We start from the raw sequence: 120,903 nt of genomic DNA, 5'->3' as shown, positions 1-120,903 counted from the left end.
CGTTGCGTCACTTCGAGTAGCTACTACCGCGGTCGGAGGTCTTCAGTACGTAATAATAACGTGCTCACAAAACGACAGCCTTTAAGCATACACACGCCCGCGACACACACACGCAATCTCGAGAATCATACGCGCGACCGAAGCAGCGCAAAAGAAATGAAGGGCATGGCATATATAATGCGAAGGTCTTTTTTCTTTCATTTCTTCCTTTCTAGACAACCTTTTCTCCGTCCCCCTCTCTCTTTTTCTCTCTTTCTCTCTCTCTCTCGTTCTCTCTCACCCTCCTTCCCCGAGCTTCTCCGTTGACGCGCCAATCGCTGACCCCTATACACACGAACCACAGCCGGAGATACAATTCACATTCGCCGCGAGCAAAACCGAATGACAACACACACACACACACACACACACACACACACACACACACACACACACACACACACACACACACACACTCACACACACACACACACACACACACACACACACACACACACACACACACACACACACCGGCGAAAAGGCGCGCTCGTAAACCCGCTCGCGACTCCAACCAGAGCGCGAACGCGCCGTCGACCTCTTTTTGCGATCTTGTTCCTTCGTTCTTTTCGTTTTCTTTTTTTTTTCCCTCCTCCGCGTGCCTTCACGGTTGAGTCGCGCCCGGCAGCAGCGTTTCGCGCAGCAACAAAGCTCCACAGGTGGCCTGGCCACACACGGCAGCCGCTCTCGCTCGTTGGGCGGGCCGAAAGCGAGGCAGCAAACCCACCGAGCTGCTGCTGCTGCTCTTGTGCAGCCGACGATTCCTCACGCTAGTTCTACGCCCACGCGGCGCATGCGTCGACACGCACACACACACAAATAAGGAAGAAGACACGGGGCGGCGGAGGGGGGAGGGAGGCAGAGAGAATCGCAGACCGCGAAATACGATGCTCGGCCACGACTGCCTGTACAGCTCCCTAAGGCTCGACAGATGGATGGATGCTGTGAGCGTCCCCTTTGAAAGGGGCTGGTGGGTTGCGCCACCAAGCTCTTGTCCTTATTTAATGTCGTACCTGTGTTAAAGAAAAAGAACAAATACACGACGAATTCCCATCACCAAACCTTCTGAACTCCTATCGGGAACCTTAGTTTTCTTCCATATTAATCATTTGTTCTTCATAATCAATCTTACTGAGAGAAGTTCCGTCACTTCAAAACTTGACCAACCCGTATCACCCAGCACAGCTTCATTTGCAGTCTTCCCGTGAGCACCCAATGTGAGGCGTTCCGCTGACCTTTGGTAGCCATCGAGTCCTGATTGTGGCCCTGATTTCAAGCAAACAACCGCATTCCCTAATGCAAGCCCTGGAACTGTCCTGGAACCATTACACCTTTCCACATACCCCGGAGCACCTCGTGCATAGTATTGTATCCCCACAGCGCTCTGTGTTTCGTTATGGCCGCATTTCTCTTCCCCTTGTTGTTTTTTCCCGTGTTTCCATATATCTATTGACTTCGCTTATCCATACACCAAGGTATTTATATTCTTTTACGCGCGGTATTTCCTGGCCCAATGATGACACTGTCTGCTCGCTGTTTTCATTGAATACCATAACACCTAATTTTTAACGCTAAATTTCAGACCTGAATTCTCGCCTTCCTGTCCAGAGACATTATCCAGACGTTAATAAATGGGAAAATCGGACATCCACCTGTTCGTAGCAATTACCTCTCTCCCCCTTGCGGGTTTCCGCAGAACTATTACGTCAAACAAGCCAGACGTTGCAAATCACTTTGCTTGTCAGCTAGCAACACAGTGTCGTCCGCATAAAACAAACCTGGAAGCTGCTGCCTTAATACTGTACGCGCTTGTCTGTACGAGAGATTATATCAGATATTGATTCCTTCTAGCGCACTTTCCCACCTTACCATGTAGATCACAAACAGCAGCGGGGATAGAGGGCACACCTGTCTCAGTCGCTTGTTGATATCAACTTTACCCTGGCTTCTCATCCCTTCCCATTCAATGCAAACGGTATGTTCTACGTAAATCTCTCTCAAAAGCTGTATACAGTCGTTGCCTATGCCTTCCCCTTCCAGAATATCGGCCAATATGTTGCGGTTTACGTTGTCATACGCTCCAATAATGTCTAAAACTGCCACCTATAGCGGTCTCCTTTCTTCTCTGGATAGTTCAATAGACTGAGTAAGGACAAATAAGTTATCATCCAGACGCCTACCGATACTGAAGCCATTCTGAAGTGCCCCCAATATGTCATTATTCTCTGCCCACGCTTGCAGCCTTAATATAATCGCCTGCATTGCTAACCTGTACATATTACCGAAGTAACGGTCGACGGTCTATACGATTTAATTCTTTTTATTCGCTCTTACCTGTATCAATTTAATTCTTAATTCATTCTACTTTGTCGCCGACTGTCTGGTACTCGTCTGTCTTCCTTTTTTCGACATCCCTTGTTGGAAATGGTACCCCTAGCAGCGTCACGGCCTCCGTGATCACAGGCGATCCACGCGACTGCGAACCCGGAAGAAAAATCTCTGAGGCCACACCGTTGAGGCAGTTAGGGCGCGAGATGGTGTTGGTGGATTCACGCGAAGGACCGGATCGCCGACGATTCGCTTAGAAAGGCAACAACTGTTTCACTTCACAGACGCACACGAAAAAAAAGGGGGAGGGGGGGGGAAGAAGTAAGAAAAAGTTATCTGAGCAGGGTCGATATCCTCAGCCCCTGACTACGCACCAGGTTGCGCACTCTCGATCGAAGGGCTTTGCCTAAATGCAGACGATAGCACGGTTCGGAAACGTGGACGTCGGCAAACTCCTCTCGTCGCAGCGAGGTCTTGCGCTCGGCTTATTTTTTTATTTTATTTCTGCTTTACGAAAAGTGAAACCAGGCACCGGAATGTTTCAGCGTTTTATGCCACGAGTCTAGCATTACGTTAGCGCTATACCGAAGTCAGGCAGGGGAACGGCTGCACCGGTGGCAGTACGATGCACAGCTAGGTTAACCCAGAGAGTTTCCCACTAAAATTACTAGAGGGCGTAGATTTTTCCCACAGTGATTACTAGAGGGAGCTGCCATCAATTAAACGTCAATCAGTTACTTTACTGAGGGGACACGCTACAACAGGAGACGCAGTTTTGAGAGCTTTGGCGGGAATTACAGAAGAACGCCTCTGGAGCCTGTTCAGCAGTACGTTTATCAAGGTCAATTACCCACAGGGGACCCTGATCACGAGAAGAAAATTTACAGAAGAATAAAATGGGTTGGAGTGCACATGGTAGACATTGTCAGATCCTGACTACGAACTTAACACTCTCGTTTAAAAGAAGAGTGTAGACAGTCATTACATTCTACCGCTGCTAACATATGGGACAGAAACTTGGAGGTTAACAAAGAAGCTCGAGAACAAGTTAAGGATCGAGCCACGAGCGATGGAACGAAGAACGTTAGGCGTAACGTTAAGGGCACGCTTTAGCTCGGGCCCAACTCCGACGCGGCCTAATCAAATACATGTAAACCGTGAAAACGTTTTTGTGAGATAACCCCTGGACCGATTTTAACGAAGTTTGTGGCATTTGAGAGAGAAAGTTAAATTGTAATGACTGTTGGAAGCGGAATTTCGATTTAGGGTTTCAATTTTGTTAAAAAGATTTTCAGAAATTCGGAAGTTTGAAAAAAATAGAAGCACGAATTTTATAAATTAGTAGCTCTGCATCGAGAACAGATATCGCGGTTCTGTAAACGGCATTCACCAGATCATTGAAAGCGGACAAATTTGATATGCCATTGGATATCTTATGTGAATTTCCTACGTTGTGTACAAGGGTTGCGCAAAAGCTATATTTACATATTAAATTTTTTGAGATTCATGTGTAACATAACAATTTCGTCCGCATTAGATGCACTATTAGGTACTATTTAAATATTTGTTACATCATGTTTCCTTGCTGAGTTACAGCGTTGCAAACTTGATAGTTTCGTTTTCTCAAAAGTATTGATTTTTGCCACTTTCTAATAAAACATTTACGACCTAAATCAAAAATTCGAAACCAACGGTCACCTTTCTTTTGAATGGCAACAAACCCCGCCAAATTTGGTGCAGTGGTTGCCCAGAAAAACTAATTCTCCTTGTACATGTATTTAGATAGGAGCACCCGAGCTAAAGCTTCCTCTTAAGAGGCAGGAAGTGTGGATCAGGGAGCAAACAGGGATAGCCGATATTGTAGGTGACATGGAGAGAAAAAAAAAAGAGTTAGCCATGCCATGTAATGCGTAGGGCAGAAAACCGATGGACCATTAGAGTTACAGAATGGTCGCCAACAGAAGGAAATCGCAGTCGAGGACGGCAGAAAATTAGGTGAGGTGAAGAAATTAGGAAATTAGCACGCAAGTTGGAATCAGCTAGCCCAAGACAGAGGTAACTGGATAACGCTAGGAGGGGCCCTGGCCCTGCAGTGGACATAAATATAGACTGACGATTTATCTATCTATCTATCTATCTATCTATCTATCTATCTATCTATCTATCTATCTATCTATCTATCTATCTATCTATCTATCTATCTATCTATCTATCTATCTATCTATCTATCTATTTATTCATTTATTTACTTATTTATTTATTTATTTAAACATACGATGTGATATTGCAGGGAGGGCAGAAAACGTACGATACAAAAATACAAATCGAAGAGTGAGCATACAGGCGGACTAATTCCTTGTGGAGTAGTGAAAGTATCCCAAAGTTGTTGTTCATGGAAAACATGCAATATTCGTCATCAAGAGCACATAATCAATATGCGCATATACAAGGGGTAGTACAAAATGGATCAGGTTACATTTTTTTGTGCATTATACAATTTTTACAGAGAAGAGAATGATTTAAGGAAATTACGAACAACAATTAACAAGTTTTTTAATGGTATTTACAACACAACGGAATAAGGTCGACAAGTCACGTCTGCGAGGCATGTAGGTGAATCTCGTGAGATTGTAAAAAGGTTTCTAGTGATGAACCGAGGATAAAATATGAAAGTAAGTTGTTTCATTATCTAGATGCGAGTGGAAAGAATGAAAATCTGAAACAGTCGGTGCTAAAACGGTAATTTTGTAGTGATCGGGGATGATTATGACGTGTCTGTCAAGTTTCAGACTTAATCAAGTAGCGGGAGGTATCTATAAACAACGTCTTATGTAATAGTTGGTAGATTACTTTCGCACGAGCAAGTCTGGCACGATTTTGTAAAGCGAGTAATCCGGCCCTGTTAATTAGTTGGGGTGGAGAGGCAGTTAGGTTGTACTCGTCACACATAAATCTGATTGCCTTTCTCTGCACTCTCTCTAGCATCGTTATTAGTAATATTATTAGTATGTGGAAACCAGGAGACATTCTCGTATTCCAGGATAGGCCTAACGAATGTGGTGTAGGCGAGTAGTGTAATTTCTGGCGACGATGAAGACGATGACAGTATATAACGCCATCGGTCGTGTCACGCAGCATGTTCTTGGACGCGCATGCTCAGACAGGCAAACCTGGGAGCTCAGTACTTGTCTCTTGATCTCACAAGGCTCCATCAGATGTTGGCCGACCAATTTAGCCGGCGCTGGTATGTCTCGATAGCGACGGCCACTTCGGACGCTAACGCCAGGAAATTACGTACGCACTACTTTTTTTTTGCTTCGGCTTCTTCACTTTAGGGAGACCCATACGCGAGCACCGCTGCATTGAGTAACCGCAATCTTGCCCGCACGGCGTTTGTGCGTTACAACACCGCCCCACCGTACAGTGAGTTTTCAGTGTCGCTGCCTGATGTAATCATACAAAAAAAAGAGAGAGAAGGTGACCAATGAAAAATTTAAACAATAAAAAAAATCAATTCATATTGAAGCACGTCGTGTGTCCATCACGACGTGTAATGGACACGCAGAGGACCCACCGAAAGTGACAGGCCAACTCGTTCTATCTGCTGTATCTGTGCAATTTACATAAATGTTCGCAGGAAAGTAACGCAGACGTAATCCATTGCTTTTGAGTAATTAATCGATTACTTCCGTGTAGACTAATTGGTCAGTCAATCAATATTTGTGAATGAAGTAATTGTATTGTAATCGGCCACCCTTTTTTTTTCTGTAACGTGTACAAATCTGGTTCTGGTGAAAATGACGCTACACTTCACCGTAGGCGCACCAGCTACGCATGCGTCTTACGAGCTACAGCTGTAATGCCGGGCTGTATCCAACGCCTCGAGGGTACAGTCCGTTCTCGCGAACGAGGCTTAGCGCATCATCTTTCCAGCGCATCGAATTCATGTTAATGGTGCACCAGATGGAAGAGATAGGTCGACTTCAAAACTAGCGTACAAAAAAAAAAATTAAATTATGGGGTTTTACGTGCCAAAACCACTTTCTGATTATGAGGCACGCCGTAGTGGAGGACTCCGGAAATTTAGAGCACCTGGGATTCTTTAACGTGCACCTAAATCTAAGTACACGGGTGTTTTCGCATTTCGCCCCCATCGAAATGCGGCCGCCGTGGCCGGGATTCGATCCCGGAACCTCGTGCTCAGCAGCCTAACACCATAGCCACTGAGCAACCACGGCGGGTCTAGCGTACACAGGAGAGAGGGGAGAAAAACTGACGTCATGCTTTCCGACGATCTGCGCCAACGTTCGTGCAATGTAAAGTAAGGGATCCCCTCATCCGTCATACCAAGCTCGACACGCTACACGAAAACGGATCTCGGCGTCGCATCAGAATGATGTGCAGGCAAACGCGACCCACTTCGTCGCGTTGACAGAAACGCGGTGCCCCGTCAGCGAAAGAAAGCGAAGGAGACGACACAGCGTAGCGAAGTCGTGACAGTATCGGTGACACGGAGAAGGTCGCAGACAGAACCAACCCGAGTGATCGGGAGAGGGGAAAGTGAGAGGGAGAGAGACGAACGTCGATCTCCGCACACGCCAGCCCAAGCGCTCCCACAAAGCAAGCCAAAGAACAAAACCGACGAGGCCATGCGTAAAGCACACTCCGCCTCCTCCACCCACAAACGCTCTGGTTACAGCCGCTTCCGTTTCCCGCGGCGCAAGGCGAGATTGGCAGCCGTCGACAGGCGGGAACAAAAGAAAGCCTCTGGGCGACGACGCCCACGACGGTTAGGGGAGGGGAGGAGGCCGACGTCCAACCGGCGCGTCTGTCGACGCTAGACAGCCTCTGTCGAAAGAGAGGAGCTCGGAAGGATCTTCAAAAACCCCTTCGGAGGTTCCGGGCAGTTCTCGCCTTCCCCGGCCGGCCGTGTAGCGGTCGTTCCCGGCGTTATCGCTGCTAGGAGAGCGCGTGCCAACTCCGTCACGTGTTGCGATCGCGTTGCACGCGCAAGGACAAAAGAACGCGCGCGTGTGAGCAGCCGAGTTTACTTCCGGGCGCGAAACGTCTCCCGACCGTCTGCGGCGTCTTAAGAAGGGGGAGGGGGGGGGGAGGGGGCTGGAAGCGCAAAACTGGAATCCGTTTGCACGCCGCTTACGCTGCAACCACAGGAAGCGCGTTTCTCCGACGCATTTCCGGCGCATCGACGTTTATTTCTCGCCCGGCGCCGCCCACACTGCCAGTGGCAGGTGAAATTAATTCCAAAATGGCGGCGCGCGGCGGGAAATACGCGCGAAGACGCCTGAAATGCGTCGGAGAAACGCGCTCCGTGTAGTTGCGGTATAAGTTTATTGAATACTTAGTTTATTGAATACTTAGTGCAGAATACTTAGTGCAGCAGCGAGTAAAGGAATTCCAATTTTTCCGACCGGGCGTAACCGCGAATCCCTCTGCACAAATAATTGCCCGCGCCAGATTTGCAGCGCGGGTCTCGTGAGCCAAGTTCGGCGGTCACGTGAGCCGACCTGGCGCCGAATGTACGCGCCGGAAGCTCTCGTCGTGTGGTTAGCTGCTTTGGCCGTTGCGACCAGAACCCCCCCCCCCCTTTCCCGACTGGACCGGGAGCTTCCTCCGATTACCTTCGCTCGGAACGCGCACACGGCAACAAGAGATGCGCGAGTCTCGCTGCTCGAGCCAAGGCTCGAAGCGTGCGAACGGAAGGGAAACCGCAGACAAAGCGCGCGCAAGGGGCGGAGGCACGAATTGACGAAATGCGTCCACCGCGCTAGTCTCCGCGTTGCTGCCGAGTTAAAGGAGTACCGACAGAAAAGTACCGATTTGAAGAGTACCGATTTTGAAGTGCAGATAACGCGTGAGATCGATTTACGCGGGCACGCGCACACACGCGCATCGTCTGCAAAACAGCAACGGCGAATATAGCTTAGAACATACTTAAAATCAATATTAAAGTACACGTGCGCGGCAGCCAACTGCAACAAGCAGCACACCTCGCGACATCGACATCGAGGAAGGATTGTGAACAACCGAGAAAGACGCTACGTCACGAATTTTCGTTGGGTTGCTACGCTGCTGGCATGCGCTCTTCTTCTCAGTTATTACTTGTTAGCGGGACGCTCTCCGTGTCGCTGCAATTGCAGAATTAAGCGGCAGTTTTTGTCGTTGTCCGCAGATTACCCGCACTATCAGCTTGGCTGCCAGTGAACGTGGTCGATGTGAGGACATTGACGTTCGTCCCTCGCTGTCGCCGGCCGCTATTTGCGAGTCGCTGCTTTCTCCAGCGGGTCGAATCGAAAGTGATTTACCACCTCTGAATACGGCGTGGCGTCGAGTCGACGCCGTCGACTCCCGCCCGCAGGAAATCGTCTCCACTGGACGACGCCTTCGACGACGCTGGTGGCGAGGACATCGCAAAGCAGGGGTAGCACTAGCAACACGAAGCTCGCGCCCAAGCGCGCGCGTCAGAGCGCATACGTCAGAGGTTTCTGCGATCACGCGCCCCAGCTGTGTTTAGATTCCTTCTCCGGCCCATCCCATTGCTCTCCGAAACCGAAACTTGGACTGGTCGCTCCAAGCAAGGATCCAAATAATCACCTGTCGCGCTCTGAAGGAAATGAGGTTTCGTGCCGTGATTACTGGGTCATTAGCTAGTTATTGAAGCAGTAGAAACAAAAAACAGATCGGCATTCTTTGTGTCAGTACTCCTTTAAGAGAGTTCGGATGTCACGTGGAGAGTCCCGTACAGAGTTTCCTGCAAAATTTAACTGTAGGGAACTGCGTGCCACACGGTTACGACTGGTTTTCTCTAATCTTCGCGCTCGCTGGGTTTCACACGTCCTCGTGAAGTTATTCGTTACGCCTTATCTTTCTAAATTGCCGAGCACTGATATAGTTCTCTAAACTCAGCAAGACGATTGGCGAACTAATAATGCAATATTTTGTCGAAAATAATCAATCTCCAAAGTGACACTGGGAGTTTAAAGCCAAAAGAACGACGTTCAAGCAAATCCATGTACTTCCAATCATCCTCGTGTCGGTTGATACCGCCATATATATACTGCGGTGTCCGAAAAGTAATTGCGCAGTGAGAAAACAAGCAAGAAAAAAAAACGACGATAACTGCGAATGACATCGTTGTTTCACGAGCAGAATGATAGCTCAGGACCTTTACAGTTCGTCCGATAAGGCCTGGGGAGGTGCAAAGGACCAGGGTGTGTACGCGAAAACAATCCTCACATACGGCAGGAGCTACGGGCAGCAATTAAATCGGCACAGTGCACAGATAACTCTACAGCAACCTCATACCGAGCGTTTAACAATATGCAGCGTCATTGGGCAGACACGTCTTGCAAGCCGGTGGCGGACATTTGCAGCATCTCCTGTGAATTGATGTATAAGTAAGACATTGAAATTTTCAAGACCAACAGTTCTCCAGCGCACTTAACTTTTCGGAGACCCACCATATTTTCAACTTTCGCAGACGCTCCATAGCGCCAGAGTTGCCTCTAGTAAATTTTTTTGTAGGAAACTAAGCACCGCAAGTACAATTTGAGTACAAGCAACCTCTCATATATGGCTTTCATAAATTATAAAAAACAAACGCATTCGATTCAGTATATATACCAGCAGTCATGGAGGCATTGCGTAATGACAGAGTACAGGAGGCATAAGCGAATATTTTAAAGAAATGCCTACAAAGATTCCACCTCAACCTTGGTTGTGCACAAGAAACGTAGAAAATTACCTTTTGAGAAGGGGGTAAGGCAAGGAGACACAATCACTCCATAGATATTCACTGCACGCTTAGAAGTATTCAAGCCATTAGACTGGGAAAGACTTGGAGTGAGGCTAAACGGCGAATATCACAACCACCTTCGGTTTGCAGATGACACTGTCCTGTTCAGCAACACTGGGAACGATTTGCAAGAAATGATGGAGGGCCTTAACCGCGAAACTGTTACAGCGGTGCTGAAGACTAATATGCAGATGACAAAGGCAATGTTCAATAAGCCTGGCAAAGGAACAAGAATTCAAGGTCGCCAGTCAGTCTCTACAGTCTGCGCGGGAGTACGGTTACCCGGGGGAATTGTTCATAGATGGTCCTTTACGTGTACTGCAGTTCATTCGCAACCATGGGTACTGCATTCGGCGCTGTCAATCATCCCAAACAAGAATGAGTGCGCATTGGTTATTGCAATGCCCAGACACAACTCGCCCAACTTTCTGCACAACTGCCAACCACAAGCGACAAAGTACCGTTTAACGTACTTCTGCGAAGACCAGGTAACAGGTGCACCTGCATAGAACGGTCCAGTGACTGCAAGCGACGGTGAATAAAATTCAGCTGTGCTGCTTCTGTGACGTCAAATCGTGTGCGAGCTTGCTTAGGTGCTGGGCTTCAAATGCAAGTTTTCTACCGCACCCCCAACGTGCTCAAATAGTGTCCCTTCGTTGTGGCGTGCGTAAGGTATAACATGCAATGCATAATGCAAGGTCCAAAGATTTGGCGTCAAGGTACTTTTATTCAATATACAACCGTAGTAAAATTAGCCCAACGTGCAAGTTCGTATATTATAGTTACATTGATTACAAGCTAAACTCGTGGTTTCACAGCCATTTCTTAAATTAATGATATGATTAGCATTCTTTGGGAACTTCACCCAGTTTGCGGTATGTATGTATGTATGTATGTATGTATGTATGTATGTATGTATGTATGTATGCATGCATGCATGCATGCAAGTATTTCCTTTAACCTCTTTCAAGCCAATTTGGATCACTGTTTAGCCCTACGGTCTGATGGTAGAGAATCGGGCTGCTGTACACAGGGAACCGGATCGGAAACAAATTGTCGGACATGTTTTAATGCAATGAGCATTCTTTGGGAAATTCACCCAATTCGCGGTGTGCACGCTTTGGCTGCATGCAACCTCTTTCACACCAACTTGACTCACTGGGTATGAGACACTCGGTATCTGGCCCTCTTTCAATCAACCTCTTTTAGGTCGATTTCGGTCACGAGCATGTGCCGGTCTTCAATGAGAGAGAGAGAAAAAACAAGCATTTAAGATTTATCCGGTGCTGGGCGAAATCTATCCCGCTTCACATATATATTTAGACACACCGCTCTGCGCCAACTTCGCGGCGGCGCCGCTAGATGGCCTAACGTGTCCAGAGGGAAGCGCCAGAGAGGAGCGCAGCTGCCGCACACGCCTCATGCGTGACGCGGTTCGGCGATGGCAGTACGCCGAGTCGCTACATTGCTTCAATGATAATCGCATTAAAGTCGGCAGACGTCCTCACATCGTTTTTGCCGGTTTCCTTTTCTTTTCTTTTTGCTGTCACGGCGATATTAGGCTAAAGGAAATACCCCGACTCGAGTATTATTTGTCGCGCTGTTAAGTGTTTTTTTTTTTCTCAAGCGTTTAAGAAACATTTAAACAGCCTCCACGCATGTATCCAAAGAAAAGAAAAAAAAAGAAACCAAGACGGTTCAGTAAGCGCGTGGCTGGCTTTGAGGCACCACTTTTGTGGCGCGACTATTTAATTTCTTCGATAAGAATGAATGGGGGGGGGGGGGTACAAACACGTCGAAAGACGAAAGGCTCAACAGTCACGTTTCGAGAAGGCCAACTGAAAAGATGCAAAGTGGCAATCAAGTTGGAACCGCGCGCCGACTTAAACGCAAAATGACACGGTGTAGCGGTAGCTCGTTGGTTAGCTTGTCTCTAACAAAAGAAACACACCCACACAACTGAGCCCGCCGTGAACAGGGCAGGCAGATAAACGTGCCAGCACAGTGACAAGCTTGACATCGCGCTGAAGTCAAAGGAGCTTAGAAGATGTTTGCTTGTGCTATACCTATTCACAGAAAGTACCTCTTAAATGTTGCGCAGCTGTGCGCAGTTCAGCCTCATTCCTACTATTTTCTTACAACAAAAGGAAAGGAATTAAAGGAAAACGCACGCAGAGCATCATTTCATGAGACTTTGAAACGCTACTAGAACACAAGTATATATGCGTATCGTCTGACGAAACAATAAAAAGACGTGAAGCCCAATTCGTCGAGCTCGACGACACTGCTGCCAAAGCAGCCTTCAAAACAGCTCGGAGGAGGCAAGCTGGAGCAGCACAAATGAAGAAACATAAAAAAAAGAAAGAAAAGGGAAACAGTGCTCCGCTCTTCTCGGCTCCCGAAATACACGGCTGGAATCAAATGGAGGGCATGACCCATCACGTTCGCTTCTCGCGCAAAAGAGGAGAGGGAGAAATAAAGAAAAGAAAGCGCCGCGAAGCTACGCCTGCGAAGCCGAGTGCCAGAATTCCCGGCTTCCAATGCCTTCCGCGCGAAAAAATATCAAGAGTTAGGGAACCGAAACCACGAGGAGAGACGTTCCTAAGACGTTTAACAAGCCCAGCCCTCTCGTCGAGCTTTCACGTGCCCCCTCCACCAGCTACCGTTTCAACTTTCAGGTTTCTGTCAACTCGATAAGTCGGCGGCTGGAAAAGCGGGAGCAAAAGACTTTGAAGGCTCAGAGGAGAGTCCAGGCAGGAATAGGAGGAGAAAGGTGGTTGCAGCACTTCCCCCCCCCCCCCTTCGCGGTGTGGCCAAAAATATGGCACGGCCCCACTCGGCACTGAGAAGAGAAGGGATCTCAAAGCGGAGTCCAGACCCAATCTGTCGACCGCGATCCTCTCTTTGCCGCCACCACCACCGCGCTAGCGGCTCCGACTGCTCGTGCTCTCCGAATAAACAACTCTTGGGTGAGCCACACGGCAGGTCGCTGCAGAGAATTGAATATATGTACGTATATGAAGCGAACGGCTCACTGCATGGTCCACGGAGGCGTTTCTTTACTCAACGTTTCGGCAGGAGGACTGGCCTTTGTCAATAGTGTGTATATGAGGTGTTATGACGAAAATTACACTAATACAGTTTTAGCTATGGGCACTGGAGCCAGTATACTGTCCACTCGCAGCTGAAACTTTATAGAAGCAGAAACCTCGTGTAACCTCGTATACAAAACTCTCGACAGAGGTCGGTCCTCCACCCGAAACGTCGAGCAAGGAATTTCTCGATGACCATGCTTTCTTTCTTTAAATATAACTGGAGAGATGACGCGCTTTTCAAAAAAACAACCGTAATTCAATTATAATCGTTAGGCATTCGAATACACGTATTCTACCACCTCCAACTCGTATAGATTTCGCAGAGCTGCCTCCGCTTGGGGGCCTTTAAAAGCAAAAATCGGGCAGGCGTCACTTCGCGCATTTGTTTTGTTTTCCCTCGGGACCTCCAAGCAGTGATTATTAGGAAAGAAGGGGTTCAAGTGCACTTGACGACGTGTTAAAGCGGTGTATCCACTGCAGCAAGACGAGGCTAAAAAAGCCGCTCGTTCATCAACATCAGCCTACTCTACAGTCCGCAGCAGGGCGAAGGCATGTCCCAGTGATCTTCGTTTACCCGTCTTGTGGCAACTCCATCCTACACTCGCCGCGTGCTCGACTGCGCTTCCGTTTCCTTTCCACTCATTCCGTTGCTGTTTCGGAGCGGTGGCAACTATACGGTGCACCGATAACACGGATTGTACGAATTCACTCCTCCTTAAAACTCGGCCAGAACGTCAGCTACACCCGTTTTCTCCCTAATCCACACCGCAGTCTTCCTGTCACTCAAAGCGACACCTACCAATAGGAGAGTGCCCGCGCAGTATCCAATTACACGCATCTTGGCAAAGAGAGAGAGAAAGAGAAACAATATGTGTAGTCCTCGCAGTGTACATTTTGCATAAGCGTTGTGCAAGGAGCATGTAACTCGACGTCCGGTTTACCACAGCACAACGTGCAGAGGGAAGCTTCCGAGTGTCTCGCTTACTCCGCGCGTTCACCTGTTTAGGCTCTACACAACCCACAAATAAAGAAGAGGGGGGGCCCAATCAGGGGCAGACAGCGAAGTAAGGGCATCGCGCAGCCTTCGAGAAGACGGCACGGAGCAAGCAACAGAGCGGCCATTTCTTCGTCTTTGTTACCGCCATCCATCTTAGACGCTCTCGCCGCGACAGGCGTATATGCTACCAAACGAGAGGACGAACGCTGCCAACTTCTCTCGGCAACGGTCGCTCCCCGACAGGTGCTGCCATTTGCCGGTTGTAACAACTGAGTGTCACACACGCGACGCGGTGTATAAGGGGGGCCCAGAAACGAAAGAATCACTAAGAGTCAACCTCCCTCGCCTCCGACAGCCTGACAGCCTCCTCTTTCTCATCAAAGTCGCTGACAAGGGCTCCTTAAAGCGGGGCTTCTGCGAAGATCTCGGCGCAGTGCTCCAAAATGCTACGGCTAGTGTCGGCCAATGGAGAGCGACCGCGGGCTGCGAGATTTAAAGAACAAATAGGGCATTCGTTTGGGAGGAGTCGCTTCGCTAATTTCCTCCGTTATACGCGCTGCGGTTCTACGGAATAGCGGGGGAAAACGGGTGACCTCGCGGTGCGGTTGGTGGCGACGTCTTGCGGTTTGTTCAAAGAAGGTGAGTACGAAAAAAAAAAAAGTGTACGAGCGTGTGCAGAAGGTCAATATGATTGTGTTACTGACGGATGCCTTTTAAGTCAGCGCATATGTTGCACGTCTCCTGTCACTTCGTTGATATTTTAGCCTTCTGCGCACAAGAAAGCGCACGGACAGTGCAAAATAACACGCAGACAAAGTGCTCCGGCCTAGTATTTCATACCAGCATGCCCAAACTTACGTTTGTTTAGGTTATATTTCAATTCTAGTTTCGTGCACACTGACTGAACTCAACGTCGCAAGATGGCGCCATCATCGCTGAAGCTCACATCGACTTCTACGACATTCCGTAAACAATAGTATGTCACCTCGGCGAAGTCAAAGCGCTCTTACACTTCTGAGAAATAGAAGACCCGCCCATTTTACGCCATTAATTCTACCGTGAAGCCTCCCCTCCACTCAGTTGGCGCCGCACGGAGAGCGATCAGAGGCGGACAATAAACCCTATCTATCTATCTATCTATCTATCTATCTATCTATCTATCTATCTATCTATCTATCTATCTCGATTGGCTGACGCGACCCACAGTTTTCGCCGAACTGCACGGAGTTGGCGAGAAGTAGTATGTGCCTTACTTCGTCTACACCGCTGGCGCTGTTATTACAACCTTAAATTCGAACCAACGTGCCCAACTTCGTACACTTGTGCCTTCCATTCAGCCGGCGTCGTGCGCAGGAAGATTAGTGGTGGACAATGGGCGAGGACTCTCTCTTTGTCCTCTTTAACGGTTTGCTGACGCGATGCGCAGCTTTGGCTGCAATACAGGGAATTGTATCGAGACAATGAGACGATATACAGGGTATCCTGACTAAAAAACTGCCGCGCGAGTGGCCGATCGAGGCACTTCTCGTGTATTCGCGGGCTTCTTTCACGCTCGGAAAAACTCCTATGCAGAACGTATTGAGGGACACAAGGCTCTATCGGGAGTTTTAAGAGCGTACAACTCTCAAGGTCAATCTCGGCGCGCGTTTGACCTTCATCCGCCTGCGCGCACGTGATCCGCTGCGGAGAGGCGTCGCAGCTGCGCTCGCTCGAGCCTCGCCGCTGTGTACCACGTGACTAGGCGAGGGTTTAAAGGCCCAAGTACAGTCCGACGTAGCGTAAGCGCGCGCACACGTTACGTCACGTTGGCGAAAACAACAGCCTCTGTATATCGTCCGACCGAAGGTTCGACGCACTGGCTCATACGACGTAACCCGACCCTGCCAACACGTTCCGACGCACCCGGCGTGGAGCGACGCTCGCTCGAGCCTCGCCGCTGTGTACCACGTGACTAGGCGAGGGTTTAAAGGCCCAAGTACACTCCGACGTAGCGTAAGCGCGCGCACACGTTACGTCACGTTGGCGAAAACAACAGCCTCTGTATATCGTCCGACCGAAGGTTCGACGCACTGGCTCATACGACGTAACCCGACCCTGCCAACACGTTCCGACGCACCCAGCGTGGAGCGACGCTCGCTCGAGCCTCGCCGCTGTGTACCACGTGACTAGGCGAGGGTTTAAAGGCCCAAGTACAGTCCGACGTAGCGTAAGCGCGCGCACACGTTACGTCACGTTGGCGAAAACAACAGCCTCTGTATATCGTCCGACCGAAGGTTCGACGCACTGGCTCATACGACGTAACCCGACCCTGCCAACACGTTCCGACGCACCCAGCGTTGTAAAGAACGGCGGGTGGCACAACAAGACTGCCACCTTGCCACCTGATTACGACAAGGGGTGCAAGACGCGCACCTGCACCTCTCCGTGCTGCAGCTGCGAGGCGTTCAAAGAAGCGACCTTTGCGCTGGAACCCGCCGCCTTCCTCCAGCCCCTTCGACATGGTGACGGGACGAATTCGGTGTGTGGACAATGATTCCAGAGTTCCTCAACGCGGGGCTGATTTGACACGCCTGGAGAAGCTACCGCGGGAAGACTTATTTTTGTGCTTCTCAAGGTTTGGAGTGGCTCGGAACAATGAGCGACGTGCGATCGACAACGTCGATTTTCCGGAACGGCACCACCTTCAACACCGTCGCTTGGGCTTCGGAATGTGTGTGCCTTTGTGTCTGTAAACTGGTCTTCAGAGCAGCTGCGAGTTGGTGATGTGTAAACGAACAGCCGCCGCGTCGTGGACGGGCGGATCGAGTGTATAAAAACTGTGGTTGTGCGATTGTTGGACGCACTTCTCTTGAGCAGTCATGTTAGACTGGTTCACTTCTCTCATGCAGTCATGTTGGACTGTTACTCTTTTTCTCAAGCAGTCATGTTAGACAGAGTTAATTTCTGTAAATAAACCCTTTTTCCTCGTTCTCGTTGAGAAGCAGTTCTTCACTTCATCAACGATCTCAGCGTAAATAAGTTGGACGACGGCATGGGCCAGCTACCTTCGAATTCATGCCGTACTCCAATCTTGGCAAAGGACCACGGACGAAGGGATTGAGCCCCCAGTCCTGACAACTGGCTGACAGCGGTGAGATGGACTTTGCGACATGGTGCTGTATCTGCGGTGAGTGCTTGGTTTTTGCTTTGACTCTCTAGGCTTCATTTTGTGGTTGTTCTATTTAGAACAGTAGGGAAGCTAGATTGTTGTGTGTTAGCTAGGTTGTGTTTTTCTAGCTAGATTTAGAGAGCAGAATCAAGGCAGTAAAGCAGCAGTCATGGAGTTAAGGACACTGCTGAGAGACGAGTTGTTGATTGTTGGTGAGGAACTGGGCCTAAATGTACGCAAGGAAATGCTCAAATCGGAATTATTGGAGCTAATTTCCAATCAGGCCAGTGAGCAAGATATTGAAATGGGATTGGAACTTCTCAAAAAGAGAGAGAAACGGGAAAAAGAAAGAGAAGAACGGGACAGAGAAAAACGAGAGAGAGAGGAACGGGATAGAGAGAGAGAGGAACGCGATAAAGATCGCGAGATAACAAAAATGCAACTTGAACTTGAAAACAGACGTTTGGAGTTGTCTCAAGGAAGTGAAGGAGCTCTGGGTCGATCAAGTGAGGCAGAATCGTACCGCATGGACAGGCTATTAAAGCCATTTGAGGTCGGGACCGACATAGGCTTGTTCCTATGCAATTTTGAAAGGACTTGCGAAAAGATGAACTTCGGCCCGAGTACATGGCCACAGCGGTTGCTGTCTATGTTGCCGTGTGAGGCGGCGGAAGTAATCGCCAGACTAAGTGTGCAGGATGCATATGATTATGCGAAAGTTAAGGCTAGTCTCCTGAAGAAATACCGCCTTTCAGCCGAAGCTTTTCGGCAAAGGTTTAGGAGCACAGGCAAGAAAGATAGCGAGGGCTATCCGGAGTTTGCATATAGCTTAAAGGCCAACCTAGTCGAGTGGCTTAAAAGCGCGGAAGCGTACGACAGCAGAGACATGATCATTGAATGCATGTGTCTAGAGCAGTTTTACAAAACCATTCCCCAAGCTGTGAAACTGTGGGTGCAAGATAGAGGTAATGTAAACACTGTGGAAAGGGCGGCTGAATTAGCCGAAGAGTACGCAACCCGTAGAAAGTTGAACGCCGAGGAGGGAAACTGGGACGGTCGAAATGGACCGCGGAAGCCATTTCCGTTCAAAAAGGGTGCGCAAGCTAGACGATCCGAGCCTGTAGACATGGCGGAAAAGCCCGCAGAAAAGAGCGAGGAGAAAGTTAACGGAGAAACCGCACAAAAAGAACAGAAAAGAAAATTCGAATCTGTCAGACCAATTCGCTGTTACAAATGCCACAAACTGGGACATATAGCTGTAAACTGCGAGAAGCCAAGCGTAGTTTTTTCCTACGTGGAGGAAAAGGATGAGAATATGGAACTTTTAAGTCCATATCTCCACGACCTGCAAGTTAATGGAAAACCATGCCGAGTGCTAAGAGACAGTGCCGCCACGCTGGACATTGTCCATCCGTCTTACGTGATGGTAGAGGACTTCACCGGAGAAGTAGCATGGATAAAACAGGTTGTAGAAGAACACAGCGTGTGTCTGCCCATGGCCAAAGTCAAAATCAGTGGACCATTCGGGGAGCTAGAGACTGAGGCTGCAGTTTCCAAATTTTTGTCACTGCAGTATCCCTACATCTTTTCGAATCGTTCGAATCAGTTACTGCGTGACAGAGGGCTCAAACTGGGAGAGGGCATAGTACAGGCATTGACCCGAGGCCAAGCTCGTAAGATCGCGGCGCTTTCGGCTGAAAATGCTCAAGCTCCTCCAGCTGAAGCAGAAAAGGGGATAGCTTCAATACCCGAATCCGAGCTAGGCCCGAGGGACAAAAGAACAGTTGAGGAGAGCCTGCCAGTCGACCAGCTCAATGAGAGCGTAGCACTAGAGTGTCAGAGTTCTAGCCTGCAGGAAGAGCATGCAGACGCGCTCCCAAGCGAGACAGGGTCGTTGTTATCACCGGCCTCAAAGAACTTTGATCAACTCTTACGCGTGGATAGAGAGTCACTGGCAGCTGAGCAAAAGAATGATGAGAGCTTAGCTAAATTACGTGACACAGCTAAAGAAGGCATTGCTAGGCGCAACGTAACGATACATGAGAGAGGAGGATTGTTGTATCGGCATTACAGAGATCGAAAGGGTAAGATTTTAGATCAGTTAGTCATACCTACTAAGTATAGGGAGGACCTTTTGAGTCTTTGTCATGGAAATGGGTGGTCCGGCCACCTAGGCATAAACAAATCAAAGGAAAGATTGCTTATGGAATACTACTGGCCTGGCTGTTTCAAAGATGTAGAAAACTTTGTAAGATCATGCGACGCCTGCCAGCGTTCTGGTAAACCAGGAGAGACTTGGAAAGCTCCACTGAAGGTAGTGCCCTTAATAACAGAGCCTTTCAGACGGCTTGTAATAGACACGGTAGGGCCTCTTCCAAAAACAAAATCAGGCTACAGGTACTTGTTTACCATGCTGTGTCCGGCTACCAAGTTTCCAGAAGCAATCCCTTTGAAAGAGCTCAGCTCCACTGAAGTAGTAGACGCGCTTTTGACAGTGTTTGCACGAGTTGGGTTTCCAGCCGAAATTCAGGCAGATCAAGGGTCAGTATTCACGAGCGCACTGACTTCCACATTCTTGCAAAAGTGCGGGGTAAAGTTAATACACAGTTCTGTCTATCACCCTCAGTCAAACAGTGTAGAGAGGTGGCATTCGGTGCTTAAGCGAGTTTTGCGTGCGCTCTGTTACGAGCACAAGGAGGACTGGGAGAACTGTCTGCCGGCAACTTTGTTTGCTTTGCGAACGGTTCCACATGAGGCGACAGGGTTCTCACCAGCAGAACTAGTGTATGGGAGGACACTCCGTTCTCCACTGAGAATGTTAAGAGAGATGTGGGAAGAAAGAGGGGAGATTCCGACAGTGGTTGAATACGTGCTAAATTTACTGGAGCGGCTGAGCGCAAACCAAGAACTAGTCGGAAAGAACATGGCAATAGCTCAAATGAACGCCAAAGTCTATTACGACAAGAATGCGAGGCTTCGTACGTTTAAAGTTGACTTAACGATGAAAGCGGAAAAGTGTAGGTTTGGTTGTTCGCAGGTTACTTATCTGGGCCATGTTGTCGGTCAGGACATGAGACGGCCGGCTGAGCTGAAAATAGCTACGATTGGAGAATTTTCTCAGCCGCGCCCGAAAACGGACCTTCGTTCATTTTTGGGACTTGTGGGGTATTATCAACGGTACATTCCGAATTACTCGCAATTGGCAAGTCCATTAACAGACGCCCTCCGAAAGGGAGCACCGAGTAACGTACTCTGGGATAAGGACAAAGAGAACGCTTTCCAAAGTTTGAAAACGCTATTGGTTTCTCGCCCTGTGCTTCGCGCGCCAGACTACACAAAGGAATTCATAGTTCAATGCGACGCAAGCGACAGAGGTATGGGCGTGGTACTTAGTCAGGTCGGCGACGATAACGAGGAGCATCCTATCCTCTACGCCAGCCGTAAACTAAATGTAAGAGAGGAAGCCTACAGCGCTTCAGAGAAGGAATGCGCTTGTTTGGTTTGGGCCGCCCAGAAGTTGTCGTGTTACTTGTACGGAGCGAAGTTCATCTTCGAGACCGACCACTGTCCTCTGACGTGGCTCAATCAAATGTCACACAAAAACGGCCGCTTGCTCCGATGGAGCCTCCCTCTCCAAGAGTACAACTTCTCCGTTAGATATAAGAAGGGAAAGTTGCATAGCAATGCGGATGGTTTGAGCAGGCTAATTTGAATTCTGCGTTTGGGGGTCCCGCCTAAATTTTAGGGTTACTAGTGTTAATTTTATTAAGCGAAGAAGATCCCCTCTCGTTTAGCAGGATTCCCTCCATGATTGCTGAATTTGTCAGCAGGAATTTGCTTCAGAAATTGGCATAGTGAAATGCAGCATTTTTTTTGTTTCTGCACTTATGTTGTTGTTGTTTTTTTTGAAGCCTAGCGAGTCTAAAGTGAGAGCCAATGCACGTCATCTCGGCGCAGAGCCGTGTTGTGGGGTTCATTTTGCAGTTGCCTGTCCTTGTTGGATGTTTTGGGGCGGTGACATCAATGCACAGGTGGTCGCTGCGAGCCAAGACATCAATCCCCCCCTGACCAGCAGCCATTCTCTTCCTGCCTAGCGGTTGTCAGCGCTAGACAGTCGAGACTTTTGGGGCCATGGAGGCGCTGTAAAGAACGGCGGGTGGCACAACAAGACTGCCACCTTGCCACCTGATTACGACAAGGGGTGCAAGACGCGCACCTGCACCTCTCCGTGCTGCAGCTGCGAGGCGTTCAAAGAAGCGACCTTTGCGCTGGAACCCGCCGCCTTCCTCCAGCCCCTTCGACATGGTGACGGGACGAATTCGGTGTGTGGACAATGATTCCAGAGTTCCTCAACGCGGGGCTGATTTGACACGCCTGGAGAAGCTACCGCGGGAAGACTTATTTTTGTGCTTCTCAAGGTTTGGAGTGGCTCGGAACAATGAGCGACGCGCGATCGACAACGTCGATTTTCCGGAACGGCACCACCTTCAACACCGTCGCTTGGGCTTCGGAATGTGTGTGCCTTTGTGTCTGTAAACTGGTCTTCAGAGCAGCTGCGAGTTGGTGATGTGTAAACGAACAGCCGCCGCGTCGTGGACGGGCGGATCGAGTGTATAAAAACTGTGGTTGTGCGATTGTTGGACGCACTTCTCTTGAGCAGTCATGTTAGACTGGTTCACTTCTCTCATGCAGTCATGTTGGACTGTTACTCTTTTTCTCAAGCAGTCATGTTAGACAGAGTTAATTTCTGTAAATAAACCCTTTTTCCTCGTTCTCGTTGAGAAGCAGTTCTTCACTTCATCAACGATCTCAGCGTAAATAAGTTGGACGACGGCATGGGCCAGCTACCTTCGAATTCATGCCGTACTCCAATCTTGGCAAAGGACCACGGACGAAGGGATTGAGCCCCCAGTCCTGACAGCGTGGAGCGACGCTCGCTCGAGCCTCGCCGCTGTGTACCACGTGACTAGGCGAGGGTTTAAAGGCCCAAGTACACTCCGACGTAGCGTAAGCGCGCGCACACGTTACGTCACGTTGGCGAAAACAACAGCCTCTGTATATCGTCCGACCGAAGGTTCGACGCACTGGCTCATACGACGTAACCCGACCCTGCCAACACGTTCCGACGCACCCGGCGTGGAGCGACGCTCGCTCGAGCCTCGCCGCTGTGTACCACGTGACAAGGCGAGAGTTTGAAGGCCCTAGTCCGACGTAGCGTGAGCGCGCGCACACGCTACGTCACGTCGGCGAGAACAACAGCGTCTGTAGTTCAACCGACGGTTCGACGCACTGGCGCAGCCGACTTAACCGGACCCTGCCAACGCGTTCCGACGCAACCGGCGTCGAGTGGCGCTCGTACGCGCGCCGATAACATCGCCCCATAAGCGCACGTACTGTACAGCTGCTGCGGCGGCGCTCAGTCTCGCCATGGAACGAGACACGCGCCGGTGCGAGCGCGTCAACTCTTCGCCGCAGTCGCCAGACTGAGTCTGAACACCCGGCCGATATAGATCGCCGGGAAGAAGCGCTCAAGAACCGTGTCTAATCATCCTCAACAGAGCTTTCGCTCGTATAGCCATAGGTTCAAGCCACATTGAACCCCAGCTGCTCTTTTTTTTTTCTCATGTTGCTCTACAATTTTCTGAATGACATTTTTAACTAATTATAATATTTGAGTTCATTAATTAATTAAGAGTAATTATGTAACTAGGCAGAATGCAAAAAATAATCTGAGCATCTCCAAGCAATGGCAAACAACTTCACCTTGGTTTTGTCTAGGTATACGTGACATCTGCATATTTTTAAATATTTGTGCGCAATAGCCGGAACACCCTGCACATACACAAGCGCCAGGAAAGGACTTAAAAAGAACCCGACTGCAGTGTTTTGCACAAATGTGCAAGCTGCTCCCACTAAAACTGCACGACAGGAAATGCCGGAACCTCCTGCGGTGGCTCTCAGTGGCTATAGCACTTCGCTGCTGTGAATGAGGTCACCAGTTTGGTTCCCAGCCGAGGCGGCCCCGTACTGCAGGCGGGGGCAGAATGCTTAAGTGCTCCTGCACAGGGCTTTGGCAGTAACAGCCCTTCCACTATGGTGCGTCTGAAAGCCCTTGCACGTATTTTTACAGTCTCATAAACCGGTCTGAGTTTTGCAAATTCTTTGCCCTAGTTTTTCGTACAAGCGCCCATCCAACAGTTATGCGGGACTACAGTTGCTCTTCCCTCTTTCTATGTGCATGTGTCTTTCGTCACTAACCACTACAATGTAAATCCCAGAGGTGGCTCTGTAAGGGGGTGTAGTCGATCCCCCCAATATATACGGCCACATTTTATGTCTACCACTATCACATCATGCTCTTACTAAATACTCTAAACTACTGCATAAAAAAAGTAAATGCCATATCTAATTATCTCAATTCAACATATGGGGGCAAGTTCCACATGATTACATGAACATATGGGGGTACTATATAAAAAAAAGTTTCCATATATATCATATGGGGGCATACCTCCATATATGGAAAGACGAGTTTTTATTGGGACCCCCACATGTTGATATGGGATTATGGAGCTTTTGTTTTTTCAATTGGTGAGCACTCATTCACACAAATGTCAAGATTTTGATTGGACCGGGGTATTTTCAACGCATTCATATGCTGGTTGTTTCAAGCATGTCCACTCATACATTTCAGTTATTTCAAACTTTCCGAGCTCCCAGAGACAGAAGAAAGTAGCCAAAACTCGCTGACTTGTTACCATTGATAAGAAAGCTAAGGATCAAGTATGCTATACATTTGACGAGCGCATGTACAAAATGGCACAATCATCATCAACACAACCAAATGTGTGCTTTCACTCACAAACTCATCATCATCAGCTTATTTTACATCCGCTGCAGGACGAAGGCCTCCCCCAGCAATCTCTGAGTACCCATGTCTCGTGCCAGCTCGCACCATGCTATACCTGCAAATTTCCTCATTTCATCACCTCACCTAGTTTTCTGCCGTCCTTGACTGCGCGTCCCTTCCATTGGCCCATGTTCTGTAACTAGTGGTCCACCGATTATCTGCCCTACACATTATATGGCCTGCCCAGCTCCATTTATTTCTCTCTATGTCAACTAGAATATCAGCTATCCCCATTCGCCCTCTGCTCCACATGATTGTCTTTCTGCTTCTTAATGTTGCGCCTAACATCTTTCATTCCATCCTCCAAGTTTCAGCCTCATACACTCATAATGAGCCATAATTATGCTTTCTGAGTACAACTTATTCAACATATATAATTCAAATACCTGAAAAGTGAAACATGCTCTACAGTGATATGAAGTAATGTGAGCTGACTTACTTCACATAGAAGTCTGTGCCAGTTACATTTGCTTGTAAAGTGCCAACGTTCTTCACACTCGAATTCTGCTCCATACAGCTGCTGACTCCACTGAGCAGCTGTGCTGCCGATTTCGGTCAATCGTAGACTAGAACATATTATAACTAGAGACTAACACTCACTCCATACAAGTTACTAGGGAAAAAAAGATTATAGAGTTCGGGAAGTGCCACACCCTAATAACAGGCGATAAACGCTTTGGCCACAGAAATGACCCGATACGAGTTACTCCAATAATCCCTTTACCTTGAACGATCATGCTTCAAAATGCACAGCTCGCAAAGATCAATGTTCTCAATAAAAGTCAAACAATCTGTAGCTGCACTGAAGGCAGCAATGCAAAATATGATAACTGGTGGGAGTTTCACAAAGCGAAGCTGCAAAAGGGCACAAACGAAGCTGCAATTAGAAGCTCCAGAGTCTTGCCAGCACTTCAGAAGTTGTGACATTCCTTCCGATCTAGTTGTTTCCTTGTTTCTGCATCTTTTCTGCCACAAGAAGTACGACCTTACTAGCCCAGCAGCACGCAGCAATATGATAATTCTGAATGCCTGGAATTCTATAATGTGCGCCTATAATCTAAGTACACAAAAGGTAATTGTCTATATAAGTTGGTTTGCTTGCTGTGTATGCTACTCTGTTTTTCTTGTACATGTATAAATATCCCTTGGGTCAAATGAAATCTTCGTTGAGAGTTATGCGCCCATCCTGCTGTTGCTCTCTGCTGTGGGCAGCATTTTTTGTGCTGCTTTCTCCACGACAGAAATGTACCAACTTGCCCTCAGCTGCCGATCATAATTTTTTCTTAGTTCCACTGGCACTCAGGTGCAATCATCAAAGCCAGAAATTAAAATTGTGATCTCGTGCACAGTAGTGAAACCCCACAGCCACTGATCTACCACATTAGGTAATTTTAAAATTGTCCTTACTTGTGTACTTAAAAAAAATGTAGTGAAAATTGCTGATTTATGTGGTATAATGTCCCAAAGTCCCACCTTGGCTACAATAGATGCTATAATGAAGGGCTGCAAATAAGTTCGGGCATCTCGGGTCCTTTACGTTCGCTCTAAGCATAGCATGAGCAATTTTGCATTCTGCCTAAGCCAAAGTGCTGCTGCAGTTGTCAGGAATCCAAGCTATGACATCACACAAAATTCCACAGTTAGTGAGTGATCATGGCGCTGACAATTAAAAGCTCCTGCAAAACATTCCAGCAGCGCTTAGCAATGAGTTCTATTAATTCAGAAGAAGCTAGCACTTGTAAGACTTCTTTTTACCTAAATGCAACTTAAGGTCTGCATAGGGTATTCAGCAGGCCTTATTGCATTCACAACAATTATGGTCATCAAATCCAGACGTGCGTATGTCCAGAAGCACTAACGTTTTAAGTTGCTGATGTCATCAAGGCCTGTCCACATTGCAGACAACAAGGCCTTGGAAACGGCCGATTTCAGCAAGTTCACAAATGCAAAGAGATAAATGCGGCAGAAGGACCACACAAGGGCCGAGACTAACATTTGCTTAGATTTCTTTAAAAGAGAGAGCAAAGCTCCCTAACATGCTAGGTAATGTACAGTGTTATGATTTACCATTGTCGACACGGCATTTTAAGACTGAACTGGGCCAAACAGTGACAGAGGCCTTTAACAAATAAACGTTCCTTGCAAGTCAGCATTGTATGAGTCTGTCTGTCTTTATATAGTTGCACTGTTCAATGTGAAAACAGCCAGTTAAGCCCTGCAGCACTATAGTCCATTTCATACACAGCATGCAATGCTACAAAGGTTAGTGAGAGACGGCTATCACTGTTTGCATTTGAGACCAAAAATAATGCGTGTTGAAAGAAAGATACAGGTATTCATCATGCAGTTCAATGTAACGTCGCATCTCATTCACTTTGGTCACAAAGTCTGGCACAATTACCACAGGAAAGGTTACACATTCCTGCGACTAATCGCCATTTGGTCGCCAGTGCACTGCTTACATTGGTGACCAAAACACAGTATGTTGCGTACTAGTGGCACAAGCGTGCACAAATAATATGTCACTTGGCGCAACCTTACTTTCACAGGTTGTAGTTGAGCATATCAAGCAGTTGTTCCATATAAAGTGTCACAGTTAATAAATAAAAGCAACCACACTGCAAAATGCACCTAATGACACCTCTATAACCGCGCTGCTTGACTAGCTTCTCCACCGTTGCCTGCCAAGTATGAAATGGAGTATCTCTCTTTCTTTGATTGCATATATCCTGCCAGTTATATGTAAAAAGTTGTCCACTCTATAGGCAAATGAACCATGAATATTTGAATGCACACTAACGTGGAGCAAAAGTCAGTAAACACATGTTTCATTCATTGATATAGGCAGGCATGAGACAGCAGGTTGGCCGCTCTTTTTCCCAAATGAAGAAGACATGGTGATGTTGGACTAGCTCGAATATTGATAGGGTGTTTCAATCAACTATGGAAGACCCTGCAGATGTACGATTTAACATGGCCTCCATTTCACTTTGCAAATATGTTCCTACTCGTCCTATTTAATGCTTCTGCAGAACTGCAAACTTGGCCTTCTTTCGTTATCAGTGATGTGTTCTTACACAAATTCTACCTGGCGATTCTGCACAATGCTCTGGACTACATTATACTCCACTTGACTGGTTACACAGTTGTACTGCCTGCACCACCAGACATGAAATAATAAAGAATGTTGCAAGTTATGCAGGTGGGTGATGTCAACCATTATTAGCAGGTGCATGTATCTTCATGCTCTGTCTGTATTTGACCCCTAAAAGCAATTGTTCATTTTACCATAGACAGAGTCATGTCCTTGCGCTAAATAAATGCTGCCAAAACTGATTTATTGGTCTAGCGGGTTTAATGACCTGAAGAAACAGGGGGACAATAAGAGGCACCATTGTGGAAGGCTCTCGATTTGACTATCTGGGATTCTTCAATGCGCACCTACAGCTCGGCACAAGCATGTTTTTTTGCGTTCTGCTCTCATCACAATATGGCTGCCGTGGGTGAGAAAGGAACCTGTAGCCTCCATCTCAGCAGCAGGAGGCCATAACCAACGAGCATTTATGGCAGGTATGCAACTACTGCAAGAGTAATCCAACTTAAACATACCACAAGAGTAATAGTTCCATTTACACAGAAGCGCGATTATCAAATGTCATGCTCACGGTGTTTGCAATTGGTTTGTGACATGTATAGCAAAAGGAAATTATGAAAACTTTAAATGAAAAGTGACTGGTGAAGGCAACACCAAGTCAAACGCAATGCATGCATGCACAATGAATCCTACTGACAAATGTAAATTATGAAAATTTTAAATAAAAATTGAATGGTGAAGGCAACACCAAGTCAAACGCAATGCATGCATCACGACTCCTAGTGAAGCATACAAGGTTTTGTGGGGCTCATATAGTCAACGTCCCTAGTTGTTTGGAACACCTTTATGCTTTTTATGCTTCTATACATTCATCTTCTTAGGCTTTTCTTTTTTTGCCTTACACCTTTTTTGTTTTTCGTTATTCCAGTCCTTTATTCACTTTTCACCTTTTAACCAAATTGCCAGCTGCACAACTAGGCTAACCACTCACATTAATGTCTTGTACTCAATAATCGTTTTCAAGCAGCAGCTACTGGTCAGCTAATTATGTTTGTGAGATGTAATTCGGGGCTTCAGCAAAGAACTGATTGGTGGATGTATTTGTAAGAGGCAACAAAAAAAGGAATGCTCCAAGGTATGCTTATGATGCTGATTATCATCTGAACAGCCACCAAGTCCATTATGGGAAGACAAGCACAGAACGATACGCGAAGCACTATGCGATCTTGGACAGACGCGTGCACGCTAGTCGGCAAGTGGCCAAGCCAAGGAAGTGTAAAGCAAGCGTCCCCGAGACACTGCCATGTCCCAGAGAACAGACTATCGGTGGTCTACATAATGAGAAGCACATACAACTTTGCCCATGGGCTGTTCTGACATAGGACAGATGTGTAGCACCATACTGTAAATGAAAAAATAATGATAATAAAAATGTGCGCTCATTTGGAAAAATGAGCAGTCACCAAAGAGGCAAAAGTGACTATGCTTACAGTATTGAAAAGCGTATCGGCAGCATTCGACCCCAGCTCAACCAAACGGTGGTGTAGTGTAGATCTCGACAATGTTGCCTAAAGGACACTCTGTATGCTACCACGTCTAATCAATCCACAGAATCATGTGGGGTCATTTTCGACAAGGATGAGCAAAGCAGACCAGGCGACCATGATCCAACCCTTCCTTCAGGAGCCAATTAATTCTGTCCACTGAAAATTAGTTCCACCGAATTCCTTGCATCTCCAGTATCAAGAAAGTTGTGCTGCTACAGAACTAAGAATTTTCAATTCTTTGGCCAGTTTTGTCAAACTTCTAGAATGTCAACACCTTGCGAGAACTCCCAAGAGGAACGTCAGATATTAAGACCAGCTACTTTGCTGTCCAGCATACGGGGGAAACATCCATCAAGCCACTTGAAAAATATCCTTGATGTAAAGCATTGCGAAAATCGATGAAAGAAGTGAAGCTGCTACACAACGACATGCTAACACCAAAAGCAAACATCCAGCTGTCTACTTTCCTATTTATTCCCCAGAAACACTTTCCTCCTGCTTTCAAAATTGTAGCACAAATCCAATGAGAAGTGTCCTAAGACAAACACAACACATTTTCAATATCATTCTCACCGATTCTTTTCTTTTGGAGCACTATCTTGGCTTGCACAATTGTGCACCCAGCACTTGAAGGGGTTATGCTACCATAACAGGTAAAACCATGGCATCATTCATGGCAACATTGAGAAAAGCACACTATATGGCGCTTCATGCTTAGCGTACAATGCTGTGGAATCTACTCAAGAAGTTCGGTAATCAAACTGTGTAACTTCACTTGTCTTGGAGTCAAGTTTCATGGCCGCACAATATCGCGCGAACTCAGTGCAAGCCTACGCGTGGACACTGCAATGGGCTGCAAATGAAAAATTCGAGAAGGAAAATAACGAAACACAAAATGATCTATAACTATGTATTAACAGCTGTATACCACATGTCATTTTTAAGGTATAAAATTTTTTTTATTAATTACTGAGCCTAAATAAAGACCAATTTCATGTAACCGCTGGTAAAACCCTGAAATGCTTCTCGGTGCGAATGCGGCTACTGCAAAAATTCTTGCTAGCCTCCACATCGTTGCACACTGTGTATGAAACAGAGTGTAGGTAATCCCAATCCCACAGTACAACCTACATCTCTGATCAGAATGAAAATACGTGGAGCACCCATTTTAGTTACACAATAAAACCGTTTTTAAAGGAACAACAGTCCTTTGCCCACTTCTGCACTACCCTCTCAGAACCTCCACACAGACATTTCGCACACAACAGGATATGACAACTAGACCAGCCCCCTCCTGTTACATGGATATCCATGTGTAAATGATATGTAACATTACTTTTAACAGTATTTCAGCAGATGCAGAACTGTATATCTATACAGTTAGTGCCATGTAGAAAGTATGTCAGAGCTGCATTTCCAGGTCCAGATGTAAATGTGAAAGCACTTGCAAGTCATACTTTGAACTACGAGAGACTTTCAACTGTTTACTAATGCTTCAACTGCCTGTTAAAATAGCACGTATGCAACTTGATATTCATAACCCGAGAATGTCCCAAGCAAACTGAACATTATCTGAGATGTAAAAGTGGTTTCTGCACCAGAGAGTGTCGCAGTACAGCCCTCCGTAACAAATGTTTACATTCATTCATTCATTCATTTCCTTCAAGATTTTCCTGAACAACCACCCTAAATGGCTGAGGGATTCCAAAAGGTGAATGGCTTCACTACACCTTGTTTCATTACAAAGAGGCTTATGCTGCCTCGTCTTCCACTGCGAATGCATGGAAATGCAGTACTTCATGTGTATTTCATACAACTTTTGATGGAGGTTCATGCTATTCATAGATGTAGACAGCAGAAGCTTTGCAGGCATCTTAATGGCAAGCAACAAAGTTCTGCAATACAATGGAAGCTGAAAAACAAAAATTTCATGCCCGAGGCAGGAGGAGCACAACTTCATCAAAATTACCGACGATCAATGCTACTATCATTACTCCTCGTTTCGTATTTTACAAACCAATGCTCAAACACTTCCAAGCTGTAAATGAACTTTTCACTAGCTCTGCTCCAAAAGATGGCAAACAAGGTTTTAGCAATGCTTCGAATAAATTGTTTTTCACAATGTCATACAGACACTGCCTTCACGCCCAGCAAGAGAGATAACCGCTTAGCAAAGCGCGGATAACTTTAACAGTTTCTTTGAAAAGAGACAAAGTACAAACACACACACGACAGGGCACCGACAGTTCCGAACAACAAATGAAAACACACTGCGATTCACGGTATTTGCAGGCCCGGCGATACGCTCAATCTATCTGCGTCCGCACTGTATGTAGTTAAGGCAAAAACGCAAAAAAAAAAGGCCAACGCGATGCCTCGCACGTGACCGATGCTGGGACGTGTCACGCGTGCAACTTTCGGAGACGGAAGCCGCGTTCGCGTGTATCACGCACGACCTCGGCCTCGCCCCCCGTCCGTCGATTGACCGTGGCATTCGAACCCGCGTGCAGCTAAAACGAGGATCGCGGAGCGAAGGGCGCGGGCATTCGCCAAGCCCCAATTTGGCCCGTGCAAAGATTTATCTCGCAGAACGCGCGATTGCCAATCACAACTTGACACTATCGCACACTCCGACAACACTCCCACCGCGTTTCGAATCGGAGCCGGACTGTGCAGGATCTGTTGGCGGAAATAAAAAAAAAAGAACAAGAAGAAAGACAGGCGAGAGATCTGCTGCTTCGAATTCGAGGAATGCCGTGACCGCGACTAGTCGGCGTGCGATACGAACCGGCGTGGCTCGTTTCTTTAGCCGAGGGAGAATCGGTGAACGCGTGATCTATGGACGGACTCCTTCGGCTGGCGTTTGCTTGAAGACGACTCCGTGGGAAACACGAATGCGGGTCCTTCCGAAGACCTCGTGCAATCGAAGTAGTACGGGGGGGTGGAAGGCATTAGCCTAAAATATGTGTGCAGTCTCTCCGCGAACAACGCTGTTCACGCTCGAAAGAACGCTCGCAATTTTTTTTTTCTCTTCTGCCTTTTCCTCGACCCGGGTGTTTCGGAGATCGGCGGCCGTTCCGGGGTCGAAACGAAGCGGGCTTTTGTTTCCTCAAGAAACGAGATTAGAAAATAAAAAAAAAAGTGCGTGGCTTTTCGGCGTTCGCGGTCAACGCAAACGCGGGCACAAGACAATCGACGCATGTACTACGAAGCGTGCTTGCCGTTTAACCGGAATGCTTAGCCAACAAGAGCTAGGGGTCAAGCAACTCCGCCGCTGAAGGCACCGGTTGCTACCAGCTAGCGCGTTTCTCTACGAAGAGGGGGTGGCTTCTTTTTCATTTTTTTTTCTTTCGCTAACCGCGGAGAGAACGTATTGCTTCGCTTCGGACCAGGTCCCGTTCGCACCGGGTTGATCGGAAACGACGGCGAAAACCCCTGCGCAGAATGAAACCGAGGTCCGGCCCCGATTGTGAAACGCCGAGGCTCCCGGAGAGCGGCAACTTTTTTTTTTCTCTCAAATGCCATGCCATGCCGGCGGGCGCAGACCTTTAAACGTGCGACCCAATGCGTCGCCGCGGCACACCTCCCACGCGTTCGCCGGGCCGCACGGGTTAGGTATTAAAGAGATAGGTGAAAGGCACATTACCTACGGAGCACAAGGGACGTAGACAGACAACACACATAGACGCACAAACAAAACAACACTAGAAAAAACACCACGGACAACACCAAACAAAATGGCGTGGCGCAGGACTTTGCCGCTGGATGGCAGCACGAGAGAGGCATGAACAAAACTAAAAACGAAATGAAGAGAGTTTCGCTCGCGGCGACCGCAGCGCTCCCAGCGAGCGATGCCGCCTTCAACAAGTGCTTTCGTTCTGCATCTCTTATCTTCGTTTTGTTGTATTTCTTTTTCTTCGCGATGCCCCACCACACAATACGTGAACGAAGACTCGTCTTCCAACGCGAAGCGGTATGCGAGAATACAAACATCACCTTAGGAGCGCACCAAGCGCTGGAAAGCGAAATAACGAGGCTGGAACAAATAAAAGCAAAACATCGGGAATCTTGTGACTTCGTTATCCTAGCCACAATATCGCAGCGATTTCACGGGCATAACCCGAACGCCGATTTAGGCAGTGAAAGCGATCGGAGGAATGCAACCATCATTTAGCCCGCTACGTGGTGTGCGATGAATTGCGCGATGAAAACGCAAAATGCGAGCTACATATACCGCGGCCTTTCTGCTTGCCGACCGCGAAAGCCACATGTGCGTCTGCGGAGTGCACGCATACGCGATGCCACGGCGCTTGCCGCGTTGGCGCCTCGATGGCGCATCGTTGTGAATCGCGAAACGCGCTAGAGAGTAGCGAGGACGTGTACGTACCACATTTAAAAGACGCCGGGACACACGGGGAAAACGATTCCGGCAGAACGGAGACACCAAAACAGCCACGAAAAGCAGACGATCGCACATAAACAGATACACGTGAAGCCGCATGAACGTATCTACACGATACACCCCTCAGCTCTCCATCCGCAGTTTCGTACTCGACAAGGTGCCCGCTTAATTTGCTTTCAACTCTTCTCGGCGAACTTTAAATCTTCTTGAAGAACCAAAGCACGCAATCTGCATCAACTCTAGGGCCACACACTCTGCTTGCGTTTCAGGTTTTAGGCCTGAAAGCGGCGATCGCGTTGCTACAATGGTTAATTCATCATTGATAATGTCAGGTGTATGTTGTGCGACATTCCGAGAGAGGACAGGACACGGGATGATATTTACATTTTTCTTTTTATGAAAACCGACAATTTCTAAAGCATAAAACGAAGCCGTAATACTCTATTTGCCTCAGACTGTCACATATTTACTTATTGAAAGGGGGCAAATCGGCAGTAGAATTAGAAAACAAGAATTACCTAGAATACTTGCACAATGACCAGGGAACTGCAGTAGTGAAACATATTTAGTGCAGTCACCTTCCTTTAGTTGAACACCAGTTAGCTCGCAATTAGCTCGATAAGCATTTTAATTAAATCGTGTTCAAAGTGTGAAACCAGCGCATGTATGTTTTTGTTTGTTTCGGCTTAAACACAGTCAAGCTATTTTGCCATAGCATGTCGCTTCGTGCTAATTCCCTTACTGATTGGGACAATTAAGGCTGCTCTTAAAATTTCTGTAGTATGAACAAACTGTCACGTGTTCTGCAAGATCAAATTAAAGGAAGCTGACTGCCTCAAAGCCATGCCAAACTGGAATAAATGGGCGAAAAGTTTGCAAAGAAAAAAAAAACATCTCTGTATGTGAAATGGCAAGAGCAAATGGGCACAAAAGATGCGCAAGCAGAACAGAGTTATCAAAATTCTTACTAGTTAAAGTGGGCCCAATGCCACAGCTCCCAAACTTAGAAACACCCTTATCGTACTACAAAATATAACACATTGCAGCACTTTACGAAAATATGCACATTATAACGCTTCAACCTCGGTGCTAGAAATGAGGTTAGGCCTACCCTCCTGCCGCGGACGTGAAGGCATGCCCAAGTCTTCCAGGTTATGGAGCATCATTATTTTTTTTTTAAAGTGTGCTGCAGACATAGTTAGATACGGAGACAACCTTCCCTCCATAACGGAATGATCTTATTGTAGTGAAGCAATCATCTGGCTATCTTTTACAGTGCAGCATGGTTACACCTGAAATGCATATGCCTCAAAAATTGCTTTTTTCCTGAAAAATGAGCACACTTCTCTCAAGGACAGTCTACATTTGTAAAGCCTACCATACTGTTAGACAGGGCACCATGTTTATCACATTTAGATAAAAGTCAGTAGGTTGCTAGTAGGCATAACGCACCCCCTGTGGAAGCCTCGGCAGTAAAATCGTCCTACTAGACACTAGTTCCCCTTACAACCGTTATGATGCAGTTTGCATGGGCTTACACTAAGAAGCAACTTTCCAACCAAGCAAAGCACTTACTAAAACCAGCACCAGACCACGTGTCTATACTACTTCAAACTTGGCCCCGTGATGATTCATCCTCCAAGAGTTCTAAACCAGCATGCAAGCATATGCTCGTCCATAACCATCGTTACAGGGTCCACACAGTTTCCCTTCTGCATTCTGCGTCCCACACTGAAATCCGTGCTACGTCTTACAAGCACTATTTCACTTCACTCGGCCAAGAGCTCTGCAGTTGAAGACTTCTGGAACACGACGGGCAGGTTGCCCATATTGCATCCCGAGGAAACAGATGCACTTGAATCAGTGCTACGCATTACAAGCACACGTTAAACTTTACTCAACCAAAGCCTCCGCAGTTGAAGACATCTGGCGTACGACGGGCAGGTAGGCCCCATTTCACGGAGGTATGACTGGTGAAAGTCACAACCTAAGCAGTCCGGTTGAGACACTTAAAAATGAAACGACGTGGCCGTCAAGCTGAAAGCGGTGAAGCATCCGGCACTGCTTGTAAATCAACACCCTCCAATGTCACAGCAATGCGTACGCATCAAGCCGTCTACAATGCCTGTCACCATTATGAAATGCGCCCAGATGAAGCAGATACCTACTAAAAAATATAAATAAAAAAAACTATCTTTAGTGCCTTAAGACAGGAACAATAACAGCCACCATTGTGCAGCAACGCATGCCAAGGAAAAGCATTCACCCATTGTTTCACACTCGTTACATTCTGTGCTCAGTAGCTGATCAACTATGCAAGGGCATAGCACAACATAACCATGCATCAAGACCCACTGAAGCGTGTCACACCAACAAGTGCATAGAGGTTACGCACAAATGCTTCAGAAAATTTGGTCTCGTTAATCAATCACAGCTTTACCGTTGCTTGGAACACCTCTTTGCCTTGTAATCTTCCAGTAAACAAACAAAACAAAAAAAATCTAACAATCATGCCAGGTTCACCAGACATCCTGCATTTTTGTATGCACCGCAACCATCAGACCTAACCAGAACACATGACCATGCAACCACAGCTATGCGATTCGCATAGCTCTAGCAACTGGCTCCCAACTGGCTCGTACGGCGCAAGTAAACAGCCCACGCAGTCCCACGTTCTGGCAGCTGTTGCCATGGCGATGACGCCCAGTATTGACCAATGCTGCCTTGGAAACAGCACCTAATTCTTTTCCAATGCAAGACCTCCGCTTGGTAGTTCGGGTCAAGCCTGATGGCAGCAGTACCAGCATGATCATTGTAAGCACTACGTCAAGGTACGTCAGCAGCATGCGACACGCATTTAAATCCTGCCACCAAAAAAGTAGGTCTGTCGTCAACTTTTCTGCACGATGGCACACCATTCAGCGCAGTGACCCAAAAAAACGCCCGCTGATTGACCAGCCAGGTGATTCAACAACAGCCCCAACAGTTTCAATGTCCTTGTGGCATCAAAAAAAAACCTAATCTCCTAGAACTATTTCCCCAATGCAGCTTTTCTCCGGCATTAAAAGAAAATCGAACCCCACAATCCTTAGCTATTGAAGCCACCACATTAATTAAACTTCGTGCAAAACAATTAGTCATCGCACCTTTCCCTGTTACACCTGCCATGCCAGTGCCTCGCCAGGAAACTAAAGATACCTATTAGTTGCACTGTAAAGCTTTGCCTGCAGACCAACAGAATAAAATTTGAGGCACATATGTACACAACACTACCTCATGGAAAAGTCTCACACACTTGCAACAGTCTTCAACAGGTATAAAAGAAGCACTGCTTTGAGCATTCAATGTAGCAACATGATCCTTCCCGAAATTTCAACAATTCAATGAAAGCAAGAAAACAACAAAGCAATGACTTAGTGTTCAGCATGCAAGGTGGCACGAGTGATGGGTTTAAGAGCACAGCCTGTGACAGAAGGCCACAATGCCTCGGGCAAAACAAATCCAAGCCAGGTGCAAGCTGCAGCCAAGGTCAGTCGTACAAACAGGACACTTGCCCAAGAGGGAGTTAAAGGAAACCACTAACTCTCGTAGCCAGAGCGAGTAAGAGTGAGGCATGTCGTGGCCAACAAGAGAACAGGTCACACATCTGAACAGGCCACTTGGGAACAGGACTGGGCTCACACACTTGTGTCTGCAGCCAACAGCTCCGTTTCAAACAGATGAATACAGAAAGAAAATAATAATTAAAAAATATCAGTACTCTTCTCCAGTACTTTACAGCTCCGTTTTGAACAGATGAATGCAGAAAAAGAAATAATTAAAAATGTGAACAATACTTCCTAAGAAGCATTGTATCAGCACTCTTCTCCAGAACTTTACAATGTCCACAAGGTGACGCTGGACAACGCAGTTCACAGACGTTGGGATGAGCTGTCAACACACAAGGAAAGGGGGGAAATGGCCAAAAGAATGATCAAAGAGCTCCACCACAACTGTAAGGATAGTCCCGCGAGACAATTTGCACACGCTGCTCATCGGTACAGCCTAGAGAAGTCCCGTAGCGATGTGGAAATGCTCCTCATGTGCTCGGCACTGCATAAACAGGGAGAGAGAGAGAGAGAGACACCGGTGAATGCTGCATAATGCAAAATGCAAAAATACTAACGTGCTTACTCAAGTAAGACCCACCAAACCGCTGGTAGCTCTCAACTCAAATTTCCCACAGAGTTACCATTTTGCATGAACTTTAATACATTTGCAGGCACTATTAAACCCTCAAGTTTTATCCATGATAAATCAGAAATAGGCCGTCATCACAAGTGATAACGTTTAAAACAACATTCCGCTGCAATCAAATGGTGGCCCCAACTGTCAGCATCAGGTAAACATCGCCTTTTTGCTGTAGCCATGCCAGACGGCGCCACTGTTCTGTCGCAGCAGAATCAACCATATATGAGTGGCGTTGCCACAGGAAAGTCAGGTGACGACATAACTTCTTTATGCTGGCCATGCCATGCAGCTCTGGAGTAGTAGAGTGCTCATATTACAGCTATGGGCTTTTCGATTCAAACTTAGCTAATTCGAAATTCCCTAATTTATTATTTACCACTATCACTACTTTGAGGCCAGCTGTGGGCAGGGGAAGCTTGGGGGGCAGGGGTAGGGGGGTTAGAGAGTATGCAAAGAAATGCAAAGAACAGGCAGTGATATTTTTAATAAGATCAAATCAAGATCAAATCACTTTACATGGCATTCAATACAGCATCAGCATCTAAGGTATGCAAGGACAAGAATTAAACGTTACTAGGTAGCAACTAGACAAAGTATTCTTTTTTTTTTCTTGTATGTATATATATCGCTGCGGAATAATTTTGTACAAAAACAGAAACGCGAAACAAGAAAATACCCACCTAGTAACTGTGGAGAGGAATTCCTGCAGCTGCGCTGGCGTGGCCGTCACAGCCCCACCACTACCGTGTGTTGGCAGAAGCTTCAAAGCATTCTCCAGCCATGTTGTCAGTGCCTGGCAGACATGAAGGGCAAGGCAGGCAGAATGACACGTATGTTGCAGTGCATCAACAAGTACAGTAATATTGCCCCCAATGTAACAAGCATTCAGATAGAACAAAGCAACTGATAAATCTGGCTAGCAACACATCTTATCAGTGGGTTTTCTATGGCTGCATACAACGAAACAGTAAATGCAATATTCAAAGCGACAATCAATAATACCAAAGTTAATATATTCACTCACAGGGCAAAATAATGATGCTCCACACAAATAGCAGCTGTTACCAAATCCAAAACGTCTTAAGTATTTCAAAAGACAATGTGTTCACAATTACGCCCCTGTTGAGAATTTACACCAGCGTAAAAGTGGAACACGCTTTGTTACTGCTATATTAGTTCTGTGCTGTCTGGTTGAGCTCGGTGCCACCAGATGGCTGCACCATGCAGGCTATTCATGTTTCCACCTCTGCTCGTTCACTGAAACGCCCAATCAGTTTGCGGTTGCGTTTACACAAATACTGAACACGTCAGAACTCTATATTATGGTAGTAATCCTCTGGTGTGAGGTAACAGCCACAAACACACAGACTCTGGCGCCGATCGGACACCAACAGCCTGATGCATCACGCCGCTTGCGTGACGTCGGGGCACGGACTAGCGCCTGTCGTCTGCTGCAGTCCGAGCATTGTCCGGGCGCTTTCTGCAGTGTTTTAGTATGTTCGCTCTCATTCCTTCTAGTTGTGTACTAATGGCGGTCGTCTCAAATATATTTTTACGGCATCTTTGTTCGCAAAAGTTTATTCAAGGAACTTATTTCTTAGACGACAATACAGTTCCCAATGGCAACGCTACTGTGCTAGCCGAAAGAGCGCAGACCAGCCCATTGCGGTATTTCATACGCGGATCGAGAACCACAAAAACACAGCATATAAGAATCCAGTTATGATACCATACCTGCCGCGGTATGTCACAAACGCAGGCAATATATGACTTCTACAACAGTTACCTTGAATTTAATCCGCTAAAACAGGTTTGCTTACGAGTAGTTCATTGTATAATATCGAGTTTTCGAATTTCTTAACAAAAACGCTCAGCAGTAACATGAGGACTTAATACTGCAGTTAAGATTCCACCAGCACCACTTGCTTCTTTAACTGCTTCTCAAAATAGGGCGGTTCTTCACGTGTTTGCTTTAAGTGGTGGTAATTTGAAGTAAAGCTAATTGAGGCATACAGCTGTTTGCAGAATATGAAAAGGAATGTACCAATATATATTCCCTTTTCTGCGCTGTACTTTCATCTCAGTTGAGCAATTTACTGGTGTTTGTTGCTTGAGAATTACACATGATGAATCTGTTTGGCGAACTGACACAGGCTGCTCGACTCAAATTTTTTAGTGACTTATGTCTTTTGGGCCGTATGCCTGCAGCCAGAAAGAAGACAAAGCGTCATTCTTTAGTAGTATGGATTGAAGAAATAATTCCCCGGTGGAGGGTCAAAAATCAAGCGAAATACCCAAGGCTTGTGATGTCTTCCTTATGAAGTTCTGCGAGGCCCTCTTTCATGTACTTACAAAGCGAATAGTTCTCCGTTCATATGACTAAACAACACTGGATCGAGACATGGTGAGGCAGAAGGTGCTTGAATTTTCATTCTCCACACAGCCCACGCTGCTCCGTAGTGCATCATGTATACTTTAGGCGTTCCAACTGGCACTGTAAAAAACTGTTGAAGTTGTAGTGAACTGATTGGTTTCAGGAACAACGCCTGCCTCGCCATAACGACAGTCGGTTGCTATCGTTGCGTGAGGGATGTGCCATATTGTCGACAAAGGCTACTGAGGGCTACCATGAAACATTTCACCGCTTGCAATTGATTGGCTCTCGATCTTATACATAATGCTTTCCTTTCAGGTGAGTGCTAACTTCGGTATTTGTGAATTAACTATGTAAATACTCCACATGACGCGCCGTCATGTCAGCAGCCATGATCAACAGGTTTTATGGGGGCCTATTTCAGAGAGTGCTGAAAGTAGCAGCAAGCTTTTTCATACAGAAGGCACTGGTGCGATGGGCTACACATCTTTAAACACTTTATAATGAATTACAGGCTTTACACAGAGTGCTTAAATTGCATCATTTAATGATCAGAAGGCCCTACTTTAACGACTCGGCACTTAATACAATATCGTCAAAATTGTTTCAGGGTTCCTTTTAAGTGTACGTAATCTGTTCACAGAAATTTTGAATTCCTTGCAAGGGTAACTTACAACGGCAGTGTTCAGCATACCTGAATGATCTCATTATGTAAAACTGCACACTCTGAACGCACGTGAGCATTTGGGCTGAGAGCTTTGCTTGGTTGGCTTGGTTAAAGTCATAGGCAGTGGTGCGCCAATACTGAGGGATCACACCAGCCGTGCCACTATCATTGTCACGGCATTGAACGGCTGGCACGATCGCATGTCACACTGCACAAAAGTGAAATGCGAAGAGTTCACGTCTCAAGCCACCACTTGGCCAAGCTGGTTGCTCGGTGTGCGGTCAGGCAAAGCTTTTGCTGGCCCAGTGATAGTTAGCGGTGCCGGTATATGTCATCACTCTTGCATAGAACTGATTCCAAGCTTGTTTTCATTAACATCATTGTTTACTCTTGCAACAAATATAAGATACAATGATGGTATCTTAGTGGTAGATGCGACTTCGCTTGATTGAGGTTCGGCTATACCATGACAGAGACTGTTGTCATCAGGCTCCTGCATGAGTGCATCTGTGTGTGTGTGTGTGTGTGTGTGTGTGGGGGGAATACTAGATGTCATTTATGTCGCGAGTGCTGCCGATATAAAAAATGCAGCCATGTTGCTGTTTTTCTTTCGTTACTGGCAATAAACCTTGTTCTGGCGGAAGCCTGTGCTATTCCCATGCAGTCCGCTGAGATGATAAGATAATAATGACAAAAGATCATAAAACATGCTACGCATTCTTGCAAGCACATTTGCATTCCTGCATACTCAAGAAAGGTCTATTGTTCAATACAAAGCTGAACTAGTGATCTAGAAATTTCTTCTTACCCCTTGTTGCCTTGACTGATGGCATATCGCATTTGGCTACACTGCTAAACACTACGACAACCCAGCCAAGACCTGGAGTGCACTACCCATACGGAACAGTCAAACTTCGACCAACCGACTGTTGAAATATAACACACTAAATCTAGAATGTTTCTTGCTGATGACATCATCTAACAAGTATATGCTTGTAGCGAATACTGGCTATGACAAGGTTCGACTTTATTTCAAGACCAACAGCGACCAGCCTCACTGCCCTCACCTGCCGATCAAACTCGATCAACTCGTAGAGCACCTCGGCCACATCGGGCAAGAGTGCAGTGGGCAGGCAGAAGATCGAGGACTGGATAAGGGTGGTCACTATCGTCTGGCCCTGGCTGGACAGCAAGGATCCAACGAGCGACTGCCGCTCCGCAAAGTCCGGCGTCTCCTGCAAGCACCGGCACGCAACACAGCTACAGGTGATATCAAAAACACGGCCGTCATGACACATTTCCAGCTCCTGCAATCGCTTTCACTGGATACAGTTGACAAAAACAGGGCTTTTGAGATCACTTTCTAAAGCAAGGCTTTCTTTGCTTCTTCCCCCCAGTTTGCAGGCGCCGACTGCTACTGTCTTGCAGAGCATGCAACCTGGGTCACTGGGTTGACAGCTTGGGCACTGGGCATGTCAACTGGTTAAGTGAACATTCCTAGATTAGATTAGATTATGGGGCTTTACGTGCCAAAACCACTTTCTGATTATGAGGCACGCCGTTGTGGAGGACTCTGGAGATTTCGACCACCTGGGGTTCTTTAACGTGCACCTAAATCTAAATACACGGGGTGAACATTCCTGGCCAATCCCCCAGAAAGGTTAGTATATTGCGACATGAGAAGCAAAAATCATACAGTAGTGGCTAAAAAAAAAAAATGCAATAAAGGTGTTCTTATATGTGAGAGGTGTACACTCAAAGTAACCATTATTTTATGGTCACCAATAATTACGCTTCAAAGCAAAATTTCGGGGCTCTGACGGAAGTTGCGCTACTGGCCGATACCGAGCACACCGGCCTTCCCCACCACACAAGAACAGCTGCAAGACTCCCCTAAACAGCTTAGATGTAAAACTCGAGAGAGTCGGCAGATACGCAAGTGACCCTCAAGCAACATGCGACAACATTGACACGCAGCAGGTGCGGCACGCACCTTCTTGGCCCGTCCGCAGTGAATGAGGTCGCAGAGGAACTTCATGACCGACGTGTTGGCTTCCCGGTGGTCCAGCGGACAGGCAGCGAGAGCACACTGGATGATACCCGACAGGGCGGGGTTCTTCAGGAACACCACAGGCATCCGCTGGATGTACCTGAAGGAGTGAGAAGTCAAGGTAATAGGAGATTGTACCCACAAAACAACTTTCATCCACAGGAACAGTCTCATCACTAGCGGGCAGCTTTTTTCCCACCTCTCAGGTTACCACGATTCTCTGCAACTTGTTCTTACAAGGCAGTTTTTATGCACAAATGGTTCTGGAATTTTGGGTCCAGAGTACCCAACAGGCTAGCAGTTAACAGGCTAGTATGGCCCTAGCATATGCCCCAGCATGTATGCCCTAGTGTGAAACGTTTGTTATAGAAAAAAAAAACGTTGTTTACTGATTACCGGTTCCCCGCATTTCGCGCGCAGCGAGATTGTTCACGAGAAATGGGTTGCACGTTTCGTCGGCGCAGCACCACCACGGATCGCGCACAGCGAGAGAGTTCCCGAGAGACGGAGTGCACGTTTGGCCACCGCTCACGGGTGGCGAACTCTGCAGCGATGCGGCATCACCGCAGATTGCACACGACGTGACTATCTCTTTGGGGAGACCGCAGTCACATTCACCTTTGCCCGCTGCCACACCACAACTTGCGTTTTAAACACAACGGCAGAGCATTTATAGAATCGCGGCTCACGACATTGAAGCGCATCTACCACGCATCCGAGTCAGCCTTGGCCACATCAGCGTGAGCGACGCAATCTGATTTTCACTTGGTAGCGAGCGTTGAAGTAAAGTCTTGCCGTTTTTCTTCTGCCATCTTCACTTTCTCCAAATCATCAGGTTGCATTAGCAGTGCTGGGATGCCACATGAACACCGGCCGCTGCCAAAAGCGCTTTCATCTGCTAAGCATATTCCGCAGTCACGGGGGGAGACTCCGGCAGGGCTCGGCACACGTAGCGAACTATTGCCGGCACCTTCTAAATCTACTATGCACTTTCAAAAGTTTAAAACTCCTCTCTTCTTCTTTTGTTCGCCCAATTTATAGCTTGTAGCAAACTGAATTTGATGTAGTTTCGTGCCGAGTTTCACACGCCCGAGCAGACGCCAGCGAAAATCCGCCAATGGCATAGCGTTATTATAGTCACGTGCCACAGTTGACGAATGGAATTGCGCACGGGAACTACTTTTTAGCGGGCTTTTTCTTCAAAGCCATTCCGCGCACAGAGTAGCGGTGTCGTGATAATTAAACGAGAAGAGTTGCTCTTTCAAACAAGACCAAGATGGCTGCAATTGGAAACTTAGAACAGCAACTATGCATCATGGATAAGGGTACTTTTTTGCACGTTCGTCGGTAAAAGTACAGCTCGCCGAAGCGACATAAAACGACATTGCGACGAAAATATTGGTCCAAGATGTGTCAAAATTTCTGAGATAATGCATTAGACACTGTAGAATGCAAAAAAAATATATTCAAAAAAGCGATTTTTCTGTCTCTAAGACCCGTGTCCCCCCTTAGACATTGAACCTGCAACCTCGTGCTCACTGGAGAATGCCAGGAGAGCTAACAGAGCGTGCCAAGTAAGCACAAAAAGGTGACAGGGATTTACAGAGGTTTGAGGAATAAGTGGGCAAACTTTTGGGCAAGACTTTAGGCCCCCATGACAAACGAGTGCACCACAATATGTTTTGGTCAGCTTTTCATGTCTGAACACTTCACGAGTTCAATGTATGAACTCGTGACGGGGAAGCCTTATCCGGTACAGTGAGATAGGTGAAGCAGGCCACTAACCTCGTGCATAGCCTGAACAAGTCGTCAACTGTGTCAGGGTGGTTGCGCAGGGCATCAGCATTTGCCAGCAGCCTGAAGGCCGGACCACAAAATGCCTGCATCAGCAAAAAAGGAGAATCGGAACAAAGAAACGAAGAGTTAAATTGGACTGAGCCACTGAAAGAAACTGAGTTATAATGTACATTAACGTAACATGGACAAGTTACTTTAACAATCCCAAACCACGTGAAATTTCGCAGCTGACCCTCGTTACAACAAACAGTACAAACACTTCAGATAACTTCGACATGCACAAAACTCAACAAGTAGATCTATGACAAATGACCAATTTGAGATTGGAGTGATCCGACTGAAAATTCTGTCCTTGTCGGTCAGTCTTTGTTGCGGCTGCAATGGCGGTAAAGAGGATGAAGGCATCTTACAAAATGAAGTCCCGAAGTGAAAGCACCGAACTCTGACTTCACTTGCAATTTGTAGAGGTAAATTAAAGGGACACTAAAGCGAAACACTAAATCAGTTTAGACTAACGAAGCATTGTTTGAGAACTCTGCAGGCAGTGATTTCAAAAAAATAGTTTGATTATTAGACGAGACAATGAAGGTCCAAGTATCAGTATTTGAATTTCGCGCCAAAATCCTAGCGCCTGTAAGTCAGAGTGACGTCAGGGATTCCAAAGTATGTTCTTGCATTTGGACCACGTTGGCTGAATAAAGGTTCCCGAAACTTGACATGTTTAATATTTGATTCCTTTAGAACCCAATGTCGTCAATCTGTAACGCTATATATAATTAGTAGGCCCTAGAAGATGCCATCAAAATCCAAGATGTCACAGCCCCCAGGTGCGGGAACTTAAGTAGGCGTCGCCACCCGTATTTCGTTCTCGCGCTTTTTCTGTCTTACCAAACGTCTTATCGTTGTAAGAGTGGTGTTTCTGGTCTTTTAGAACGGTAATTTATTGATGCAGAAGAAATCATTTTTCACTTTAGTGTCCCTCTGACAGAAGGAGTGCAAGCGCAATCACCTCTGTGCTTCACTGGCTGACTTTACCTTATGCCTTGCCAATTTTCTCATCTCACTACGCCATCTAGTCCACTGCCGTTCCCGAGTGCACTTACCGTCCTTTGGCACGCATTCTGTTACTCGAATACGGCACTGGTTATCTGATCTATACACATTACGTTATCTGCCTGACTACACATCACCCTTCTATTCACAAGAGCTCAGCTCAATCTAAAAAGAAAATTATTATTTTGTTGGTGCTTAACATCTCAAGACTGTGTAGTGGGTAATCAGGAATGCCATTGAGGAAGGTTCTGGATTAATTTCAACAATGTGGGGCTCCTCGGAATGCAGCCAGAGCAAAGTACACAACCAATGTGCATTCTGCCTACGTCAGAATGCGCGAAGCTGGGAATCAAACCCTCAAGCTCTAGCTCAACACTCAACCTAATCTCAGCTCTTATCGCTATTTCAACCTTAATCACATAACCAATCACAACCTCTCTCATGAGATAATCTACGCAAGAGCAACTGGGCAATTATGAGGCCTGTTTATCTCATAAGCAGTACATCCTACCTGCGCTGATGGGTGGCCGTACAGAGGTTTCCAAACCTGTTCAGCTTATTGAGGAATTGAGATACGATTCAGAGTTATCTCCAAAGAAGTCTGATACGGGAACGAGATCAAAGAAACACCTCTCCCAGGGCGCCAGGCACTTTACGGGTGACCCCAAACTGACCTGCAGCATTTCGATCAGGCCTTGAACGCAACCCGCCTCCGAGCCGTACTCGTCCACGAGAATGCTTCCCAGGTAGAGGAAGCAGGAGTGCTGGTGTACTTGATACAGCTGCACCATCTATCGGGAAAGAGACACACACAAGGTCAACCTAACGGCGACACTAGAGTGCAAGAAATGGGTCGGTTTAGACGCCTAACACTTTGCTCCCCACAGGAAATGCGGCAAGTTCCCGAGTAGTCTGGCGAGTATTTTTTTTTTTTATCTTTCCTATCACAGAGCGTGCTATTTGATACTAAAGCGTATACTGTAAAATTAAACAGGAAGAAATTCTGTTCTCACCAATAGTAGTCGCACACAACATGTTTATTAAAAAGAATGTAAAACACATAATATAACAAAAATTTAGCAGAAAATAAAGAAAATGTTTTATAAAAAACGTCGTTGCTTCGCACAGGAAAACCTTAGAAAGAGTTCAGAATATAAATTTTCAATGCAAGGGACCTGTGCAATCATCATCATCATCATCATCATCATCAGCCTGGTTACGCCCACTGCAGGGCAAAGGCCTCTCCCATACTTCTCCAACAACCCCGGTCATGTACTAATTGTGGCCATGCCGTGCCTGCAAACTTCTTAATCTCATCCGCCCACCTAACTTTCTGCCGCCCCCTGCTACGCTTCCCTTCCCTTGGGATCCAGTCCGTAACCCTTAATGACCGTCGGTTATCTTCCCTCCTCATTACATGTCCTGCCCATGCCCATTTCTTTTTCTTGATTTCAATTAAGATGTCATTGACTCGCGTTTGTTCCCCGACCCTATCTGCTCTTTTCTTATCCCTTAACGTTACACCTATCATTCTTCTTTCCATAGCTCGTTGCGTCGTCCTCAATTTGAGTAGAACCCTTTTCGTAAGCCTCCAGGTTTCTGCCCCGTAGGTGAGTACTGGTAAGACACAGCTATTATATACTTTTCTCTTGAGGGATAATGGCAACCTGCTGTTCATGATCTGAGAATGCCTGCCAAATGCTCCCCAGCCCATTCTTATTCTTCTGATTATTTCCTTCTCATGATCCGGATCCGTCGTCACTACCTGCCCTAAGTAGATGTATTCCCTTACGACTTCCAGTGCCTCGCTGCCTATTGTAAATTGCTGTTCTCTACCGAGACTGTTAAGCATTACTTCAGTTTTCTGCAGATTAATTTTTAGGCCCACTCTTCTGCTTTGCCTCTCCAGGTCAGTGAGCATGCATTGCAATTGGTCCCCTAAGTTACTAAGCAAGGCAATATCATCCGCGAATCGCAAGTTACTAAGGTATTCTCCATTAACTTTTATCCCCGATTCTTCCCAATCCAGGTCTCTGAATACCTCCTGTAAGCATGCTGTGAATAGCATTGGAGATATCGTATCTCCCTGCCTGACGCCTTTCTTTATTGAGATTTTGTTGCTTGCTTTATGGAGGACTACGGTGGCTGTGGAGCCGCAATAGATATATTCCAGTATTTTTATATATGGCTTATCTACACCCTGATTCCGTAATGCCTCCATGACTGCTGAGGTTTCGACAGAATCGAACGCTTTCTCGTAATCAATGAAACCTATATGTAAGGGTTGGTTATATTCCGCACATTTCTCTATCACCTGATTGATAGTGTGAATATGATCTATTGTTGAGTAGCCTTTACGGAATCCTGCCTGGTCCTTTGCTTGACAGAAGTCTAAGGTGCTCCTGATTCTATTTGCGATTACCTTAGTAAATAGTTTGTAGGCAACGGACAGTAAGCTGATCGGTCTATAATTTTTCAAGTCTTTGGCGTCCCCTTTCTTATGGATTAGGATTATGTTAGCGTTTTTCCAAGATTCCGGTACGCTCGACGTTATGAGGCATTGCATATACAGGGTGGCCAGTTTCTCTAGAACAACCTGTCCACCATCCTTCAACAAATTTGCTGTTACCTGATCCTCCCCAGCTGCCTTCGCCCTTTGCATATCTCCCAAGGCTTTCTTTACTTCTTCCGGGGTTACCTTTGGGATTTCGTATTCGTCTAGACTATTTTCTCTTCCATTATCGTCGTGGGTGCCACTGGTACTGTATAAATCTCTATAGAACTCCTCAGCCACTTGAACTATCTCATCCATATTAGTAATGATATTGCCGGCTTTTGTCTCTTAACGCATACATCTGATTCTTGCCAATTCCTAGTTTCTTCTTCACTGTTTTTAGGCTTCCTCCGTTCCTGAGAGCATGTTCAATTCTATCCATATTATACTTCCTTATGTCAGCTGTCTTACGCTTGTTGATTAACTTCAAAGTTCTGCCAGTTCTATTCTAGCTGTAGGGTTAGATGCTTTCATACATTGGCGTTTCTTGATCAGATCTTTCGTCTCCTGCGATAGCTTACTGGTTTCCTGTCTAACGGCGTTACCGCCGACTTCTATTGCGCACTCCTTAATGATGCCCATGAGATTGTCGTTCATTGCTTCTACACTAAGGTCCTCTTCCTGAGTTAAAGCCGAATACCTGTTCTGTAGCTTGATCTAGAATTCCTCTATTTTCCCTCTTACCGCTAACTCATTAATCGGCTTCTTATGTACCAGTTTCTTCCGTTCCCTCCTCAGGTCTAGACTAATTCGAGTTCTTACCATCCTGTGGTCACTGCAGCTCACCTTGCCGAGCACATCCACATCTTGTATGATGCCAGGGTTAGCGCAGAGTATGAAGTCTATTTCATTTCTAGACTCTCCGTTCGGGCTCCTCCACGTCCACTTTCGGCTATCCCGCTTGCGGAAGAAGGTATTCATTATCCTCATATTATTCTGTTCCGCAAAGTCTACTAATAACTCTCCCCTGCTATTCCTAGTGCCTATGCCATATTCCCCCACTGCCTTGTCTCCAGCCTGCTTCTTGCCTACCTTGGCATTAAAGTCGCCCACTAGTATAGTGTATGTAGGTTTCACTCTGCCCATCGCCGATTCCACGTCTTCATAGAAGCTTTCGACTTCCTGGTCATCATGACTGGATGTAGGGGCGTAGACCTGTACAATCTTCATTTTGTACCTCTTATTAAGTTTCACAACAAGACCTGCCACCCTCTCGTTAATGCTATAGAGTTCCTGTATGTTACCAGCTATATTCTTATTAATGAGGAATCCGACTCCTAGTTCTTTTCTCTCCGCTAAGCACCGGTAGCACAGGACGTGCCCGCTTCTTAGAACTGTATATGCTTCTTTTGGCCTCCTAACTTCACTGAGCCCTGTTATATCCCATTTACTGCCCTCTAATTCCTCCAATAGCACTGCTAGACTCGCCTCACTAGATAACGTTCTAGCGTTAAACGTTGCCAGGTTCATATTCCAATGGCGGCCTGTCCAGAGCCAGTGATTCTTAGCACCCTCTGCTGCGCCGCAGGTCTGACCGCCGCCGTGGTCAGCTGCTTCGCAGCTGCTGGGGACTGAGGGCCGGGGTTTGATTGTTGTGTTCATATAGGAGGTCGTGGCCAAGTACTGCACCAGGGTGGCCAATCCTGCTCTGGTGAGGGAGTGCGTTACCAGTTCTGGTCACCGGGATCAGGCCACACTCCAGGCCTCTTTGTGCAATTTTATCAACACGCAGATTTTTTTTTTTTTAATCCGGTGTCAAATTGCCGGCACCGGGATTCGAACCACGGACCTCTCGCATGCGAGGCGGGTGTTCTACCTCTACGCCACCGTTGCACCTGTGCAATATTCCAGCAAATATCAGCTTTCTATGTAAAGAAGTTCTTGAGATATTAAATATGACATTAACCCGAGTGACAAGCCCTAGCACGATGCCGAGGTCGACAACCAGCCATCTCTCCGCGCAAAACTCGACTCCCTGAGCCACTGCCGGCAAATGATCCCGACCGAAGAAGGCTAATACCCTGCAGATAAGAACTGCAGCCTTTTAGAGCATGCAGGACATGTTTATATCGGAGCACGGCAGCATTGGAATGTGTCGAAGAAGAAAGTGAAACTCCGTTTTGAAATCCAGTGCACCAAAGTTCTCTTCCGTGCCAGTTCTGCTTCCACAGTCCAAAAACTCGCACGCAGATGCACCAGAATCCACAGAAATGCGATGTTTCTACGCATTAGCAGTGCTGATGCTGACACCATGTTGGCAACTGCGAGCACTCATCGCGCCGACCGCGCCCCTTCCCCCGTGACGCTTTAAGGATCCATGCGCGGTGGGAAAAGAGAACAGACAAGCAAGACTGGCGCGACATTTTGTATTATTGAGTCCGCTCTGCAGATTTGGGTCTGCCAAATTTTTCAGAATGGGCCGTACGTTTTCCCAGTCTTTTCTTTTTTTCTCTCTCGAATATCGTCTCCAAAGCGTACGAACGAGTCTGTGCTGCAGTGTTGCCACGTACCTGTGTGACGAGCGGCTGCAGCAGGGAGTGCGAGTGACGGCCAATGCAGCGCACCGCAAACCGGATGCAGCGGCAGCACTGCTCGGTGATCTTCTCGTCGGCCTGGTACCGGTGGCACGCTTGGGAGAGTACCGGCCACACCTCCTCCACCACGGGCTGGCAGGGGTGCGGCTGGCCCAACGGGATGTTTACATTGGTGTTCCTGCGCACAGGGGTCGACGACCGCCATCAGGCGTGTCCGTTAAAAGCCGTCGCACTTTTTAGAGCAAAGCTTTCCTAGCAAATCCCTCCGAGACTTTGCTCACTGTGGCTCTAGCTGGCTTGCCAAAATAGCTCAACGCAGGACGGCATACATATAATGAGCATGTGTATGCACAGAGGAACGCCCCCCAACGTCGTCAGCATATTTTTGTTACGTTTACCACTGCACTGCCACTGAACTTTTGAACTCAATTTTGCCGCACGTTTTAAAGTCCTTCATCACTACACAGCTGCGTTGTACAGTAAAGAATACAAGTGCCATGAAAGTGGTTTTGGTTTCACATCCATGTGTGCACGCACAGGCAATTTTCAGATGAACCTTCGTGGAAAAGAAAAAAAAAAAAGCTGTGCATCCTAATCAGGTAAACAATTGTGACATTGTGAGCTACTGTTATTGCTTGAAAACCTTCCTAGAACAGACCGAAATTAGGCACCATTGACGGGAGATGATGTGTTTTCAATGCATTTAGTGCACCCTAAACTCTACCAAGACAGATGCTGCCACTAAAGGGAAGGTTCACCTGTTGCGGTCACCTTAGACGTCAGACACATGCGTGCTGGCTGGTCAAGTTCGAATTATCCAGCGAAGGCTAATTTTAGGGCCAAAATAAAGTTTGAGCACATAGAAATGCATGGGCACTGGCAGGACCCTTCAGTCGGTACCAAATGAACTGGAAGATGAAATTAGCTAAGTGGAGTAAAATTAACAGAAGTCTACTGTAATGGTAGAATGAACTCAAGGTCCACGAAGTTGTTAGCATTACCATCGCCCATGTGGCTTGGTTATTATAAAAATTCGCAACACGGAAAGATGTCAAGAACAATACCAGACAGAAATGACAAGAGCACCAGCTATAACCAAGGCCACACTTTGAAAAATGCTAGTAATTAGTGCTCACCTGAAGATGGCTGCCAGCCTGTCAAGATAGATGATTGGCTCAGATCGGCTTCCTTCGGCATTAGTCTCTTCTGCATTCATGACCTGCAGAACACATCTGCATCACTACAGGCCTCGGGGAGAAAAAACAAGTGAGCCAAAATGCGTAAGGGTTCTCCACATGGACGACAGCGGGAGAAATGCTGACCACTGCTCCAGTTGACCGCCCACCCCTTTGAGAGGACTCAGCAATTAGAGTGGTCTATTTGGTGAAAATTTTCAATTCCTTTCCTTTTTTTTTTCTGCGATCCTCAGGCGTTTCTTTATCATGAGAAATATTTTTTTATGAAGTTTAAATACTGGGGCTTTACATGCAAGAACCATGATCTGATTATGAGGCATGTCGTAGTGGACAACTGCTGATTAATTTTGAGCACCTGGGGTACTTTCATGTACCCGTATTTGCATTTTGCCCCCCCCCCCCCCCCCCCCCTTGAAATGAGGCCGCCATCAGACCCGCAAACTCTAGCTCGACAGCACAACACCATGCCCACTAAGCTATTGCGGCAGGTTACAGGGTAAATATTGAAGGAAATTTTAAGTAGAAGTTGAGAAAATCACACTTTTCTAGTGCACCGTCGACAAAAAATCCGGCAGAAAAGCGGGCTTCCGGAAGCGCCATTGCACTGCAGATCGCATGGCTTTCTGTTAGCGCAATGTCGCCATCTTGGTCGCAAAGACATTGGAGTCTCAGAGAGCCGCAGCCCCATATTTCACCACGCGCAAATAAACGCAAAGGAAATGAGCAGGAACAGGCAAAACTAGCATTACGATTCATTACTGCTGCCACGCGCAAACAGGAAGTGCTCTTATTGGCTGATACACATTTGTATCCCTGGCACGCGTTTCATGCGCATTTTGCCAGCAGCAAGCAGTGAATTTTGTTGTTCCAGCGACGCCTGCCGATCGTGATAGGCTGCATTGCTGGCTCACATTTGTTTGGTTATTGCGTCTAAAGTGCATAATTGTATGTGCCATTCAAAAGAGTGGAATGATCATAGAAAAAATAAATAAAAAAGAATTACTTGCCTGAGTAACCTCCCCCACCCCATTCTGGTCATGAAAATAATAACCGTCACATTCTCGTATAATGACTGAGCATACTTACAGCTGGGACATGTTATAACTGGCTTGACTTCTGGGATAAGTGGGCGTCACTGTTGAGAACGCCTGAAACGCAGCCTTGCCCACCCTGCCAACGCGAAACCATGCATGCAAAATAAAGAAGAAAGAAGCTGGACCTTGCTGGTAAGGAATCTCACCCGTGTAAGACGCTCCGTCTGGAGCCTGCACAACTGCCGCATGCCGTCCGTGACCTGTTCGGGACTCATCTTGGCCAGAACCAAGACAGCACCTGTAAGCAGGCCAGCACTGAGACCACTACCACCACCACCACTTCACCAAGGACACAAATACGATGCCAACGGTTCCATTTATAACAATGCCACTTACGAGAGAAAGGTATAACAATGGAAAACCGAAGCACTGTCAACTTTTATACATTATTCAGAATGATAGAGAGATGAGTGAGATGACAAAATCTGCTGGGAGCGAGTGGCGTTTGAGTTGTCCCTTCTGCTCCTCCTGTGCATAAGTTTTCTATGCCTGCCTTTTCAAAGCATAATGTCTTCTATGGTAAAATGAACTGCTTACTACGATGCTGCCCAGCCAAGTTATAAGTTATACCAATCTCAAAACTACAAGCGAGTGGGACAGAAAAATGGAAGATGGGGGTGAGCTTCACGTCTCCACATGATGGCACGCACAGCTAAGTGGCTAGACAGTTTCGCAACACAAGCCGGAGTGAAATTGTTGAACTGTGAAGTACCAAAAGCTTTAGCCGCTATCTTTCTCTGCAAACATGCCTCCTCGTGGCACAGGATAAACACTGTGGGGATCATAGGGAAGCACAACCTACCAATCTTGAGTGACTGAAATGTTGAATTCTAGCAGCGTTCCCTCAAAAATCCAGCAACCCAAATGTAATGATGCGAGCCGGAAACATTACACACCTGAAAAAGGGGTGGACGAAAACGCATAGCACATTCCATCCGAGCGCGCTGTTCTGCTCGGGGCTGGCTTGGTACATACCGCCCAATTATTCGCCAACCTCCCATAATGGTTACTTGTCACAGTTACTGTGGTCATCATCATCACATATGATGCTGCATGTTTCTGCAAACTATGGTGCATAGACTTCCATTCGTGCCCCCTGGAGCTAGCTGGCCAGAAATCTGTTTTGGATACCAAGCTTCTACTGCTGCGATGACTAATCGAAAGGACTGTGTCCGCCAAGCATCACCGTAAAAAGCCAGTCACGGCTCCACTGCCATAAGGCTCTGCTAGCTAACCGATTGGCTAGAACAATGCGAAACAGATAAAAACACAAGAAAAGCAGGGCAGGCACACACATTATGCTAATCAAAGTGAAGTTCTTGTGTGTTTTCATTGACGGCAGTTTGGATATGCTTGCTGCAATGAATGTCACTGATGCTGACACTCATCTGGTCAACTTATTGCCTCATATTTCTTGCCTGTTCCAAAACTTGAGTGTGCCTATTTCACGCTGTTTACGCAATCATGAACTCACATAAACTCTTCCAACATTCAGTTCTTGTGGCTGCACAGAGCCTGATTATCTCTCCTCTAGTCTGCGAATACATTCCTTCTGCTCCATCATTCCTTCCGCTCCATCCTTCTGCTTCGTACTCGCACCAAAAACGCGCGTGGATAATGCGCACCTTTGAGCAGCCCTAGAGCAGCGCTGGTCGAGACGCTCAGGGTGTCTACAGCGCTGACAATGTGCAGCAGCGCCGGGAAGTGTGCCACCATCTGGGACCGGCAGGTGGCGCACACGTTCTGCAGGGAGGCCGCCGCCACGCTCGCCAGGCTCTGCGTCTGCAGAGCCTGCAGCAGGAAGGTCAGCACTGGATCTGCAAAAAGGAAACGAAGACGGACACAGAGTCATTCAAGCACAGCGGAGTGGTTACAAAAGACAGGCCAACCTTGTGGAATGTTCTTATTTTTGCACCACAGTAGTTCTTTTCCAACGTCGTCAAGAAGTCCAACGCGACTCTCGACACCAAAAGAAGGGGTGATCATCTCCTCAGGTAAAGTCCAATTTTATCCGCATATAAACCCCTTTCACAGAGTAGTTTGCCATAGAGGAACGAGATGGCGCTTTCAGCGGCGCATCGCACGTTGCCTCAAGCGAAAGAAGACGAATGTGAAATCATTACCACTGCTGCCCTGCTACAGTGCAATCAGCTGCTGGAAATTTCAGTATTCAGTATTCTGAAGATTTCAGTACTGAAATACTTTTGCATCGGAGCTATAAGCAGTTAGCAAGGGAATTATGAAATGTTTGTTAATCTGAAGGCTTCGCTCAAAGCAATGAAGCCTCCCTGTAAAATATATTGTTACAAGCACGGGGAAAAGGGGTTTATTTAGGCATGCGAGAGCAGGAACAGCAGGCTATAAGCAGCAGGAATGGCCGCCGCACAGTCTTCGTTCTCCTCTTCCTTTCTCTTCTTGATTCCCGCGTCCCTTTTGCGCGCTTGGACGCGACTATATATTGTGGGGTCTAAAGCACAGAAACTTCATAGTGGGTTATGAGGGTCAACGTAGTTGAAGGCTCCAGATTAAGCTCAACCACCTACGATTAAAGGAGCACAGCCTGCCATAGTCGGCTTGTGTCACACACTGCGTTCTCAACTAGACTCAGGTTCGATGAACACCTCGAGGCATAGTGGGCACAGTCGAACCCGGCTATGTCGAACCCATATAGATAGAATTATTCTGTATACCGAACAATTTCTGAACATGGTATAGTTACAATGAGCACATATAGCAAAAATTACGCTTACATCGAACAAAAATAGCAGCGACTCCCGATACATAGAACGTCAAGCGATGGAAAAGTGCCCTCAGAAGTCGGCTTTCCCTCGCAGTAGCAGGGAAACCCGGCAGCGCGGCCTCATCCAACCCCTCTCCCTACAGTGACCACGCTGCGTCGGACCAGCCGTCAACACCCCCCTGCAAGAAAGGGTCCTGGCCCGCCCGCAGCGCTTGCTCAGACAGCCAATCGGAGGCTCCTGTGCCCTCGTCGTGAAAGATGGCAAAAGTGCGAGTTGTCTCACTGTTTTTCTGGTTCATTGTGTTTGCGCTTTGTGGTCCTTCTGGCGCAGTGTTGATGTGATGAAGCACCAGAATTCGCCTTTAGCCGTGAAGCTCGAAATCATAAATTGGGTCGAATGCGGCAAGTAGTTGTGTTTCCCCGCAGCGTGCAATATTCCAAGGAGCACTCTCGCACAATCTTGAAGAATAAGGGTGAGATTAGGGCTAAAGCAGACAAACTCACGACCCGGTGCCCATGGCACCTGACGTGTACGCACGACTGTGTACAAGTGGTTCATCCGAAATTGCTTCAGATGTGCCGGCTCCCACACGCCCGGTGATGACTAAATTCTTATGAATGTGACGAAGCCATTGCCAGTGTCGACGAGTTCATGAGTGCAAATGATGGTGTGGCGACCACGGGAGAGCCCAGAAATGAAGACATTGCCGACACTGTACCGAGCACAAGCAAAAGCGGGCACAATGAGGAAAGCAAGAACGGTGCTTTGCCCACATCCTCCGAGGTGATTGGTGCACTTGCGCTAGTCCGGTGCTTCTGTGCAAATGTTGAAGGTTGTGGCCACAGCTGCTCCGACTCCTCAGACAATGTGTAGAAGTGCGTGCATTGCAGGCAGCGAAATTGTCCAAGCAGAAGAAAATACAGGACTATTTCATGCAAAACTAAGCTAGTTTCATCAATAAAGTGATTTTATAAATGGTATGTGCTTTTATGACATCCAATTATTTAGCAGGCTTATATCAAATTATGCTCTATATCGAACAAATAGGCATTTTTTTCGAGTTCGATATAGGCAGGTTTAACTGTACGCTCAGGGTCGATTACAGAGCCTTAGGGATGTCCCATGTTCCTGCTTGTCCCTGTGTCATTTTTTTTGCGCTATGTTTCCTTCGGGACATTAGAAAGAAAAATTTTAAAGCAGTATCAGTAAATTACCCTTTTACAATACCAGAAAGGCCACTCTTACTGTGAAAAGAGGCCCAGTAAGCCAGAAGAACGAAAAACCAGTGAAGACGCTGCTTCGAGTTCCTGCACCAACTTGCGGGAGATCATGAATTTTGAAAGCGTCTAGGGTTTGGTTGTTTACTGGTAAACAAAAACTGAATTGTATTCTACAGGAACCAGAAACTGAACTTAGCAAGTTTAAAAAACTTTCAGGGGCAGGCGCGGTCGACCAAAGGGAGTAGTGCGGCCACGGCCGGACTAGAGGCGCCACACGCCGGGAAGACGTCATGGCTGCGTCACGGTGACGCCTCCCTTACAGGGGAAGGCTAATCGTTCTGCAGGCATTCCTAATAAAGTTGCTTATCTTGCTTGCACTCAGTTAAAACGGCCCAAGAACACAAACAATAGTTTGAAATCCGTGACATCACACTGGCATGGTGATGCTGGGGTTCTGGCGTGAAAATTAATATATATATATATATATATGCAACTTCAGCTTTCACTTTCTCTTCTAATCATCAACCTGTTATCAAGAAATTAACAAATATAGAGCTCCGAAAGAATGCTGCACTGATTCAGTGCTTCTCTTCAGCGTCCCATCTAACGGGACGCATTCGGAAACGGGCAGCGGGTGAGCACGCACCAAGGTACTGGGGGTGCTTGTCGATCCACTCGCACAGTTCGCCCAGCAGCTGGATGCTGGTGTGTCGCACGGCTGCGTGCGATTCAGCAGGCAGCTTCAAGATGGCCTCCACCACCTCGGGGACTGTGTCGTTCTCCTCCCTGTCGAGTGGGATAGAATGAATGCACACATACACACACATACACACACACATGTATACACACACACACACACACACACACACACACACACACACATATATATATATATATATATGTATGTATATATATACACATACATATATATACAAACAAAAAGAATCGGCACACTTCAACACTTCCTCAGGCCCGGCAAGTAGCTCTGGACAGTGGGGTCTCAGAATGGGGACCCACCTATCCACTTTCAACACCCATTTCCTTTTCACTCAATAAAATGTTGTTGTTCTCTCTCTCTCTCTCTCTCTCTCTCTCTCTCTCAGAACTGATTTGCAGGAGCAGCAGCTGGCTCTAATAATGAACACCATCGTCACATTGAGAACAACTACTCTCCGATGCACACAACAGTGTTGTCTTCTACATTACTGCTAGCTGTGGCCTTTAATCTGCTGTGTTTACTCAATTCTAGCACAAAATTTCTTTCCAGAAGGGTTCACTAAAATATGGCACGCTCATCGGAACCGAGTACAAAACCGAAACTGCAATAGATGCATGTCCAAATGCCAGTCCCAGCGATGGTTGCCTCCGAGTAACAACAACAACAACAAAAATATTGAGAGAGAGAGAGAGAGAGAGACGTTGAAGGATATGCTTTTGTGGACTGCAAGTGTTAGAAATGGTGATGGAGTGGGAAACATGCCACGGCCACCATGTTTTAGCTGTAATCCCACTCCCAATCTCAGAGGCCATGCTTTGCTGTACTGCAGGCGCCACAAGCTCCAGTGAGTGGCAGAAGCGCCAGTCCACTGAGACCCGAATGCAGTAAACTTTCTTTTTAAAGAGAGAACAAATCAATATTTCCGTCTTCTACCATAAGAATCTGGTGAGGGAACAATAAACGGTATTGTATTACGCCTTTGGTGGAGTAGAAAAATCAAGGTGCACGTTACAATCGAGGGCATGGCATTTTCCATTTCTGGCAGTAAAAAAATTGTACGCGCTTTACAATACAGGGCCTGTTAGAATCGAGCCAAAAAGGCGCAGACACTGAGGTCATCAATACAACAGTCTGAGTTGGGCACACAACCCTGCACAAATCGTTGAGTGCCAAAGTTGCAGGATGTGCAGCGATTAGCACATCCTCCGCCCAACTGCACACGGCTGCAGTGACTTGAGTTCAATCTCAAGTGGCCGCCGTGGGCAAAGTTTTCTTTCTCTTCGCTGTACGACGAGGCCAAAGCTGAGAATGAGGAGGTGACATGACGACAATGGACGGTTTTAGTTAAACCTTAGCCCAATGGTGGGGCTCAGAGAAGCATAGTTGCCGACCGATTTTTCTGGATCTGGCGAGGATTGAAAAACAGTCCGAAAAATACGTTCAGCCAAAACACTACAATTTAGAGGGCTTAAAGCGACTTAAAAAATATCTCTAATAATGCCCTGCCCTATGCTATGCTTGGAGGCGATCAGATTTGCTTGGATTTACACAAGAGTGACGTCGTCTCCATATACACAGGACAAGTGCGTCACTGGCGATCTCCGCAGCCAACAGTTGCGGGTGGTCATCATCAATGTTGTTGTCCGAACAGCCTTCTGGCTGCGGGTCAACTTGACGCACAATTTCGTAATCTGTGAGCTCGGCCCACAGTACAACGTCGTCGTCCACTAGCAAAGTCTGGCAAAGTCCTCAACTGTAATTGTGGCAGCGAACGTCCACCTAACCACTTTGCAGATCGTGCATTAAGACATCACATTAGTAGGCACGGCCTCCGAGACGGGAGGATTGCAAGTGCTCTCTATAAATAGCGTACGCCTCCCTATCTTCGATGCCATAGAGCAGGCCACTGGAAGCCAAGCCTGGCCAAGCCAATGAAAAATCCAAACTAGTGGTCTCCAAAATCGGGTAGCGTGGCTTGGAACGAGCGATTTAGATCAGAAAGTTAAACTTTGGGGCCCAAATTCGTCAGAAAGATTGGTCGCGTTAGCTCTGTGCATTAGCTCTGTGAAAACCCCGACAGCGCATGTATGACGTACAGTATATCCATGAAATTTTTTGGAGTTCAAAAAATCTGTCGGCGACTGTAACATTACTACTCTGTAAGTGCACTTTGCAGAAAGTGAGTTTTAGTATAGCGTGATAGCGTAGTTTACAAGTGGGGCACTATTCAATTATGCTACAAATTTCACACGCATAGTGTACACAAGTTATTTATTCGCAAAGCTTTGCGTGTGTGTCAGAAAAGTGGGATAGGCAGGAAATGACAGGCTCGTGGCAAGTTGTATTCGCACTTTTCATGCCTGCCGACCTACGGCAAAATCAGTACAAGTCTGCCCATCCATGACCTCCAAGATTGCCCGATCTCAGATGCCATATGCTATCAGAACAAGCTCTTGAATTTGCCGACAGGAAACACTGTCATCCTGGAAATTTATCTCGTTAGGCCTCGACACATTCAAAATGAGAAACGATCTTGAAAAATTTCACAAGGTTATTATTATTATTATGTCAACGAAGCGACCAGAGACTATGCAACAGCTGTTTACGCAGTTATTTCCTACGCACTAAGCTAATTCTACAAAAACAATGGCAGGTTCAGCTCGAAGCAGCTGCTCAGGACTGCCACCACGTCTTACGTAAGCTATGTAAACCATGGAAAGACGGTAACATTAAATCTGAGAAATGGTGTGCAAACGCTAAGCACTATGTGTCGTACAACATTCTGCACATCTGCATTTTGATCCCACTACTCCGCTAGGCCCGCTATTACGCTAAACTAAAGCTGCCTAATGGCACGATTACAACAATAACTTGAAATTGTGACAACGTGATGGAAAGGATAGACACAGTGACCACGATCCTCACTGCAGCTACAAATGTCCTTGAGTAGCACTTACGGCACAACATTCTTTGCCACGGCAGCCATGGCGAATAGGGTGGCCTCGGTGACATCCCATGTGGCCGAAGCACCCTGGTTTTTCAGGTTCTCAAACATCTGCCAGTGACAAAAGAGGAATGGAAAAATGAGACTAACATTGAACAACAACAACAGCAGCAATACAAATCATATAAAATAACAATGGCAAATGTTTACTGTCAACTGTTTACTGTTAACTGTTAATGGCAAGTGTTTACTGTCCCAAGGCAACACGCAGGCTATGAGTGACGTCATAGTGGGTGACATTGGGCTACCTTTAACATCTGAAGTTCTTGCACATACATCTGAATGTAACAAACACGAATAATTTTTAGAGGTGTGCGAATATCGAAATTTTCAAATACGAATCGAATACGAGTACTTAGCTTCGAACATTGAATCGAATATCTTGCTAATATGCACACACATTTATTAGCAAGTTAGGTTAACTTGTTATGTTGTAAGATTGCAATTGCACTGTCAATGTTGAAAAACTAGACTAGTGAACCGTTATACCAAAACATCACACATTTGGCTCATGTTAATGTGGAAAATTTAGCGATTCCCACTAGCTGTCCTCGCCATGCCTGAGCCTTACTATACCACATCAAATGCCCATAAACTCGATGGCATTTGACTCTGTGCCAGTCATCATTCATCTCACTTGCTCTCAAATAATAAGCTCAGAATTGGGGGTGGCGCTGCAAAAAAAGAAAAAGCGAGCTCTCGCTGTTCGCAAACCCATGCCCCTAGCTACCGAAAGGTTGGCTTTCCCGCAATGTTTAGCCGTTTAGTGGCCAAGTGTGCCTTACAGGCGAAATTTCCCTAGCAGCGTGAAATCGTTACAAAGTTCAGCAGAAAATCGCTCCAATATTCCAAGATTACTTAGGAACAAATGCTAAGAGCCATGTTTGCCCCTGCATGGCCAGCAATATAGCCAATTCGATTCGAACATTCATACACTAATATTTGACAATATTCAAACTTTGCAACTATTCGCACGCCCCTGTTGATTTTGCTTCCCACGCTCATTAGAATGCGGCCACTTTGGCCAGGAGTTGAAACATGTGAGCTTACACTCGGCAGCAGAAAGCCATAGCCACGGAGCCGCCAATGTGAGTTACTACAACAATAATATTACTATTGAGAACCCATTAGATTTAAACACCTCAGCATTAGCGTCTGAACCTCAACAAATTCATCCAAGTTTAATTTCAGCTCTGCGGCTCACAGAAAACGTCCCTGCCAGACAAAACAGCTCACCTGGTGGAAGCAGTTGGCAGAGCCCACGAGATAGACCACATCCTTGATGAGCTCGGCAACACGATTCCGAAAGTCACCGAAGTCGTCCTTGTCGGATGGCACCCCTTCCTGCATCGCAATCGTGATCACTATCCACATATTTTACGTCCAATGCAAAACAAACCTCCCTTCAGCGATCTGCAATCACCCCTGTTATCACACTAGCTGACACCATCCTGAGCCAGCATATTACCATATTACCATATTACCAGCATCTTGGCATCAGCCAACAATTTGTTTTTTGAGCTCGAGCTCCTTCAAAGAAGCTGCGGCAACACTTCCTTTCCCGTTCATTCCTTAATGCTTCACTCCTTTCTGTTCTCGTCCTCATTTAGCAGCGTGTTTGCCTTACAGACCATTTGAAGCATCCTCTTGGTCAGTTGTACAGTCAACGTCCGATTTTTCGGACTCCCTAGAAGCCACGAACACGTCCGAAAAATCGGGCAGTTCTGCCCTTAAATGCTCAAATCGCCACAGGCACATCCGAAAAAGCTTTGAAGGCCTGCCAGTACACTTATTAGGCATATCAGTGCTCGTACTTGGACAGGAGATGGCGGGTGCACGTGTGTATACTTAAAAGGAATACATTCTGAGTTCCGTGACAATTGCCTCTTCACCGCAATAATTCATTTATGCTTCACTGCGTAACAACTGTACTGACGTGAAGCTTACTTTCGGAAACCTGCATAATTCAATGCATTGTGCTTCCCTAGCTTCGAAACCATTGGCGAGAGTTACAAAGGCTGAGTTGGCGCCATTGTTAACAGCGGCGTAATGCTAACAGTTGCAGAAGTCGAAGTAGCTCGGCCTAGCGTTGCCGTAGTGGTGAGTAAGGCTGCCAGTGAATCTGCATGCGAGAGCGCCGGTTCGAGGTGACGAGGTAATCAAAATCGCAGCGGTGGTGGCTTTGATTAATGCCATTTCAGACCTGCAGTAGGTCACGGCAAGAAGTCTGGAACATCGGATGGCAGACGGTTCTTGCGTCTGAAAATTTCATACGTTCTTATGTATTGACCCTACTGCTGCTGTGAAGCCGTTCTAATTGTCGGGCATGTCCCAAAAATTGGCCATCCGGAAAAGTCGATGATGTCTGTACACTGGCAACTCCTCCAGCCGACGACACGGCATCAAAGACAATTCATAATGATTCCTCCCTGTTACTCAAGCCAACATTAGCGCAACTGTTGCTCCCTTTCAATGAAATTACAGCTAAATTACCCTGATAGAAGCATAAATTCCTGGTTTTTCCTGTTTTTCTGGTTGGTAGACACCCTGATTTAATACATGGCCGGCACCTCTCTCTCCTGTGAGGTCGTACTCTGCAGAGACTGCACTTGTTTCAGTGACTCCAAGCCGGCCAAGGCACTTTTGTTGAGCACTACAACCAGAAGCAAAACACAGGAGACCTCGAACAACTGATCACACCAATGATAAGGAACCACCCCAACATATGGAAGTTTCTTTCGTTGGAAAGCTCACTAGAGATTGACTAACTGCATAGTCAACTCTGAGCTGAAACCGAAGCTTAAACTGCAGCCAAATTCACAAGCCTGTTACCCAAGCAATGCCACTGCACGTGTCCCTGACAAGCTGAAAAGAATAAAAATTAAAAAGGATAAAACGCATACTTGTACGTGGTTCATGATTTCGATTAAAAAAATAATAGAACGTGTGTGGCCTTGGATATTCCCTATTTCCCACATATAGCCAAATATTGAAGGACGCAGAAAAACCCCCTACAAGCAGCAAAAGGCAATGGGAGCCTGTCAAGTTCTCGCCAGATCAGGTCAAGCCACGGAGTGATGCCCACCTTGTCTGGGTCCAGCTGGCAATGCCGGCAGAGGGCAACAAGGAGCATCTGGATGTACCGGCCGAAGAAAGCGTTGAGCGCGTCGTTGCTCTCTTTGTAGAGTGCCTCCGAGAGCCGATACCAGAGGTTGAATGTGATCTCTGCCACCTACATAGTGAGGTAGTTTGTGACAAGAGAGAGAGGAGAGAGAGAAAGAACATGTGGGTACAAACAAAGAGGAAACGCAGCAAGGAAACCTATGACTGACCAAACCAACTTAGTCAATTGCGCTGGAGGTCGAGGCACAAGTTCCCCTCACTTCAGGTTCCACACAAACAGAGTAACTTATACCGTATGAAGTATCCACGTGCAACTATTTTCGAAACTGAGTGCCACACGCACATACTGTAACAATGTGCAACGTTTTCCACATCACTGCTTCGCTGCAATATTAGCAAGTGCCAATACGCACGTGCAACATTTAAAGTTCACAGTATTTTTGCCCATCATGGCCTTGTATGGCCAAGAAGTCTCTTCAATAGTGCCATATACTAAGAATTTCTTTTTATTAGAGAATTAGGTCGTGATGTGCGATTCCTTCCCATCGATTATATGCCACTTTTATCATGCAACCTCCACGAATGGCCGATTCCATTGATAACATGAACGTAGCATCACTCTGACCACTTGGGAAGTGCAAAAAGCACAAAAATAAAGGAATAGCACGGGGAAAGGTATCACTACAAAATCGCAGCCTAAGTGCATGCCAGTGCATGATTGTGCGTGAATTTTTTTTTAACCAACATGAATGGTCATCCCAACCAGCCTTGTCCAGGCACTGTCACCAGATGTGACATCACAAGGCAAAATGGTGCAAGAATGTCAGTGGGACGAGCCTGACAACACCAACTGTCTTTGCGCTTCAGCTGTTTACTGATGCCTTCACACACAGTTACAGTCGCCCATTAACTACTCCAGAAAGGTAAGTATGGACAGCTGGGCTAGTTGGTTATGATTAGCATTATGAAACATTGTTCCAGTATTGTTCCATTATGAAACATTGTTCCAAGGTATCTGCAAAAGCACCTTAGTACCATTCCGTTAGAAGACCCTTTCCTGGTAAAGAATTCTACAGAGGTTATCGAATATTTTTCTTCGGCGTTCGTGTTGTCTTTCTCTCCTCGTCCGTGTCCAAATGTGCGCTGGAACAATGTTTCATAATCCAGAAAGGTAACCTGCTAATATAGCAGGCATAACCAAAGCAGTACTACTGCCGCAGGACATTGCTGCCCCTGGCACTTGCAACATAGCCGGACACCTTGTTGTTCGCAAAGGCCACCGTGTCTGATGGGGCAAGCCATAGCATGCCACTGCAGGGCGCATCTTCTACACGGGTAAACATGCAACATGCTAAAGCATGCAGCATGCACCGTCATTTGTCAGCTGCTTGCATGTCAATCCTCAGCAAAAGTCATCAATTTGCTATCACAGCAGAGCAAGCTAGCTTAATTTTACATCCTTCTTTAGTGTCCAGTTCTGGCATCATGTGACTGTATTTTGTCCATTTGGTACATACAGGTAGTAGACTTTATGTCCTTTAGCCATAAGTGCTTGTGACTAATTTGTTTGCGACATGACGATGTTGACACTTGTCCAAATGAAAGACGTGATCGCCTCTTACTCTCAGTTTTCCCGTTTTGTACAGTACATGAAATAAACTATTACAGCTGCTACTAATACTACTGCAACTATTTGGTGTTTGTCCAAGCAAACAGCCACTCACCTCGTAGTCGTAGTGCCCGACACAGGTCAGCAGCAAGTCCAAGCAACGTGTATCACCCAGACCCTGTAAAGAACATGGTGCAAGGTGCATTGTACAGGGCCATGTTGACTAAGTACTAATAGTACTGTCGTATGCTCATCACACTGGGGCAGGACAGTACTCCTTCTGCCACTGCTTCAGCTCGTGCCTTTTCCTTTTTCATCCTCAAAATGTCTTTTTTGAAGACGAGAATGAACCGCTATCCACTATGAACTTTTCCTCTTTTACCCCCAAAAACTCCCTCTACATTCACAAATACAGCTTTCCCAGCCTGTAAAATCCTTGCACTGTGAATACTGTCATCAGAGGTGCATTTGGCGCTACCATTAAAAAAAAAAGCTCATTCTAAAGAGAAAATGTTTTACGTGCTAAGTTAGCAGAAGCAGCTCACATTTTTAGTGCTACAGACACTTGCATGCTTTGTAGAATGAGCAAGTGAAAAGGTTGGCTTAAGCATGGGCCATCATCCCATTCGTTGCAGGGCCACTCAAGAAATGCGAAATGCATAATGTAGTGGACAGACCGGAGGACGAAATGGTGTGGTTAATACTATATACAATAAAGAGCTGTCTGTAAATGCCAAATTTACAACATGTCCACTCTCTCAAAGTGAACTCTGAAGATTTAATCTTTTTCTGACTGCAGTTAAACCTTGACATAATGAAGTCGGTAAAATCGGCAATTTGCTTCATTATACCGAAATTCAGCCTTTTATGCAAGTAAGTACAGTCGCCGATTGATTTTTTTTACATGAAAAGAGGCCGCAAAATTTTCCGTATTATCGGGCAATCGAAAAAAGCAAATTTGAATGAGAAAACAATTCATTTTGTTAAATTTGGGAGTTGGCGATGAATGATACGGTTTCATGCTACAACGACATCTTCACATCGGTGGTACGACAATATCTTCACATCGGCGGTACAACAGTATCTTCACATCGGCGGTACGACGGTATCTTCACATCAGTGGTATGAATCCTGATGAGCAAATCCTGCTATGCTTTCATGTCCTCTCCGTCCCCGCGACTGATAGCACCATGGGAGTTAAGTTGGAGCGCGTCTCGCTTTCTGGCACAGCCCTGCTTCATACGTAAACTGCTGCGTGTGCAAAAAGTGCACGTGCCAAGACGGAGTGGCATCGTGTAAGCTGTCTTCCTGCGCGTTTGGTACTGGAGGCTGGGTAATCTTGAGCTTCGGTGGTCCGTTGGAGCGAGGGGCAGACGAAGCAGTCGCTCCCCGCAGCCGGCGCTTTTGATGAGAGCGTCGCCCCGCACTGGGACCGCTTGGCTGCGTTACTGTGAGGTCACTCCCCTCCCCCTCTTTCCCTTTGCTCGAGCGGATAGGCGGCCCTTGTGAAGCCACCATCTTTCTTGTCTCCCCTTTGCAACCTTTTACTTGCACCTACTAAAGCACACAGTGCATGATAGGATCTTATCGAACTTTATACAGAACATGACACAGTTCCATCGTGGCGGTCACTTTTGCTGCGCGGCACGCAATTTGTAAGGTGCATTCACAAGCAGCTGCTTGTAATTCGGTCATTTGACCATCTCCGTCCATGGAAGTTACCATTTATTTGTCTTGGTATTCCTTTTGTGGTGGCAGTGAAATTTCATTTCATTTAAATCGCATATAAACACACTTCATTATACTGTGGTGCTCTATGGACAAGAAGTTATGAAAAGTTCAATACTTTGTTATATTGAGAAGTTTGTTACATTGAAGTTCATTATACAGTGAAACCTCGTTAAACCGTAGTTGGCCGGAGCTCGGAAAAAGTACGTACTAAACGGTAGTACTGTTTAAGCGAAATAGCATGAGATCGCCCACTTGCCGGTCGAAAACGGAACCCAGAGAGAGTGCGATGAAAGGGGAAAAAACATGCAGTATTTATTCACTTCGCGGGACAAAAGTGTTATTTTCGCTTGATGCCGCGGTGGCCTAGCACGACGACCACAGCGGCCTCAAACTTGCTGAAGCTGCGTGCCAGCTTTTCAGCCAGCCCCCTTCTCTCGGCAAACACTCGCATGGCAGATTCCTCGTTCGCGTTACGTATTCTCCGTGCACGTGCGCAGTAGTGCTACAGAAGTCCCGGGGGCGCCTTTTTCATTGCCGGCTGCCGGAGTTTGGAATACTTTTTATTTGGAATAGAGTTACATTATCGAGCCCCTGCTCTCGTCGCGACGACTGCATTCACGAGGCTGACATAACGCGCAGCTTATGCCACTGTCGGGCCTGAATCGCCCGTGCTGTCGTTTGTCGTGTCGTCCTCATCACTGTCGCTAGTCGACACTTCGGCAACAACACAGGCAACGATGGCGAAAAGTCGAACCTCGTAGCCGACATGTCTTCGCGGTCGCAGCAGCGCTGCCGCGCAACTTCTTCGCATTCCAAATGCCACACATTGTAGTCAACAGCAGATCCCTGTTGCGTGCCAGCGCCGACTTCTTCGTGTCACGTTCGATAGCACGGACAATGTCTAATTTTTCTATGCTGAGCACCCGGTGTCTTCTTTATCCGAGCTTTGGAACGACGCAAGTCGTCGCTTGGACGACGCCATTACGCTCTCTGGCACGGCGTCGAAATGATGTTGATGTTGAAGTGGCTTCTCGCGCAAACGCACAGGGTGCTTGGAGGCTGTTGTTCCGATCTCTGAGGCTTGTTGTTCAGCCGGGCCACCCGATGGAGACGGCGCACCGCCATTCTTGCGCGACGAAAAGTTGAAACGCTACGTTTTAACCGATGCGTACGCAATACAATGGTACGGTTTATGCGGATACAAAACACATTATGCTCAATGGCCGCCAAGTCGGGGATTTGACTTTACTACTTTTAAAACGAAACTACTGTTTAAGCGGGTACGGTTTAACGAGGTTTTACTGTATCAAGGTTTAACTGTAGTACAAAAATTGAAGGCACATTACTCTTCTCGTTATAAAATTGAGTGCGTGTTGTTTTCGAAGGCAGACTGTTTTCTTACTTTACACTGAGTGCAAGTTGGATTTGGGGGCGCATTAAAATAGGAAAAATACGGTATCATTTAGAAGTTCGAGCTTTTTTTCAGCGAGGGATCACCGTTGTAAATTTCCTCTGTGCTTCCACAACCTTTGAGCAGAGCACAGGTGACACTTCTTCCATGACAGACACTGTAAGAATGTAAGAACGTCAGGCTTACCTGTCCCGGATGTTGAATCATGTCGTCGAGCAGAGACTCGGCCAGCTCTGTGAAGATGCGACAGTAGTTCACCGACCTAGATGAGAGGACAGAGAACGAACAATAAACACCAGCAAGCAAAAATAGATATCATTATGCGTGCTCTGTAAAATATGCAAGTAATATTGATGTGCGAGCTGAAGTTCTGCTGATGTTGTGGCCTCCGAGATCGGAGGCCACAACATTGGCCCTTGGTTTTCCTGACGGACACGCAGCCACTGAGTTTTCTAGAGGGGACACTGACATGGCGTGCCTCAATTTAGCTAGAGCAGATGATCCGACACCACAATTGCAGTGAAATGGCGCAGCTTGTACCGCAAAACTGCCACACAAACGTCGGATGTGGTACACGTGTTGCAGCACTACGTCTGCATGCATATTGATGGCAAGGACAGAGTAGCTTGACAGCTGAGGAAGTCATCACCTCGTGGGAGTAGAAGTGGCAGAAAACAACAGCTGACTTCCTCGCTGCTGAGCTTTCTTGGGTTTGCAGTGCAATAACGCTGCAAATGTTTAATGCTGAAAGAATAAATTTATGAATCAACATATTCTACCTTTTTTTTTTTCCCTTCACATTTCTGTCACTGTACTTGGGCAGTGCCTGGCAAAACAATGTTAGCTGTCAGGGTAGGCATAGAGAGATTACAATGAAGCAACGGTTACGAATAAGTCATTTAAGTTTGCCCTTAAAGTTTACAACGTTGAGGTTCTACTGTAAATAAATGAAAGACATTTCACAAGAGTGCAAAGTTCAGGTACTTGGTCGAGAAACACTACGAAAAAAACACCCGTTGTTGATAGCCAGCGCCTATGTTGTTTTATTCATACCAAATTTTTGTTTTTCGTCCGATTCACACAAAACTAACAGTATGGGAAGGAATGACCCCAAGCAACAAAGTCCCCCTCCCACCCTCACCCTCCCCTAAAGAGAAAGCCAGGGTGATCATACCTGTCCAGATCCTCATGCGCTACTGACAAATGGTAGGACTCGACGAGGGAGTAGACCCCCTGCACCAAGACTTGAGCCAAGGCTGTTGACTGGGACGAGTGTTGCTAGAGAAAAACAACATGAAAGACGGAAAAGAAAACAATGAAAGGGGCCCCTATTTCAATATCTTTAACCGAATACGGTTCGAATTTAAAAAAAGAAAGCAATTCACATCTAAAATGTCGATCATTTGTGCACCCCCACTTTCATGATTAGCAGGCAACTCTGCGGATGATACATGAGTGGTGTGTTGATAGAAATCTCCGCAGTGCATCTTGCCGTTCTTAATCCGCACTGTATTTTAAGGAATATAACTACGGTCATATATGATGAATACAACCTGTAGGTGAAAGGTTACGTTAAATCACATACTATCTGTGCCTACCTAGGATACCTAGGATATCTAGGATATCTGTGCACCTTTATGCTTAAAGTATGTGGCATATGATGTTTTGGCTGCAAGCACAAGTGATGTGCTGTGACTGCCAGCTACAGAAAGATGCCGCTCCACTTATTTCATGGTTAATAGATTCACGCCTACAATATCTTTTCTGTAACGATTACGACATATTTTACAATGTAAAGCTATGACATCGCGTTAGTAGGTGCCATCAAATTACATGATGAATAACTATATATTTAATTCATATGAGGCACATTATTTTTTTATCTTCAATGTGAGCAGCCTTCGTGGCATTGCATGCTTAGTATGAAACAAAGCTTAGCATTGTCCAACAGCCATGCAAGCATTTTGGTACCGTGAACGAGTGGGTTTGAAGCCCATGTTATACAGTCTCTTTTCAATGGCCATTGAGTCAATGGCCTTCGAAGGTCTCACACATATTAACTCAAAGGAGTTGTACTGCTTCGACAGTACACTCCCATTAATTGAACCATGGCAGGACCGACAAACCCGATCGAATTATTCAGCAAGTCAAATTAAACAAGATGCAAAAAACATGTCAGAACACACCGCTTGTTTATATGGCAGTATTTGCCCCATTATAACACGCCAGTAGGAAACTAATGTTGTGATAACATTAAAGTTCCTTAAGAAAGTTGAATGCACACCCGATATTTTAGCAAGAAAAATGGGCTAGGGTTTAATATGTTTTGCACGGTGTTGGCTAGTTTCGTAAGATCATCTTCGACGCACGTTTTCTTTCTTTTCTTTTTTTTTTACAGCCAGCTTCCTCGCAATACAGCCGTGTTATGCGGCAAAGCACACAAACTTCGCAAACGTGGTTCTTGACCCAATTTTTCTCGGGGCAAACCAAAAAAGAGGAAGACGTTAAAAATGGATAAATTAAAACACTAAAGCGTTCCTGAGGCAAGCTTTAAAATATTCCTAGGGCACGCCAAGAATAGGCATTTTCGATGGAAGATGACGTATGTTCAACGCGGTAACTCCGCGGACGTAACCAAAGCAGTTGCTAAAGCGGTCGCTACTGGGGTCACTGTAACAGTCTGGTGCGTGTGCCAATTTTAGGATCGAAATAACAAATGTTTGGGCCCACAGAAATACATGGCCACTGGCCGGGACCTACAGTATGGATTGAATTAACTGAAAAATTAAGTTAACTGGAGTTATTCAGTTGCTGTTGTCCCAAAACCCGACAACCATTTAAACATTTAACTAACCTGACAACAAGTGCCTGTGCTATGGTCACGAGCGACTAATCTGGTTTGCCGAAGTGACCAGCCATGAAAATTATTTTAAATATCTAAACAGCACCTCTTTGTTGCTGTAAGGTCCTCTAAAGTAACAGTAAAACCACGTAGCTCCAATGTCATGTTCACACATTTTGTACAAATTGTTGTCGGATTTCTCTGAGTGATCTAGCAACAGTTAGACTGCTGGGTGCAGTGATTTTTGTCGTGGCATTGGACTGGCCTTTATTGTTACAGCAAAAAAAAGAATCATTTTTCGAATGCAAATAGTTTCTTGGTATTCCTTTTCTTTGGCTGTGTCGTTCACAGCTCGCTAGTGTAAACATGCTGTTGACGAAAGAACCCGTGTCTGCCACTCGAAGGCCTTTGATCTTTCTGTTGACTAGATAGACTATCAACTAGAAAATCAATGAGCTGCTCACGTAGCAGTACCCGCTTCACTGTTGAGCTGGTTAGACAGTAAGTTCGAAGGCCTTTAAAATACTTGTGTGCCACCGGTAAAAGCCTTTTTTAGCCGGTAGTCTTCATGACATTAAACATCTGAGCCCCAAAGTCCAAAAAAAGATGATGAAAAGATGAAAGTTAGAGCAAACCAGATTTCGACTTCCTGCGTAGTTATATAAGAAAAAAATATGGCAACCTGTCACCATCCTTGAGAGAGAGAAAGCCAGATCTTGACTTCCTGTGCAGTTATCCAACAACAACAAAAAAAAAATGGCAGCCTGTCACCATCTCTAACTCCGAAAACAACACTTCGCATACGTAGTTTTGAACAAGAGTGAACATTCCGAACTCCTCATGCTTCCGCATCCGTTTAGTCGTGCAAATTGCGGTTGTCACCCCTGCAATACAGGCTATGTATTGAACAAGCTGCCAAAGAAGCAGGATAATTCGCCTGCCAAGTCAGAGTTAGTATAGTACGAAAAACGTGCGTACATATAGACACTGTTTCGTGACAAATGATCGTAAAAAGCACACAAGCATCAATCACCTAGGGGTAACGAATGGCGCAGAAAAAAATTTCTATCTGTTCTAACTTCGCTCAAAAGTGTCTCCAAGTGCAATACGAAAGTTTTCATTCAGGCAAAAAATAAAAAGGTGGCCTTTGCCTAGAATGGCAAGGCCTTTATACACAAGAGTGATACATGAGCATAACCAGCTACTAACTGCAATCCAAATAAGTACTAAGCCTTGAAATATTACAATTCTACTAACGCAATAGCCAAGCGCTGCGAGCCAACGCACGAATAACAGCGCATGCGAGAGAGCTGGCACTCTTACCCCTATAAGCATGAGAGCGTTGCAGACGCAGTCAGTTGCTGTCTCGTGCACACTTGACGACGAAGTGGGGCTTTTCTGCAACATAAATTCATTTTCAAATTTAAGAGGAAACCTGGCAGCTCACACCTAAATAAGAGGGAAAGGATCAATAGTTCTCGACATCCATTGCCTTCGGGTACACGAGACACGACCACTTTCGCGCCCGGCACACGACGTGTCGGTCCCTATGGGCAACTGCGTGCGCCGGAGAAATGCTGCTGCATGCGTGGAGCAATGTCGCTCTGCATCCGGTGCCGAGTTATGCAAAATCTCGCAGTACTTATCGTACCTCCAAAAGCAATCAACCGAGAACACTGCTCCCCGGCAGCGCTGCCCCTGCAGAACAATGCCTGTGGCACACTTTGTACTGTCACCAGTGCGGTTCTATACTCTCGAGCAGAGCTTGCCAAAGCAGGCTAACTAATTTTGACAGGAAATTTTCGTTCTGCAACGCATCGCCTGTTTGTGCTGTCTCATTTCGCAACACCGAAATTCTCGCGAGAGTGAATTTTTTCGCTTTCTCCGCCAATTTTGCTACTGCGAGGTTCAACTGTATCACCAAAAATCGTAAAAAGAAAGAGAAATCAAGGGAGACGTGGCAATGAAATGGCAGGTTTGCTCAAAATTTCCGATGTTTGTAATTTCTTACTGCATCCTGATAAGGACATTATTTGCACAAGATAAGGGAATCTGTATATATATATATTTCTTTTGAGGCAGCGAAGCTACTTTGTATCGTGCAATGTGCGGGATGCAAAGGTAGAAAAGCTATGAATTGTCATTGGGTGCAAAATACGAAGGAAGGCGTGGAATATGAGATAAAGGCACACATGAAAGCAAATGTGGCCGATCTTGCTCTGGCACAGCAAGACTTGGTCACATGCAATTGCCAGCTCCCGATAAAGTTACAAGGAGTTTGAAAATGGCCTGCAAGATGCATGATAATGCACAAAGAAAAAGCAGCTTTTTTCTTTGTCTTCTTTACTCTCTTCCTTTCTTTTTAAAGGGGGGGGGAGAAGGGACACACACACACACACACACACAATGGGGTGGAGTTAAGGCAGAGTGACATAGGTCGGCCAGACAAAAAGTGGCAGGCAAACGGGCCGGGCATCGCGCAGCAGCTCAATTGTTCGCATCATCCACCACAGCACAAAAAGCAGTTGGCAACATTCAAAACCTAGCGTGATGTAAGCTAACAGACATAGGCCGAGACTCCTGAAAAATTTGCATCACAAAATTGGTATCAAGCGTGATCATACCACCCGATATTCTACTGTACACAGACACCCCATTTCATCCTCTGCTGCACCCCGCCCACATACACACACGCTTTCTTTCCACAGCATCGTGAAGGCAAAGAACAATCCCTGTGTCCTCACCAGGGCCTCAAAGACACTCCCCAAAAGCTTGTGCAATACTGGGTCTTCTAGCCGGAGGCCGCCCACCGAGAACCAGCTCCCCAGACAGCGGAACACGCGGGCACGCACTCGCTCGTCTGGGTTTTGGGCAGGTTGCAAGCATACATCCTGCAAGCAATCAATAAAACACAGGTCACACACCATGGAGCTGTGATCTGTCACCATAGACAACACCTGACATAAACAGTTCTAAGCTCCATTCAAGCACAAATGTTCTCCATGCCTCAGCAGCATACAGGCTGAAAGAACATCTCAGAAAGACCACACAGTCTGCAGCAGTCCACAAGCGTCGACTGCAATTAGCTTCTGCATGTTGTTTTAGCTGGTGATTTATTCCTATTTATGAAATGAAATGTCACATGACTGACAGCACACCAAAAGTAGATAATCAATTGCTCTAAATGAAAGGCTTGCTTGAAAATTCGCAATGCTCGTTCCCAACACACCGACTTTCTGTCAATGAAGTTTGGAGCACCCTCAGAATAAAATTGTGTTTAACACATTTACTGACAGTTCATCCTAATTCATAATTAAAGGGTTTGTTAGAGCTTGCACTCTGAGAATTATGTCTTCAATTACTGATGGCTTTGGACTATCAGCCAAATCCTCCAAACCAGAATTCTTTCTGGCTTTACCACCAAGCAATGAGTGGACAGCCCCCTCACTTGTTTCATGTGGCCTTGCAAGGAATGCCTTATCATGTGAGAACCATTTTTCAAATCATATCAGATGCAACTTAAAGGGACACTAAAGCAAAACAACAAATCAGTTTAGACTAATAAAGCATTGTTTGAGAACACTGCAGACAGTCATTTCAAAATAACAGTTTGATCATTAGATGAGAAAATGAAGGTCGAAGCACAAGTACTTGAATTTCGCGCCGAAACCCTGACGCCGGTACGTCAATGTGACGTCAGGGATTCCAAAGCATGTTTTCGCATTTGGGCCACGTTGGCTGAGTAAAGGTTCTTAAAACTTGCAATGTTTAATATTTGGTTCCTTAGAACACAATGTAGTCAATCTGTACTGCTATATAATTAAGTAGGCCCTAGAAGGTGCCATCAAAATCCATGATGTCACATTGACCAGGTGCGAGAACTTCAAGGCGGCGTCGCTATACGTCTTTCGTTCTTGCGCTTTTTCTGGCTTACCAAGTGTCTTATCGTAGTAAAAGTGGTGTTTTTGGTCTCCCAGAGAGGTCATTTACTGATGCAGAAGAAATCATTTTTCTCTTTAGCGTCCCTTTAAGGTACTAAGGGGGAGCTATAGCCTGTCAGCAAGGTGCATAAACATTCTTTGAAGGGTAAAACAAGTCCACTTCCTTAATGTGCAGTTTGACTGTAGGAGAGTGCAAATACATGAATATTCCATTTCGAATTCAACAGTGAGCGTCAAATAACTGTATTCGAATGTCTACTATTCCTAATTTAGAATAATCGGTATATTCGGTGAAAGATCGGGCCATGGTCAGTGCTCCAAAACGCAAAGTGTTCCCACGACGGGCACCATCTCCACCGGCACAAGGTTCGTGCACGTAGATGGGACTAATTGAAACGATTAATGCGACATGGACAGAGGGAACAACAAAAGCAGTGTGTATGGAAAGCACGAAAGTATGTGCGCACATTGGGCCGGTTAGCCACGGGAAGCCGCAAGTGTTGAGGCACACAGATTTGTGCAGTTCAGAGCTTTTTGCCCACATGCAAGCTTATATAAGCGCACAGCCAAACTTGGCAAATGTGCTCATGGTAGTTGCTGGCTGGTACCCACAGACCTGAATGCCACTTCAACGGCCACCAGTCTAACCCGTACATGTGATCTCACGATTGATCACTGATAAGCCACTGATAAGTCACAAGCTTTTCGCAACGGCTTGTGTTCCATTATCACATCGACTGGTGGCGAAGTTTCATCATGGCCACATTTTCTAGCTCATTAGGCCTAAGCGGAGCTGTGCCATAGGGTGCCCGTGATTAAAGTTGCAGTTCCATACCAAATCCATGCAGATCTATTCGCAGCGGTCGCACGACACTCAGAAACCGACGAACCGCTTCACCAACGAAACCAAGCGTACGGGATGACCGTTGTTCACATGGCCACTATCTTTGCGAAACACCTTACCGTGGCTTTAATTCTGGATGCCATTAGTGGGCGCACATCAGTCACTTTTCGTAGCTTATAGCAACCCATGACAAAACTAGCTTTAGATTTATATGGCAGGCTCAAAAATGCCATGTGACTGGTGTTCTGTTTGCTCGGTTACAGACGCATTTACACGGACGGCAGATGGACACGATGGACAGAAAGGGAGAGGGGGGAGCGGTGTCGAGCAAACTTGCTGTGGGCCTCCCAGTTTGAGAACCTACAACAGGCAGCAAATGACGGCGAACCAGAAGACGAAAAGGCTCTTTACCGTTAGCGTCGACTGTGTTTTCACCGTGCTGCACCGATAATCGCGTGGTGCTTAGTCAGGTGACGTGCGGTACTCACTTTTGTCTGTGACACTGGTTAGCCTTAATGAGCTAACAACAACTCACAGAAGCCACCTGCTGGCAGTTAAATTTTTGTAGTGGAATACCTGTTCAATGAAAAATTTCTATTTTTTCGGAGATAGTGCCTATTAGACAGCAATACATTTTGTATATATATCATAATATTTTTTACATATTTTTCTTAATAGATACAATCTACTAAGAAAGAGTAAGATCGAGAGCAGTATGAAGCTACAAAGGAAACTTTGTGAAATTTTATCCCACAATCTTTATTCTGGCAATTTATATCTTTTTTACGACATACATCTCGTTAATAGAGGGTCATAATGTGCTTAACTCTTTCCCTACCATGGGGAAAATACGGTGTCTTTTGCAGGTTTCGCCATATCTTTTTTTTTCTAAAGGAACTACTGCACTCAATATTTTATGTAATGCCTATACAAAAAGCAGAATGAATGCACTTTTTATGCATAAAAGTTTTATTAAACTGAAAACCTCATTGGTATTCAGGACAACACAAGTTCTCCATTCCCACAGCTTCAGAAGGAAAAAAACACTTGATTCTATTCGAGACACTCCATCGACCAAAAAATATTTCAGATATTTGCATACGAACAATGTTGTTATCAATGCTGGCATACTAATTTTCTGTGCCCTTCAATAAGAGTAGACCATGCTATATATTTATTTATTTATTTATAATAAATAAATAAATAAATACTACATATCTCAATTCCAGCGTACCCAAGTTAGTGATAGATAGCACCATCAGCAAACTCCTCAGCATGCGCAGCACTATTTTTTTTCTTCTTTCTTCACAACATTTTTAAGCATAAAAGCCTTTATGTTAAATTTTTGGATATTCAATATTCAATTTCATATTCGTCTTTTATTTTTCTTCTTGATTCAATTCTATATTCAATATCTACTATTCGGTATTTACAGACCCCTATTTGACCATTGCACCAGTTATTTCTGTTCATAAAAAGCAACTGCTTGTATTTTGCAGGGCTGCTATGAGCGAGTTTCACTGTATACAAACAAAGAAAGTCTTAACTTGACAGGGATTCAATCTCCATACAGTTGAAGCTGCATCGCTAAGCCTACGCAAGCAGAGACAGCAGATGAGAGGTGCCGGTGCTTACCAGCAGGTGTACGACTCGTCCCGAAACTTCAGTGAAAAGCTCGATGATCTCGTTGCGCCGGTTGGCACCGAGCCGGAGTGACCGACTGTTGAGCTGCAAGCACACGCAGAAACAAAGTCATCATCACCAGAACGATGGCCCCCTCCCGAAGTTCTCCCGATCACTCCTGCACCGTGTACACCGATTTGTACGCCTTCGAATTTCCCCTTATCGTGCCATCACATTCTCGTCACCCCCAATGGAGTTTACTTTCCCTTCCGTTGGACTCTCACTCAACACATTATTTCTTTGTCACATCACTCAACTATCAGTGCTTTGTCAAAAGGCAGACTGTCCTGCACTCGAGAGCATCACGACACTACTAAGGAAACTAACACAGTTTTCTCAGAATAAAAGCTTCGCAATTGGATAAATTGGTCTTGCTCCGGGAATCGAACCCAGGACCAACACCTGCCCAGGGTGGTCACTCTACCACCCGAGCACATGCTATTTCTTTAAAAGCTTGCCCAGAGCCCACTAGCTTTCTTTTTTCCCTCCAAGGATATGCATGCCTTTTATTAAACATTGCGTAAAACTTGCCTCAAGATTCGTAAAGTCATAAAACGAGCTCAAATTGACGAAAGATTCGGGAGAGTTGGCAGCTACGTCAATGCGCTGGGTGAGACTTCTTTTACTACATATACTACATATTTGTATGGCTTCTGCAGCATCGACTGCTAAGTACGAAACGACGTACAGCTTCCTTTCAAGTAAATCCACTCCATCATATTGAGGGCGATGATGGGCTTCACCATACTTTCAATCTGCTAAGATGCCAGCAAATGACAAGTATGACAACTGACCTCTTCGGGAAGCACCGTCAGCACTTCAAGGAGAACGGGAATGTGGGACATACTGCAGCCAAACCTACGCAGATGAGAAAAAAAAAAGAAAACACAAAAGCATGCAGCAACAGTACTGAAAGCCTTACAGAAGTTAACTCGGAGTTGGCATGTGCACGAAAATGCCAAGGTGAAAGAACGCTATGGATTATTAGTCCAAGAGCAAGCATATGAGATATTGGGCTGCTGCCAGCTACAAACAAGCTTCTGAAACAATAAATCAATAAACCACTATGATATCTGCTCAAGGGCCTTATAAGCAAACAGATGTCATCAACCAACTTACCCTTCGAATAATACTACATATAAAAGACAAATTGCTTTGCAGAGGCCTTAGTGGCTAAACACAGGCCCCTCATAAAGGCGTTCAATGAGACTAATACTTCTTTTTATTTTTTATTTATTTACAGAATACTGCAGGCCAACTTGTGACCCAGGCAGGAGGGAATATGTTCATACAGTAATGTAATTCAAATGCGTTCATAATCTGTCACATGAGTATGCAAAAACTTTTTTATGTAAGCAGTCTTTTACCAAGATGAAAGACTTTCTAATGAAGAAGTGTTGTGCAGCAGACACATGGCACCAGCGATCTCTTTTTAGTGTTTCCTTCTGGACACGCTACCGAAAGCGTGGTGCTAGCGTTCGAAACAAAATCGGCGGAAAACGCGAAAAAATTCGCTTTCACGACGATTTCGTTGTTGCGAAATGAGACAGCACAGAGAAGTAATGCGCCGCAGAATGAAACTTTACTGTTGAAATTCCGTTGGCCTACTCTGGCAAGCTTGTGACGATATAGACAGTACAAAGTGCGCCGCATAGTTGTGGCAGCACTGTTGTGAAGCAGTATTCTCAGTCATTTGCTTTTGAAGATACGATTACTTTGCGAGATTTTGCGTAACTCGGTGCCAGACACAAAGCAAAAGCATTTCACGCTGTTGCGCGTAGGCACCAAAATGTCCGGTGCCAAGCGCGAAGGTGATCGTATCTCATATACCCGAAGGCAGTCGATCGAGATTGCGGCCCCTTCGTGCAAATCTACGTCCGGCGCGCAATTCACATGCAATGCCCGTCGGGTGGCACCAAAACCAGCGTTCTTGAAGCAATGAATGCGTATTCCCGTACGATCGCTGAATCACGGCCCAATGCATGGCACTCCAAGCTGCGGCTGCCACCTCAAGTGCCATAAACGATTCCATGTTGGTGGGAGGTGGACTTCCTTGTTTTTGCTGCATTTTTCTTACCAAGGCGCGCATTACACTCTGCAGTAGGTGTGCAAAAACTGTCGTCACATGTCGCTGCTGCTTCAAAAAGGCGATCAACAAACAAGACTGCGGCCATGACGTGTTTGCGATGCAATTGCCTCCTGTGATTGGTTGTTTTTGTAAACAAGAACTGCAGCAACTATGCTAGTGTAATGTGGTGGCATTTTATGCAATTTTAGTGCAGGAAAATCGCATCAGAGCACATTTTGGAGCTTGCTAGCCTTGCACAAGTGCGGGGTTACATTCTGACAAATTTCGTTGTTGTGGGATTGTAGTACAGCAACATTTCACTGTCGAGAGGTACGAAATGCATTGAATCCTATGAGCATTCTCCGGCGATGTGAAAGTATTTTTCGGTGTCACGAGAATTTTGTATTCGCGAGATTTAGTTATCGCAGGTTTTGACTGTATCTCAAAATGTAAAGAGAAAGCTTACTGTATTACACGTTTTTCAAATAAGTTTAACAACACCAGATTAAGAAACATTAATGTAAAGATTGATTACAGTGACATCCAACATGAAATCCAATGTGACATCTGTGGCCGGTTCGACCTGCTTACGAGAGTACAGAAGAAAATGACCCTTACTGGGTTTACTACACCTTCTGCGAGACAAAATTATTTTTTGTGATGAGCCTCCATGACAGAAAAATACACATTTGCTTATTCTCTTGAACAAATGATAATTGCTGGCGTCCACTGGTTTTGAGGCCACTCTTTTTAGGCCGTAAAAGAGATCGACAAACTCCGTTCCCAGAAAAGATCACTTCTGAAAAAGAGATAGCTCTTTTTTGGGAGAAGTCTTTTTGCTCAAAAGACTTTCAAGTGCCCGTTTGACAGGGGCATCAACATTCAGCAGGAAAGCTGTACAGTTAAACCTGAATATGATGAAGTTGGTAAAGTCAACATTTTACTTCATTACACTGAAATTTTGTTATAGTACTGAAATTCAACCTTTCATCCAAATAAGTACAGTCAGTGACGGATCCTTTTTTTGATGGAAGGGGATGTAAAATATTCTAAATCATTGGACAGAATGTGCTAATGTTACAGGACATAGCCCATGTATCTTAATTTACACGCGCACATGCACTGTCTTCAGTGAGGTACGAGAACCGACACCCTAGAGTCTTAGACAGACCCCCATTTTCTTGTTGGCTTCATAGGTCCCCTTGACCCTAAAAGCTTTTTTCATCTTACCACCTTTGCTCTTCGCTAGCTTTCCCAAAACACAGATGGATTTTCTACACTTCCTGGTGCATTGGGCGTCTGCACCCGTGTACTAGGCCCTGTTAACGGTCTCGTATACGAGACATGCATCGCGGGTGCAACGAGGGTTCAAATCACCATAGCAACGTCAGAAACAGCTCTGAATAGCTGTCAGTATGCTTATTAGGGCATTTAGGTGCTTAATTATTAAGGAGCGCATACTATGCCCCGTGACAGTGGCCCCTTTACATTTTTGGTACACTTCACTGAAATAAATTTCGTACGCTCCACCGCATAACGTGACTGCACTGCGGCGAAGCTGATTAGTCGCTTTGCAATTATTCGGCGAAGGCCAATTTTGAGATCGGAATAATGGAAAATCGAGCCCATGGAAATGTATGGCCGCCGACTGGGACCTTTGGTCAGGATCAAATTAGGTAACTGAAGAATTGAATTAACCGGAGTCAAATTAACGGACGTCTACTGTATCACAAAGTAAGCTTAAATTTGTTTCCCAAGCACCAGCACACAATAAATATCTGTTTATAATGAATATCAAAATGAATTAAAGTATTTCCACATTGAATGTGACTTGATCATAAGGAGGTTCAAGTGTACAACCACACACGAGTAGAAATGACCAATTTTAAGCAGCCTATACTTAAGACAGCTTTCACTTTGTGCTGAATGACTGGTTTGTTAGGTATTTCAGTTTCACGATATAGCCTTGAATATACAAAGAGGGGACAAAACCTCAACACACAAAGAGAAAAGGATGCTTTATCAGTGACACCTCTCTATAAATTAGAAATGAAAGGCTGGGGCTTGGTAGTGACAGTTGATGAATCCATAACACCCAGTATCACCCAACAGCATGGACTTACCTTGTTATTAAGTCAACAACAGGAGACTTCCATGCCGCCATCTGCAGGGCAAGATCTGCCATGGCGAGGGACAGCTAGAACACCAGAACAAGGAAAAAAAACCTTAAGCTTAACGATGCAGGTACAGCACGGCCATGTACTATCAGCGTCAAACGAAACATGAACAGCGGAACGAGTGGCCCATGCGTAAGTGAAGCTATAGTGCACGCCATACTGTCATCACCATTGACAGGCACGCACATCCACTTTGGCTGCACCATGCGATCCCCCTATAGTTAAATATTTTCGCTTCTGTTCTGGTTCTTGCATTTGAAAGAGAGAAAATAAAAATAAATGACAACATACAGTAAAATATTGCAATTTGCGGCAAGTATTGTTGCACGGTTCGCCGAAACCGTAAGTGCTATCGGCGCGAACAGCGGCACGCGTTGTGCAGTTTGCACCGTCATCGTTAAAGATACATTCGCTCGTGTGGTTTGACTCCCAAACGAGTGCCGTGTGGCCAAATTGGATGCGCGCGTCTGTCAATGGTGATGATTGGACGGCATGCACTGGACTTTCACTTATGCGTGAACCATGCGCTCCGCTGTTAAGGTTTAATTAAACGCTCATAGTACAGTAAGATTCTACAGTACAGCCTTCTTGAACACTATGCAAGAATGACTGATGGTGTTCAAAATACCAAAACTACACACAGGCTATGAGAGACACTGCAGCATAATGTTGACCATGGCAGTTCAACACGCATCCAAAGCTTGGCACACGAGCGTTCTCGCAGTTAATCCCCATCAAAATGCAGATAGTACTGTGGCTGGCAATGAAATGCATGAGATAGAGCTCAGCAAGGCAAATGCCCAGCAAACTGAACTACAGCTGCGGGTCATAAGAGTGGATACGCACAAGGAGCACACAATGCAGTTTCAGACTGGTCTGATCGAACAACTGCTTACAAGTTTGCCGGACGCGCTACAGCCAGATCCCTTTCCCATTTCATCCCGAAAAAACGAGTTTGTCCTATACATTACTTCCCTGAAGTCCAGATCATGTCCCAAACGAAAAAAACCAAAATCGGATTATAGGGGTGAACCTCCCAAAGAAACACATGGGCTATGAGAGACACTGCCGTGCACCAGATTTCTCTCCGCCAACCGGAGTTCTTTAACTTGCACTTAAACCTAAGTACAGAAGCATTTTTGTGTTTCACCCCCACCGAAATATGACAGTGGTGGCTAGGAATCAAGCCTGCGATCTCGTGCTTTGCAGCACAATGCTATAGCCACTAAGCTACGGCAACGAGTCAATGACCAATGAGCCATCGCAACAGGTATCATTGTAAAACCTCCTTCACCTCGTTCAGGGCAATCACCACCATCACACTATAAAATGGTACACCTCGTTAAATTCAACAACCTGTTTTGTTTCGTTTTTCAGACTTCTTGCATTCTAAACCGCAATGGTCAGGAATGAAACCCACAACCTCCTGATCAGTAGCAGAACACCACAGTCACTGATCCACCATGGCAGGTCGCGTGGCTAAACAGAAGGCATTGTTTTGTTTCCACTTATGCATCTTTCTCCGACGTCGGCGTGACTCCTGCTTTTGATTCCCAAGTACCGTATTTACTCGAATCAAACACCTACTTTTTTTCCGGAAAAAAAGAAAGACGGCCCCAAAAATTGCATGCGCATTAGAATCAAGTACGACCCTAAATCAGCATTACCATATCACCATCGGCATTTCGAAATGGCCGCCTCGCATGCACTTCGAGCCTAGCTGCCGTAGCTTCCTCCACGTGCTGTAGTTAAAGGTTTGTTCGCTTCAGAAAAAGGTGCCCGGTACCACAAACAAAAAGGTGCAGAGGGTGCCAGTTGTGGTGTGCTGGGTGGCAACCACTCGCTGCAAAGTTCGAGGGTGCACTGCACCGCGGCGGCACCTTGCCTTGCACCCCGTTCAATCGAGCACCGGGGTGCAAAACACACTGCCGCACCTTGGGGAATCGAAGACCTAGGTGCAGTACGCTGCGAATAGGTGCAGAAGGTGCAGAGAAACATGGCTGACACAAATAGACCTTCAGTTAATGCAACGTCCGTCTTACCATTCTCTGCGTTTGCACTATCAGCACGGAAGTACCGACTGCAAAGATGTGGCGAGTTCATCACAATGCCGAAAGTTAAAAGGAAAGTGGTCATGTGTGCGGACACGAATGGGAACCAAGCCGCATCACGAGCATTTGGAGTTCTTGAAACTTGCGTACAGAAGTGATGCAAGCAGGAGATGCGTTCTACTAGGGCGGCAGCTATGTACGGTGTGGCCGAGCAGCACCTATGTTGAAAGGGATCTGCGATGGAGACAGTGTCTATACATCTGGCGCACAGCGCTGTGCCCTCATCACTTAGTTCATGCTGAAGCAAGAGGCCGCACAAACATCAATTCGCTCCGTGATTCGCTCGGTCCTGCTACCACTGATAAAGAGTTTCCATGGTCATTGTGCAAGACGTGTTCATGTTTGCTTGTGTGCACGTGACACCATGCTTGTTAATTTAGTTGGTAAGCAAATGTTTAAAGGTTTACCTGGCCAATAAAACAACCATCTTTATTTTTCATATAGCTGTCTACTAATTTGCTAACGCAATGATGCTTCGCCTTTCAGGCGAAACTGCAACTTGTTTTTATTTATCGCAACTTTAGTGTATTGGGAGTAAATCTGTTTTTCAAAATGAGAGAAAGTTGTATCTCTGTATGAAAGAGTGAAGTGCGCGGTACTGTAAAAGACTTTTCTTTTTTTTTAGGTCCCAGCAAGCAAGCACGCATTACAAAAGAGGGCGTTTTCTTCTTTTTTTTTGGTCACTGAGAACGGGTGTGCGTTAGAATCAAGGACACGTTATAATCGAGTAAATATGGTATATGACTTGTAAGGGCATTTTGCTTAATACTTTCCCCATCAGGTCTCATTCTTTAAGAGTAGAACAGTGTTACTACACATAACATTTGCAAATGTAGCATCCCAAAACTCCTCACGGTCTCTGTCCCGCTTTGCAACAAAAACAAAACGCCTACAACCAACTGCTTCTTCATATTTGCGATGAGATCACTTCTAATCAATTCTGATAGATACGTCAACGGCATGGAACAAAGGCAACGACAGGAGTAACAGGAGATATATAAAACACATACAGACTCTTGTCCTCATCGTTGTTCCAGTTGACGTATTGGAGCATTGGACCAACTAGCCAAGATTGATGTTTTCATAGACATTAAATTCTCAACATCAAAATGAGGCGAGAAGTGAAACAATGTTTCACGAAAATCTTGCGCACCTCACTCATGATCTCACTGTTTTGACAATCCGTTAGTGCCTGTGCATTATCCCCATTTCATCACTGTGGGGCCGGATGGCCCGCCATTTCAGTTATTGCAAACATTTCTTTCTTACACATTTTGTTTCTATGGCATTTCTGTGTTCACTGTACTTCATATTTGCATTTAGATTTCAGGCTATGCAGGATGATAAAGGTGCTATGCCCTCTTAGAGGTTACTCACATCAACAAGAACACAAAAATAAGATAAAACACATCCGCCTTACCTGTGTAACAATAACTGGTGCAGTATCTTTGGTGACCTTTGCCAAGTGCTCCATGAGTGAGTCTCGTAAAGAGACGTGGGATTCGGGGGGGAGTTCGTGGAACACATACTGGATCTTTAAGACACACCGGAAGAGAAAATGAGGGAAAAATGAAAAAAAAAAAGCAGACGACATTAAAAGAATTGCAGCATACTCATGAAGGAAGAAATCGTGCATAGAAAAAGCCTGTTTCACCCAGCTACTATGGTGTATCACTTTCTCGTGTTACACACTAAAACACCCTGCGATCGCAAGCTCAAGACCACTTGCGTCAGCAACACCACAACCGCCTACAATTTGTCAGTGTTACAATATGACATTCAAAAGTGTGGTTGTATAGAAGGTGGCAGAAACGTTGATACTGGGCATCACACTGAACTTCTTGTTTACAGCCCAGCAACTGAACATAGTAGTCAATGACGAGCACCCCATTACTTTTGCTATGTGTATGACCAGTAGTACAAATTCCATGAATGAATTGGGTGTCCTGGTGGCACACAAACTTTGTTTTCACGTGCCGCTTCACTTGCTCATTTTAAGCCTCTCATTAAAATAAACTTCCAAATAGCATTACATGTATTCAATTGAAAAAGAAACTATTTTCCCATGCCATTATTGCACTTCACCTTTCTTTTTTTTTTCTTTTTCGGAAGCACGAAAGCCATTAGTTCCTGCTTTAATATTCTAAGCACTTATTTTTATACTATTTCCATGCAATTATGCTGGCAAATTTATCTAATTTAGAACCCCTAATGTTCGGACATTGCTGCTTGTATCACTGTTCTCTGTTAAGGCACGGTGCATTCGCACATGAATTTTGCCTTTAGACGCGGCTTTGCTGCGCTGCTAATTTCACCTTCACATGCTTCTTTGAGGTGATTGCAGTGACATGTGCTAATCAGCACAAACTCAAATGCAAAGAAGTCAAAACTGACTAGAACACAATGTTGCATTGCTGGTTTCGCCTGCATTCGCAACAGTGGCTTAGTTCAGCTCCCAAAACCAAGAACTGGGAATGCAGCATGCCCATAAACCAACTACAGAGTGATCGCATATATTCTTGCCACAGAATTACGCTTTGCAGCTGTGCTGATCAACTTTTTCTCCTATTCGCATTTCAATTTATGCTCATGGCACTTAGAGACAGTCATCCATTAAAAGCAGGGCCTTTTCTTAGCTTTAATCTTTTGCTCAATGTATTAGCACGTGTGTATTGTTTATCTCTTTCACAGTGACCGTTCGTTCCCCTGATCATCGCTGTTTACCAACCTGTCACTCATACTGTCACGTCCCCTGCTATGAGCAGTCCAGTGATGTTTCACACAGTGCAATTTTCCTTATAATTTTGGACATGCAACATCGAGGGGTGCATCAAATTTAGTTCTTGTGCTCGTCACATACCTCTTGTTCCCATGTTTTACAGCCAAATCTGTGGAGAGTTCCGCAATGGTTTTTGTACGGTGGTGGTGGTGAAAACTTGTGGCCCTGAGTGGCCACACGACCAAGACATCGGTGATGAGCTACCTAAGAGCAGCCAGCAACAACGCCCTACCAGGCCATAGGAACATGCAGCAAGATGCCGGAATTGGTAAAACCAGCACAGCGTGCAGGAAAGTGCGTCAGATATAACAAAGAGTGTAGAAGTAATGAGCCTAGATAGAGTGAAGCATGTGAAAAGGCTTGGGTTCAGCGAAGGAATTGCACTGGACCCAGCGAAGCGTTTGCCAAGTCTTGTGTAGATTTCACGCAGTGCTAGAAACAAGACACCTAGGGCTTCCGAAGGGGGTGCTAGCTCCCTTATGCACCTTCGCAGTCTTTGATGCACAAGTTGCTCTGACTGACACAGATCTGCAAAGTTTTTTTTTTTTTTTTTTTCTTGTGTGCTACAAGTTTAGCCTGATATTACACACATCTTTCAAGTTTGATGAGGACAGCCCCAGCTCCTTTATTCAAATACCAATGGCTGTTTTCTTTAGCCTTTGCTAACTGAACATGGATAAAGGGCAAAAAGAGAGAGGAAGTCGTTTGTTCACCTTTGTTCGCATGGTCTGGGCAGCAAAGTAGCAGGACTCAAGGTCCACATTCTGCTGCAGGAGTTCATCTGCAATCTTCCAGGCACAGACCTGCAGTGGAACACACAACACACTCTCACTGCAATGCCATGCAGTCAAGACACACGCACATACACGCTGGCAAGATGGCAATAAGGCGGACTTCGTGACACACTTGCAGCAGTAACCGCAATCAAAGTTAACCCCTCTGGTATGAATTTTGTTTTTGAAGTAAAATTATATCGTGTGTAATTGGAGTGGGAAAAGAAAGAAATTCCCAAAGCAATCTTTCATTATATGCAAGAGCCACCTGTCACAAACTCAGTACGCTGCAGGGAAGATCATGAACAAGGAATCGTAAGTAAGCGTAATCAAGCTAGTAAACAAGTGTGTTAAACAATGAGCACGAATTATTCAAAGATTACCTTCAAGCCACACCCAAGAGATTTTATGGGCCTTACGTGGTAGGCTCTAAAAATGCAGTCTCAGACGCCAGACCAGCATGCGGCAACGTGTCGACTTCTTGCAAATTTCAGAGAGAGCCAAATGCTAATTGCTGGCACTCTGTTTCCTCTGGTTAGTTTTGGGTTTTGCCCTTTTTGGTGCTGGATATCTCTTGTAAAGCACTCTGATTCCTTCAGCAGACATGCCAGCCTTAGAAGATGAAAAATAATATAGTTACAGTCAAGAAATACTAACAGTTCTTTTCATGAGAAGCCAACAAACACTGACACCAAGGACAACGTAGGGGAAATTACCTGCGCTTAATAAATAAAATAACGAAACGATAAATTAATGGAAATGAAAGAGGAGGAAAAAACAACTTGCCACAGCTGGGAACCGAACCCACAACCTTCGCATTTTGCGTGCGATGCTCTACCAATTGGGCTACCCAGCGCTGTTTCCCCATCCACTTTCTTGGGTATTTATGCTTCCTAGTTGAACCCTGGGAGTGTTAGCCAGAGCCACCACTCACAAACCTTGGTGCCGGATGTCGAACAGAGTGATTGGCTAACACGCTTGGCGCTGGCTAACACGATTGGCACTGGCTAACACTCCCAGGGTTCTACTAGGAAGCATAAGTACCCAGAAAAGTGGATGGGGAAACGGCGCCGCGGTAGCTCAATTGGTAGAGCATCACACGCGATATGCGAAGGTTGTGGGTTCGGTTCCCACCTGCAGCAAATTGTTTTTTTCATCCACTTTCATTTCCATTAATTTATCGTTTCTTTATTTCATTTATTAAGTGCAAGTAATTTCCCCTATGTTGTCCTAGGTGTCAGTGTTTGTTGGCTTCTTATGATACGAGCTATAAAAATTGGGCCCCTCGGTTAAACCCCCTTTCTTCTCGTTTTCCAGTTATTTTATTACTCAACATGACTGTTTATTAAAGATTTGCGGGCTATTACTCTGTATAAGGAAGCTGTCAACAGGTTCTCCGCTCTAAATATTTGAAGCTAGAATTATTTGCGCTACAAATGTTTATGAAGTTTAAGAGCAGACAAATCAAGCATTCCAAAAAGTTGTTTCGTGGTGTAAAGCCTGGCAAATGCCTAAAAAACTGTCTTTATGGCTACCACACACAAGAAACATACTCTCAAGTTACCTGCGATTTATCATCATTTGTTTATCATTATCGTACCTGCAATTTATCACTTTCAGAGGCCACACAATGCAAATAATAGTGTCTCTGAATAACTAATGATTTTAGATGCACTGAACACATTGACCCAGTAACAGCCCATTGCTAATCGTAAACTATTTTTTTCTTCGAACAGTGCTTAAAGGGACACTAAAGGAATGTTATCACGAACAGAGATTTAATAATCAAGAAATTGAGGTGATTGCAGGACAGGATTTGCGACTCCACCACGACATTCAGGTACTAGTTTTTTTACGAAGGCACTCATTATTATAGTTCTGTCACTAATACTCAACCATTTGTAATAAAAAGATAACTGCATCACATAAGTGAAAAAGACGGGGAAACAAATGCTACTTGTCCAGCTATATCCGATTTGCAGAAAAAAGAAGCAACTGAACTTGCACTTGACAACGATGCAGGCGGTCAAAAGGTTTAGTTTTGGTTCGACATCGGCAGCACCCGTGCTTCCGCGTTTCAGTAGTTTCGCTACCGCATAGTGGTGCGCTGGTTTTGCTGGCTCGCTACAATCACATGAAGTGCAAGTAGCAGAGACTGCCTTGTCCATGCGATTGTCCTGTGCAGCGAGAAAGCGACATCTTCGCTCGAAATCAACAGAGATGAAGAATTATTGTTCATTCTGGCCTGGCATATTGTGAAGCCATCTCTGTCCACATTGAGAAAGTTTTATAAAGGAGCACGACTTCCTGGTGAATTACCAGGGGAGCCACGGCGCAGCAGAGAAATAGTACGACAAATGGCCGGCCCACCGGAGGGTCATGCCGCAGAGGAATCAAGACGTCGAGAAGTGCTCCCACAGTGATGGCGTTACTGATGTCAAGGAAAAAACACTTGCCCCTGTACTGCCAGCGTTGTCAGGGTGCAGGCTGAAATTGTGTGGATAAAATACTATGGCACAGAAACTGCCCCTCTATGACATGCTGCTTATTTTTGTAATTTCTTTATTAGTTTTATTTGTCTTTTTTCCCCTGCGCATGAAACTCAACAAGGCCTGCGTACATAGATATCCTGCATCTCCTCACTCGGGATGCAGGATCAAACCGGAACAAGGAAAGGTGCCACATTCAACAGAAAACAACTTTAAAAGTGCTGCTTAAAAATTGCAAAAGTGCTTATCTCCTCTTTTTCATCAAAAAGAATGGCAGAAGTAAACAGAACTGCAAGCAACCTCATGACAACAGTTAACCAATGTCAACCAAGGGAAAAGAGGAGGCAACGTCTTTTAAAGGGTGTTGCGGCTGCTTAAATATACAAGGGTTTTAGAGAAGTGGACTCAGGCGGGACAGCTGTAGCACTACGATGGCGACAGGCAGACTAATCCACTAGCAGAACAGACACCTTGGAACAGGACTAAAACAAAAACAAGACATAGAAGTAGCTTCAAAAGTTAGTTAAGAACACTTGGACACATGCAAGATACAGTATGTCCATACTAAACAGCCTGGTGCAGGGCGAACAGCATAAGCTAGAAGAACGTGAATGACTAAAGAAAAGTAAGATATTCCTAATAAGCTTCATTTGCCGAAGGTTTCACACCCTGCAGCCAGTTTGAAAAACTACCGACTTAGACAAAGCAGGCCGGAAGACGTCGCTCACACTGACACACATAATGGAGAAAATTACACCGACAGCAGCTCAAATGACTCAACTTAGCCGAACCAGCCCGTTGCCTCCAAATGGCCACTGTAGGAATCCTAATGATGCGTGGCGCCCTCTAAAAAGAACAACAATGCTCAACCCGTTTCCCTCCCGTTTCTCTGACACAACTCCCCCTCGCCCTTTTTCCCCCGTTTCATCACGTATTTACAATATGCACTCCTTCTTCTTCGGCTGAAAAACAAAAGTTTCGTAATGCTAATTGCGTCACAAGACAAACGTCAATTAACAGCAGCAGTTCTGCTACTTCTCTATGGTTGTGCACCTAGATACAGAGCCAAAACACGATTCGCTCAACTTAAAAGTGTGTGATGAAACAATAACAAAACAGGCATTGGTGGCCGATCAAAACACTCAAGTCCACAACAACACGTGTACCTGAGTTCGAATCTATGCGGTCGGAACGACGCAGCTGAATAGGTACCACGGTATGCTTTTTTTTTTTCGTTTACTACTACATCTAACGTCACCTACAAAGCCAACAGCTGCAGAGACTTTAGCGGAAAAATCGGACACGATTGAACGCAAAAGAAGAGATCTCGATGGTGCTCTACACGAGTTCTCGGCTAGACATTCGTGTGCTAAGCGTACTCAGCGCCATCGAGTCGCGTTTACTCCTCGAATTCGTGTAGATGAGATGAACAACGCGTCGAAGCAGTACGGACACGAATCGCGAGGGCAAAACAACGCATGGCACGCAGTGGCGATACTGCGAGGAGACAATCGGTTCCACAGTCGGGCATTTCTGAGACGTCGGGAAGACGTAAAGTGTCGACGGGCAAACGTGGAAGGCAGCGAGAAGTAGGCTGACACGCGACGCACGACTTCGCAGGGCGAAACGTGATCCAAAAACGTCAAAAAAACCGGTCGGTCAGGGGGTGATAGGTTTAGGAGCTGTGATCAGAAACGCGCCTTCGACGGTGCGCAGCGGAGCGCAGTCAAATGCCAATAGGGGGCAAAGGAAAAAAGCTTCGACACACTACAAAACCCTCATCGTCATCTGAAAGAGCTTCGCCTGCTTCACGACTTCTATCATTGCACATCGTCAGCTTCTGTGCTACACATGACATCGCTTCGGCGCCTTTGTCGAGAGAGGCCAATCCAACCACTACGCACAATGAGTCCCGTTGGTATCGCAAGAGCATGGGCGAAAGTTTGACACACGAAACTTACAAAACTTACGGATCTCTGCAGTTCCCCGAGCCAGACCGATGCTTTCTCCTTGCCCGTGGTGTCTGGCTGTCTGTAGAGCGCGTGGATGGCTTGGACGACCGCTTGCAGCGATGGCATTCCGCTTGCGTCGTCCATGGCGACGCTATATCCGCGCTCTGTGCCACCGCCTACACGCTCACGGCGATCGTGCGCCCCACCGAACGTCCGCAATTAAGCGTAACACGCTCAGAAAATGATTGAATGTCAAAAAGAGACCCCATCAACTGCTAACCGCCATTACGTGCAGCCCCGCAGCTGTCACATTTGTGTGCGTTTTTTTTTTCCACAGAAGCAAAAGTTACCTTTCCAAAAGCTTGTTAGTATTGTTTGCTTTAATTTTTGATAAAACTTATTTAGTAATTGTTTGCCAGTATTTAATTTAAAGCACTTAAACCGATTTAAGAATCAGCAACAGTGCATGCGAGCCTGTCGTGTGCAACATGGACGACGATGGGCTGCCGATTATCGGGCACGGCGTTGATTATACCAAGGTAAATTAATTGAGAGCTTTAAATTTCAAGAAAGGGAAAGTTAAGAAGGCTCCCATTTCACTTATATACTAATTTAACTCAGTTGAGGTTTGTTCGTTATGAATAGCGTTGTAGCGTTGTGAACACAAGTCATTGGAGTGAAAGTGTGGGTGTATTTCCGAAGTGGTTTCGTGTCTGAATGTGCATAGGACGCTTACGTTTGACATTGTAGCGATTTTCATCGCACTGCTTCCTATTTCTAAGCCTTTAATACGATGTTGTATATCTGATGTTTCGCATATATAACTGTGACGATGGTTTACGCCAGTTCTTGTTTGTAGTTTCTTAATTCCGATCATCATTTACTCTGTTCCGTTGCAGGTCCCACCGATCCAACAGAAGCGGACTCTAGCTTTTCTCAACTATTTCCTAACAAGGACGACTTCGTTTCTCAATCATTTTGCAACTGTCTGTGATGAGAAACTGGAAGACCTACTCGTCAGAATACAGCGACTGGAAGCATCTATGTGCATCTTAGAGGCGAAAGTAAGTTTATCGAGCAGCGCGTTTCAACAGGTTTTATTGTAATCTATTAATATATTTGTAACGTAATCAATGCATTGTGCTCGATTGTTTATACCCCTATTAACGTGGGCGCCGTCAACCGCCCTTGGGTCGATGCAGAATAAGCACTGCTACGAGTCATTATTAAGTATGTTTGACTTCTGTGCTGCCCTACTTGCTCAATCTTCGTGCTTCGATTATGTTCGACAGGGTATAGTGCAGATTTATCTTCAAGATCATCGAAACTGCGTGTGTGAAAATGGCATCAGGTTTATTTTAATCATTCACGTGATTTCAACATCCCGGTCGCATGTATAGGTTGGATTCGCCTTGAGATTAATCTGCATAGACTTAAAGAGACCCTAAAACGATTTTGACGATTTTGTAAAAACGTACTGAGTCGTTAGGGTAGGTCCTTCTGATCATTAAGTTATGCATCTAAGTGCTCCACCTAATGCATGTAATTTATTATAAGGTTTTGAATATGTACATCGCTACCAATCGCAGCGGCGCCCCTCCCTTGAGTTTTCAGCTGCCCCACCAATATTGACGCGTGTCCTCCATCTGACGTCTGTAGGGCGAGCTAACCAATCGGCTACCCAGGGCACGTCATGGATTTGTCTAACTTTATGGTGAACAAATGCTGTTCGTTATAGTTGGAATGTTGGTTAATTTGTTTCTGTAGAAAAGAAAAATTACAGAAAGAGAATACACAACAGTTTATCTCTACACTCAACCACTTCCAGCACACAGCAAGTGACGTCTGCTTGTCTTGCAACATTCTCCGTGTTGATGCGAGCTGTACGGTCAGAGTTGGTCTCCAGCTTCTTTTTCCTGAGCACTACGGATCGTCCTTGTTACATTGTGCACTGCAACTCTAGCGATCGGCGCCGTGTCAAGCTGCGACATAGTGTCCCTCTGCAAGGCTACAGACTAGTGGAGTGGCTGCAGCGCATCAGGCTGTTGGTTTCCGATCAGTGCCAGGGTCTGTGCATTTGTGGCCTTCACGCCGCAGGATTACTACAATAATAAAGAGTTGTAGCGTGTCTGGCATTTGGGTAAATGCAACCGCAAACTGACTGGGCGTTTCGCCGGATGAGTGGAGGCGTAAATGTGAACGGCCTGCATGGTGCAGCCTTGGTGGCACAGAGCTCGACCGAACACAGAGCTAAAATAGCAGTAACCAATTGTGTTCTACCTTGTTGCTGGGGCAAATTTACGGCAAGAGCTTAATCACGAGCACGTTGTCTTTTTAAACGTATCAAATGTTTTGCACTTGGTCACAGAAATATTAGCTCTGTGTTTGGCTGGTTAAGCTATTTGCCACCAGGTAGCTGGACTGTGCAGGCCAATCAGGCTGCTCATGGGCTCATGAGCAGCCTGATTGAACGTTTACACTTAAGTTCCCCAGTGAAGCGGTAGTAGTATGGAGGGGTTTTATTTTATGTCTCCACCCATTAGTCAAAATTCCCAGCTCGCCTGTGGTTACTGGAATACCAGACACACTTGGGGCTGCAGCAAGATGCTCGCAATGCACACTGCTTGGATAGCTCTCTCTCGGAATCGATGGCCAGGCAGATAGCATAGAGGTGGGAGAGGCTTTGCGCGCTGGCTCCAAGACAACCAGAAGTAGACGACACAATGTAACATCATGACGCAGAGCCTGTGAAGGCGAAGCTTATCCCCGATCACTCGGCAAACAAGTTGAGAAAAAGCATGACTAGGTGGGAGGGTAATTTGTAATCTGCTGCTTCTTAATATGATACGCTTCACTTAAATTGTAGCATGGGTGTTTTACTGTAGCTGTACCCTACATGCCTAAAAAATTCACCAAACCATTTAGGAGACCCCTTAATATGGTTTGAAAGTACTTGTGTGACAAAGAGCTGGCACGCTGGTGAAGCAACTCTATGCTCTGGACCCTCGTCGCATTAGCAGCCTCAGTACTCGGTGAAGTTGACCAGTGATGGATTTTTCAATTCAAACCACAAACCATGATCAACTGTGCCAGGTTCGAAGTCATATGTAGTTTACTAGGTATAGTAGTGCCCAGTCTGCTATAAGTTTATCTGAAGAATGACAGCATGAAAGTGCCTGAGAAATCTTTAGCTCCAGTGGTAGTTATTACTTCATTTTTTTTTACTTACGTATAGCCCGAGCCTCTTATATAAATTCCAGAGTTCCAGTTTTTCGGACACTGGTTATGGGCCACTTTCAGGGTGGCAACAACCTTCATTTGACGCTTCACCGCTGCTCTTTATTGGCAAGTGTGGGCAGTGGAAGAGCAATACCCACGCGTGGCAAACGTTTACCATTCGCTTGCAGTGACAGGTGTAAAATGTGCACGAATCCGCTGCCACGACAATGTCCATACATGTATAGTGACAGTTTGGTTACTTCCTAGCAGGGGTCGGTCTGCCCTCAAGAGAAGAAAGTGGTTAGTTATGCGAGAGCCATTGGCACAGCACACATACTTAATTCAACTTCCACTGCAGCCAACTGAGTGGAGCACGACGGTGCACGACGGTGCAGTTTGGTTACTTCCTAGCAGGGGTCGGTCTGCCCTCAAGAGAAGAAAGTGGTTAGTTATGCGAGAGCCATTGGCACAGCACACATACTTAATTCAACTTCCACTGCAGCCAACTGAGTGGAGCACGACGGTGCATCCATCTTGCTGCATCGCTTTTGCCGCTAAATGCACCGCGCATCTCTGGAGAGCTTCTAACCCTTCATACGCGACCCATGCATGCCTGTCGATATTGTGATAACGCCTGCAGTACCCTTCGGCTCTACTGTTGCACATATTCCATGCTCCTCAACTATTGGTGTGGCACCAAAGATAGGCACTTGCTTACCATGCTGCATGTCCAGGTTTGATTTCTTGGAGAAACTAGATTTTCTTATTTCTGTTGGCAGTTATAGTATCAAGGTCAGATGGGCAGGCCAAAGTGTGGTAGGTTAGCCAATGAAATGCTCTCACATTTGATACAGGAGGCTGTGGTTGAACGAAATTGTATGGTTTGGGGAATTGTGTGCTCATCTGGAGTGGCTGCTGAGAAGTAAGTTCACTGCTTTCAGCTTTCTTCGATTCCTGGCCTCGAGAATGTAACGGCTGGTGCAACTGAAGCAAAGCCAGAGGTGAATGACCAGCAGAGTACGACGCAGGCCACGGCTGGACAGAGCCAGTCACACCAGTCGCAGGCAAATGGTCCCACAACTGACACAGAAGCTGAACCCCTCCAGGCAGCAGCCACTGCAACACAGCCTCCAGCTGCACCAACAAACACGGTCTCCAAGGATCCTAGGTTTTCAAAGTACTTCAAGATGCTCAACTTTGTAAGTGACTCGAAATCTTGCCAGCATCGCTGTTGAGGTGGTCTGCATCTGTGTAGCCTTCTGGCTGTTCAGCTTGGGCACCGTATTGCAGTTGAGCCTCGCTCTAACAATGTCACATCAGACACCTTCATCATATTCAATTCGTTAATTGCTTATTTTAGTTATACTCACAGGCTGATATCAGCAAGAAACATTTTATATGCTTTGTTATATCCGGCAGTTCACTTAGCTGTGTTTGTTATATTGAGGGTCGACTGTATACACTAAAGTCCTGTGGACTTTTTTTATTCAGTGACTCTGGCTACATAGTATACCACTCTAAACATGTTTGCAAACTTTCAAAATACATGTGGGAGGAAAGTACGCACCATTTGGCTTGCTTTGGTTGTGTTCACCTGCTGCTCTGCCTGCCAACAACAGATAGGCTATAAACAAGGCTGAAAAAGGTTGACATCCTATTAATCGTGATAAACCTATTTGAAGGAAAACCCCTGCAAATCTTGTAGGTTTATAGCAGGCACAAAACTTGTATTGAGCGGTAAGGCTAACTTGGGTGAGTTGGTGGTACACTTCAAGGTGGATATATATCAGCACACGAAAAACACTGGACAGCAGTCGGATCGTACGTTATCCTGGGCAGTTTGGCCACATGCATTCAACGGCGTGACGAAGAGTTGCATACTTTTCCCCAAATTGATTTAAAAGACCTGCATGCACACTCTTGATTTGTGCCCTTAAACAGACCATGCAACATGTAACAGCGCAGCTATGCGGGCCTACACTTGATCCCACTTTGCCATTGGACAAGCATTTTTTGTAGTGCAGTAGCCAAAGACAAAGTATGACTAATACACTCTCCTTATGCTTAGTTTAGAAGTAACTTGAGGCTATTTGTAAACAGCATTAGTTGAATGTTGCACATTAAGGCATGTGATAACCATAGGCAGGTGATTTCATTGCTTACTGTTCCTTCTCGTGAACTCAGGGTATTCCTCTGGGTGCTGTTCAAATCAAGATGCGGCAAGAGAATGTGGATCCCAGCATATTAGAGTAAGTTGCCGGCATTTTCTTTTTCCTGGTGCCCTTCCTTCATCTACATTTACTTACACCGATGTTTACTCTCTGTACTGTATGCTATGGTTATCCCATCTATGAAATGTTGCGTCTATGGTGTTATTGCGATAGCAATTTTACGGACGCTCAAGACCCACCAACGCGGTCGACGCTGTTGTGATGCTGTTCAACTCGACGACACATGCGTGGTTCTCCCACACAGGAGATGGGAGGGCCTTTAGAGACGTGGAGTGCGTTTGGACGCAACAACAACGAAGTGAAGTTGACACATTGTCAACGCTATGCTCAGTCACCTCGCTAGTAGAGCCAGAACTGTGTTCTGCCTTCTGCTGCAGGCATGAGTGTTACACACACACCACTGCAAGCACCCTAATGGTCTTGCTGAGATGTGCATATGCACTGCTCTGAGTAGAATGGTCAGTGAACGTCAAGCTAATGTTGTCTAATGTTCCAAGACAGTACTAATTAATGCCGTCGGTTTCCCGTCGGTCTCTTCTGATGCACCATTGAGGTGTGTCGCCTGTAGCGTCACGGGTAGCTTATCACACCAGCATTGTTAGACGCCCGATAGCTGCCAGGGCGCTGTTCCTTCTACCCGCCAGCAGTTGCCTCACATGCTGCGCCTTGTCAGCATGTCACGTCTGTGTATAGTTAGAACACCGTCTGAGGATTCATCATCGTCAATCTTTACGGCAATATCGTAAGATACGGATACAGATTATCTGGACCGATAGCCTACATTCGCTAGTGGCCAGTCCGGTGAAACATGCATGAAACAGGTCAGCAATATAATACATAAATAATTAATTCACTGTCCTGAAACACTAAAAAGGCTTGTACATTATCACAGCAGTGCAATAAATAATGGGAAATATAACCAGCATATTGGATACATGTTGAAGAACCATCTACAAATCTTGATTTCTCAAATAAAATATCTTAGAACCACATTTAAAATTTCTCTCTACCTTAATTTTCTTGGGTAGCTTATTCCAGATTCTCTGCAAAATGCAGTCATCGGTATGACAGTATCACATTAAGTTTCGATTAGCTCTGTCCAAGGAGCCTGCATACACTTCTTTAACGAATAATTGTGGCTGCCACCATAATCAAGCAATAAATTAAAGCCGTATGATCCAAATAGACGAAGCCCGATAAATGATAAATGAAAAATTAACTGCTATTGTTAATTAATGTATAATTAATAGGGAAAATAGAAATGCAAGTGTAGGAAAAGACAATTGGTCATATGGTTGTGACTGAGAAAAAATGTTAGCCTCTCAGTTACCCCGATTCTTCTCATTAATTAGAAGTTTTTTAACTGTACTCTCCATCACTGTTAGTTGCAAGCAGCAAAATTAGTCATACGGACGTGTTGGCATGGCTTGGTTTCATCATCTTAGTGCTGTGTGGATTAAATTGGAAGTTTTCTAACTACACAGTTTACCATTGTCAGTTATGGTAAGCAAAAAAGTAATCATGAGACGTGCATGACATGGCTTAAGCGCGTGATCTCGGCGCCACCGCACATAGTTGCAAGAAAATGTGTTCACATGAACAGCTGAGGCTACTCATCTCCTGGTGCTTAAGTTACCTTTGCCCTTCTTTTTTTCCTTTCTCACTTTGTAGCAATCCTGATGCACCAGCGCCCCCGGGTGCTCCAACTTCTCCCTGTCCCGCGGATGACGACAGCTCCGACGACAGCAGCCTGAGCAACTGATGCGACAAATTTCTGCACCGGTACCCACATTCCATGCAGGGTTGCGAACCTGCGCCTGGGCACATCCTCGCCACACTTGTATTCATGCCAAAGCAAGCCGCCGTGCTCAAAGAAGACATTCAACTAGCTTCAAAGCACCTGTGAAGAAGCCTTACAGGGAGCCGGTGTCACCGCAACTTGCTGCAATGTGGTGTTACGGCACGTAACACTCCCCGTTACTTGACAAAAGCATGCTGCAGTCTTTGGGGCTGTGTGCCCATGCTGATCAATATTGTGAGCTTAAGTGTCACTTGCAGTCACAGTCGCTCTTTGTGTCAGTTCAGGCAGCTTAGTGTGCAAGGAATATTTGTGTTGGCCAAAAGATCTTTCAGGAGGGTCGCAGGGTAGATGGTAGCAATCTAAACACTGAACTGTGGGAGGGTACTCATACTAGCAGCTTCACAGATGTTCACGAATGGATGGCATGCACTGGAATAATTGAGACAATAACCATAGTTTTTGTAGTTGAATGTTGTGACTCGTAAACAGGTACGGGCATGTAGGAAGAGTGCAAATGCTCTTTTGGGTGAATGAAGTGTTGTTGGTGCAGGCCAGTACAGCTCTGTGAATTGGCATCAGAGCATTCTTGTTGGCTTCCTGAATCTGGTATTGAAAGAGATTACAGGGTGTGATGCTGTTGTTTCATTTCTTTGCGCCACTGGCTTGTACCTGCTGCTTTGTGAAGCAGCAATGTGTGATGCGTGTATGCTTTAGAAATGTTTTGTAATAGTAATAGTGTTGATGACTTGCTCGTGGATTCATTTCCTCCCCGTGTCGGTGCACATTAGGGTAGTCGGTGCTCTTGCACAAGAAGGGGAGGCCAGTTAACATTCCTCCAACAGAAAGTGTATTGTCTGTGCGTGCAGACTCAGTCTTCCGAGTGATTTCATATTACAAGTGCAAAATTAAGCACAAATTGTACGTCATATAGTTGCTTGTGCCGTATACATTCATTAGAGAGTTTTAGAAACAGCATAGCGAAGCGACTTTGTGTACGCAAAGACCCAACCATCATTGTAGGCCCTTTGCATTCTTTTGTAAGCATGGTGGTCTGCGTCTCCTAACTTTGGGTGCACAATATCTAAAACTTCCTATTGTCTGTAACCTAAAGTGATGCTTGGCTGTTATGTTCCTGTGTTACGGAATCGTATACGACTTATTTTTTTATTGCCCCCTTTCTTTTGGCTGCGTGGAAGTTCCAAGCCACTGCACTGAAAGGGATGTTTGATGCTTTCTTCAGAAGGGGGATGACTGTTCGCTGAAACAGGGAGAAATGTGATGGTATAGCCACCACATGCCAAAGTGTTGCATGAAGCATCCCAATGTGACGCCGATTTTTAAAGTTCCTCTTTTGTCCTTGCTTTCAGCATGTAAATGAAAAATACTCTTGTGTTTGTGCGGCTGGACACTTTGGATGGAGCCGAAATCGTGGCTCCTTCAATTATTGTGATCCTCGCAGTAGTGTTTTGATCACCAAGTTTCTTGTGTATCGGCGTGTTTTCAGCGGTAGCAGGTAGACAGTTGAAATGTTTGCAAGTTTCTCTAGTCCATGTTGTTCGTCCTCGTTTCTCTCTTTTCATGAGTAGATAGCAAGTCTAAAATCGCCTGCCGTGTAGATTCCCGACATAAGTATTTAGCATGACGACGTGGAACCGCATTAGAAGCTCGTCAACTCTGTTCTTTTTTTTTATGTATAGGTTCTTGCTGTTCGTGACTGCGCGCTGTCAGACTGACCTGCATGCCGAAGTAAAATTCATGATTTGGGTATTTATCAAGGTTGTAAGGAGCCACTACATGAAGTGCTTCTTAATCTTAACCTACTCGAAGTGCAAAGCAGCAAGAACAGTGTATTTGTGCTGTAGCATTTCATGTCAAAACGTGAAGGATTGAGTCACCCGACCTTTTGCGTCTCGCACGTAATCTGTGCAGAAGCTGTAGTATTCGTCGATTCATTCTAATGGTGCAATGCTTGGAAACTTCTGGATTTCCAGAGTAGAGCAAACCCCGCACCCTCCATCACCATGTGATTGTTCGGCATTGGTGCATCTTGAACACCTTTGTTCGTAGAATCGCGTTTATTCGCAGTCAGGCACATGGTAGTGTGCAGGTCACACTTGAAGCACTTTCCGCTTATGTGCGATTCCCATGGCATTCATTGCATTCCACATTTCGTACTGAATGAAAATGAGACGTGGAACAGGAAATTACAACACGTAGGCATTCTTTTCTCGGCTATGATTAACTGCAGTGCATCTACCTGCCTTGTTAGCCTGATCATTTTGCTTCTGCACTAATGCTGTTACTGCCACACTCGTAAGGTACCGGTGGTTTTTAATTTAACAGCCATGTCATGTCGTACTAATTGGTGTGTTTACAAGAAACAGCCGGAAAGTCCAAATAATTCGGATTTTCTGTTATAGACAGGGTCAAATCAGCAGACTTGTACTGCATGAAGAGTCAAGATGCATTTGGGACAGAAAATTCCAAAGTTATCTTGGGAATGTTTGGCATACTAGTTAGATGCTATCCTCTGACTCCCATTTCTGAAGATTATCATCTACTACTTAACACATGTATGTACATTGAAATAATTTATTTGATTGTGCAAAATAAAGGTGTGTACTTCCGTTCTGTGTACCTAGGATGACGTAGCAGTACTAATAAAACTCCACTGTTTATTTTTCCCATAGTGCTGTATGGAAAAGAAAAAAAATACTACTTGTCGTAAAGTCAAGTTTGCACTGTGTTCCCACAAGCATTATCATGTCATATGCCACGCCTTCTGTGTTAGCAGTTTCCAGTAAAAAAAAAAAAGCGCCGTTTTGGCACTTGTATTATTGCAAGCCCTCTCTATTTATATTTTTCAATCAGTATGCTGATTAGTATGATTAGTATGCTGATCAGTATGCTGCATTTCACTTGCTTCATGCTCTAGCACATGTACACTTTTATTTCTTACGTCCACAGTTCATCGTCGTAATGCACTACGCTTTTGACTTCACAGGCAAATCTGCAAGCTGTTGGGTTCTCCATGGCACCTACAGTTTTCAGTTGCCAACGCTGATTGTTAAGAATGCTTGTTCACAGCTTCTAGCAACACTTCATTAATGCTGTGTGACATTGGGTCCTGCAGAGCAGACTTTAGTTTTGCATTGTTACGAACAGCGCATAATGGGAGACGATAACACGTCTTCCATGTTTTCATCTACCGTTATGCACTGTTTGTAATTATGCAAAACCAACTCTGCCAAGGCTGCACCTTTACAGACTTTAGTAGTGTTGAATAAATTTATTTCATTGCCTGTGGTAACGTATCTGAAACACCATTACATGGCAACAATATATGAACTTTCAAAAAAATTCTCTCTAATGCTTTCAAGGTCTTGAAGATACTCTTTGAGACAAACTAGCATTAAAATCAAATTGCCTTCATGGACTGTTGCTATCATCTCTTGCCCAAATTTTACAACATGCACAAGTTTGATTGTCTCGAGTTTCATGATGATCCACTTAACACTGCAGCAAAATCAGTGCTGTTACGCGAGGACTTTGTGGCTAAGCCCTCGGCAAAGCGAGTTGGAATGCGTGCACTATTTATTAACCCCATAGCTGACAAATGATTCCAGCGCCAGACTCCATTGAGGGCACTTTTGTATGAAATTCAGTGTCGTACCTCACATGTTTAGTCACTTGATTTCTGAGTGTGCCTGTTTATATGCGAAGCTGTTTCTTTTTCCCACTTTGTTGACACTAGACCAAGGGCTGGAGCCGTTTGTGATATGTGAAGGCAACGTGATAAACTGGAAGCTTGGTGACGTCTGTATTTGTATTCGCCTGTATTTTACAAGACAATGCGAAGCAGGTGAATGGGCTGTTTGCAGTTATGTAATGTATAAAAAATACATGTTGGATAAACTGGACTTGTATTTGTCAATAAATGGGCGGCAAATCTGCTACAGGCTTATTCGAACATGCAACGGCACGGAGTGCACAGTCATAAGGGAAAAGCTGTTGCTTGTTGCAAAGGGAGATGATGATGTAGGGGGCCATTTGTCCTTACAGGGAAATGCCGAATTATTCAAGGCAACATAGCTTAAGAGGAAGCTTTAGCTCGGATGCTCCAATCTAAATACGTGTGACAGAAGAACTCGTTTTTCTCGGCAACCACTGCACCAAATTTGGCGAAGCTTGTTGCATTTAAAATAGAAACCTAATATCTTGCGACTGTTGGTTTCTAATTTTTGATTTAGGTGGTCAATTCTTTATTAAAAATTGGCAAAAGTCAAAAATTTTCTTAAAACGAAACTATCATGTTCACAACTCTAATTCAGCATTGAAAAATTATATCACAGTTCTGTGAGTTGCATATAATAGTACATCTAAAGCGGACAAAATTGATATGTTACACATGAATCTAAAAAAATATTAGTAATATGGAAATACAGCTTTTGCAGATGGAAATACAGCTTTTGCAGAACCCTTGTAAACAATGTAACAAATTCATGTAAAATGTAAAATGACACATGGAATTTGTCTGCTTTCAATGATCTAATGGATGCCATTCACAGAATCGTGATATCTGTTTTTGATGCAGAGCTATGAATTTGTTAACTTCGTGCTTCTCTCTCAAATATAACAAATTTCATTAAAATCGGTCCAAGGGTTATTTCAGAAAAGCGTTTTTGTGTTTTGCATGTATTTGAATAGGCCGCGTCGCAGTTGGGTCTGAGCTAAAGCTTCCTCTTAACATTACTTTTGTTTGACATTAAGAGTTGTCAATTTGGGGCCCAATGTAGGTATATATCAGTAATAGGTTAATCTGCAGGCCTTCACAGGAAAATGTAATCGCATATGTGAGCATTTCAATAATACTAGCGATGTTTTTTTTCCACAATGAGACTGTAGTGTATAATGCTATGTGATGCATTGTCGTCGAGACTGTGAGGGAAGGAATAGGGGGAGTGAGAAAAAAGGCGCACTACAAGGTGTAGCCAGTCCATGTTCATGGAGCCATGGTCGTGATAAAAATGGTGTGCGTGTGGACATCGCCCATGAAGCGCGATGGTTACGTAGCATCTACTTTTTTGTAATTTGTTTGTTGTATGTGTTGAACCCTAAACCGATATTAAAGCTTGTACAGTTCTGGTGATATGGTGTTGCCGGCAAATCATTTAGAGCCGAGAATTACCAGAAAATCTAGCAAGCCAACAGGGACTGTTCTCACAAATGAAAATTTATGTAAAATTGAGCTGTGATATGTAAGCAATTTGCGCTGAATGCATGTAAGCAGACAAATAGGTGATCAGGGCCGAAGAGGAGAGGTGCATGAAATGGTGTACAACACCAGTCTTGTTAGGATTATGACTTTTCTATGCGTGTATGCCATCTCTCTGGCCTTGCTGCTCTCAAGGTATGGAAAGGAAAGGTATGGTGCAAGTACAAGTACTGTTTTATCGGTGCAGCCACTATGAGCTGCTGGTCTCGCCTTTGCTGTAAAGAGAGAACAGGCTCTTTGTGCACGTACCTTTACAGGTAAGTCCAATACCCTACTTAAAGCATCATTACAGAATTTCATATGGCACAGATGTTTAATAATTTTGGAGGGGGGCAGAGGTTCATGTGAATAATATTCCAACGTTTCAGTCCGCGCAACTATCGATGGCTAAACGCCTAGCCTGCAAGAGGAAATTGGAAACCACATTTAGCTGCAGTTGCACGGGTTCCTTGCAAAGCACGGGAATATTAAACGGTGGAAAAATAGTTTGTCAATAAAATTATTCAGGACGAAACCATTTGCACCTTCACGTTCGGTTTGCTGCATCATGAAACAAGCAAGCTGCTTGTGTTTACTTATTGAATCACTTTGGGCAACTCTGCCTGTGTCGGTTTTCTCGGAAGGCACAGTTAATGCTGTTGGATCTGGAGGACAATCCCGATTGCTGTCCCCCAGATTTTGGACCTTGCCGTTGGGTGCGCGAGTTGGCCGAGGTTGAGGAGGACTTTGAGATGAAAAACTGGAGGTTTATTTACAGTGAGTACAAAGAAATTAACAGTCGTAAAGTCATTACGGGCCGGCAGCAACTCGGACGCTGCGGCCCGTGGCAAGAAGCTCGAAAGAGATGAATGAAGGAATGCTCTAGGAATGCTCTCTTGCTGCTCCTGGTCTCTGGCTTTTAACCCTTTCGGTGTCTCGAAGTCACGTCCGGCCAATCGGCGATCCCGCTCAGGTGGCGTCGTTTTCGGCAAATGGCAGGCGCCCGTGCGATTGTGTCACACCCGGCGCAGAGGGTCGCTCCTTGGGTCCCAATTGTCCGAGGGCTTACTTCTCTCTGGGGTACTGCCTTCCCGGTCTGCAACTGCCTTCACAAAGGCGGATGGGGGATTACTGCCAGGGCTTCGCGGTGCATTACAGCCGTCTTGCCTTGGGACCCACGTTACCTAGAACCGTGCCAGGCTCCCGCTACACTTTCGGGAAGAGTCAAGCAGTGAATAGCTCCACCTGCGGCGCACGAGGTGGGGGACGCCAGCTTGTTTGGACGTGCGGCGCCTCGGGAACGTGGTAGATGTGCTTCTCCGCTCCTCAATTAGCTGTGCCGCGATTTGATGTGGTCTGGCGAACTGGAAGTAGGCTCAGAAAAAGGTCCCGTATCTAACAGCTCCCCCTCGCCCCGGAAGTTCGGAATGACCGGTGAAATCAATTCGCTGGCCATGAGGAACGCTGAAAGAACATGTAGGGCACTGGTGCCGAGCCTCGTGCGACGAACTTCGGGATCCTGGGCCCTGGAGAACGTACGTCAAGCAAACAAAACAACTCAGCGCTGCACCATGTGCAAGCGCGCAGGCTCTTCACCTCTGACTCGCCAGGCTATTACTCGGTCAATATGAACCCTGAACTTTTCTTTCCCCAATTTTGATAAAGCAGTTCCAACCACCTTTCCAAACCGCTATCCATATCTCCCCGAATGCCGACAAGGCCAGAGTGTTATATTGTCGTTGCAAATCAAAGGGGAGAAAATGAAAACAGCCGAACATAACTTAAGTGGCCTAACTACACGAACAGCATGTTTCCAACCTATCGCAGTGGCGTACTTATCGCGCGTATTGGGGCCACTGAACAGTCCGTTAAACTCTACAAGTACATAATCACAAGCGCGCTAGCTTTGTGGTCCCTATTCCGAACACGTACTTGCGTCGTAGGCAAACGTTTCATCACGCTAACTTCCGTTTCTTTCTCTAGTCCTTACAGGACACGTACTTTAAATGACAACTAAACTTGCGTTACTTACGGACTCCGCAGAACCCTTAAACAAATTCGTCTCCTAATGACTACTTCCATGCACGCTAACTAGAGAAGTCAGAACGCCGCCGCCCTCAATCACACACGAGCAACCCAGTCATAAACCTTCTGCTTCCCTCCGTCCGCACAGGACACGCGCTAATGGAAATAAGTACGCTTCTGAGTGCAAATTATGCACTTACTGAAAACCTACGCGCTTAACGTTAGAAAATTCAAAAACACTAAAAAAAAAGAAGGTTAAATAACACACATGCGCGTTACCATAGACCTCTCACCGATAACCTTGACACTCAGGTTACTCACACACACACAAAAAAGAAAGCCTATCTACTCATTAATTAACTCCTCGCGAAATTAAAGGTTTACACAAAACGCCTCTTTCAAATCTCGAAGCTTCTCAAACAAAACATAAATAAAGCTCATACCTTACCCATTGAAAGAAGCTGTAATCTTAAATCGCGATAATTTTTAAAACGCTCAAAAACAAAACAACACCTTCTACTTCTACGGAAGTTCCCTTGGCCTTCCGTTCCAAACAATTACTTCTGACTCATACTTTTGAGCCGTACTCGAGGTGGTCGCGGTTCGAAAGCTACTCTGGCTACCGAGGAACAACAAAAGCGCCGACACACTATCAGCTCCTTCAACACGTTACAGTTCCTGGCCAATTTGCGTCCTGGCGCCACGCTTTCATTACTAACTTGACTGACCGCGTCGCGACTCCCTACCACCTCGTCTCGTCTTGCCACCTTGCGCTCCTTCGCACTACATGCTGCACTCCGGAAAGAACGACGGAACGACCAGGAATTTAACTGCCCCGTGCCCTTTGTCCGCGTCCGTGCAGAACATGCTTCACGGTCTCTTTTATGCGTTGCATATTGCAATCATTCAGTTCAGCCCTTGGGCGCGGCCGGGCAGCCACCATTGACCTTGAGCGCAACCACGTGACGTGACGTCACGACAGCCGGAGGAAAAGCTGGGCCCCATAGAGTTTCTAAATAAATACCCTAGAGGGAAATGTGGCGCTAGTGTCTACGGGGGTTCTCATGAGCGTTGCCTCAACCTACATGGGAATGATGGGAAGTACAGGCTTCGGATTGATTTCGGTCTTTAGACTAGTGGCGTTTCCTTCTGGCGCAGTAAACAAAGCTATACTTAAATATTATCGCGTAAAACCTAATTTTATTTCTGCAGTATGGTATATAATGTACAACACGCTACATAAACTTTGTATGACTTTGAGATGGAAGCATGGTTTACTGTGGTTTGTCACCAGGACACATCAGGGTATGCATACTTGTGCGATTCTGGTCCCAATTTAACGCCAAAGAATAATTGTTTATTCATTTTTGCAACAGCATAACAACCGTGCATGTACTTACATAAAAATACTCATCAAGTATTTCTGAAAATATAAATGTTGTATTCTGACAAAGCGTTGCGCTCTTGAGCGGAATGCTACAAGTGTCGTCTGCTACGACGCCTTCTCGCTGCACGCGAGACTTTTCTCGCAGACTACAGGCATTTGCGAACTCTCTCGCTCTTTCGAAAGGTTGCGTCGGCTGTCACGATTGCTGAACGTCTTCAAGTACTTTTAAGCACATCTGCTGCAGTGCTCGCTAGGATGCTAGTGGCCTCCTACGAGTATGCTTCATCATATTTTATATTGGCGTACCGCTTCCGAAGCGTCACAGCGTGGCTTTGCGGGTACCCATTGTGCGACACTAGACTACAGCTCGGAAGCAGCTTTCTTTCCTACCACAAGTAAGTTTGTGTTCCCAAAGTCCTAAAACACGCATGTCAATGAGCACATGAACGAGCACATAATGAAGCCCTCAATAAAATTTGATTTTCAAGCCACTAGAAGTACAACTGTATATGTCTTGTATCAGTAGTGCCTTCTTTGTCCTATTCTGAAGTTTCATAAAGCACGTAACGCTACAGTGTCAACCTAACACACTTAACCAACCAAAGTCCAAAAGCTCAAAACATGTTCTTCCAACGTTTACGATGCCGCCGCTTTCTCGTCAGGGCTTCGACGCCACACCGCAACACAAGCATCGTCCCAGTCGCTGGCCCAGCGCGCTATCGCCACTCCGAGCAACATCATAAAGGCAGAGAGCTTTGCGTTGCACTGTCCCACTGCAGGTTATAGCGATTGCGCTTGGAGCGAAACCAAAACTGCCAAAAAAAATACTCGTAGACTGGTTCGCCAGTCAATCGAATGCCAATCCGAAGCCTGTACTTCCCATCATTCCCATGATGGTTGAACGATCGCAGCGCCAGATTTGCCTCTAGGTATACTAATATGAAACTCTATGGCTGGGCCCCAACTCGCGCGGTCGCGCGCGGCCGCAGCCACCACCTGACTCCCGCTCCTCCCGCTAGGGACGCTGCGCCGGCGCGTGGCGCTAGGGTGCCTCGATGCGCGCGCCCCCCTCCGCCGCTCGGAGCGGCGGAGGGGGGCGCGCGCATCGAGGCACCCTAGCGTGGCGCGAAAATCGAGTGCCGCCAAGCAATACCTCGCCCTCAAAAAAAAAGACCGCGCAATATGCAACGCATTCTTGGCTTAACCAAGCTAAGCCTGGACATTTTTTGACCGGTGGCTCGAACGCAGTGGCGTAGCAACAGGGGGGGCCGTGGGCCCCGGGTGCATGGGGCCAGTGGGGGGGGGGTGTCATATACGTCTGAAGACACCCCTCTTTCCGCCGGCTACACATGCGGGGGTGGGGGGGTTACAGAAGACCTATGGGCCCCGGGTGCCAGACGACCTAGCTACGCCACTGCTCGAACGTCTTTGATGCGCCAACATCGTCAACGACGCCCGCATCTGTCTTTTGCTCGCGCCCTGGCTTTTTGCCTCTGTCGCCGTGTTTGGCTGCGCTACCTTATTCGCCGCATTCTGATCTTTACGGCGTTTTTTTTTCGGCGGCGCTTTCTCTGCGAACTCGCTTTCATGCCGCTCTCTCGCGCCTCGTGCTGGCCGGTACACATCTCTTCGGCCTGGATCGGTCTCTTACCCGCACAGTCCGAATGATCCTTAACTAAATCATCCCTCTCTCGGCTAGCTAGACTGGCGGAGAGCTGCACCGATCCCTGAACAATGCAGTTGTCTTCTCTTGAGCTACGCAGCTCGCAATCCTGAAAGCTGCCCTCAGCTGCATCGTCCAGCTGGCACTGCACTTCGGCACGCAGATCCGACTCGACAGTTATCTCGACGTGGGTGCTCGCGCCTGTCGGGTCAGCGGTATTCTGTGCTTCGTTAACTACCTCGTTAACGTTACATGCGACACACACGCGTGGTGACTGTGCCAATTCATTCACAGCTGGCCTAGCTGTATCTACAGTGCTCTGTTGGCACAGCACCTTGTCACTCTCACTACGGCCTTTAACGGCCTCTGTTGCCACTACGGCATCGTTAGCAGCTAGCCCTTTCCGTTCGCCTATGAATGGGCCGCTAATCTCACAGGCACTACTTTTCTCGTCGGCTTTTAGTGAAAATGCGCTATAGATACTTCCTCATTCTTTTGCTCTGTACTACCTACAGAATTTTCAGACAGCCATTGTCTCTGTGTCTTTAACTGCTCACAATATTGTATCTGTTTTATCAATGCTGCCTTCTCTCTCTCGTACTTTTGCTCACGCTTACGTTCCTGATACTCACGTTCATGTTCATTCTCACGTTCTTGACGCTCACGCTGACGTTCTTGACGCTCACACCTAAGAGGAAGTTCTTGAAGCTCACGCTTCCGTTCATTCTCACGTTCTTGACGCTTACGCTCAGTCTTACGTTCACGACGCTCGCGCTCACGTGGTTCTTGTATCACCTCCCAAGTAATCTCAATGCTTTTATCATCATTGCCACTATCTTGAATCGCCTTTATGATAGCTGGCTTTTTCATCTGTTCGTTCGCCTCAACTCCCAAATCGTCGCACACCAACAACAAGTCTAACCTCGTCAACCTTCTAAGATCCATGGCAGCTGCCCCGACTGGTAGTTAGAACTGTTCTCCTTAATTAATTTGTGCAAACACACAATATGCAACAAATTCCCGATTCCCGGAACTATCAAAATAAACACAACATTTGAAGTCTGGCGAATCAAAAGGAAAAAAACCACACGCTCACTTACGGCTGCAGCACCCTGCCATCTCGTTCATCGGTCCGCTCTTCCCGGTTCCTCAGGACTCTCTGGGTCGAAGGCTCGCTCTTCTTCGCTGCTGCCAGTTCCTCAGGACTACTTTGGACGAAGGCTCTCTCTTCTTCGCTGTTCCAAGTTCCTTGGGACTCCTTTGGACGAAGGCTCTTTTCCGCTGTTCCGGGTTCCTCAGGACTCTGTGGGTCGAAGGCTCTTCTTCGTTGTTCACAGTTTCTTAGGATTTCTCTCGACGAAGGCTCTCTCTTCTTCGCTGTTCCCGGTTCCTCAGGATTTCTTTGGACGAAGGTTCATCCGTAGCGCTGCCACCAGTTGTTGGATTTGGAGATGATCCCACCGCTGTCAACCAGTTGTTGGATCTGGAGGACAATCCCAATTGCTGTCCCCCAGATATTTGGACCTTGCCGTTGGGTGCGGGAGTTGGCCGAAGTTGAGGAGGACTTTGAGATGGAGGTTTATTTACATTATTTACAGTGAGAGTACAAAGAAATTAACAGTCATAAAGTCATTACGGGCTGGCAGCAACTCGGACGCTGCGGCCCGGGGCAAGAAGCTCGAAAGAGATGAATGAAGGAATGCTCTTTTGCTGCACCCGGTCTCTGGCTTTTAACCCTTTCGTTGTCGCGAAGTCACGTCACGTTCGGCCAATCGGCGAGCCCGCTCAGGGGGCGTCGTTTTCGGCCAATGGTAGGCGCCCGTGCGATTGTGTCACACCCGGCGCAGAGGGTCGCTCCTTGGGCCCCAATTGTCCGAGGGCTTACTTCTCTCTGCGGTATTGCCTTCCCGGTCTGCAACTGCCTTCACAAAGGCGGATGGGGGATTACTGCCAGGGCTTCACGGTGCATTACAGCCGTCTTGCCTTGGGACCCACGTTACCTGGAACCGTGCCAGGCTCCCGCCACATTTTCGGGAAGAGTCAAGCAGTGAATAGCTCCACCTGCGGCGCACGAGGTAGGAGACGCCAGCTTGTTTGGACGTGCGGCGCCTCGGGAACGTGGTAGATGTGCTTCTGCGCTCCTCAATTAGCGGTGATGCGATTCGATGTGGTCTGGTGAACTCGAAGTAGGCTCAGGAAAAGGTCCCGTATTTAACAACGCTTAGATACATTGACTGCGGCCTGAGGTACCTTCTTCCCACGGTAAATGAAGCTTCACGGAACCAAAGTTTTGCGATAGCTGGCGTACGGTACCGAACAGCGTAGACCCGGCCTACGTGCGACCATGGAACATCCCTTTGATGTGTTCGCAGGCGTACGTTCTGTGGAGCCTTGCCAACTCTTGCAGCGCATCCGTTAACCTTGACTTCCCGGCGCTTTTCGCGCGCACAGATAAGATACGCCTGCGATAGGGAGAATTCGTTTAAAACAGCCGCTTCTTTCCTGTCTTCCTGGATGAAGCATCGACTGGTCGGCGTATGGTGCCGAGGGCACCAAAATGCACATATTCTGCGTAAGGCTCTGTCAGCACGTGTATTATGGTATACCTGTGCAGGTACAGTCCGTGTGTATGACCCTCGAACGCGCTCTGCTTAAAAGAGTTCGTGCTGTCGCAAGTACTGCGAGAAACAAGCAACAGTTGAGCAGCATCTGTTTTAATATGCACAAGAGCAAGTTGTTACTGAACACAAAGTTCTAAAATCAGGATTATACAATCTTGAATAACATACGTTCTACGTGCTGCAAATGCACCATGCACTGTCAAAAGCAGGAATCACCGACCTGCGATGGCGTGTTAGCATAATTCCGCCGAAGAGAGCAAAATTTCCCGCGGATAATACTTCGTGCGCTGCCGTGGCGTGGTATACATTGCGCACAGCGTTGCATGCGCATTCATTTCGCGAGTTTTACTTCCTCCTGTCCCACATGGCCACAGCAACATCCGTCAGAGCACGGTTCAGATAACAAAGCGCAACAAAACACGGAGACTATTATACCTGCCCACACGACGCCTTTGCCACGGTACGATAGCTACGGAGCAACACTTGACAGCACGAACAACCATAACAAAGCCGCCATTGTGGCCCGATAACAAGCCGCTACAGAAAAAGAAATAAAAAAACAGCAAAAATAAGGAAAACCTACTACGTCGTTTCCTCCACACTTTTCACCTAGCGCTTGGAGGGGGTAGGGTCTCTCCTCAGTTTTCCTTCCTCCATGCCCTAGGGAGACCCGAACCACAAATTTAGTTTATAAAGGTAACGGTGAGAAAGACAGAATTCACTCGTATAAACGGTTGACCATTACATAGGTAATATACAGGCTAGCAATGCAGGCAATCAAATTATAGCTGCAAGCATGGGCAGAGAGTAATGACATTTTGGGAGAACTTCAGAATGGTTTCAGAATAGGTAGGCGTTTGTATGATAACTCATTTGTCCTTACTCAGTGTATTGTAATATCAAGAGTAGAAAAGAGACCGTTATATGTGACCTTTTTAGGCATTGCAGGAGCGCATGACAACGTAGACCGCAACATTTTGTGGGATATTCTGGAAGGGGAAGGCTCCCGCGATGATTGTATGCAGCTTTTGAGAGAGATTTACGTTGAAAATACCGTTTGCGTTGAATGGGAAGGGATGAGGAGCGAGGATAAAGTTCATATCAACAAGGGACTGAGGCAGGGGTGCCCTTTATCCCCACTGCTGTTTATGATGTACATGGTGTGGATGGAGAGGGCGCTAGAAGGAAGTACTGTCGGGTTTAATCTCTCATACAAACAGACGGGTACAGTAGTAGAGCAGTAGCTTCGAGGTTTATTTTAGGCGGACGACATTGTGTTGCTATAGTTAACGAGCAAAGTGATTTGCAACGTCTGGCTAATATCTGTGGGCAGGAAGGCGAGGATTTAGGTTTGAAATTTAGCGTTAGAAAATCAGGTGTTATGGTATTCAATGAAAACAGTGAACATACGGTGGCAATACAGGGCCAGTAAATACCTATAAGGTAAAGGAATACAAATATATTGATATATGGATAAACGAAGGCAATAGATATATGGAAGCACGGGGAAAAAAACTATGCAGATCCCACACACTGTGGGAATCGATGTAAGCGAAGATCTCCGTGCTGGATGCTTTGATTGAAGATAATTAGCGGTGATGTTGACGTACAAAGCTTAATTTCTTCAACGTTCAGGCTAACACGAGAGGGGTGAGTTGATATTAAGCGTTAGCTTCCGTGTACCACTGCTGTTTGTCTGCGTAGTGCACAGAACACACGGGGAAAGGTGTTTGCTTGAGGCGTTGTTGTGCGTCATATTTTATAACTTCTGAGAGGGTTGAGTGTTGTCATTCCCTCACATGGCACATCGCATTGCGGCAGAAGTGGATTGAACTTCTTGAATAAGTAAGTAATAAGGAATAATAATAATAATAATAATAATAATAATAATAATAATAATAATAATAATAAGTAAGAAGTAAACTTGAATGGGATTATGGGGCTGTACGTGCCAAAACAACACTCGGATTATGAGGAACGCCGTAGTCGCAGACTCCGGATTAATTTTGACACCGCGTTGGTCTTTAAGGTGTCCACAAATCTAAGTGCACGTGCGTTTTCTATTTCGCACCCGTCGAAATGCGGCTGCCGCGAATGGGATCTAATACACGACTTCTAGCAATGCCATAGCCATAGTTTGTGCATTAGCAAGTAGCAAGCTACGTCGTTTCTGTTTTGGTCGTCGTGGGTATATTGACTGACACTATTTGGCCGTTGTTGCCCTTGCACCATAACGCACTATTTAACATAAGTAAAAGAAAATAAAACAAGTCAAGACTCAACATGTTACTTCTCCGATTTTCATAAAACGCTCTTAAAAGCAAGTAAGCTAGTATGCCAAATTTTAGCATTCCCTCTCGGCACGATACATAACTGTAAACTGCTGCTTTCACGATAGGGTCGCACCCTATCACCTGGTAAACTTGGAAAATTTTCATAGTGAGGCATGTTATTGAAGTGGACATGTTATTCTGCGCCCATAATAACACGCATGCACGCACGCCCGGTACACACACACACACACACACACACACACACACACACACACACACACACACACACACACACACACACACACACACACACACACACACACATGCCCAATACTTTTGAATGTCCATTTCTCTCAATGTACGTGTGTGGGCTGTGCTTAGTGAAACCTCGATTAGATAACTTTCTTTCCCGGATGCTAGGTAATAAACACAGTAATTTTATTATGTCTCAAATGCAATTAGTCTAACTGTATCACCGGAAGTACATTTGCCCCTCTTGTGCAGTGAACTTATCGCAGTATACTATCTATGCAGAAACAGCTAAAACAATTTATTATGTATGCAGTACTCCGTGTTAGGAATTTTAGCAACGTGGCAAAATAACAAGAACCTTCTTTGAATTGCCTTTGAAGAGCAATGACTATATAATTATAATTATACTAATTATATTATTATTATTATTATTATTATTATTATTATTATTATTATTGTTGTTGTTGTTGTTGTTGTTGTTGTTGTTATTGTTATTATTATTATTATTATTATTATTATTATTATTATTATTATTATTATTATTATTATTATTATTATTATACTACACTTAAAAATGACTGCGTGAATCTGTTTTATCCGCGTCGTACGCAAAGAAATTCAAAGTTGAACATTCGAAGCACGTACTGCTTTCTTACCGGTGCGCGTACGCGGAAGCTCGTATACCCGCCCTAGATTTACGGTTGAGACATTTTAAAAAATGTGCGACGTTTCAGAACGACGTACGCAATATGCATTTATCACTGTACCGTCTCCGATTTTTGAAGTATCGTGGTCGAGATTACACAACCCTCAGGTAATATTTGCGCAAGCACAGTTACAACAGTTGGATGTGTCTACATATACGCCAAGTTTGCCGTCCGAATGATGCCTTACCAGACCTTGAAATTGAGTTCGAGGACATATTTCCAAACGATTCTAAACCATTAGCAAGCAGACATTTAGTTAATGTCTTACAAGACCGCCTATACCAGCTAGCTACTAACAATACAGCTACTGACACGTCTATGTGCTATGACAAGGCAGTGGTGGGAATATTCTCTGAATCGCTTCAGTGGCCTTACTTTATTCGCCTTCCCGACTTCATACCATATTTCAGGCAGAATTATTGGCGATTGTATTAGAATTGCGAAAGCTTCCCCAAAATGACCCATTAGCTGTTACTGTGACCGTCTCGCAGTCTGTTATACACAGCACTTAATGCATCTTCAAATTCAGGAGTTCAGCGAACATGTTGTTCCACGCTACCTCCGTACTTATGGCAAGTAAACTTGCATTGGGTGCCGGGACATCGTGGGTTGCACTTGAATGGAGTGGCCGATTCACACGCGCGAGCATCCCTCATTGGCCCTATCATATTTGTTTTGATGACATCAGCGTATGTTACCGCGGCGAGGCAGAGAAATTTCTCTATATCGCCAAATTTTGCGATATCCATGCTAACAACGTCTTCTGAATTCCACCATCTTTGTTTCCCATGGAATAAATAATAATCGGTGCCCTTCAAGGCAATTGGAAGTTTCCTTTACAAAACTGAGGTGTCGTATAACGCCTCTACATTTCTACTTACACAGGTCCGGTCTCGCTGTGTCTGCTCTATGTTCTTTTTGCAATACACCTGAATCTGTTGAACATTCTCTCGCGCCCCCGAGTGTCTAGAAAAACTGTTAGAAAACTAATTTCGACAACTTGGGTTGTCGCTACCCTCGCCTCCCATTCTTTCATTTGGGGCGACTGCACTGCGATCCAGCCACAGGGGTGCTTTTCTCGCAGTTTACAATTTTATTAGAGAGACAAAAAGAATACCTTGCTGAATTTCTAAAATTAAGAATTTTATATCCTATTTCACTTCTTTATGTTAAATTATTTTATCTCAAAATTCTGAACAATATGTTTTAAATTTCTAAATCACATTTCTTTACTCCCATGCTATACTATACAAATTTAGTTTTTTTTAATTCTAAACATCGCACGGTATCACCTACCACCATCAACACGGCCATAAGCACCAGATCCCCTCCACCATACGAGCTTGGATTCACGCCGATCCTATCCCCAGAAACATGCACCCCGAATACAACCACGCACGTCGCACAGCACGTGCCACGGTTCTCACCAAATCACTTACTCGCCACGATGGTGTGAGTTTCGTCGACGCCGCCGAATATTCCCACGGTACCCGCCTTGCAGCCGTCACTACGCGTGAAGGGTCTCTCCAACATGCTATCAGCCTAGTAACCCCACATGCTGAGGAAGCTGAAGAAGTGGCCATCGCGCTAGCCACACTAGACCCAACATGCCATACCATCGTCTCTGATTCCCGCTCAGCCGTTATCAACTATATCAACGGCCGTATTTCACACCAAGCCTTGCGCATCTTGCAACAAGCGCCCCGCTCAACCGACCATCAGGTTACACTCGTCTGGTTCCCGGCTCATGCAGGCACCGTCCACCCGCACCTCCCCAACCTCAACTAGGTTACCCACTCCCTAGCGCGACGCCTAGTTAACCGCGCGGGAGAAGGGGAGGCTGCCCCCACCGGTAGGGATCGCCTGACACGCTACAATGATCTTGTGAAGTCCTTCTACTTAGAGCGTAGAACCTTCCCCGGCCCACACAACGAACTATCCCGAGCGCAGGCAACAACTTTCCGCCTGCTACAAACCAACACTTACCCCTCGTTACAACTTTATAATAAGATCTACCCAGACATTTACCCCAATCCCACGTGCCATATCTGCAAGGCACAGCCAGCCACACTTCCACACATGCTTTGGGACTGTACACACCAATACCCCGACACTAACCCCACGACCCTCTCGTCGAGATGGCACGCTGCCCTGCGTAGCCCCAACCTTGACGACCAACTCTGGGCGACCCAGCAGGCCTGCGAGGCGGCGAAGAGGCAACACCTCGACGTCCCCACGTGGGAGGCCTAGGCCCAGCCACCATCTCTTGCTGGTTTCAATAAAGTTTATTCAGTCAGTCAGTCAACATACGGGAAACCACCGGCTTCTTGGCCAATCCCCCATAGTGGGTATGCGCCAGTGTTTGGAAACAAACAAGAAAAGAAGAAGACGATGAAGATATGACGGACGTGGCGTTAGACACTGTGCAACGTCACCATATTAGGCGCCTAGTCACATCGACAAAGGCCCACAGTTCCATTAGCCACAGGAAATCAGGTCACCTCGCGTTATGCGTCTGCGCTATGGCATCAGCAGTAGCCGTCGTCGTCACAGCTGTGTCTCTCGGCATCTACTTCAGCAGCCGCGGCGGAGTGGGACGGGAGAACCCCGAGCTGGAAGGCGGTCTCTGCTGCCCGGACGAAGTGCTGGAGCTGGCGAGGTACGTAAAAACCAGCCTGAATCCATGCAAGGATTTCTTCGAGTACGTCTGTTCCAGCGCCATCGCGGACAAGCACTCGACCAGTGGCGACGACCAGGCGGAGCTCGTACGCATGGTGTTAGGAATGGCCGTAAGGGGTGGCAACGTGCCAGCTTTCAGCCCGCTGCACGCGTTCCAAGCCCACCAGACGGGGCGCCCTTCCGAGAACTGCGGATGACCGGCAGCCACTTGGCGCGCGGTCAGCTCAAGAATGTGGTACGGAGCAGAGTTCCACGAAGCCCTCTGACGTCGACACCGAGCTGTGCGGCACTGAGAGCTGTGCGGCACTGAAACCTGTGTGTGTGTGCAACACGAACATTCGCGTCCACGGGGCCCTCGAACGTGTGAGCCTTTGTGTGTGTAGGCTCGAACGTGTGTGCTTTTGTGTGTGTGGGCCGTACTGCGGGGCGGCGGCAAGTTTACAAAGACTGGACGAACGTTTCCGCCCACTGGGACTCCCTCCACGCCGAACGATGACATCGAACTATGACGTCAAGCGGAGAGCTTATAAGCAGCGTTTGCCGGCTGCTAGAGCGTGCTCGTGCTCGTGTCGTGCTCGTCGTCGGGAGCTGAGTGCTCGTTGTCATGCTCGAAATGTAGTAGCGAGCTGTGTGCTCGTAAACTGTTTGCTGCACGTTAGTTTTGCGGGCTCCATATGGGAGTCGCGCTAGACTGCCAATGTATCTTGCTTAAAATGTAAAATATGTAAATAAATCCTGTTCACCGAGTTCCTCTCTACGACCTTCAACTCCTTCAAATGGTGGCAGCGGCGAGATAGTCCGACGAGTCCTGCATCTGGTTGACAGCGGTAGGATCGTCCGGCGAAATCTGACAATGGCGATAACCGGAGCGACGCCGGCAGGCGTCGAAAGGGGGCGCGCTGGTCGACTGCTCACGGCTTTCTACACTACATGCGTGCAGACCGCGCAGCACCGAGAACTGTTCCTCGCTACCTTAGCGACTGCGCTATAGCCCACAATACGTGGAGTCCTCTGCAGACGCCGAACACGAGGAATGCCCTCGGCTACTTAGTTGCGGCGTCAATTAAGTATGGCAAGCCATCGGTTGTTCTCGTGACTATCGAAAGACCCGAGTCGGTGATGGTACTGAGGATGGGCACCCCATGCACGGTTGGAAGGCCCATAGAGTTGCTCTCGGCAGCCCTGAGAGCCTCTCGAGAAGCACTGCGGGGGCACCAAAACGCGACCGCAAGCGCGGACGGCGTGGCGGACGCGGCAAGCCTGGACGCCAAGTTGTGCAAGCGATTCGCTGCCGTAGGCAGATCGAGGGCCACTTATGCGATGACGAACGAGAGCGACGTGTTCGGCCGGGAAGTGTGGAACGTCGGCGACCTGCAAGCGTCCCTGAACGTGATCGGTTTCTCGCCGGAAAGTCTGAGGACCGTCGTGGTTGAAGGTGTCCGCAAAATACGGCTGCTCCACGACTTCTTCGCCGCAGACGAAGACTCCGTAGACCTTAAGGCGGCCTACCTCATCTGGCACAGCGTTTCCCGAGCGGCGGCAAGCTTCTGCGCTTTCTACGACGGTTCCCCCACCGAAGTCTTTGAGAAGTGCGTCAATGGCTTGTTCGGCGCGCCGCATGTCGTGGACGCGTTCGCCGCGGAGGTCTTTACCAGCCCGGAGAAGGACGCGGAGGTTCGGGCGACGTATGAAATAGTCAAGGACGCCGTCTTTGCGGACTGCCAAAGAGCTCGCTGCTCGAAGCCGACGACGTCGAAGAGCTTCTCAAGTTCTTTAAAGACCTCAGCCTGGTTACACCCACGGGGGCCGGTGACAGTCGAGTCGTGATACCAGGTCCGGCAGACACCTTTGGCGAGAATGTCTTGAGACTTCGCGCGTGCGAGTTTGACATGGCCAGCTCGAGTGAGCAGGGCGCCGATGACAACCCGCTCTCCTATCTAAGCCTTCGGTTCGTCGACGAGCGTCGCTTGCTGATCTCGTCGTCCGTTTACAACCAGATTCGCACTGGCTCGCCTGACCGCGACGTTCCGAACGTACTGCTCGTGGGCGTCTGGCTTGCAAAAAGCTTCTGGTACAGGTTCCTCTACAGAGTCCAATGGAGCCCCAAGACACGCGACAACATCGACCGATTCAAGGCGTGTCTCGCGAAGAATTACTTCGCCGACGCAAGCCGCGGACTCGGGGTCGGCACGCTCACAGTCATAGCACTGAGCCTGTCCTCCGTCGCGAACGCACTGAGGACTGCCGACTGGAACGTGCTCAAACCTTCCTGGGGCCTGCGGCTCCATTCGCGCGCCCAGTTCGTCTACACCTTGGGCATCTACTATCACTGCCCAAGGGAGCGGTCGCCATGGTCCGTTCGATTGATCAACGCGCCGCTGACGTACATCAGAGACTTTGCCGAAGCCTTCGGCTGCCCCTCTACCTCGCCCATGAGGAAGCCTCAAAGGTGCTCGATGCAAGACCTGTCTCGCGACTAATCACCACAGCACCTTTTCTTTTGCGGTTACCTATAGCCGTGGAAGAAAACGCTCCGTTACTGTGTCACTGATGGGGATGTTTATGGGACATCTAGCCGTCAACTTTGCATTTCTGTTTCGCAATTTATACGAAAAACCCCAGTAAACCCCTACAGGCGTGCGGTACGCTAATG

The 120,903-nt window shown here is 46.2% G+C and overlaps 2 protein-coding genes across 3 annotated transcripts; one reads left to right on the top strand and one right to left on the bottom strand.

Annotated features, from left to right (window-relative positions):
• Nucleotides 1-35,246: 35,246 nt before the first annotated feature.
• Nucleotides 35,247-92,452, bottom strand: Tnpo-SR (transportin 3). 2 transcript variants are annotated; one of them, XM_065444485.2, is made up of 25 exons: nucleotides 92,148-92,452; nucleotides 87,638-87,727; nucleotides 85,566-85,679; nucleotides 81,981-82,054; nucleotides 78,584-78,647; nucleotides 77,742-77,834; nucleotides 74,066-74,212; nucleotides 72,645-72,719; nucleotides 69,654-69,757; nucleotides 68,666-68,741; nucleotides 65,453-65,515; nucleotides 63,691-63,837; nucleotides 61,842-61,949; nucleotides 60,559-60,656; nucleotides 57,530-57,669; nucleotides 54,548-54,739; nucleotides 53,069-53,160; nucleotides 51,769-51,851; nucleotides 50,609-50,810; nucleotides 46,219-46,335; nucleotides 44,480-44,574; nucleotides 42,638-42,794; nucleotides 41,712-41,879; nucleotides 38,284-38,396; nucleotides 35,247-37,465 (listed from the first exon to the last, which is right to left on the bottom strand). In XM_065444485.2, exons 1-25 carry the CDS (start codon nucleotides 92,280-92,282, stop codon nucleotides 37,405-37,407), a joined length of 2,808 nt encoding a protein of 935 aa, XP_065300557.1. In that variant the 5' UTR covers nucleotides 92,283-92,452; the 3' UTR covers nucleotides 35,247-37,404. The 2 variants fall into 2 exon arrangements, with proteins under 2 accessions (XP_065300557.1, XP_065300558.1); XM_065444486.2 differs by having other exon boundaries at nucleotides 92,157-92,452.
• Nucleotides 92,453-92,603: 151 nt separating this feature from the next.
• CCDC53 (Coiled-coil domain containing 53) lies at nucleotides 92,604-103,343 on the top strand. Its single transcript, XM_065444487.2, has 5 exons — nucleotides 92,604-92,677; nucleotides 93,038-93,202; nucleotides 96,299-96,556; nucleotides 97,542-97,606; nucleotides 99,260-103,343. The coding sequence occupies exons 1-5, from the start codon at nucleotides 92,627-92,629 to the stop codon at nucleotides 99,348-99,350; spliced, it is 630 nt and encodes a 209-aa protein (XP_065300559.2). The 5' UTR covers nucleotides 92,604-92,626; the 3' UTR covers nucleotides 99,351-103,343.
• The last annotated feature ends 17,560 nt before the right edge of the window (nucleotides 103,344-120,903 follow it).

Source organism: Dermacentor albipictus, chromosome 10 (assembly GCF_038994185.2).
Source record: "Dermacentor albipictus isolate Rhodes 1998 colony chromosome 10, USDA_Dalb.pri_finalv2, whole genome shotgun sequence".
Lineage (NCBI taxonomy): Eukaryota > Metazoa > Arthropoda > Arachnida > Ixodida > Ixodidae > Dermacentor > Dermacentor albipictus.
This window is presented reverse-complemented; position numbering and strand designations above follow the sequence as displayed.

What these genes read in the sequence shown, in the direction of transcription:
- Tnpo-SR (XM_065444485.2), bottom strand. Translation starts at nt 92,282, where the DNA reads ATGGACGACGCAAGCGGAATGCCATCGCTGCAAGCGGTCGTCCAAGCC. An exon ending in GTTGTTGACTTAATAACAAG is followed by an intron (nt 78,648 to 81,980) that starts GTAAGTCCATGC and finishes TCATCTGCGTAG; the next exon opens with GTTTGGCTGCAGTATGTCCC. An exon ending in CTGCCAACTGCTTCCACCAG is followed by an intron (nt 60,657 to 61,841) that starts GTGAGCTGTTTT and finishes TGTCACTGGCAG; the next exon opens with ATGTTTGAGAACCTGAAAAA.
- CCDC53 (XM_065444487.2), top strand. Translation starts at nt 92,627, where the DNA reads ATGGACGACGATGGGCTGCCGATTATCGGGCACGGCGTTGATTATACC. An exon ending in ACGGCGTTGATTATACCAAG is followed by an intron (nt 92,678 to 93,037) that starts GTAAATTAATTG and finishes GTTCCGTTGCAG; the next exon opens with GTCCCACCGATCCAACAGAA. An exon ending in GTGGATCCCAGCATATTAGA is followed by an intron (nt 97,607 to 99,259) that starts GTAAGTTGCCGG and finishes CTCACTTTGTAG; the next exon opens with CAATCCTGATGCACCAGCGC.